General features: G+C 34.8%; 4 protein-coding genes and 2 long non-coding RNA genes across 11 annotated transcripts; 2 read left to right on the forward strand and 4 right to left on the reverse strand.

Annotated features, from left to right (window-relative positions):
* The first annotated feature begins 29258 nt into the window (after window positions 1-29258).
* Window positions 29259-30534, forward strand: LOC108344257 (LRR receptor-like serine/threonine-protein kinase RGI5). Its single transcript, XM_017582721.1, has 2 exons — window positions 29259-29603; window positions 30406-30534. The coding sequence occupies exons 1-2, from the start codon at window positions 29259-29261 to the stop codon at window positions 30532-30534; spliced, it is 474 nt and encodes a 157-aa protein (XP_017438210.1).
* Window positions 30535-46757: 16223 nt separating this feature from the next.
* On the reverse strand, window positions 46758-47353 carry LOC128193756 (uncharacterized). Its single transcript, XM_052867849.1, has 2 exons — window positions 47147-47353; window positions 46758-47066 (listed from the first exon to the last, which is right to left on the reverse strand). Exons 1-2 carry the CDS (start codon window positions 47306-47308, stop codon window positions 46758-46760), a joined length of 471 nt encoding a protein of 156 aa, XP_052723809.1. The 5' UTR covers window positions 47309-47353.
* A 27168-nt stretch (window positions 47354-74521) lies between these two features.
* Window positions 74522-79228, reverse strand: LOC108345014 (receptor-like protein EIX1). The gene is made up of 2 exons (XM_017583567.2): window positions 75759-79228; window positions 74522-74725 (listed from the first exon to the last, which is right to left on the reverse strand). Exon 1 carries the CDS (start codon window positions 79167-79169, stop codon window positions 75804-75806), a length of 3366 nt encoding a protein of 1121 aa, XP_017439056.2. The 5' UTR covers window positions 79170-79228; the 3' UTR covers window positions 74522-74725; window positions 75759-75803.
* Window positions 79229-81027: 1799 nt separating this feature from the next.
* LOC128193648 (uncharacterized) lies at window positions 81028-83387 on the reverse strand. Its single transcript, XR_008245065.1, has 2 exons — window positions 83290-83387; window positions 81028-81323 (listed from the first exon to the last, which is right to left on the reverse strand). It is a non-coding gene; the product is annotated as an uncharacterized LOC128193648 (long non-coding RNA).
* Window positions 83388-103483: 20096 nt separating this feature from the next.
* LOC128193670 (uncharacterized) lies at window positions 103484-119215 on the reverse strand. Of its 6 annotated transcripts, none has more exons than XR_008245095.1 (7): window positions 118920-119215; window positions 118460-118691; window positions 118042-118151; window positions 117549-117584; window positions 117359-117430; window positions 114290-116270; window positions 103484-106320 (listed from the first exon to the last, which is right to left on the reverse strand). It is a non-coding gene; the product is annotated as an uncharacterized LOC128193670 (long non-coding RNA). The 6 variants fall into 6 exon arrangements; XR_008245094.1 differs by having other exon boundaries at window positions 118460-118706; XR_008245096.1 differs by having other exon boundaries at window positions 103484-104008; window positions 105180-106320; window positions 118042-118136; window positions 118460-119215.
* Window positions 119216-127282: 8067 nt separating this feature from the next.
* On the forward strand, window positions 127283-128192 carry LOC108344254 (uncharacterized). The gene is made up of 2 exons (XM_017582718.2): window positions 127283-127966; window positions 128077-128192. The coding sequence occupies exons 1-2, from the start codon at window positions 127283-127285 to the stop codon at window positions 128167-128169; spliced, it is 777 nt and encodes a 258-aa protein (XP_017438207.1). The 3' UTR covers window positions 128170-128192.
* Window positions 128193-144179: the final 15987 nt, after the last annotated feature.

Below are 144179 nucleotides of genomic sequence, written 5' to 3' on the forward strand. Positions count from 1 at the left end.
ATAAAATGTCGAATTTCCTAGAGTTAAACGTCAAAATGTTAGTGAATTCAATAAAAATTTGAGCAAGAGGTTAAAAATTCATTCACTTTATCTTAGCACGAGACTCTATTTTCTACTCAAACTTTTCTTGAATGAAGTTTGATGACCACCAAATGTAATATTTTTTTCATTTGATACAAATGCATATTGATTAACTACTTTAGGTATGACTTTCGTTTGTTTTGACTTTTCTTGTTCTTGTTTTTTATAGGTGCATTTTGCTTTTTCTCTCATTGATGACAATATTTTATTCCGACGAACCCACCTTTTGAAGATTAGTTTTCGTTTTCGTTTTAAAGAACTTGTTTGTTGTTATTTGTTTTTGATACTACATTACACATTATACATTTAAGGTTTAGAGTAGAACTGAGAGTATATGCCTCCCCTTCTTGTGAAGGTTTATGCCTCCCCTTCTTGTGAAGTTGGGACAAAGAAAGAAGCTAGAGTTTGAACCCTCACAGAAATGCCACCGCTGCAGGACACCCTCACCGCGACCTCGTCTTGCCTCGCCGTGCTCGCCGCCAATATTGAGTCTACCGTGGTGAAGAAAAAGTGCAGAAGCTTCTAGATTTCACATGATCAAGAGAAAAATAAATGAAGGATACCCAAGGCTAGTGAGGAATGATACCTAAGGCCAAGGGTTTTAAAAATAAAACTGATTAGGGTAAATTACCCCTTTCGAACATAACCTTTCGGACAAATAGATAATATTAGAAACAAAATAAAAGTTTTGGATGTTAATATTCAATGGTAAAATAGATTATCGACCGTTTTCCAACTAGATATTTTCTTTCTTTTTTAAGATATAGAAGTTTCTTAAATAATTACAGCATATCTCTAATATTGTTTAGGGATGTTGAATGTGTACAAACAATCCTTGTGTAATCACAAAGCTTCATATATGAAAATTCTGAATGACTTAGCCTAAGTCTTCTACATGGATACATGTCACCAACCTGGGTGAGATAGACACTTATAGGAAGATTGTGATCTATTACATATCTTTGTAAAGTTAGAATCTATTGTGTGTTGAGTACTCCTAGTGTTTCATATGCATATGTAAATATATATAAATATTTTTCCTATAAAAAAATACATGGATATAATATTGAATTTTTCTTCAATTAACAATAATTCATTCACTGCGTTATTGAAGGAAAATATTCATTATCAACAAAATCACTTGATGAATATTTTGTTCATTTTTTAAAGGAATTTCTCTTCTAAATCAAATGAATGAAAAATTTGTAAATGAATTTATATAAATAATGTCAAATCAAAAGATTAATATATTCAATAGTAGATGTATATTTGAGGATTAAATGTTCACAGTTTTCTAACTTATAAAATGGATTCGACAAGGAAAACCAATACCTTAAGGTAATTGGACCGGTTTCATTTTCTTTGTTTCCTAACATGCTTAATTTTCTAACGCATAAGATGAATTCAAATATATAGGACAAATCAATAGTTTAAAGTTTTTGGACCATTTTCATTTGTTTTATATGAAGTCTCTAACCTGCTTAAATTTTCAAAGGAATTAGAATAAAACGATTTTGGATCAATTTCTATTTCTTCACTTCAAGTGTCTTTATACTTTTTTTAACGTTAAATGAATTGCAATACAATAGTCAATAGCTTATAAGGTCTTTATGTACCACTTTCATTCTTCTTTTCCAATGTCTAACATCTGCAATTTTCTAACCCATAAAATAAAGTCAAACAGGACAACGAAGAGGCTTTTGGACCATTTTCATTCTTTTAAAGTGTCGTATAACTTTTCTAACCCCGTTAGTACAAAACAGTGCATAACGTCATACATTCAACTATCAACCACTAAATAACCAACGTTAAAAATTATCGGTGACATTTTTGTAAATAAATGTAATTATTAGACGTTGCTTTTTAGCACCTTGATTCGAAGTCAACTTGCTATAAAAGGTCGAATATTGAGAAGTCCAACATCCTATTAGCTAAATTTTGTAAAAATGTTTGGCACGAAGATGAAAATGTACTTACTTATTACGCCGAATGTCGTAAAATTAGACGTCAAAAGGTTATAAAATGTCGAATTTCCTAGAGTTAAACGTCAAAATGTTAGTGAATTCAATAAAAATTTGAGCAAGAGGTTAAAAATTCATTCACTTTATCTTAGCACGAGACTCTATTTTCTACTCAAACTTTTCTTGAATGAAGTTTGATGACCACCAAATGTAATATTTTTTTCATTTGATACAAATGCATATTGATTAACTACTTTAGGTTTGATTTTCATTTGTTTTGACTGATTGTTTTTGTTTTGTGTTCTTTTTCTTTATATGTGCATTCTGTTTTCTCTCTCATTGGTGGCAACATTTTATTCCGACGAACCCACCTTTTGAAGATTAGCTTTCGTTTTCGTTTTGAAGAACTTGTTTGTTGTTGTTGTTATTTGTTGTTGATACTGTTAAGATATGCCAAATATTCTATTAAAGGATATTAGGCAATCAAATATTGTGTTAGTTATAATTTAGATATTATTATAATTTGTGCAGATTTGTGCACCTGTCATTCCTTTAATAGATGAAGGATTATAGGATCCTTAAATGTATATATATGGTACTCTACTCTTTGAAATAAGATATCAGAATTATTCTTTAAACCTTTTATTATGGTATCAGAGCCAACACTGATATCCTCTAAGATATAGGAATCAGTGCCTTTTTTCATTGAATATTTCTGATGGCTTCTTCAGATGACAATCAATCGGAGAAACATGATTCTGGAACTTCCGCTGCTTCCAAGAGTTATATTTCTACTGCTGCCGGATTTGTGACCAAGTCAGGTGTATCTAACTCTGCCCTTAATCTTTCTGTTGTTACTAAGGATAGTAATTGGATAATTGATTCGGGTGCTACTGATCATATGACTTGTGATCCTCATATATTTACTAATTTTTCCTCTAATTGTTCTAAAACTGTTATTATTAATGCCAATGGGGTCTCATCTCCTATTGAAGGTATAGGTACTATATCCCTCTCACCCTCCTTATCGATTCCTGATGTTTTATTTGTTCCTACATTAAACTGTAATCTTATCTCCGTCAGCAAGTTAACCAAATCACATTCTTGTGTTGCCTTATTTTACCCAACCCATTGTCTTTTTCAGAACATCCATTCCAAGGAGAAGATTGCTAGTGGTAGAGAGAGTGAAGGACTGTATTATCTTGAAAATGTCTCACAATCAAACCATAAAAAAGGATTGACTTGTCTTGCGAACGATCACATACAAGATAAAAACAAAAAAGAAATTTGGTTGTGGCATAGACGGTTGGGACATCCCTCTTTTGGTTATTTAAAAAAACTATTTCCATCACTATTTCATAAATGCAATATTTCTGATTTTTTTTGTGAAACTTGTGTTTTGGCAAAAAATCATCGTGTTGTGTTTCCTTTAAGCAATAACAAAACTAATTTTCCTTTTTCACTAATTCACACAGATGTTTGGGGCCCTGCCCCGCAATCTACACATAATGGAAAAAAATGGTTTATCAGTTTTGTTGATGATTGTACTCGGGTAACCTGGGTATATTTGCTTAAATATAAAAGTGATGTGTGTGATGTGGTTCTTTCCTTCTATCATTTGATTGTTACACAATTTAACACATCTATTAAGGTCATTCGATCAGACAATGGAGGAAAATATTTTAAGACTGAATTAATAGAGTTCATGAACTCTAAAGGCATCTTGCATCAAACTACATGTCCTTATTCACCACAACAAAATGGAGTGGCTGAGAGGAAAAATAGACATATATTAGAGGTGACAAGATCACTTTTGATAGATGGTAATGTCCCATCTCATTTATGGGGTGAGGCTGTGAGCTCTGCCGTTTATTTAATTAATCGAACTCCTTCTAGTGTGCTTAACTTTCGAAGGCCTTTTGATGTGTTATCTGATCATTGTATCCTTCCTCCCATAGTTTATTTACCACCTCATATTTTTGGATGTGTTATATATGTTCACTTACACCCACATCAACGTACAAAGCTTGAAGAACGAGCGATCAAATGTGTTTTTGTTGGGTATGGATCAACTCAAAAAGGTTATCGTGCTTACCATCCACCATCAAGGAAATTTTATATTTCTATGGATGTGACATTTAATGAGCATGAATTTTTTTATGTTGATTCTCCACTTCAGGGAGGCAATGAAAGTGAAGTGCATAATCATGATGTTGGTATGTTTGATTGTGAAGATAAATTATTGTGTGAGGATCATTCTGCAAGAAGTGAGCCAATCCTAAATATGGACCCTTCTTTTCTGGATAATACAGTGTCTTCTGATCATAACCAATTGGCTCAATCTTCTCCACAGGTTCAACTTGACTCTTCAGAGGTACCTTCTGATACTATCTCTGATAATACTAATGAAATTGATCATGGAATTGATTCTTGTCTGCATGAGACCACCAGCACACCAAACACTGAGTCTACTACTGTTCAATATATTCTTCCACCTCGTTCTAACCGTGGTCAACCTCCAGTTAAATATGAACCAGACCTCCAAGCCAAAGCTAAATATCCCATTAGTAAATATGTGTCATCTCACAGGTTATCTCAGTCATATGCATCATTTGTATCTCAATTATCTTCAATTTCTATTCCTAGTAATGTACAGGAAGCTTTGGCAGATCCTAGATGGACCGAAGCAATGGTTGAGGAGATGACAGCTTTAGAAAAAAATAACACTTGGGATCTTGTGTCCTTACCAAAAGGGAAGAAAACTGTGGGCTGCAAATGGGTCTTTACAATTAAGCATAAAGCTGATGGAACTATTGAGAGGTATAAAGCACGACTTGTGGCTAAAGGTTACACTCAGTCTTATGGTGTAGATTACCAAGAGACGTTCGCACCAGTAGCCAAACTCAATACTGTGAGAATACTTTTGTCGCTAGCTGCAAACCAAGATTGGCCTCTTCTACAATTTGATGTGAAAAACGCTTTCCTACACGGAGAAATTTCAGAAGAAATTTATATGGATTCTCCACCAGGCATGACTGATTCAATTGGAGTGAAGGTTTGCAAATTAAAGAAGGCTCTATATGGATTAAAACAATCCCCAAGAGCATGGTTTGGAAGGTTTACCAAGTCTATGAAGGCTTTTGGCTATAAAGCAAGTAACTCTGATCACACCTTATTTTTTAAGAGAGGAAAAGGAAAAATTACAGCTTTGATTATATATGTAGATGACATGATTGTTACAGGAAATGACCAAGATGAGATTTCTAGTTTACAACAATACCTTGCATCTGAATTTGAGATGAAACAACTTGGAAATCTTAAATATTTCTTAGGTATTGAAGTAGCTAGATCAAAACATGGTATTTTTCTATGCCAAAGAAAATATACTATTGATTTATTATCGGAAACTGGGCTGCTTGGGAGTAAACCAGCTGATACACCAATTGAACAAAATCATAAACTTTTTCAATGCTCAAATTCGGCAAGCATAAACAGAGGAAGATACCAAAGGCTGGTAGGAAAATTAATTTATTTGTGCCATACATGTCCAGATATCACCTATGCAGTGAATGTTGTTAGTCAATTTATGCATGACCCACGGAAGCTTCATATGGATGTTGTTGAAAGGATTTTGAGATATTTGAAGTCCGCTCCTGGAAAAGGAATTTTGTTCTCAAATCATGAAAACTTAAAGGTAGAAGGGTACACTGATGCAGATTGGGCAGGTTCAAAAGATGATAGAAGATCTACCTCTGGATACTTTACTTTTGTAGGAGGGAATCTTGTAACTTGGAGGAGTAAAAAACAACCTGTAGTAGCAAGATCTAGTGCTGAAGCAGAATTCAGAGGCATGGCACTAGGTGTATGTGAACTTTTATGGATTAAAAATGTCCTATCAGATTTGGGCTTTACACAAAATGAAGCTATGAGTTTGTACTGTGACAATACTTCGGCTATAGCAATTGCTCACAATCCTGTGCAACATGATAGAACAAAGCATGTGGAGATTGATAGACATTTCATCAAAGAGAAGCTTGAAGCTGGAATAATTTCATTTCCTTTTGTAAGATCAGAATTGCAGTTGGCTGATGTTCTCACCAAAGGAGTATCAAGAAGATTGTTTAATGAGTCTCTATTCAAGTTGGGAATGTGTGATATCCATGCACCAACTTGAGTGGGGGTGTTAAGATATGCCAAATATTCTATTAAAGCATATTAGGCAATCAAATATTGTGTTAGTTATAATTTAGATATTATTATAATTTGTGCAGATTTGTGCACCTGTCATTCCTTTAATAGATGAAGGATTATAGGATCCTTAAATGTATATATATATGGTACTCTACTCTTTGAAATAAGATATCAGAATTATTCTTTAAACCTTTTATTGTGTCCCACATCGACTAGAGATAAGGCCAAATTAAAATATATAAGTGAGGTGCAAACCTCACCCTACAAGCCGGTTTTGTGGGGTTGAGTTAGGCTCAAGTCCACTTCTAATATGGTATCAGAGCCATGGTTAGAGCCTATCCTAGCGAGTTCTAAGTGGGCATTCTATTCTTCTATTCCACCTGCTATCGGGCCGTTATCGGACCACCCAATTTCTACTATCACGCACGAGATGTCTATACCTCGGCGTGAAGGGGGTGTGTTGGAAGTCCCACATCGACTAGAGATAAGGCCAAATTAAAATATATAAGTGAGGTGCAAACCTCACCCTACAAGCCGGTTTTGTGGGGTTGAGTTAGGCTTAAACCCACCTTCTAATAGATACTACATTACACATTATACATCTAAGGTTTAGAGTAGAACTGAGAGTATATCGAAAACAACTCCAAATGACCTAAAAATTTGTCATAGTTTTTGTCCTTTTACATTTGTTTGTTTTCTCCTTTTCAAAAATGACCTAAAAATTTGTCATAGTTTTTGTCTTTTTACATTTGTTGTTTTTCTGCTTTTCAGGTAGAGTTGTAAAAAAGGATCACAAAGGATCAAAATTAATTAAAAAAGGAAAAAAAAATTATTAACGTCACACATTAGCAAATTTGACGTTAGTTGTTGTTCGACATAAAGCAATATGGACGTTGAATTGTTCAATGTCCAACATCAATTAACGTAAATTAACGTCGAATATTTTAAATTCGACTTCAATTTAACTTCTTTCGATATGATGTCGGTTTCAGATTTGACGTGAAAGGTCAAAAGACACCGACGTTATACTATTCTTTTGTACTAGTGTCCATAAAATACCATGAGAGAACCATAGCTTTAGAGTTTTAGACTAGCTACATTTTTCCTCTTTTAAATATGTGATAAATTTTCTAACTTATAAAATGGATTCAATTGGGGAAATTAATGAATTGATATTTTCGGACTAATTTCCTTTTTCTCTTTTTCAACCATCATGTACGATAAATAGGTTGTTGCTTTCTTAGGAATACTTTTATTTTTCCTTCTGTGTTATTTGTGAACTGATTTTCTATTTCAGAGCGGACTAAGACTGTCATTATATTTAGATATTTTGAACTAGTTTTATTATGGGCGTGGTTAATTTCTTCAAACCTAGGTTTTAAAGTTTTAACTCATTATAACCCATTCATCCAGTCACACATCTTAAAGTTCTAATTCCACCCAACTCATGCTTTGAAATAATATACACATGATGTGAACTAAGTGTAGTTTTCATTCATCTTCATAGTTTTCTACCTTGCAAAGTAAGCTAGAAAAATGAGAAAACAATAACATCCATGTCCACATTGATCAATACATTTGATGGATTTCCTTTATATGTTTGTCATATTAGTTTATTCAATTCTTGATTTTCGTGTATATAGAAACTTAATAAGTTATAGTTTGAAATGTCATGAAGAATGTTTTGTGTATGAAGGAAACACATCATAATTAATAGGAGTTAAATACAAAATTATAGTTTTACATTCATTATTTGACACTCTTTATTTTCTTTCTACTCTTTTTTTGTCATAAAAATACAAAATTTCAATGTTTTATCATCATTTTACTCTTTTGATTTTACTCTTTTTATACGTGTTAAATGAATATAAAGGTTTGTCATCCTATCATTACATTACATCTTCCATTCACCTTATTGTGCATTTCATACCATATCTCCACAACATGGAAAAAATATAAAACATCTTAAACTGTTTTTCTTTTATCTTTCACTTTATTTTGGTATTCTCAATCATTGGTTACTTTCAATTTACAAATAATCTTTAGTTCTCAATTATAAATTTTGATATTATAAAAACATTAAATTGTTTGAAATAATTTTATATTATAACTTAAATTATTTATTTTAAATCTATACAAGTAAATTATTTATTTATAATAACTACTATTTTATAGATTCAATATTTCATTAATAATTGATAAAATATTATAAAGTATCGGACATGGACAGCATCAAACATGGACAACATAGACGCATGATCCAAATTAATCAAGTATATAGTACATAAGGCATACATTACAATTTAAGTTTAATTAATAAAAACAGCTATCATGTATCTAATGTTTGCCAAATAACGATGGAACTCTTGTATGCTAAAATAACAACAAATAATTTTCATATCTATGAATTCTGTTTTTTTTTTAATATTTATATTTAGTATTATTAAATGAGGGAAAAACCAACCAGCCGACCAATTGTCAACATAAATGTTGCCAAATAGTTTTTTGAACTTTGCAAGTTAGTAATTGTGTTTCTGAATTATTTATTCCTTTTGTTTTAATTTACTTTTTGTGCAATTTGAATGTTTCATTCTTTTTCCTTTTCTCGTAAAGTGTTTAATTTGCTAATAGTAAAATAGATTTGAATAGTAGAATCTTCAAGTTCTTTGGACCAATTTCGTCGTCTTCGTTTCAAGTGTCTAAGATACATGCTTAATTTTTTTTCAAAGCCATAGAATGGATTCAAATATGACAGTAATGGTTTAAGGACTTCCTGGGCTAGTCTCATTTTCATCTTTTGAAAATGTCTAGCATGCTTATCTTTTCTAACACTTCAAATGGATTTATATACAACAATTAGTCGTTTAAGGTCTTTTTTTTGGACTAGTTCAATGTTTTCTCTTTTCGGTGTGTTTCAAATTTATAAGCTATTGATAAGGAAATCAATAACTTGAGATTTTTGGACCAATCTTATTTTTTATCATATAATTAATTTTTAACCAACAAAAAAAAAAGAGTAAGAACAATCAACATCTTGTTTTTTCTCAAGACAAGTTTTATTTTTCCTTTGCGTTATTGGTGCACTAATTTTCTAACTCGGTGGGCCTAATGGTAAGATTTTTCTGAATAGTTTCAATTTTCCTCATTATGTGATTATTCGTGTGGTTAATTTTCCCATCCTTAGATTGGAAATGAGAAGATAATAATGATCTAACACCATACAAATTCAATCATCTTCCTCGTTCCGGAGAAAACCAAATTAAAAAAAAAAATTAGGCATATCATAGAGTTTGGGAAACACGCAACTGGTCCTTACAATTATGAATATAAATGAATCATAGTTTGTTTCTCGCAATATACTACTCTTGTTTACTCTTCCCTCAGTTCAGATTATTTGATATCAGAAAAACTACAATGACTGCTTATTTTCTCAAAACATTTTATGTTCTTCTCCTGCTTTCTTTGCTTGCCTCAGGAATTATTCGGACATTGAAGAACTCAAGCGAAAGTGGTGAAGCAAAGTGCATAAATAGAGAGAGGCAAGCACTCCTCAGCTTCAAAGAAGGTCTCATAGATAACTTTGGCATGCTCTCCACTTAGACCAATAATACAGATTGCTGCAAATGGAAAGGCATTCAATGCAATAGTCATTACTGGTCATGTGCAACTACTTGATCTCACTAGTAAAAATTTGGGTTTTTACAGCGCACATTATGCCACGGTTCACTAGAAACCGCAGCATAATGGTGCGCGGTGGCAGTTTTGTAAATAAATCGAAGGAATATACCGCGGTTCAGAGGGGAACCGCGGCATATACGCCAGTCAACCATCCCCTTTGACGCCACGTCTGAAAAAAAAAAATTAAATAACAGCCTATATGCCGCGGTTCTCAGAGTAACCGCAACCTATTCTCCTACATGAAATAAATTTAAAATGAATTTGAAATATTTAGAGGAATATACCGCGGTTGCCCTCCGAACCGCGGTATATAGTTTAAAAATAATTTTAAAAATGCCATCTTCTACCGCGGTTGCCGCCGAACCGCGGCATATAGTTTAAAAATAATTTTAAAAATGCCATCTTCTACCGCGGTTGCCGCCGAACCGCGGCATATAGTTTAAAAATAATTTCAAAAATGTCATCTTCTACCGCGGTTGCCTCCGAACCGCGGCATATAGTTTAAAAATAATTTTAAAAATGCCATCTTCTACCGCGGTTGCCGGCGAACCGCGGCATATAGTTTAAAAATAATTTCAAAAATGCCATCTTATACCGCAGTTAAGTAGTGAACCGCGGTAGATTCCCCAGTCAGAGTTAAAAAATAAAACTTTGGAACAATATCGTCTTGTTCGCGCAAACGCTCTGGACTTCGAGTTTTCTTCTCCCGTCGACCACCCATCTCAGTTCCTTGTTTCTTCACCGTTTAAACTCAAAATTGTTCGGTCATTTCCCATTTTTGACGATAAAAAACAGTTTTAGCCGATCAAAATCGTTTGAAACGCCTGTCATTCCTCTCCGCTGCCATTCCCCTTTGTTGCACCAAGCTTTTTCGCCGCCCCTGTTCCAGGTATTTATGCCCTTTTACATTCTTAACATGATTTCTTCATTAGTGGTAACTTTAACAAATTTTGATAACTTTAACAAATTTTGATTTTTTCCCAAATGTTGAATTCATATACACTAATTAATATGAATTGTCTTTTGCAGAGATTCAAGACATTACTATATGCAGGTCTGTTTTTGTGGTAGTGGATATCACAAAAACAGACCTGCAATTTTAAAAAACTGCAGGGGAATATGCCGCGGTTGTAACCCCAACCGCGGCATATAGTGGACAAAAATTTTTTTTTTTTAAAAAGGATTTAGGCAGCGGTTCTTTGGACAACCGCGGCATATTCTGCAACCTATATACCGCGGTCATAACCGCGGCATAAAGTCTCTGACTTACTATCGCGGCTGAATATGCCGCGGTTCGTAAACCGCGACGTATAGTGAAAAATAACCGCGGTAAAAGCCCCTCGCTGCACTAGTGTCTCCATGGAAACTACTCATATACACCATATTTGAGAGGTGCAATCAAGTTACCTTTACAAGTGATGAAGCTCTCTATTTATAGAAGAAGGAGAGCTTCTAAAACATATTGTGCAAGTTATTTAAATGTGCACATGCTGTAAAACAGATAGAGGAAGCTTGGGCAGCAAGCTATAAGTGCCAACTCAGCAAAGCTATTTGAAGAAGATGGAGTTGTTGTCTTTGGTGTTGAACGTAATGCAAAAGCCATGACACCAACCATCCATTTGTGCTTCTTTGCTTACGTGGCAGCCCTTTTAAGTTGCATAGACATGGTTCCTCCCTTTTATTAATATTCTACAAAAACAATGTAAAAGTATTTAGCAAAGAGAAAGAGAACTTAGTAAGTAATACTCCATAAGAGTAAAGTAGTGAGTGCTCCCTCTTCCTCTTGGATTCTCTTGGACATGGCTCTTGTTAAAGGTCCTATGTGGAGCTTAGATGGTCCTCCATCAGTCCCTCCCTCTTGAAAAAGATCTGTCCTCAGATCTTGAAAATCCTGTTGGGCATCTCCTGTGAAAGGAATTAAATCACAAATGTTAAAAGTAGGACTGACGCCATAACTTTCAGGAAGGTCTAATTGATATGCATTATCATTTATTTTCTTGACCACTTTGAAAGGACCATCACCTCTTGGGCTTAATTTGGATTTACGTTGAGAAGGAAATCTTTCCTTTCTCAAGTGAAGCCAAACTAAGTCTCCCTCTTTAAAGATTAGTTGTTTTCTCCCTTTGTTGTTGTAGTCAGAATATTTTTGAGTTTGTTTTTCAATATGGGTTTTAACCTTTTCATGTAACTTTTTGATAAATTCCGCTTTAGAAATACCTTCTTTATGAAGAAAAGAAGATGAATCTGGAAGAGGAAGTAAATCAAGCGGTGTGATAGGGTTAAAACCATAAACAACCTCAAAAGGAGAAAGTTTAGTAGTCTTGTGAACTACTCTATTATAAGCAAACTCTATATGAGGTAGATGATCATCCCAATTTTTAATATTGCCCTTTAACATTACCCTTAATAGAATTGATAGAGATCTATTTACTACTTCTGTTTGCCCATCAGTTTGTGGGTGACATGTAGTAGAAAATAGTAGTTTAGTTCCTAGCTTGGCCCAAAGTGTTTTCCAAAACTAACTAAGGAACTTAACATCTCTATCAGAAACTATAGTTTTGGGTAAGCCATGTAATTTGACTACTTCTTTGAAGAAAAGTCTTTCTATATAGCTAGCATCATCTACTTTGTGGCAGGGTATGAAATGAGCCATTTTACTAAATCTATCAACTACCACAAAGATTGAATCAAACCCCTTTGGAGTTCTTGGTAGACCTAGGACAAAATCCATACTAATGTCCTCCCAAGGGGTGCTAGCTATTGGAAGAGGAAGATAGAGTCCATGAGGCATGACTTTAGATTTAGCTTGTAAACAAGCTATGCAACTAGAACAATGCTTTTGGACATCTATTCTCATGTGTGGCCAATAAAATTTGCTTTTTAAAGTATGAAGAGTTTTATCAACTCCATGATGGCCCATGAGTCCTCCTCCATGACTTTCCTTGATAAGAAGCTTTCGAATGGATCCTTGGGGTATGCATAATTTTCCTTTATTAAAAAGATACCCCTCAGAAATATAGAATCCGTCGAATGGCTTCTTAAGACAAGATGCATATGTGGATGCAAATGTAGGATCAGTTTCATAAAGTTGCTTAATGTCATCAAAACCTAGTATTTGTGATCCTAAAGTAACTAACAATGCATGACGTCTAGATAGAGCATCCGCAACAACATTAGTACTTCCCTTTTTATGTTTGATGACATATTGAAACTGCTCGAGATATTCTATCCACTTGGCATGTCTTTTGTTCAGCTTTCCTTGCCCTTTAATATACTTGAGAGATTCATGGTCAGTATTGATAATAAATTCTCTAGACACCAAGTAATGCTCCCAAGTTTGCAATGCTCGAATAAGGGCATATAGTTCTTTGTCATAGGTAGGATAATTCAATGTAGGTCCCCTGAGTTTTTCACTAAAATAAGCTATGGGGTGACCTTCTTGTATAAGGACAGCTCCTATTCCTACCCCAGATGCATCACATTCGACTTGAAAAGCTTTAGAAAAATCAGGTAAATGTAGAATGGGTGCATGTGTTAACTTATGCTTCAAGGTCTCAAAGGCTAGACTTTGCTTTTCATCCCACTTAAATGACACATCTTTCTTTAAAAGTTCATTGAGGGGAGCAGCAATAGTAGAGAAATTTTCTACAAATCGTCTATAGAAACCTGCTAGACCTAGAAAACTTCTTACTTCTCCCACTGTTTTCAAGACAGGCCACTCTTGGATAGCATTGATTTTGCTAGGATCAACATGTACACCTTCTTTCCCAACTTTGAATCCCAGAAAAATGACACTTTCTTGACAAAAGGTACATTTGTCAAAGTTGGCAAATAAGTGATGTTGTCTAAGTAAAATCAAAACTTTCCTCACATGGTGAAGATGTTCTTTAAGACCTTTGCTATAGATTAGAATGTCATCAAAGTAGACTACAACAAAGCTGCCGATGTATTCCTGAAGGACATGATTCATTAGTCGCATGAATGTACTAGGAGCATTGGTTAAGCCAAAAGGCATGACTAACCATTCATAGAGGCCAAATTTGGTCTTAAAAGCGGTTTTCCATTCATCTCCGTCTTTGATTCTTATTTGATGATATCCACTTTTAAGATCAATCTTGGTGAACATGTTTGCTCCATGTAACTCATCTAACATATCGTCCAACCGAGGAATAGGGTGCCTATACTTGACTGTAATGTTGTTGATAGCCCTACAATCTGTACACATTCGCCAAGAACCATCTTTCTTTGGGACTAACAACACTGGCACGACACAAGGGCTAAGACTTTTTTGTATCCATCCTTTTTCCAATAAATCATGGACTTGCCTCTCTATCTCTTTGGTTTCTGTAGGGTTAGTCCGATAAGCTGGCCTATTGGGAAGACTAGCTCCAGGGATCAAATCAATCTGATGTTCAATTCCTCTAAGAGGTGGTAAACCACTTGGAACCTCTTTAGGAAATAAATCATCAAATTCTTTCAAAAGCTTTTGTAACCCTTTGGGAAGAGAATTAAGTGGATGATTTATGGAAACAAGTGCCTCTTTGCAATAGAGAAGAAAGTGAGGTTGTCCAAGAAAAAGATTTTTAGATTGTTTTGTTGGGACAACTACATTGGTTGAGGCACTTTCTAACAAACTCAAATTCTTCTCTTTTGAAACTGTTTTATTTTTGAGCTTTTTCTCACCATCCAATTTTTTTTTAAGTATTATTTGATCCTCTCTTACTTGTGATGGTGTAAGAGGGCTCAAGATAATCTTTTTGCCTTTGTGTTGGATGGTGATCTTGTTGGTGACCCCATCATGCAAAGCTTGTTTGTCATATTGCCAAGGTCGCCCAAGTAAGATGTGACCTGCTTCCATTGGAACAATATCACAAATGATTTGATCTTCATACTTGCCTATGGAAATTGGTACACTTACTTGTTCCTTAACAACTATTCCTTCATCCTCTTTTATCCATTAAAGTTTGTAAGGGTTAGGATGAGGAGTAGGAGTTAAGCCTAGCTTTTCCACCATTCTAAAGCTACAACAATTACAACAAGAACCACTATCCATAATCATAGAACAAGTTTTATCAAAAACTTTGCAGCGTGTGTGGAATAGGTTTTCTCGTTGAGATTGTTGTAACTCCACATGCTTTGCTTCAAGGAGTCTCCTAACCATAAGAAGATCTCCATCACAAGGTGGAGCTTCATGTTCCTCTTCAGATGAGGACAACTCAGACGCACTGGAGGTTGATACCTCACTATGATTTTCATGCTCAAGGATATAGGTTGACTTTTTGAAGTGACACTCAGTTGAATAGTGTCCTCTAGCCCCACATTTAAAACATCTAATCTCCCTACCCTTGGAATCTCTAGTTTGCTCTCTTGGAGACCGTTGTTCCTTTCCTTTAGAGTTCTCTTTTTCTTTTCTTAGCTCTCTATCCTTGCTTTTGATCTTATCTTTCTCTCTTTCACGCTCTCTCTCTTTTGATTCTTCATATCTTGGAAAACTACCCTCCCTCTTAAAATCTTTCCTATATGAAGAGGAGGTAGCATAAGGTCTCTTTGTGGAAGCTTTTCTTCTATTTTGTTCTTCCACTCTCACACATAGCTGGACAAAGTCATTGAGATCTAAGTAAGGTAAGAGTTCTACCTTATCTCTAATCTCATAGTTCAATCCACTCTGGAATCTAGCTATGGTGAATCTCTCTTCCTCTTTAATCCCAGCTCTTAACATGAGTAATTCTAATTTCTGCCGGTATTCCTCAACACTCATGTTTCTTTGTTGAAGTCTATGGAGCTTGTCCATGACTTCTCTAGCATAATATGCTGGTACATGCCTTCTGTGTAAGGCTGCTTTTAACTCATTCCAGTATTGGATGGTATAGTCGCCACTCATCTTTTGATCTCTTATGATTGATGTCCACCAATAAAGGGCTGCACCTTGAAAAGTCAAGGTAGCTAAGGTCACTCGCCTCCTATCATCTATGTGGTAGCACTCAAAAATCTGTTCAACCTTCATCTCCCACTCAAAGTATTCTTCTACATTGTCTCGTCCAAAGAAGCGTGGAAGGTCGAGTTTAGGTTCCACATGATGGTCTCTATGGTTATGATTACGCCTAGGAGGGCGTTGATAGTGATCATAAGGGTGATAACTATGGTGATCACTATGTTGGGAATGATCATCATGATCATGGTTTTGCCTATGAGAGTGATCCCCTTGTGAATGCCCTCTTTGAATGAGAGTAAGATTGGCGACCATTTGCCTTAGTTCATGTAACTCAGCCTTCGTTCTATTGAGCTCTTCTTGTCAGAGCGGCTGCAGCGGAATGGTTAGCGTGGAATAACAAACCAAGAGGGGGGGTGAATTGGTTCTTACTAAAAACGTGTGCCTTAAAAATTTCTACTCAATTAAACTTACTTTGCAGATAATAAGGACAATAAAATAGAGTAAGGTTGAGAGAAATTTGCACAGATGATTTTATCCTGGTTCGGATCTTACCAATCCTACGTCCAGTTGCTTATCTCAAAACAAGATAAACACTTCACTAATCACAAAACTATTACAAACTACAATCACACAGATACAATTTGTAAGAGTTTAGAAAACACCTCTCTTGATGCCACAAGAGATGAAACAACACCTCCTTTGAGTCTTCACAAAGGATGAAACACTTCCTCCGAATACTTCACGAAGGATGAATTCCTCTTCCAAACACTTCCTTAGATGCACCAAGGATGAACCAGCTATTCCTCTATCACCGTAGCAGTATTTCACCAACTCTACAGACAGAGTTTCCTTAGCTGAGCAAGAGCACACAATTCTCAAAAGTTTCAGAGTATTTTAGCACAAGGGAAGAGTAGTTGATGATCCCCTTGAGAGGAAATGAGAGTCTATTTATAGACTCATCCAAAGGCTCCTCCATTTTTCGTTTTTAGACTTTCTGACTGTGTTAATCGATTAGCTACAGTGGTTAATCGATTAACAACCCAACGGATAGTTCAACGTCTCTAAAAACGGCTAGTTTTTCAAACGGTCACTATGTTAATCGATTAACACCTCTTGTTAATCGATTAACGTTAATCGATTAACATCCCTTGTTAATCGATTAACACCGAAATGCTGTGCTTCTCCATTCGTCTCTGGAACAATCGATTAACACCCTCTGTTAATCGATTAACGTTAATCGATTAACACGCTCTGTTAATCGATTAACACTGCACAGAATTTTACTTTTGATTTATTTTTACATCACTTTTGAATACATACATAAAACTACTAATTCTCCTATGTTTATACAATTATTACAAAAGGTTACAAGTCTTCAAAGATCAATCTTCATGAGTCTTCATGAGTCTTGGTTGTTCTTGACTTGATTTGTACATCATCAAAACTTCATCTTTACATTTTGCTAACAATCTCCCCCTTTTTGATGATGATCAAAACCTTCTTGATTTAAAACTTTTGGTAATAATCTGTATTTAGAAAACAACTTAAGGAGAAAAAATTTGTTAGTGAACTTAGAAAAAATATTTTAAAAAGGCTTTATTTCTCCCCCTTTTTGATCATTATTAAAAAGTGATGTATAAGGGCTCCCCCTTAATATATTAGAAGCTATACTCCCCCTTAATAAAAGCAATGATGCATAGAAATATTAATATAAGATAACACACATTTTTATTGAATTTAAAGAAGCATACAAGCATACAAGCAAATATAAAGGGCACACATTAATAAAAACATAGAATCATAAAAATGCCTAATCATCATCACTATCTGGGACATATAGTTTTGCGAGTTTGTCATCAATCTCCTTAAGATGAGTATTAATCTCATCATAGCGAAGATTGTGATATGCCATCATATCATCCATCCTTGTTTGTTGCATAGTAGCCATGGCCTCAATTTGTCTAGAAATACTTTCTAGACTATATTCTTGTGGAGGATTTGATGGTCCAGCAACATTGGTTGGATGAGGCATAGGGATATCTTCACCTTCTTCAGCTGATGCATCATCTTCTTGGGCAATATCATCTTCAGCACGGACAAACAGATTTCCTTGTCGTATGAAGCCCATTTGATGTAATGCCGATTCCTCAATTTGATGAGTTGGTAGGACAGTGAGAAATTTTTCTCCCGTGACATCAACTCCTTTATAGATACATATTAATGAAATAAGGAGAGGATATGGAAGATGACCTCTGTCATACCTCTTGGCACGGATCATGGTATCGGAGATGAGGCTTGCCCAGTTGATGTTGATATTTTGAGTTATGGCAGACATGATCATCAAATCAGTTTCAAAACATTGGGCTAAGTTGGTACCTCTTGGACAAAGCATCCATACAATAATGTAATGAAGTACCCTTTCCTCCATTCTAAGATTGCCTACTAGAAGATATCTCCTATTAGGTAGAGGTTGTTGAGGATTTCTCATGAAGGAGCGGTAGGCCAAAATTTTATTAAAATCACCAAAGTCATTTGGCACATTCATGGTATTTTCTAAGAGGAGAAGATGAGCAACATTTGTCCAAATCTCATTATCTAGAATAATATCTACCCCTTTTACACGAGTGTAAACTATACCATTATGGGATTTCAGATTATAGTAGAATACTCTTACCATATCTGGATAATAACGTCCTTGAAGATGCAAGAAATGTTGGACTCCTTGCTCAACTAATTGCCCAGAAAACTGAAATTGATTTGCAGTAAACCAATTTAGATCAACAAACTTTTGGCGAAGAACCTTCCTTTCTTTCCACCATTGCAAATATTCGTCATGCCTTCCAACATCGGAAATCCAACCATGAATATTTGGACCACGTGCGGGAGGCGTGCTTTCCGATCCATAGCTTCTTCTTCTTCTTCTTCTTGATGGTTCAGCCATGAGAGTGTGAAAAGAATTTGGGACAGCAAAAAAGTGGACAGCAAAGAATTTTGGACAGCACCAAAATTAGGACAGCAAAGAAATTTAGGAGATTTTGAGTGGGAGAGTGAATGGTAATGCTTGTGGGTAAAATGAGGGATGAAAGGGGTTTAAATAGGCTGAGAAATGAACCCCCAACGTTCAAAAATGGGAAAATGGCCGTTTATAGCCGTTACAACGACTAGTTTTTGCAGAATTTACTGCCTGTAACGTATGTTAATCGATTAACAGGGCCTGTTAATCGATTAACGTTAATCGATTAACACTGTATGTTAATCGATTAACTGACGCTGATTTCCGAAAACGTCAAATTTTTACCTATATCTAATTTTAAGATATTTTCAATATTCCTAAGTCTCTTCTAAGCTCATAGAACCTATCCTTAGGCAATGCTTTGGTGAAAATATCAGCTAATTGATGTTGAGTATCAATATATTCTATCTCACAATCTCCCTTTTGCACATGATCTCTAAGAAAGTGATGCCTAATCTCAATGTGCTTTGTTCTAGAGTGCATTATGGGATTCTTTGTAAGGTTTATTGCACTTGTATTATCACACTTAAGTGGTATATGATCTAAGTGAATGTCATAATCTTCTAATTGCTGTTTCATCCATAAAATTTGCGCACAACAATTTCCTGCAGCAATATATTCAGCCTCAGTAGTAGATAAGGCTACACATGCTTGTTTCTTAGAATGCCAAGAAACTAAGGAACTACCTAGAAGATGACATGTTCTACTAGTGCTTTTTCTATCTATCTTACAACCTCCATAATCTGCGTCTGAAAAACCTACAAGACTAGGTTCCGTTCCAGATGGATACCATAAACCAAATGATGCAGTTCCCTTAATATATTTCAATATTCTTTTAACTGCGGTAAGGTGAGATTCTCTAGGACTAGATTGATACCTAGCACACACACAAACACTTTGCATAATATCTGGTCTACTGGCAGTGAGATATAACAAAGATCCTATCATACATCTATAATTAGTTTGATTTACCTCTTTACCTGACTCATCTTTGTCAAGATAGCATGAGGTTCCCATAGGTGTAGATGCTTCCTTTGCTTTGTCCATTTCAAACTTCTTAAGAATTTCTTTACAATACTTAGTTTGTGAAATGAACGTACCTTCTTTCATTTGCTTAATTTGAAGACCAAGGAAAAATGTTAATTCTCCCATCATAGACATTTCAAATTCACCCTGCATAGTCTTAGCAAATTCCTCACAAAGAGATTTATTAGTTGATCCAAAAATAATATCATCAACATATACTTGAATAATCAAAATATGTTTTCCGACTCTTTTAATAAACAAGGTGGAATCAACTTTTCCTCTATTAAAACCATTTTCTAAAAGAAAATTGCTAAGCCTTTCATACCAAGATCTAGGTGCTTGTTTTAAACCATAAAGTGCTTTCTTTAACTTATAGATATGATTTGGAAATTTAAAATCTTCAAAACCGGGTGGTTGTTCAACATACACATCTTCTTTTATAAAACCATTTAGAAATGCACTTTTAACATCCATTTGAAACAATTTAAATTTCATTATAGATGCATAAGCAAGAAGTAGGCGTATTGCCTCTAACCTGGCAACTGGAGCATATGTCTCATCATAATCTATACCTTCTTCTTGACTATATCCTTGAGCCACAAGCCTAGCTTTATTCTTGGTGATGTTTCCATCTTCATCCAGTTTGTTTCTGAATACCCATTTTGTTCCAATTACTTGATGAGTATCTTCTCTAGGAATCAATTCCCAAACTTGATTTCTTTCAAACTGGTTGAGTTCTTCTTGCATTGCTATACACCATTGTTCATCTTGAAGAGCTTCCTTAATGTTCTTAGGTTCAATCTGTGACATAAAAGCTACATTCATACAAAAATTAACTAAATTTCTTCTAGTGTTTACCCCTTTTGATATGTCGCCAATGATTTTGTCCAATGATAATCCTCTAGGTTGTTGCCATATTTTGTTTAGATCTTCATCATCTTGAGGATTATTCATTTTCTCTTCATTGGTTGTCTTTTGCAAGTCTTCATTTTCACCTGCATCTGATTCATCTGACTCAAGAGGTTTTACCTCAAGGTCCACAATTTCATCAAAGACAACATGCACAGATTCTTCTATTTCAAGTGTTTTCCGATTAAAAACTCTATAAGCTTTGCTAGTTAGAGAATATCCTAGAAAAATAGCTTCATCGGATTTGGAATCAAATTTTCCTAAATTTTGTTTTCCATTATTTAAGACAAAACATTTGCATCCAAAAATTCTTAAATGTGAAACATTTGGTTTTCTACCTTTAAAAAGTTCATAAGGAGTACATTTCAAAATAGGCCTAATAAGCATTCTATTCAATACATAACATGCAGTACTCACAGCATCAGCCCAAAATTGTTTAGGAACACTATATTCATTTAACATAGTTCTAGCAAGTTCCTCTAAGGATCTATTCTTTCTTTCTACAACTCCATTTTGTTGAGGAGTTCTAGGAGCAGAAAAATTATGAGAAATGCCATATTCTTCACAAAAAGTTTCAAAAGATTCATTTTGAAATTCACCTCCATGGTCACTTCTAATAGCCTTTATTTTCAAATCTTTTTCATTTTGAACTAAATTTGCAAACTTTTTAAATTCTTTGAAAGCTTCACTTTTAAGAGTAAGAAAGAAAGTCCAAGTATATCTTGAATAATCATCTACAATAACTAAAGCATAATAATTTCCTCCAAAACTTTTTATCCTGGATGGACCAAATAAATCCATGTGCAAAAGTTCTAAGGGTTTTAAACTAGAAACAACATTTTTCGAATGAAAAGATGATTTCACTTGTTTTCCCTTTTGACATGCATCACACAATTTATTTTTAACATATTTTAGTTTTGGTAAACCAATTACTAAGTCTTTAGAAATGAGTTTATTCAATTGTTGCATATGAATATGTGCAGCTCTTTTATGCCATAACCATGGATTTTCTTCTTTTACTACTAAACATGAAATATTCCTATTTGATGCATTTTCTAAATCAATTAAATAAATATTGTTATGCCTAATTCCTTTCAAAGCAATTTCAGAAGAATCATTTTTATAAATAGTGCAAGAATTTTGTTCGAAGGTTACCTTGAATCCTTTATCGCATAATTGACTAATGCTGATTAAGTTATGCTTTAATCCTTCCACATATAGCACGTCTTTGATCATCAAGGTATCTTCACTTCCAATATCTCCAATTCCAAGGATTTTTCCTTTGTTGTTATCACCATAGGTGACAAAGCCTCGTTCCTTTTTTCGGAAGCTTGTAAATTTCTTTTTATCTCCGGTCATGTGTTTTGAACATCCACTGTCAAGACACCACATATACTTCCTTGGTTTTGATAATTCCTACAACATAAAAAGAACAAGCTATTTAGGTACCCACAACTACTTTGTATGAGTCCTTTGGGTTAGATTTAAAAAGATTAAAATCATTTTACAACCCAAACATATCTACCACTTGGAACACCATAATGCTTAATTTTACATTTGTTAGATGTATGACCCTTTTTCATACAATAAAAGCATGATGCAACATTTGTGTTCCTATAAGTTGTTCCTTTTTGTACCCAAGTTCTACGGGTTCTATGATTATGTTTAATTTTAGGAACATACTTATTTTTAACAACCTTATTTTCATTATTTTTACTACATTCTCCAGTGGTTGTATTTTCAGAAAAATATTTGAATTTTATGCAAGATTCACATTCATTATTAGCAACATATTTTTCTTTTTCATAATATAAAACTTTACTTTTTAAATTTCTGATTTCTTCTGCTTGATATAAAAATTTATTTTTCAAACTTCTGTTTTCTTCAGATAAATTTGTAAATTCAGTTTTCAAATTATCATTAATTTTAGAGAAATTTTCAGAAGTAATTTTCAAATTTTTATTTTCTTCAAGAACATTTTCAAAATTTAATTTTAACTCTTTGAAATCCTTTTTCAATTTCTTATGAGCTATATCTAATTTTTCGGATTCTACTAATAAAGTAGCATAAGTATCATGCAATTCAGTTTCACTATCATATTGACTAGAATTATCTGAATCGTTAGATGTACTTACTTGGCTTCCAGAGTCATCGTCATCCGCCATTAGACATATGTTTGCTTCTTCATCAGAACTGCTCGAGTCAGAAATTGATTCGTTGTCATCGTCCCATGCGATGTATGCTTTCTTTTTCTTGAAGAACTTCTTTTCTTTCTTTTCTTCACCCTTCTTTTGATTTGGGCAGTCTGCTTTTAAGTGTCCTTTTTCTCCGCAACCATAGCATCTATAGTTTGAGGAAGATCCTTGATTTTCTCTCTTTTCGTTTCTGAATCTCCCTTTGCCTTTTGATTTCATGAACCTATTGAACCTCTTGATGAGTAAACTCAAATTTTCATCTTCTTCTGAGTCTTCATCTTCCATTTTGCTTTTGTTCTTTTCTACCTCAGATTTGAAGGCTAGAGTCTTTTTCTTAGTTTTTGCTTCTTCTTCATCTAGTCTTCCGAGGTCAAGTTCATGCTCTCTCAACTTTCCAAATAATGCAGCCATTGTCATTGTGTTGAGATTTTGTGACTCAGAAATTGCAGTCACTTTTGGTTGCCAAGACCTGTCTAAAGATTTCAAAATTTTAATATTAAGCTCATCAGTATCGAAAGACTTACCTAATCCAATAAGATGATTTACGATGTTGGTGAAGCGTTTCTGAACATCTACTATTGTTTCCCCTTGCTTCATCCTGAACATTTCGTATTCCTGGATTAATGTATTCTTTCTTGCTCTCTTAACATCATCTGTACCTTCGTGGGTTACTCTAAGTACTTCCCACATTTCTTGTGCAGTTTTACAAATAGAAATCCTGTAAAACTCATCAACAGTTAAAGCAGACGAAATGATATTACGAGCTTTTACATCATTACCAAATTTTTTCTTATCTTCAGCAGTCCATTGGTCACGGGGCTTTGGTTCCTGCATATTGTTAATTGGAACAAAAGGACCAGATACAACAGCATCCCAAATATCTATATCAATAGATTCCATAAAAATTTGCATTCTTACCTTCCAGAATGCGTAATTTTCATCTGTGAATAGTGGTGGTCTATTGATAGAAGCACCCTCTGCAAATGTTTGATGTGATCCCGCCATTTGAATGACTATCAAAGCAAGCTCTGATACCAATTGTCAGAGCGGCTGCAGCGGAATGGTTAGCGTGGAATAACAAACCAAGAGGGGGGGTGAATTGGTTCTTACTAAAAACGTGTGCCTTAAAAATTTCTACTCAATTAAACTTACTTAGCAGATAATAAGGACAATAAAATAGAGTAAGGTTGAGAGAAATTTGCACAGATGATTTTATCCTGGTTCGGATCTTACCAATCCTACGTCCAGTTGCTTATCTCAAAACAAGATAAACACTTCACTAATCACAAAACTATTACAAACTACAATCACACAGATACAATTTGTAAGAGTTTAGAAAACACCTCTCTTGATGCCACAAGAGATGAAACAACACCTCCTTTGAGTCTTCACAAAGGATGAAACACTTCCTCCGAATACTTCACGAAGGATGAATTCCTCTTCCAAACACTTCCTTAGATGCACCAAGGATGAACCAGCTATTCCTCTATCACCGTAGCAGTATTTCACCAACTCTACAGACAGAGTTTCCTTAGCTGAGCAAGAGCACACAATTCTCAAAAGTTTCAGAGTATTTTAGCACAAGGGAAGAGTAGTTGATGATCCCCTTGAGAGGAAATGAGAGTCTATTTATAGACTCATCCAAAGGCTCCTCCATTTTTCGTTTTTAGACTTTCTGACTGTGTTAATCGATTAGCTACAGTGGTTAATCGATTAACAACCCAACGGATAGTTCAACGTCTCTAAAAACGGCTAGTTTTTCAAACGGTCACTATGTTAATCGATTAACACCTCTTGTTAATCGATTAACGTTAATCGATTAACATCCCTTGTTAATCGATTAACACCGAAATGCTGTGCTTCTCCATTCGTCTCTGGAACAATCGATTAACACCCTCTGTTAATCGATTAACGTTAATCGATTAACACGCTCTGTTAATCGATTAACACTGCACAGAATTTTACTTTTGATTTATTTTTACATCACTTTTGAATACATACATAAAACTACTAATTCTCCTATGTTTATACAATTATTACAAAAGGTTACAAGTCTTCAAAGATCATTCTTCATGAGTCTTCATGAGTCTTGGTTGTTCTTGACTTGATTTGTACATCATCAAAACTTCATCTTTACATTTTGCTAACACTTCTCTCAACTCTATGTTGTCCTGATCATGATTGGTGTTACCTTGAACACTAGAGTGACTCATGCTTGTGAAGTAGAGAAAGTGTTTTCACAAAATTTGAAAGCCTTGCACAAGTATGAATCAAAACTTTTGGAAAAGAGGATTTACTTGTTTTTGGTGAATGACTTCTATAGAGATTCTAAAGGTGAAGAAACCGAATAGCTCCCAGAAAGGAGAGGTGAGTCACAATGGACAAGCTTAGAAACCTTGTCCTTCCTTAGCCAGAGTGTCTCCTGACGTTTCTGACCCAAGTTTCTATATAGAAGTCTTTCAAAACCTTTTGGAATGTAACGATGTTATGCCCCTAATAAACCAAACGAAGGTTTGTCTATATGGTAGCACACCTAGCTATCACGGAGACGTAGAACACAAATATTCAACAAGCACAAGAAAGGAAGTATGAAATGAATGGAAAAAGAAAAAACGGCCCTAAGTGAAAGTGCAAATGACACTTGGAGCCACTTGACACACTTCCACACTAAGATGCGCAACTAGACTATTACAATGTTTAATGGAGTACTTGGAATTGCTTGAGAAGCATTTTCCCCAAGTAACTCAAGTTTCAAAAGCAAAGAAGAATACACTACAAAGGTTCCGTGATAGAAAGCCAAATATACAATGAAATGTAGAACTATTTAAACAAAGCCAAGTGTGGCTGCAAAGGCAAAGTAAATGAGCTGAAATGGAACTTTAAAATGGTGTTTTTCTGCTGCAAGGAGGTGCTGGACAGCCAATGGAGATTACTCTTGAAGTCCACTTGAAGCAATGTTAGCAAGACCTCCACTCCTTAAGATGCTACCCCTTTGAGAAGGCCTAGCTGGATGTTAAAACTCCACCACCAAATGATATTCCAGCACACCAAAATTCACAAAACCCGTGAGTGATGAAAAACAAGGTGCATCCAATTTAAATGCAGAATTAATATGACAGCAGCTATAGAAGTCAATAAAAGGTGATTTCTAAACACTTTGGGGCTGGAATAAAGGCTAGCACACAAAAGGAACCTAAGATAAGGTCTAGAACAGATTAGAAAAGCAAAAAAAACTCAAAACAAAGAGGAAATTCAAGTGCAGTGAAAGTGTTTGATGAAAATGTCAAACTGTTTGACAAAATGCCACAAAGAACAACAGATTTTGTGTTTTCTGGTTTTTGACCTTTCAAATCTGGATTGCAGGGTTTAAAGTGCTTTTTGATGCTTTGAATTCACTTGTATAATGATTCAAAAATTGTTGGAACAGAATCCCCTAGCTTTTGCCAATCCAAATTTCAAATTGAAACTGTTAAAGTATAGAAAACACAAAAAAAAAATGCATACTGCACCAAAAATGTGGCTGGAAAATTGGAACAACAGTGTGCAAAACAAATGGCAGTGTATCAAAGGCTCCAATGATATGTCAAACAAGTTTATCTCAGCAATTTTGATGTGTACAAACACTTAGACAGCAAAGAATGGTACTGCAACAGCAAATCAGTAGTGCACTTCCCAATTTAGACAAATTTTATGTTTTAGGGAGTGATTTGGCACAAAGGTGTAAAAAATGACCAAATGAACAGTAAAGATGAACTTTGATGCACCAAATATATGTATAGAAACAGCCAAACTGTGCCAAATCTACTGAATCACAATATGACTTGGTGAGTTCCAAATTTCAAGCAAAAATGGGAAGTCAAACTATGATTTTGCAGATTTAATGAAAATGGACCAAGGCAACAGTTAAAACAAGTTTCAAATGGTGAAATACACTTGCTCAAATGGTCACACTACACTGAAAAACACTGGTTCACCAAATCACTGTGATAGTTGCTCAAAATGCAGAAAAATAGTGAAAACTGCAGTAGTTTGGAAAACAAATACTGGAAGCAAAGCTGGCTTGCTCAAACAAGTGATTAAGAATTGCCTAAATCTAGATCTAGCTTCAAAAATTGAGCTAGGGAAAGTTAAATGTCCTATGAGACAGCTAAAGAAATTCAGCACGGTGCATAGCTGGAATAATATAAAACAGTGGCAGAAACCAATTTTCTCACAACTCAAACATTCATTTCTGACTTATGCACGTATCATGAGTTAGAATCATGTGAGAACTGATTATACACATCAAACAAACTTGTGCACAACGTCAGAATCAGAAAATTGAGCAAATACAGAATGCACCATATGAATCCAGAATTCAACTCTTGATGCAGATTTTGAAAATTGATTATGAAGAACTCAACCACTGTTTTTGAATTTTAATGGTGAATACAGATTGCCAGTACTTGAAACATGTATAAAATCATCAAATAAACTTGTTTCAAGTCATTAGAATCAATAAATCTGGACAAAACAGATTATACCAAATCCAAGCAGAAATCACGTTTTATGCAGAATTGCAAAACAGAATGAACTTGTGTCAATGCTTTAGCTCATAGGATCAAAGCTAGACAATGTCTGGATGCTTTATATGATCAAGAAAGAGCTATCACTGCACTGGACACACTTAAAAACAAAAAAATAAAAGTTGGAGTAGATTAAAACCAAAGGAACAGTGAAAACACGACAATCACTAGCACATGACCGAACAAAACTGGAAAATGATGATTAAGCTGAATTGAAACGAAAATAAAGAAATGCACCGATTAAAATGAAGAGAAAACACTAAAGAACAGTGAATGAACGATTACAGCAATCACAAACACGAATTAAACCAAAACAGAAAAAAAAAATTTGATGAAACAGTGACAGAGTGTGAACAGCACATGACAGAAACGGAGAAAGTGAATGAAAGAGCAACTTAGCTCTTGTAGTGGCAGCCTGAACGACTGGCTCTTGATGCCAAATGATGGAAGCTACTACAGGATATGCAGAAGAAGCTCCAAAACTCAGAGAAGTGGCAGCGGATTGAGAGAATGCAGTGGAATTTCTGGATGCACGGAAGGTGTTTGATAAGATGCTGGAAGTGTTTGAGTGGTTGTGTTTGGTAGAATTCTAGCTCAGCAAGCTTTCCAAAGGGGAAAGAAGCTAGAGGAGGTGCAAGATAACAAAGCACAAGGTTGAACTTGAGAGTAAAAGCTGAAAATTGACAGCATTTCCTTACTTCAAATCAAGTTACCTTTACAAGTGATGAAGCTCTCTATTTATAGAAGAAGGAGAGCTTCTAAAACATATTGTGCAAGTTATTTAAATGTGCACATGCTGTAAAACAGATAGAGGAAGCTTGGGCAGCAAGCTATAAGTGCCAACTCAGCAAAGCTATTTGAAGAAGATGGAGTTGTTGTCTTTGGTGTTGAACGTAATGCAAAAGCCATGACACCAACCATCCATTTGTGCTTCTTTGCTTACGTGGCAGCCCTTTTAAGTTGCATAGACATGGTTTCTCCCTTTTATTAATATTCTACAAAAACAATGTAAAAGTATTTAGCAAAGAGAAAGAGAACTTAGTAAGTAATACTCCATAAGAGTAACGTAGTGAGTGCTCCCTCTTCCTCTTGGATTCTCTTGGACATGGCTCTTGTTAAAGGTCCTATGTGGAGCTTAGATGGTCCTCCATCAGGAATCTTCCATTACTCCATACTCTCCGACTAGTTGGCAATTTTGATATACAAGCTAAAGCTGCAAAATGGTTGTCTACTCTCCATTCCTTAACCATTCTTGAGCTCAGTTCATTGCATAGTGTTAGTTTCTCTCACCAGTGGCTACTGCAAAGTATTAATAAGCTCATTCCAAACTTGGGCGAGTTGAGGCTGAATAATTATGATCTTTTGGATAATGATATTCAATCTTTGTTTCATTCCCATTCTTCCAACAATTCCATTTCCCTTACCATCCTAGATCTCTCTTCTAATTCGTTGACATCATCAACATTTCAATTCTTGTTTAACTTTAGCCTTCATCTTAAAGAACTTTATCTTTCTCACAATAATATAGCTTTGCCACCTTCTTTATGCCCAAATTTTCCATCTCTCAAGATCCTCGACCTCTCTAATAATAATCTAACATCATCAATGTTTCTAGGGAATTTTAATATAAGCTCTAAACTGCAAGAGCTTTATCTACGAAACTGCAGTCTTATAGACAGAAGTTTCCTTGTTTCATCTACTTCCACAATGAATGTTTTGTCCTCGCTTCAAATCCTTGATCTCAGTCAGAACTTGTTAAAATCATCTCCTATGTTGTACTGGCTTTCTAACTTCACCACCAATCTACTTATCATTGATATTAGTAGTAACTTATTAGAAAGTCCCATTCCGGGTGAATTTGGGAAAGCGATGAACTCTCTTGAATATCTTTCTCTCTCTAATAACAAACTACAAGGCAAGGTTCCGTCTTTCTTTGGAAGCATGTCCATGGGAACCCTTGTTAAATTGGAAGCTTTGGTTTTACGAAACAATAGTCTAATGGGTCAATTGCCTTCCTCTTTGAAGAATTGCAATAATTTAATTATGCTGGATGTGAGTGAGAATATGTTGTCGGGTCCAATACCATCCTGGGTTGGAGAAAGCATGCAGCAATTGATAATCTTGATCATGAGAGGAAATCGCTTCTCTGGAAATAGATTTCCACTACATTTATGTTATTTGAAGCGTATTTAATTGTTGGATCTTTCCAAGAATAATTTATCAGAAGGAATTCCAACTTGCTTAAGCAATTTTACTGCATTGTCTCAAAACACCATAAACAAAATTGAAACTGAAAATCGTATTTATTGGTACAATAGTACTTACTCTGAAATTTATAATTTTTTCAGTGAGAGTTATTATTCGTTTCATATAACATGGATGTGGAAAGGTATGGAATACGGCTTCACACATCCGGAATTAACTCTTCAGAGCATTGATCTCTCGTGTGTAACAATTTAATTGGTGAAATATCGGAAGAGATTACATACATGCTCGGGTTAGTTTCTTTGAATTTATCAAGAAACAATTTGAGTGGAGAAATTCCTTCCGATATTGGAAATTTAAGTTCACTTGAATCCCTTGACTTGTCAAGAAATCAATTGTATGGGAGAATTCCTTCTTCTCTTTCCCAAATGGATTTTCTCCAAAAATTAGACTTGTCACACAATTCTCTTTCTGGAAGAATCCCAGTGGGAAGACACATGGATACATTTGATGTCTCTTGTTTTGAAGGAAATGTTGACCTTTGTGGTGAACAACTTAACAAGAGTTGTGCAGGGGATCAGACATTAGTAAAGCCTAAAAAAGCAGCAGTCAATGGAGAATATTATATTTTCTATGAAGCATTCTACAGGAGCTTGGGGATAGGATTCTTCACAGGCTTTTGGGGCTTATTAGGTCCATTACTACTTTGGCAACCATGGAGAATGGCTTATCTGACGTTATTGAACAGACTGATAGACTATCTACTTGTAATGATTGAAGTTAACTTAGCAAAGTGCCAAAGGTATATCAAAGACTAACAGAAGGCGTGGTTCAGAAACTGGCAGGTACATAATTCTAATAACTTCTTTCTTAATAGGTTTTCTAATGAAATGGAGAATGCCTTTCTAAAAAGAAATGTACAAGGCTTGTCATGAATGTAAGTGTTAAAATTTGATTCTTCCTTACAATATAGCACTAAACGTACTTTAATTAATTGTATGTCTCTCTTAGCTACATACTGATTTTCAACAATTTTATTAAACATTGATTATCCTACGCTCGTATTCATGGCTTTACTATTGCTAGTTCTTTTTTCCAAAATAATTGTTTTTATTGGTGCAAAGGAATTATTGATAGTGTGCTTTGTTATGAGAAGTTTTCATTTTTTTCAAATGAATTATGCTTAGGCCCTTTTAAAAATGCTTACATGTTATACACCTTTTTGAGTACTCTATTGAGTTTAAATAATTTAGTTTTCATTTAGTTTACAACTAAAATTTGATCTCCGAATTGTTTTTCCATCATTACTGATATTGTTTGTCATCATATGAATCTTAGCACAAGTTTACAGCAATTCGCTTCATTTATTTATCATTAATATTTGGTTTCCAATTTTTTTCCTTCATTACTAATTTTTGTCATATAAATTTTAGCACCAAATTTGCAGTTTATAATTATTTGCTTGAAGACTCGATTATGAGATGAAAGCATTACAGATTGTTGGCAGTGTGAGATTTGGAGGCTGAAGTTTCATGAAGCAATGATTTGACAGTGTGTGGTTGTATAATCTATAATATAAACTTAATTTTAAGCCAAGAATTCGAGATATCCTAATTTGTATATGTAAGAATATGGGATATCTCAAAAATTTGTAATTCAGAATCCATTGAATCTCATCTTTAATTACTCTTTCATACATTCATATCCCAAGGCAGGGACATTACATCTAACTTCTTATCTATCACATTATATAAATATTGTTGATGTTATTTTAATACAATTATATAGTAATAGAATAACACTTATGATAATATGTTAAAAAAAATTATATAAAAAAATGTCAAAAAAATGTTTTACATAATTAAATAAACAACAAATAAAAATATTAAAAAGAATAAAAAATAATCAAATGTGTGTCTTAGAAACAATTTGATACAACATTGAATAAAATTGCACAAACAAAAAACAAATGTGTAATTAAGGGTATATGTCAGAACCATTAAAAACGCACCCAAACCCCTCTAAACAGACGTCAGGTGTCAAGCGGAGGTGATCCGAAAATTAGATAGTGGAATGCAGGTGTTAACAGATGAGCGGACGTTCGTTTTAAGCAAAACTGAGTTTTTGAAAAGTTGCGTTACACTCTCTGCATGCATCTTCTTCTCTAAAACTCTGATATTTCTCATTTCTCCTCCTTCTCACTAAAAGCTCTCCCTTTTCTCTACGAAATCTTACCTTTTCTCTTCTCCGATTCCCGTTCAGGCACCGTAGAAGCACTTCCGGCATCCCAAGCTTCAGTTTGAACCGATCAGTTTCGAGTTCTGAACGGGTAAGTTCTTCTTGTCCTTAGCCATTTGTTGTCGGATACATGCAAACCAAGTTCTGGTTGCATGAGTTCATAGTCTCATTCTAAACCATTTTGGTCTGTTGTTTGATTCTGGTTTGAAGAGTCGTTGAGCGTTGAGGGTAGAAGGAATCGTAGTCAGATGAACCGTATTTCTGTCTCTAGGACGTTCGTTTACACTCAGAGGTAAGAGAAGCTTATTTAATTTAAATTATATGTTTACTGTTCTGCATGAACGTTCGTTGAGTTGCTAAATTAAAGTGAAGTATGATTGTTGTGATATTTGACTATATGATATATGATGGTTGCTATGTTCTGAGGTATGAAATATATAAATTTATATGATATAGATTAAATGAAGTATGAAAATTGATTATGATATGATGTATAAAGTTATGAAACTATGTGTTAAGAATTGAGTTGAATATGAATGAAATTCTGGATATGAAATTTCCCTATGATAGTGTACCTTCGTCACTGAGCGGTCATTGACCGTTCAGTAATACTAGAAATCTTAGTTAAAATTTGATTATTTCATTTGGAAAGAATCTTAGTTTAGGACGAGTGTCTTCGTGTGATAGTACTATGCTTGAACGTTCGTCCAAGCATAGTTGTATCTGGGTATTCTGTGATAAACTTAAATTTGTAAATATATGTAATTGTATATTTTAATTATTCTTAAACACTATTCCAATAGTATCTTATTATATTTATCAAGCTTCTATTACAAGTTCAGTAGTGCTCGGTCTCACACCAAGTGCTCGTAATGAGGAGTGCTCGGTCTTTTATCAAGCACTCGTACTCGTTTCTTTTATATCTCGATGAAAATAATGTTCTTCCAAATTCAATAGAGTTTTCTTTCTACAGAGCTCGGTCATTGACTGACATTCGGTTTTCGGGATGTTAAACTCAAATAAGCTAATTTTTCATAAGCGTTTGGTTTCTTTAGGTGAATTCTTCTAAGTATGGTTCTTTAAATGTCTTGAAGAGCCTACATTCATTGGTTCCGGCCTAAAGCCTTAGTACTTGGCATGTTCTTTGAGGTGTTCGGTTTAAGCTCCCAAGAGTCAGTTCATTTAATTGGCTCACTTTTTAAAGTAACGTTCATTCTAGTCGTTCTTGTGACATATAGTTGTACTCGGTTTCTTTCTCCACTTGACAATAACCCTCTCGATCTTATTCTATTATGGAATAGGAGATTTCTCTGTCTCGTTCCAAGTGTTCGTCCTCGTTCTGAGTGAGGATTGAACGTTCGGTATTGGATGTCCTTAATAGTCCTTGAACAAAGATGAATTTGAGTAGATTTGATAATGAAAGATGAAGAAAATATGAGATGGATGAAATGTTGTGGATTATGAACGAGCGTTCCAGGGGGGAACGACTCATGGATGATTATTGAATTTGTAAAGTATGACTGTGGGCATGCTAAGTTGGCGGTTCATCCTGATGTTCCGTGAGTACTCGTCCTCATGTAGAGGGGGTAGGTCATGTGTGGGAACGGCAGGAGGTCCTAGTCCTTAAGGTTACTTTAGACTAATAGTACTAACCTCGGGTGGCAACTGTGGAGGGTATCCTAGTTACTACATCACTCGGGTGCACGAACGCCTGTAGCTACGCAGATTTCATACAGTCCGGACAGTCAGTTTAGTATTATGATTTATATGAAACGTATGATGAAATATATCTTGTGTGTTTGATTGTGTGAAATGTATGTCTATACATGAATTAAATTACATAAGCATACCTTGTGTTTTTCTTGTGTTGTCTTATTTTGTACATCCGTCTTTGTCATTGCAATGATCATCCGTTGTGGATGTAAGCAAAAGGAGACGAGTTCCTGGAAGAAGCTTTAGCGGAAGAAAATCGTGTGGAAGTGGAAGTGAAGACCGAACAATAAGACGTTCGGTCATTAGTCTAGTTACAGTAAGGTGGTTGTTTAATCACCTCCTCTTTTGATTATATTTGACCGTTCGGTGTAAACTTTTGTAAACCGTTCGGTCAGGTTTGCTTATTCTATATAGTTAGTCGTAAGGTCGTTCGACTATAATCGTACGTTATTCTTAGTATAAGACTGATCTGACTTATTGATAAATGTAATTATTCTATTATATAGTTATATTGTATTTTTGGGATGTTACAGTATAATAAGATAAAAGATATTTTAGACATCTAAGAAAATTTTTAAGATATCAAATTAATAGAACTGTTAGAAAGATATTGAAAAATTATTTTAACAAAATAAAAAGAGTTCTTTAAATGAAACAACTTAAAAATAAAAGAATAAAGAAGATAAATATTTTATATTACCTAGTAAATAAAAGGTTTATGCTATTAGATACATAAATTGAGAGTTAAACATTAAAAAAATAAACAATAAAAAAAGTAGTAAAAGTATTTAAATATAGGACGTAACCAATATTTAATTTACATATATCATTTAAATATAACTAGATAAAGTTGTTCTGATAAGAGAGAAAGTATCTCCAAGATGTAATTGATTTCACACCAAACCAAAACAATAAAAAAGAACAAAAAAGTGTGTAACTAAAATTAAAAGAAAAATTATAAAATTAAAGAGTAAGAATAATAAATTGGATACTCCTTAATTAATTGAGGAAGATGGAATATAAAGCTTCCACTCTAAGAGAAAAGATGAAAAAAAGATAACTAATTGTAAATAAGAAACTTATATGAAATTATGATAGACTATCTATCTCTTGTCCTCTCAAACGTGTGACCTGATTGTTGAAAAAAAGTATACCCTAAAAACTAGAAATACATTTTATTCTCTGTTTAATATAAATGTTTTTTTCTATAAAATAAGTCATCTTCTATTCATGTTATAGCAACATGCCTAGTTTCTAAGTTTCCCAAATAGCAAGACAATTTTACTTGAATTAAAAAAAGTCCAGAACAGCTTCCATCAATATTTTAGTTATGGGAAATGTTTCATGGACCAGAAATTACTGTCACCATGCTCTTAAGAAAGCTTACTCTCTTTTATCTTGGCAGGCTTTTTAAACCAGTGGTGGTGAGCGCAACTTTGGATTGTGCGAGAAGATAAACCCTAAATCAGAACAACTTTGGCATCGCCTCCATTTTCTTCTATGGCGCTTTTCGTGTCTTGGAGGATCTGTTCCTCGAAAAAGTAGAACGCCTCTCAGACCATCGGATTCCTCTCCTTCCTTCGCATCCCTCGCCACTGCCATTCCAACTGTCTGCACATGAGTCCAAGCAAGGAATCATTGGATTTGATGGTCTCCCAATCTCTAAGAGAAGCGCGCGAGGGAGAGTGGGGTTCCAAGGGAAAGCCAAGGCGAGAATGGAGAGGAGCTCGAGAACGTCCAATGGCGATGGCGGAACCGTAATACACAAGTGGGGTTCAATGGTGCTTTCAAACTCTGAACGAGAGAAGGAGACAGAGATTACATGGGGAGAGGGGAGTGAACTCAAATGGAGGGCAGGTTGCTTTCGCGAATACGGATTTTGGGAAAATGGAAGAGGGAAATCCCAATTCCTGATTTCAACATGTCCATGCCTGTACCGATGGCCAAACACCTTCGGTAAATTAGTTGTCCATTATCGACGGGCATAGGCCGTCCATAATAACCATTTTCATTGACCTTCGGTAAAGCCTTTGGTAATTCATCTTTACCGGCGGCTCAAATGACCTTCGGTATTAGTCCTTCGGTAAATAAGACATTTCTTGTAGTGCAAGCGATTGTCGAAGATGAAAATGGACGGATTTGCGGGATGGCACGGTTTCAACGATCTTCGTATAATTGAGATGATTTGCACGGATTCTTACCCGTTTACACATTTGCCCCGCCTCATTTCCGTAATACCGTATACATAATAACATAAAATATTACCCACGTTTGGCATATGCTGCAGTGACATGCTCACTTTTTACTGTTGAAGGATGCGGTTGAAGAGGAAGAAGACAACCATGGTTATGTAAAATACGATGCAGAGATGTGGCTACGGGTGAAGGAAGTTAAAAGCGAGGGTGGTGTAATCGGTTATTGGAGGGTGTAACCGGTTACGCTGAAGAGGATGAAAACGAAGCCATACGTAATCGGTTACGCACTGAGTAACCGGTTACCAGCATTCGAAAATTGGTGGTCCTGTAATTGAAAATGCCGAATGAAAGAGACGAAGGTGGAGCATGGCGGAGCCTGGACGATGCACAGCGGATGGCCTGCAGCATGTTGTTCTTCTTCACAGTCCCGCATGAAGGTGAGGAAGGTGGAGGCTGGACATAGCAGAGGATGTGATGCAGGTTGTTGTTGTTGTTGTTGATAGACAAGAGCTGAAGGTGACGAAGGTGGATGATGGTGGATGATGGTGGAGGGTGGAGGATGGAGTCTAGATGGGATCAGAGTGAACCATGCATTATGCGTGAGGAAGGTGAGGATTTACCACAAATTACAACCATAACCTAGTGTATTTTTTTGTGTGTTGCAGGTGAAGGAGTTGTGAAGAATGTTGAGGTAGGCGAAGGTGTTGTGAAGAATGTTGAGGTAAGCAAAAACTAGTAGTAGCTAACACAAGAAGGTGCCCTGCAGCTGCAAACTACAATGTACGTTTGCAAAAAGGCAGAAAGTGAAGATGGGAAGGGAAAAGAGGAGGTGGGCACGTAGTGATTTTGGTTGTGCTGCTGTATTGAAGAAAGTAGCTAACGTGGAGAGATTAGGAATGGGGTAGGAGGTGGTAGTGGATGTGTCATAATATACAAGGTAGAAAAGAAGAAGGAATATTTATTATCACCGAAGATTTGATACCATGCAAGGTTCAGATTCAACTTATTAAGCTAGTAATAACAGTAACCTTAACATAATTATAATATAATAATATAATATGAATGTTTATTCAATCTTCAGTGCTTGATTGTGTTGTTACAGTTATTGAGCTCTTTCTTTGGTGATTGCGTGAGTGGTTCATATATATAAGTTATTAAGTTGATTATATTTTCGATAATGTATTACATGACTTTAATATATATAAGTTTCTTTGTATGTGACTTATATTTGTATGTCGAATTTTTAAATTTTTTTTAATCATGTAATATTATAACTTGCTACGTAATTGTAGTTGTTTGATTAATATTAATCATTCTCACTTCAATGACTTATAAATTCTCATCACTTCATATTAAATTATATTACAATTTAAATTTATATTTTAAAATACATTCATTTTACTACATTATAACTTTTATAATTTTTAAACATTAATTTTAACAATTATTTGTAATTTTTTCCTATTCATAAACATTTTTACAATTAAATATAACATTACAAAATTACATTTTATAATACTTTTATAACTAGGGGCAATTTGGTCATCTTCATTTTCTACCAATTAAACTAATTTTTAAAATCTATCACATCAATCAAATCCTACACTAATTCTCATAAATTTTACTTCCAAATCCACTCTCAATTACCCACAAATCCACTCAAAAAAAACAACTAAAAAATTACCCTCAAATGCATTCAAATCATCTCCCCCAAATCATCTCCCATAAATCACCCCAAAAGAACACACCCCTAGAGTTATCATTAAATTAGTATAATTGATGTAGTGGATTGATTGAATCGATCAATTGTTCAAATTAGGATTTAGTATATACAGGACTATCAATTTTAAATTATTTTATTCTTTGAAATTCTGATTAATCTGTTTTATTTTTCTTTTAATATATCAATTTGTTTTTCAACTTTCTTTCAATATTTTCAATGATTCTTAATTTTAATTTAATCCTAAAGATTCAATAGAATTGAATATGTGTCTTTTGGGAATTGATCAAGGTTACGCCTTATATTGTAAAATATATAGAACCTTAGTTTTTTTTTTTATTCTGGGAATTTGCTTATAATCTTTATATATGAAATTGATAAAGAATGGGAGATCAAATATTAATATATTGATAATAGATCTGTGTTTGAGGATTAGGCATTAGTTTCTAACTTATAAAATGGATTTGATTAGGACTATGAATACCTTAAAGTAATTGGACTATTTTCATTTTCTGTTTTGTTTTCTAACACGCTTAATTTTCTAACGCATAAAATGTATTAGATTAAGACAATCAATAGTGTAAAGATTTTGGACCATTTTCACTTTTTTTAAACGAAGGAATACAACAATGTTGGACCAATTTCATTTTGTTCCCTTCAAGTGTCTTCATCTACTTATTTTTTGTAATTGGTTAAATGCATTGAGTACAATAATGAATAGCTTAAGGGGTCTATGTACCAGTTTCCATTTCTTTCTTTTCCAATGTCTAACATCTGTCATTTTCCAACCCATAAAATCAATTCTAATAGGACAATCAACAGCTCTTTGGACCATTTTCATTTTGTTAAGTGTCTGCCATGCTTGACTTTTCTAACCCACAAAATATTCTAAAAGAACAATTGCTATTGTTTTCTGCACCATAATTTTGAAATACCAATTACACCATAAAATAAATAAAAGTAGTGTTTTCTTTTCATTTTAAGTTTTAACTGTACAATCCATAAATCTTTCAAATTATACAATTCATTACTAAAAATATTATATTTTTATGTTTTAAACAGTTCAATCCAACAATCGTGTTTGTCAAAATAGCAGTGCATTCAACAAAAGAGATTCTCATTTGTAACTGCAACCGGTTAATCCAACAAGTCTTTTGGCAATCGGTGAATGGGTGTTACTGCCTCCACCACCACATCTTTCTCCCTTTACCTTTTTTTTACTATTTTTCTCCTCAATAAAATTTTATTTTTAGGGTTATTATTTTTTAATTTTACCCATTCATAACCTATTTCACTAATAACCTATTATAGTCCCGTATATGAGTATACTTTTCTTTCATTTTAACATTATATTTCTTCTTCTCTTTATTTCGTCATTGTGAGATACTATAAGTTGCAAAGGTTGGTGGTGATGGAAAGAATTATCAAGCAGTCTCCCTCTCGTGGTGCAGTGTCGCTCTCGTGGTGCAGTGCGTGTCATGCTTCCTCCAGGTGCGTATTCGAATAAACCTTGAAATAAAACCCTAAAATAAAAAAAGTAACCTTTAAACGGAGGTGACATCCTTCAATAGATGACAACATCCGTTTAAGGAAAAACGGATGTCGACATATGTCACCTCCATTGATGTATACTTCCTCACGCTGATTGATGCTCTGGACGCTCCTCGATGTTCCTCCACACCACGATGCTCTGGACGCTCCTCGATGTTCCTCCACACCACGGCGAGACGCTCCTCGATGTTCCTCCACACCACGACGGGACGCTCCTTGATGAATGTTCCCAACTTATACTTGTTTGCCATTGCTAGGACTCGGGTTCAATCCCCAAATCCTTGGCAACGGCGCTAAAAACTTGTTGTCTCAAAAAATACTTGTTGGGCTCGATTTCGGCAAGTGCACCGAATCGTTTCAAGTAATAAACCGGTAAGACCGGGTATCGTTTTCCCAAGAGACTCGTAATACTAGAGAATTGTGCGATTAACAACTCATATAGACTTAATAACATAACATCAATATACAGAACAAGTGCAGAAATGTAAATTCATACATAATTACAAAGTTGGACTTTGGTATTGAAGGCACTTGGAAATGGAAAAGACAAGAAATGGTATGAAATGACATTGCTAAGGCTAGTTTTCACCAATGCACTCTTGTGTAATACCAATTTTATCTCCTCACTATCAATTTACTAAAGTCAATCCACTAAAACACTCTAGCCCTAATTCCTTAGGTGAAAGAGCCTAGGTTTTCCTTATCAAACCCCAATTCCTTGGCAATCTAACAAGCAAAGCCCGCATTAAAGAGTTGGGATCTAAGACAACATGCGAATCATCTTCCATTCCTAGAATCAATGACCCACAAGGATTCCTATTTCAGTTCAAGATTTCATCTTACGTTCCCATAATCCATAAAACCCCAAAATCAAGCCATGAAGGTTCCCATTACATGCAAGCTTTAAGATCGGAAACAAGAATACTAGCAATTGATAGAAAAGGCATATATATATTCAAATCATTCAACAATTACACAAGAATTCAAAGGCTACAACTAATCCCAACAAGATGGGTTTGGCTCTCCATTTCCATGGAGAGCCTTTAAGCTTACAAAATGGCCATGGAAGAAGATGAAGAACCCAAGAGGAAGAAGGGAGTGTTCCCACGAACCCTAGCAGCCCTCCAAGCTCTCCTCTGAGTGAAATCGCGCCTCCAAATAACCAAAGACCCTTAACCCTTCGCGTTTCTGGGTTAAATAAGCTGTCTGCCACATCAGTAAAAGTCGCGCCCGGGCACCCTCTGTCAGTCGCGCCCGGGCGCGAGACTCTCTGGAAAAATTCAAGTCTGGCGAAAAGTCGTGCCCGGGCGCCCCATTTCTCACGCCCGGGCGTGAAACTCTCTGGACGCTGAAAGTGGACGAACGTCCACTTCTGCTGGACGAACGTCCTCCTGCATGGACGAGCGTCCTCTTGCATGGACGAGCGTCCTCTCGTTTCTTCTGCATGGACGAGCGTCCCTCGTGTCTGGCTGGACGAGCGTCCTATCCTCTGGACGAGCGTTCTGGACGAACGTCCTCTGCCTGGCTGGACGAGCGTCCACTTCTGCCTGGCTGGACGAGCGTCTGCTTCTTGGACGAGCGCCCGCCTGGCTGGACGAGCGTCCTCTCTCGTCTGGACGAGCGTCCGCTCGTGCTTCCACTCTGGACGAGCGTCCGCTCTTCTGCCTTCTGGACGAGCGTCCGCTCTCCTGGGACGAGCGTTCTTGCACTGCTGATGGCATTTCTTCGTGCTAATTTCTTGGTCCAGTTCTATAGTTTGTTGGAGAGTCTTCCAAGCTCATTTTTAGCTACAAAATAAGGGATTATTGATGAAAGTACATCAAAGTAGCCAAAATCACAAATATATAGAAAACAAGACAAAACAAGAGGATTAAGCAAGTTATAAGTAAGAAAGGAGTTGATTTTGCCACTAAAATGATGCTTAAAATATGGTATAATTTAGCATTATCACTCCTTCACACCATGGCGGTAATGGAAGCTTTCAAACCAAAAAAAACTGGGAAGAAAAAAGAATGGAAGTGCGGGAGGTGGGGAGGTGAAACGAAAATAGGGGAAAGGGAAAGAGAGTTCTGTGGGTGGGTGCTAGAAAAGTAAAATAAGGGTTTCAAATTATTTAAAATAGGGTAAAAATAAATATCTTTTTAACTTAAAGATATAATTGTATTTAAAATAGTGTGAGGAGGTGGAAGAAGTATAGGATGATGGTGGAGGGAGCAATACCCTCAGCAAATGTGCTAGGACTTGCCGATGCCCGTGGCATTAGATCTAGCTATATATAGTTTTTTTTTTTTTTTTACTTTTTATGGGCAGTAAAGATGGAATAAATAAAAAAGTATTTAGGATACTTCAATCTTTTTACAAAGAATATATATAAATGGGACGATAACCTAAATTACTAAAACCTAATTCAATACTTCATAAAATCCCTCTTACAGAAAGTTATCTTGTTTGATACACCTTTTATCGTTTTATCACTGTCATCATTGATTTTATTGTTGATCTTTCTTAGTCTTGTTCATTTAATCCTTTTGTGCTTGTCGTTATAATTTCTGGTACCAATTTCTTCATCTCTCATTCCTACATGCCTGCACACATCTAACAAAATGTAACAAGGTAATAGACCTCTCTACCCTCACAATGTATATTATGGGTAACATTGGTTAGGAATGTTTTAACTATTTGCGAATGAGGCATGATATTCTCGCTAGACGATTTGACATAACTCTACTTGATGACTTAGTCTTATTGGCTAGACAAATTGGGCCAACTAATTGGATCTTCAGAATATATTTGAATGAATCAACTGACAATCCTTTATAAGTTTTTCAATTTTATGAGATTTTCACTTGTTTACATAATATTCCACAAATAAAATCCAATTATTTATATTTTCAAAATTATTTCATAAACTCTTAGTTATTTTAAAAAATAATAATACAAATATCAATAAAAGATAAAAATAAACATCATAAAAATCATGATAATGATAATTATGATAGCTAACTTTAGTAACTAATGTAAGAAATTAATTTAGACTCTATTTCACAAATCAATTATAATTTTTTTGTTAATAATTGTACTATATGAAATATACCGATTAGAGTTAATGGTCATTATGGGCAGTTAGCAGGTATATTAGTAGGTATTAAAGGATCAAATTTCCTTACGCTTTACAAATATACGGTATTAATAATTGATTATTGGCTTTGATTGCCTAAAAATATATTGTGTTAATGATTAATCAATGTGTTTGGCTGCCACAAACCTTATAAATATATAATTGATGTTTAGGTAAATTAACATTGATGACTTGAGCGTCAGAGTGTCTTCTGCAGGTCAACAACCCATCAGAGTGGATTGTGTTCTCGGAGAGGATTGGACGATCGAAAGAGAGTAAAGCAAGGAAGGATGACCGACCCATGGACCAATTCAACCGAAACATTTGGCGCCCACCATGGGGCCGAGCGACATCCCCATGAAACCACGATGAACTAGATGTGCGCTCGGTCTCGACATTGCTACTTCATATCGATACTAGCTTTAGCATCAAGAGCAAAAAATTCCATAACAATTTCTAAAGGAAGGTTCAGTCCCTTGCAACTTGGTCAGTTGTGTTAGCAAAATGATGAAGATGAAGTTTTAGTGATGCTCAAATCAAGTCAAGAGAAATCAAGATTCTAGAAGATCTTTTGAAGACTTGTATTGAGATGAAAACTTTTATAATAATTGTAATTTTGTGTCTAGGACTTAGGTTCTTAGTGGTTTTGATTCCTTGTATCTTAGAATCATAGTTCAGAGTCAAAAACACATTGAATTAATCGATTAGATCTAGAATTAATCAATTAATCATAGTAAAAATGGAACTACTCAAATTGTCTCTAGAATAATAGATTAAACTACCATTTAATCGATTAGCTAATCGATTAACAAGTAGATTTATCGATTAGTTAATCGATTAACAAGTAGATTTATCGATTAACTAATCGATTAACAAGTAGATTTATCGATTAGCTAATCGATTAAATTTGACCGTTAGAGTTTTGTAGTCGTTGAACTAAACGTTACACTCAATTTAATCGATTAGTTAATCAATTAAAAGCGTTACAGAGGCAGAAAACGAAAAATTGAAGAGTCTTTGCTTGAGTTTATAAATAAACTCCCATTTTCCTTCCACAACAATTCTTCCCTTGTACTCTAGGACTTAGAAACCTTTGAGACTTGTGTGTTCTTGTTCGACTTGAGAAACTCTCATTTGTGGAGCTGGTGAAGTGCTCCTACAGTAACAGAGGAATAGCCAATTCATACTTGGTGCATCCAAGGAGGTGTTTGGAAGAGGAAATCATCGTTCGTGAAGTATTCCGAGGAAGTGGTCATCCTTTGTGAAGATTCAAAGGAGGTGATCATCCTTCATGAAGTATTCAGAGGAGGTGTTTGTCCCTTAGTGTATTTAAGGGAAGTGAGTCTCATCTCTTGTCGCTTCAAGAGAGGAGTTTTCTAAACTATTACAAATTGTATTTGTGTGATTGAAGTTTGTAATTGTGTTGTGATTAGTGAACTGTTTATCTTGTTTTGATATAGGCGACTGGACATATGATTCGTAAGATTCGAACCAAGATAAAATCATTTGTGCAAATTTCTCTCAACCTTACTCTCTTTATTTTTTTAATATTATTTGCTTAGTAAGTTTAATTGAGTAGAAATTCAAAAGGCACACATTTTTATTAAAGACAAATTCAACCCTCTCTTGGTTTGTTATCCCATGCTAACCATTATGTTGCAGCCGCTTTGACAAGTTGGACCACCAACGTTTGACCTTGTCATGTTCTAATGACTTTTCATTATAAAAATAAAATATTAAATATTTTATTTGACAAATATTTTTGTGAGTAAAAATATCCTGCACATGAAGGTTCAATCCCTTATCCCCTAGTCATTTGGACCATCAAAGTTCAACCTTGTCAAGTTCTAATGGCTTATCATTATTAAAATAAAATATTAAATATTGTATTTAACACATATTTTTGTGAGTAAAAATATCCCGCAAAGGAAGGTTCAATCCCTTACGACTTGTCAGTTGGACCACCAAAGTTCAACCTTATCAACTTCTAATGGCTTCTTAATATAAAAATAAAATATTGAATATTTTATTTAACGGATATGTGAGTAAAAATATCATGCACAAGAAGGTTCAATCCCTTACTGCTTGGTCACTTGGACTACCTAGGTTTAACCTTGTCAGGTTTCACTAGTAAAAAATTGGGTTTTTACAGCGCACATTATGCCACGGTTCAACGGAAACCGCAGCATAATGGTGCGCGGTGGCAGTTTTGTAAATAAATCGAACACATATGCCGCGGTTCTGCTCTGAACCGCGGCATATACCCCTGCCAATTTATTGCAGGGGTTGACTGGGTCAGAGAATTTCAAAAGTTATAAGGGTATATGTCGCGGTTGTCCAGAGAACCGCTGCATATACCGCAGTAACTTCTCAACTTCTCTGCCAGTCAGAGAATTTCAGAAGTTAAAGGGGTATATGCCGCGGTTTCGCAGAGCAACCGCGGCATATACCCCTGTCATCTACTGAAATTCCCCAAAAGGCAGTTGGGGAGACAGTTGTGTTCAGCACGTTACAGAGGTATATGCCGCGGTTCTACGAGCAACCGCGACATATTCTCCTATCTGAAATTAATTTAATATGTATTTGAAATATTTCGAGGTATATACCGCGGTTGCCCGCTGAACCGCGGCATATAGTTTGAAAATAATTTCAAAAATGCCATTTAGGATTATTTTTTTAATCAGTATATGCCGCGGTTGGGCGTGAAACCGCGACATATACCCATATTATACCGCGGTTAAGTAGTGAACCGCGGTAGATTCCCCCGTTCAGAGTTAAAAATTAAAACTTGGAACAGTGTCGTCTTCTTCGCGTGCCCGTCTCTGTTTCGCGTTTTTCTTCTCCCTCCGACTCCGTTCATCTCCGATTCCTCATTTTTCACCGTTTAAACTTGATATTATTCGGTCATTATTCATTTTTGACGAGAAAAAACAGTTTTAGCCGATCAAAATCGTTTGAAACGCGTCATTCCCTCTCCGCTGCGATTTCGTTTTTTTCGCACCAAGCGTTTTCGCCGTTCCTCTTCCAGGTATTTATGCCCTTTTGCATTCTTAACATGATTTCTTCATTAGTTTTTGCATAATGCTATAGTTTTGGTAATGTATGAAGTTTCTATAGTTTTGGTAATGTATGGTATAGTTTTTGCTTTAATTTTGGTAATGCATGAAATTGCTATAGTTTTGGTAATGTATGGTATGGTTTTTGCTATAGTTTTGGTAATGTGTGTTGTAGTTCTTGTATTATTTATACACCTTAAAATATTATTCACTAAGTTTCAATGATATGTATGAAATTGCAAGTTTGATTTTTAGTAGCTTATCTTTTTATGTAATATTTAGGAATATGGATCGAAATTGGATTAATTTACCACGTATTAGTGCTGAGTACGAGAGAGGTGTAGAGGAATTTATACAATTTGCGCAACGTAATGAGGGGAGAAGTGATGATGAAGTGAAGTTTAGATGTCCTTGTGTGAATTGTTTGAATGGGAGAAAGTTGAACGCAGCTCAAATTAGAGAACATCTTATATGTGATGTTAATTTATATGATATTACATAAGTCTTGAAATAAATTTTAATGTTGTTATTTATTTTGACAGATATATGGCTGATCATCCACATTCTTCAGGGGATGAGGCTCCCCCAACCAGATCCACTAGAGGACCCACTAGGATGAAACAACTATTGATAAGGAAAAATAGTGGTGAAAGAACTCCGGTGAATGTGAATGTAACCACGGGTGTGGCAACTGGCCCTCATGCAGATGACTTCTGATCATACCTTGGAGTAGTGGCACGTGATAAGATTAGCATTCTCATTCCATCTTTTGATCATGTGTCCGAGGGTGATCGGAACATTATTTGGCAAGATATATTGGTAAGTTAGTTAATAGCATTTGATCATACCAGATGCCTCGGTTCCTCTGTCCACGGAAGAGATTTTCACTGTGGAACAAGCATATAAGTCGTTTATCACTTGGCCTAAATTTTTGGTTAAACCAGTTTCTGACCCCTCGGTATGAAATTCTTCTTTACACTTCTCAATTTTAAAGGTTTTTGATGTCAAAACTTATCTTATCCTTTCATGTAACAACAGACGCAGGCACAACAGAAGATTCCTCTATCATAGGATGACCCTCTTTCTTCATTGCATCTACTTGCTGACATCCTTGATGATAATCCTTTGGAGGTTGAGTATGATGCTAATGTATTTGGGGCAGGCTCTGAGGTCCCAATATACCTTAATAGCCAAGATGTCCGTGAGCTTGCGTCGGGAACACAAGAGTTGAATATTTCAATTATTCAACTATGGACGATGTAAGTTTATGACCAATTATTTATATATAAAAATGATTTATATATCAAGTATCCTTATATCAAAGTTAATTTTTGATTTCAGGTATATGTCTAGGGTCAGTAATAAGTTGGGGCGTTCTGATGATTATGGATTCATTGATCCCCAATCAATTCATGAATCAAATGATTTTGAGCATATCAACATGAGTCTGATAAGGAGTTTTGGAAGGGGCAAGAAAATATACTTTTTTGCCTTATACATCGTCCATAGTTGAATAATTGAAATATTCAACTCTTGTGTTCCCGACGCAAGCTCACGGACATCTTGGCTATTAAGGTATATTGGGACCTCAGAGCCATGCCCAAATACATTAGCATCATACTCAACCTCCAAAGGCTTATCATCAAGGATGTCAGCAAGTAGATGCAATGAAGAAAGAGGGTCATCCTCAGATAGAGGAATCTTCTGTTGTGCCTGCGTCTGTTGTTACATGAAAAGATAAGATAAGTTTTGACATCAAAAACCTTTAAAATTGAGAAGTGTAAAGAAGAATTTCATACCGAGGGGTCAGAAACTGGTTTAACCAAAAATTTAGGCCAAGTGATAAACGACTTATATGCTTGTTCCACAGTGAAAATCTCTTCCGTGGACAGTGGAACCGAGGCATCTGGCATGATCATTTCATCCACTGAGACCTTCACCTCATCCTCTAATAGTTGCATACCATGACATACAGTCGCTGACCTAAACTCTGTTCCACGAGCTACCAGCACTATCTCATCTTCTTCTAAAATGTATAGCAGACATGGACTACCATCGTCCATGTCATCCTCTGGGATGGCTGATGCGGAACAACTTCCTTTGTCGCTTCTCCCTGTCAGAGTAAATGTTAGATTATACAAGAGATAGAAATAATTGCACATAAATGTTTATTAAGTTTACCTGTGGGAGGGGGAGGGACCACATGTTCCTCTATAGGAGACTGCATCGGGCGCATGCTCTGAAACTGCTCCTGGTAGAGCATCTGGAATTCAGCCCTCACCTCGGCCCTGATCTCCCGCATAAGGTCTTGTCGGACCTTTTTTGTGATCTCTTCTGTCATCCTTTGTGTATCGCTGTATGAATATGAAGGCTGACGAGAAGAGCTCCCAAAATAATCCGTAATTCCTACTCCAGGACCTGGAGCACGTACACGTCCAGGGTGCTCAGGTCGTCCAATTGCAGCAGCAAGAATATCCTGGCGACCCTCTGGAGTGAATTGGCCTTGGGAGCTCTGCTCAACCAAGGCGTCCTCTAACATTACAAAACATCATTATTCTTTAAATAGTTTAATGTAGTATGTATAATGACAATATTTATTATTTTAGGAACAGTGATAACTTACAATTCTTTCAGAAATCTCTCGTGCAGTGTCGGAAGAGTAGGTGCCCGATGGTCGCATACGGGCCAACTTCCATTTCTCATGTCTAGACGGTGGAGAAGGAGGCTGAGGAGGGCTACCACTCTGAGATGGTGGTATAGCATCTGCCTTTTGCTTGAGGATTTTCTCCTCAAGCTTCCTATACCCACCACGAGATAATAGGTGGGGGTTTTTGTTCTTAGCACTTGTTCCTTGTGCTTTGCTTCTAATTGCCTGTCACATACACATTAATTAATCAGTTCATATGATATATATTTGTTAATGAGGAATTGAATAATATGAACTACACTAACCTGCCATTCCTCTAACATCCGACTCTCTTTGAAAAGCCGCCAAGTCTCCTCATCAATGGACTTATATGAACTACATGGACTTTTATGTTTAAGGTGTCCAAAGATGTACCTTGATGTCAACTTGCTTTCAAAGTTTCTGAAATTTTCTGCAACAGTTGACAAACACTTATTTCTAAGTGTTGGGACATTTGGAATGTCAAATGTCATCTGAAAAAAACATAATAAAGTTGTATTAGTACAAAATTATCAATATAAACAAATTTTAATTCAAATGCTATTAACTAACTTACCAAAATATCTTGCCAAATAATGTTCCGATCACCCTCGGACACATGATCAAAAGATGGAATGAGAATGCTAATCCTATCACGTGCCACTACTCCAAGGTATGATCGGAAGTCATCTGCATGGGGGCCAGTTGCCACACCCGTGGTGACATTCACATTCACCGGAGTTCTTTCACCACTATTTTTCCTCATTAATAGTTGTTTCATCCTAGTGGGTCCTCTAGTGGATCTGGTTGGGGGAGCCTCATCCCCTGAAGAATGTGGATGATCAGCCATATATCTGTCAAAATAAATAACAACATTAAATTTTCTTTCAAGACTTATGTAATATCATATAAATTAACAAAACATGTAATAGTACAGAAATTGAAAATTCATACATAAAGATATGGATTCATCATATGTATATTCCCTCATCATGATCTGACCGAATTGCATGTACATCATCGTCAACTACAGATTGGTCATCCAAATTTGTTGTAGTTTGAAATGAATGGTTGTCAGCAATATCAATATTAATCAGATTGTCTTCGTTAACTTCAATTTGTTTTTTGCCTTGAAGAGCAACATACCAATGGTCAGACGCAGGATCTTTGACATAAAAAACTTGAGATGCTTGATGTACCATGATAAACGGTTCGTCTCGATAACCCACCTTGCGAAAATCAACCAGTGTCATACCCGAGTCATCTATTTTCACACCACTCTTATTGTCAAACCACTTACACTTGAACAATGGAACAGAAAACTTGGTGTAATCAACCTCCCATATCTCTTCTATTATACCATAATATCTCATTGATCCAAGTACAGGAGATTGATCTTTTGATGTGGAAAATTGAAGTGACTCAGCTTCTAAACTGACTCCACTATTTTGTACTGTGCTTTTATCATCCAAAGTCTTCGTATAGAATGTGCAATTATTGACTTCATAACCTGTACAACACACGACATCAAACTTCAAACCATTTGCAAGCCACAATAAAATTTCAGAAGAATGTGGCTCTTTGTCAATTTCAGATTTGAACCAAGACATAAATGTTTTGTTATGCTCCATCAATTGCCATTTCTCTGATTGTCTTGGATTTTTATTCTTAACAATTGCTTTGTGTGCTTCCAAAAAAGGGATCACCTCATCTATGTTGTTCAATATATAAAGATGCGCTTGCAACAATTCTTCGCGATCTTTTGTCACCACATTGACACCTCGGATGCTTTTACTTGTAGAAAATTTATTCAACCATGCTGTGCGAGGAACTCCTATTGGATTCGTTGATGTCATGTAATCTGAACAAAACTCGATACTTTCTTCAGCAATATACCTTTCAATCATCGAACCTTCAGGACGATATGGATTTTTAACGTACCCTTTCAAAATCTTCATATAACGCTCAATAGGATACATCCATCTTAAGTATACCGGTCCGCACAACTTGATTTCTCTAACCAAATGAACAAGTAAATGTACCATGATGTCAAAAAAAGATGGAGGGAAAAACATCTCTAGTTGACACAAGATGATAACAATCTCGCCTTGAAGTTCATCTAACTTTGTAGGATCGATGGCTTTACTACATATTGACGAGAAAAATGAACACAACCTGTTTATGGTGTGCCTAGCATTTTAGGCCAAATTCCACGAATAGCCACCGGTAACAACTGTTGCATTAAGACGTGACAATCGTGAGACTTCATGCCAACAAGCTTTAAGTCCTGCATTGACACTAAACTCTTCATATTTGAAAAGTATCCTTGTGGTACTTTGATACTCTTTAAACATACACAAAAACTTATCTTCTCTTGTCTAGACATTGTGTAACATGCAGGGGGCAAATAAGTACGTTTACCAATCTCCTTGGGTGCCAACTCTTCTCGGATATTCATGTCAACCAAATCCAAACGAGCATTCACTCCATCTTTTGTCTTTCCCTGAATGTTGAGTAATGTACCAATCAAGCTATCACACACATTCTTTTCTACATGCATCACATCTATGCAATGTCGAACATCTAACTTTGACCAATATGGAAGATCAAAGAATATTGATTTCTTCTTCCAAGGGGTCGTTACAGATGACTTCTTCGATGTTTTCCCAAATACATGATGTATTTTATTAACTTTTTCAAGAACTTGAAGGCCAGTAAGTGGATTTGGTGCTTCGTCCCTCTCTTGATCTCCATTGAATGCTTTTTTTAACCTTCGATATGGATGATTACGTTTTAGAAATCTACGATGACGCAGATACACCGTCTTTCTTCCATGTTTCAATTGATGAGCTGCAGTGTTTTCTTCACATATAGGACACGCTTTATGACCCTTGACACTGTATCCTGACAAATTACCATAAGCAGGAAAGTCATTAATGGTGCAAAATAACATTGCACGCATCATAAAAGTCTCTGAAGCGAATGCATCAAATATTTCAACCCCATCAACCCACAAAACCTTCAAGTCTTCAACTAGTGGGCTTAGATAAACATCTATGTCATTTCCAGGCTGCTTTGGACCAGATATCATCATAGACAACATCATGTACTTCCTCTTCATGCACAATGCAGGAGATAAGTTGTAAATTATCAATATAACTGGCCAACAACTGTGATTGGTACTCAGATTACCAAATGGGTTCATTCCATCAGTGGCTAAACCAAGCCTAAGATTTCTACACTCTTTACCAAATTCGGGGAATTGTCGATCAATATTTTTCCATTGCTTTGAATCAGCTGGATGACGAAGCAGCCCGTCAATTTTTCTCTCATCTGCATGCCATCTAAGATTTTTAGCATCTTTGGGATTCGCAAACAAACGCTTAAGTCTGGGCACTATTGGAAGGTACCAAACTACTTTCAAAGCAGATCCATTTTTTTCTATCTGACCATTATCTTCACTATTGTTTTTTGACTTGTATCGTGATAAGCCACATTTTGGACACTTTGTAAAAAATTCAAACTCTTTCCTATACAAAATGCAGTCATTGGGACAAGCATGTATCCTTTTATACTCCATACCCATTGGACAAAGAATTTTCTTCGCATCATAATTACGAGTGGGTAGTGTATTTCCATCTGGCAACATTTCATTCAACAACGTCAACAGTTCTGTAAAACTCTTATCAGTCCATCCATTGCTCGCCTTCAAATTCATGAGCCTTAACACCGCTGACAAACGTGTGAACTTAGTTGAACCGACATACAAAGGTGTTTCTGCATCAGTCGACATCGTCTCATACACATGAGCTTTGGCAAAATTTTCTGCTCCAACATCGCGGATCATGTCCTCCAATTTGTCTTCATCCGGTCGATCTTCTTCCATGGTGGAATCAGTAACATTTACACTTTGAGAGTCAGTGGGAAAATCCATTTCTTCGCCGTGCCAGATCCATGTTGTATAGCATCTTAGAAAACCATCACATATAAGATGTTCTCTAATTTGAGTTGCGTTCAACTTTCTCCCATTCAAACAGTTCACACAAGGACATCTAAACTTCACTTCATCATCAGTTCTCCCCTCATTACGTTGCGCAAATTGTATAAATTCCTCTACACCTCTCTCGTACTCAGCACTAATACGTGGTAAATTAATCCAATTTCGATCCATATTCCTAAATATTACATAAATAATATTTTAAGGTTTATAAATAATACAAGAACTACAACACACATTACTACAACTATAGCAAAAACCATACCATACATTACCAAAACTATAACAATTTCATGCATTATCAAAATTAAAGCAAAAATTATACCATACATTACCAAAACTATAGAAACTTCATACATTACAAAAACTATAGCATTATTGAAAAACTAATGAATAAATGACGTTAAGAATGCAAAAGGACATAAATACCTGGAAGAGTAACGGCGGCAGAGAGGGTGAAAAACGCAACACAACGGCGGCGGAGAGGGTGAAAAACGCAACGAAATCACGTTTTTGATCGGCTAAAACTCGTTTTTATCGTCAAAAATCAATAATGACCGAACAATTTTGAGTTTAAACGGTGAAAAACGCAATATCTGAGATGATTGGTGGTTCGGAGAAGAAGAAAACGCGAAGAACAGTGAGGCTTGCGGGAAGAAGACGATCACTGTTCAAAGTTTTAATTTTTAACTCTGAACTGGGGAATCTACCGCGGTTCACTACTTAACCGCGGTATAAAAGGGTTATATGCCGCGGTTTAACCTCCAACCGCAGCATATACTAATTTAAAAAATTATCAGAAATGGGATTTTTGAAATTATTTTCAAACTATATGCCGCGGTTCAGCGGGCAACCGCGGCATATACCTCGAAATATTTCAAATAAACATTAAATTATTTTCATATAGGAGAATATGCCGCGGTTCCCCAGAGAACCGCGGCATATACCCCTGAAACGTGTTCAACACAACTGTCTCCCCAACTGCCTTTCAGAGAATTTGAAAAGTTACAGGGGGTATATGCCGCGGTTCTCTGGGGAACCGCGGCATATACCCCCTGTAACTTCTGAAATTCTCTGACTGGCAGAGAAGTTGAGACGTTACAGGGGTATATGTCGCGGTTCCCCAGAGAACCGCGGCATATACCCCCTGTAACTTTTCAAATTCTCTGACCCAGTCAGCACCTGCAATAAATTGGCAGGGTATATGCCGCGGTTGTGCAGAGAACCGCGGCATATACTCTGTTATTTAATTTTTTATTCATACGTGGCGTCAAAGGCAATGGTTGACTGGGGTATATGCCGCGGTTCCCAGGTGAACCGCGGCATATATGTTCGTTTTATTTACAAAACTGCCACCGCTCACCATTATGCTGCGGTTTTCGTTGAACCGTGGCATAATGTGCGCTGTAAAAACCCGATTTTTTACTAGTGCTCACATCACAAGTCGCTGGGAAACGGTAATATTTAACTTTAACAAATTTTGATTTTTTAACAAATGTTGAATTCATATACACTAATTAAAATGAATTGTCTTTGGCAGAGATTCAAGACTACTACACCAGTTCCTGAGAAGTCACTATTATTCATTAGGAACGCTGCTGCGAAGTATATAGTTAGATTATACAATAGCTCTTAGATTTAAACAATGCATTTGATTAGATAGAATTTTCTTAGACTTTGTACTTTATTTGATGTTGAAATACATTTGAACATGTGTTTGTTATGTTCAAATTGAATTTGTGTACATGTTTTTATATGCAGGTCTGTTTTTGTGGTAGTGGATATCACAAAAACAGACCTGCAATTTTAAAAAACTGCAGGGGAATATGCCGCGGTTCTAACCACAACCGCGGCATATAGTGTTTCATTTTTTTTTTAAAACGAGACATATGGCCGCGGTTTTAACACTAACCGCGGCATATGCTTCCGTCTTTTGCCGCGGTTGAACCGCGGCATATAGTGGATTTTTTTTTAAAAAAAAAAATGGATTTAGGCAGCGGTTCCATCGACAACTGCGGCATATTCCGCAACCTATATACCGCGGTTATAACCGCGGCCTAAAGTGTCTGACTTACTACCGCGGCTGAATATGCCGCGGTTCTTAAACCGCGACGTATAGTGAAAATGAACCGCGGTAAAATCCCCTCGCTGCACTAGTGTTTTAATGGCTTCTTATTATAAAAATAAAGTATTGAATATTTTATTTAACGCATATTTTTGTGAGTAAAAATATCCCTATACAAGAAGGTTAATTCCCTTACCACTTGGTCAATTGGACCACAAAAGTGCAACCTTGTCAGATTCTAATGGCTTCTCATTATAAAAATAAATTATTGAATAATTTTTAACACATTAATTTTTGTTGGTGAAAATATCTTGCACAGGAAAAAGTTCCAAAGAGAACTCCTAGCGTAGCATCTACCACTCAACCTTGGAAAAAGTTCAAAAGAGAACTCCTAGCATCTACTGCTCAACCTAGGAAAAAGTTTCAAAGAAAACTCATAGCGTCTACTGCTCAACCTAGTAAAAAGTTCCAAAGATAACTACTAGCACGCTGTCCATTGCTCAACCTTGGAAAAAGTTCGAAAGAAAACTCCTAGCGTCTACTGCTCAATCTAGGAAGAAGTTCCAAAAAGAACTCTTAGCGTCTACTGCTCCACCTGGAAAAAAGTTTCAAAGAGAACTCATAGCGTCTACTGTTCAACCTTGGAAAAAGTTCCAAAGAGAACTCCTAGCGTCCACTACCTAACCTTGGAAAAAGTTCCAAAGAGAACTCATAGCGTCTCTAAGCTCATAATTAATAATCCATGCGCACCTCTTTCAATATAGAGCTTGCTTGGGCTTGGGGAACTTATGTACTATATGAAATATACCGATCGGAGTTAATGGTATTTATGGGCAATTAGCAGGTATTGATGGGTCAGATTGTCTTACACTTTACAAATATATTGTATTAATAATTGATTATTGGGTTTGATTGCATAAAAATATATTGCGTTAATGGTCAGTCGATGTGCTTGGCTGCCACAAGCCCTATAAATATACGATTGATGTTTAGGAAAATTAACCCCTATCTATCCTAATAAAATAAAGACCTTTTTGAAAAAAATATTTGACTTGAGTGTCAGAGTGTGTTCTGTAGGTCAACAACTCATCGATCTGGATTCCATTCTCAGACCAATTCAACCGAAACAATAGTGAAAACAATTTTACAAAATAATAATTTTTAATTTGTAAAATTGTTTTTAACTTATTTAATATAATAATTAATTATTTTTTGTTTTTAAATTAAATTGTTATTTAATGATTTTCTTATTGTGTTCACACATTAGAATTATAATTCCACACAACTCATACTTTGAAATAATATACACTATGTGAACCAAGTGTAGTTTTCATTAATCTCCATAGTTTATACCTTCCGAAGTAAGTTAGAAAAATGAGAAAAGAACGACATCCATGTCCACATCAATGGTCCTTTTTGTTTTATATATTTGTTGCTGCGTATCAACATAATATTATGTAGGTTTAATACGTATTTTAGTCCCTCTTTTCGTAGGGTCTGTTCAAATTGGTCCTACTTTTTTTCAAAAGTTCACTAAGATCCCACTTTTCGCAAAAACGATGCACTTTAGTCCTTTTTTAGGTTTAATACGTATTTTGGTCCCTCTTTTCGTAGGGTCTGTTCAAATTGGTCCTACTTTTTTTCAAAAGTTCCCTATTTTGATCCCTATTTTGATCCCTCTTAGTGAACTTTTCGTATTTTGGTGAGCTGTACATTTTTCGTTGAGGTGAACTTTTGAGGGATCAAAATGTACAGCTCACCAAAATACGAAAAGTTCACTAAGAGGGATCAAAATAGGGATCAAAATAGGGAACTTTTGAAAAAAAGTAGGACCAATTTGAACAGACCCTACGAAAAGAGGGACCAAAATACGTATTAAACCTAAAAAAGGACTAACGTGCATCGTTTTTGCGAAAAGTGGGATCTTAGTGAACTTTTGAAAAAAAGTAGGACCAATTTGAACAGACCCTACGAAAAGAAGGACCAAAATACGTATTAAACCTATTATGTATAGATGTATGAATATATATATATATATATATATATATATATATATATATATATTAGACAGAACTATTTTATATAATGAAATGTTCGGAACATACTAAATGTGTATGTATTTGCTCTTATATGATAAATTAAATTCAACATTTAGAAATTCATTGAGATTGGTCTTATATATTATATATTTTTAATATTTTATCTTTAAGTTGTTTTCTAAGTAAAATATATTTATTCATTTCTGATAATAAAATACTAAATTATATATTATTAGTATTTTTATATTATAATGTAGAGAAGAACCTGGATCACATTCTTTTTGTTAAGTATTCTTAATATTTTACGCTTCTTCGTTATACACACTAGGCAAAGAAATTATTTTTCAAAATTTCAAACTAGTCTTTTTATTATCTTTTTCTTTATTTGGTCTGTTTAATTACCATCTATCTCAATCTACATTCTTTAATTTATAATCTTATATTTGAAAAAAAAAATGACAACTATTTGAATTAAATCTATATGACTATTTTAGATTGCTTGCTGTAAATCAATACTGATGAAGAATATTTTTTAATTGCAAATTTTTGGTACGTAAAAATAAACAGTAATTTTATTAATGCGTATATATAGTTTTAATTTAAAATAAACAGACTATGTAAAGTATTATAAAGTAAGTTGGAAGCAGTCTACATTGTATGCTAAAAAAACTATTATTTTTCAAATACGTGACTTATATTTATTTATTATTATTTTTAGTTTTATGAAATCAACTTTTGAGAATATAAATGAAGCCAGGGAGAATTCTAAAATAAACATACAAGGAGAAAGAGAAAAGATATGAATCGTACTTTCTTTCTCGCAATATAATACCTCTGTTTACGTTCCTCTCTCTTATATTATTTAAAATAAACAAAACTATCATGATTTCTTATTTTCCCAAATCATTTTATGTCCTTCTGCTGCTTTCTTTGCTTGCCTCAGGAATTAGTGTGAAAATGAAGAACTCAAGTGAAAGTGGTGAAGCAAAGTGCACAGAGAGGGAGAGGCAAACACTCCTCAACTTCAAAGAAGGTCTCATAGATAACTTTGGCATGCTCTCCACTTGGACCAATAATACAGATTGCTGCAAATGGAAACGCATTCAATGCAACCATGAAACTGGTCGTGTACATCTGCTTGGTCTTCATGGAAACTATTACAATAATGCACTATTAAGAATCAAATAGATTCTTCCTAGGTCTCTGTTCAATGGACCAAAGATCCATTCAGTTTAGGTGTTTGTTACTTGCATTTATGTTATTTTTATGTTACCGTTTTCTGTTCTATCAGAACTCTATAAATAGAGTTCTGACTTGTATGTTACTTTTTACAGAAACAGAGAAACACTCAATAGAAAGCAATAAAACCAGATTCAAGAAAGATTACATTTTACTTACTTGTCTCTCTGCCCTCTTCATTTTTCCCTTCTGCACCGTCGCCGTCTGAGGCTCCCAAAGCCGCCGGACCACCGCTGGATCACCACGCTCTGAGAAGGAACTCTCTGGAGCGCTCTGTTCTCTCTCCTCACTTGTGCAAGAGCTTCTGGACACGTCTGCAGAAGATTCATATGCTGATGGCCTTAATCGTGTTATGGGTTATTCAGTATTGGGCCCTCGTTCCTGTGCAAACCATTTGGGCCTCAGCTTAATATGGTATCAGAGCAGGTCTAGTACCTGCTCTGCTTCCGCTCCGCCTGCTGTTTTTTTTTCTTGATAGGTTCTTGGGCTGGTTTATACAATTCTGGACCTCATGGAACAGGCTGAATTCAACAACCCATCTAGCCCTTACTACCTACATCCAGGAGAGAATCCTGGACTCACCCTCATTACACAAACTCTGAATGAAAACAACTACTCTTCTTGGAGCAGAAGCATGAGAAGAGCCTTGCTTTCCAAGAATAAAGTGAAATTCATTGATGGGTCCATAAAGAAACCCCAGAAAGATGATATCCTGTATGATGCTTGGGAAAGATGCAACATGATGATATTGTCTTGGATAACCAAGACTCTCTCCCCACAAATTGCCGAGAGCGTGATATATGTGGAGGAGGCAAAAGAATTATGGGAAGAGTTGAAAGAAAGATTCTCTAAAGGTGATCATTTCAAGATTTCTGATCTTCTTCAAGATATACACTCAATTAGACAAGGGGAAAGAGGAGTTAGCCAATTCTTTACTGATTTAAATATTCTGTGGGAAGAATTGGAGTTCTTAAGACCCATACCTGCTTGCACATGCAAGATACCATGCAGTTGTGCTCTCTCAAAAGTTTTCTTAAAGTACAGAGAAATGGAGCATGTAATATGTTTTCTAAAAGGTTTGAATGACTCTTACAACACTGTTAGGACGCAAATTCTCCTAATGGACCCCCTCCCAAACATCAATCGAGTTTTCTCTCTTATCATGCAACAAGAAAGACAGGAAAAACATGGGTCAGCTGATGTTAAAGTCATGGTAAATGCCACTGACAGAAACAACCAGTGGAAAGGCCAGGGACGAGGACCTGGATTGCGTGGTCAAGGAAGAGGAAGAGGTAGAAATCCTAATCATGGGAAACAGTGCTCTTATTGCAACAAAATGAACCACACAGTTGATGAATGCTACTCTAAGCATGGATATCCACCTTGGTTCAAGAAAGCAGAGGGCAGTCAGGACCGAAAGAGTGAATGGACTACTACCAATGCTTGCCAAAACACTACTGAACAAGATGGAAATCAGAGAGCACAACCTACTAACAGCAGCAATATTTTTAACTCTCTTACTGCAGAACAAATGCAGAAACTATTTCGAATGATTGACAAAGATGATGAACCAACCCACAAAATTAATCAAATTCAAAGAGCTGATAGTGCAGATAAGCAAGGTATTTCATCTTGGATACTAGATACTGGTGCCACAGACCATGTGACACATGATAAAATAAATTTCAGCACATTTTATCGTATTAAATCTATATCTGTGAGATTGCCTAATAATACTATCTTAACTGCTAAACATGCTGGTACAATACAACTATCTAGGGATCTTGTTATTTTCAATGTTCTATACATTCCTGAATTTTATTTTAATATGATTTCTGTTCAAAGCCTTATCAAGGACTTGAATTGTAGTCTAACTTTCTCTTCCAAGATTTGTCAGATAAAGCAGAACCATACATTGAAGATGATTGGATATGCTAACTGTTGGGGAGGGCTCTATTATTTGCAAGACATTCCTAAACTGGACCAAAGGCACACTGCCAAGATTGCTTTTTCGTTTAAAAAGACTAATGTAAATCTATGGCACTGTAGGTTAGGCCATCCAGGGGACAAAATTATGAAACAGATATGTGGTGATTTTCCTTATGTCAAATTGGGCACCAAAATTGTTTGTGATACCTGTCATTATGCTAAACAACGAAAGTTGCCTTTTCTGCATAGTACTACTATTACTGCTGATTGTTTTGATATTGTTCACTGTGATATATGGGGCCCCTTTGCTACTGCTTCTATTCATGGCCATAAATACTTCCTCACCATAGTTGATGACTATAGTAGGCACACTTGGATTTTTTTTAATGAATAATAAAGGCCAGACTAGAGGCTTGCTACAGGATTTTGTGATTAAGATTAAAAATCAGTTTAACAAAGGAATCAAAGTTATTAGATCTGATAATGGCCCTGAATTTAACTGTGTATATTTTTATAAATTTCATGGTATTAATCATCAAAGGAGTTGTGTTGAAACTCTTGAACAGAATTCTGTTGTTGAAAGGAAACACCAGCACATTTTGAATGTTACTCGTGGCCTCCTTTTTCAAGCTAGTGTGCCTAACACTTACTGGTCTTATGCTGTTAGTCATGCCGTCTACCTCATTAATAGGCTGCCTACCCTCATTCTCAATAACAAAAATCCTTATGATCTGCTTTACAATCTGCCCCCTTCCTATTTAAACCTCAAAATCTTTGGATGCTTGTGCTTTGTCTCTACTCTTGAACATGACAGGAATAAACTTGACCCAAGAGCTAGAAAAGCTGTTTTTCTAGGCTACAAATCTGGTGTCAAGGGGTACCTTGTCCTTGACATAAACACCAAAGAACTTCTCATAAGCAGAAATGTGGTCTTTCATGAAGACATCTTTCCCTATAAGGATCTGCAGGAAAGCAATACAGATTCTGCAATTGGGAAGGAGACAACTGATTCATTCAACAATCTCTTAGGAGATCACTATCACAAGGATGATGCCCTACATGACAAATCTGAAGATGGAAGCCAGGAAGAAACACAACAGCTCACTGTTAGTGAAGACAGCAGTGACACTGCAGGAGATAATCAAGATCTCCAATTGCAAAGAAGGTCAAACAGACCCAAAAGAACTCCTGACTACCTTAAAGATTATGTTCACCAGGTCAATCAATCTCTATCTCTGAAAAACAATCTTAAAACCCCTTATCCTATATCCACCCTGCTGTGGTGTGATAATCTTACAGAGAGGCACCTAAAATATACCATGGTTGTCACGGTTAGCAAGGAGCCAAAATCCTACAATGAAGCAAAAGGTATGAGTGAATGGGTAAAGGCCATGCAAAGAGAAATTAAAGCCCTGCAAGACAATGACACATGGGTTCTAACCCAGCTGCCCCCAGGAAAGGCTGCTATTGGGTGTAAATGGGTGTATAAGACGAAATACAAAGCTGATGGAAGCATTGAAAGATTCAAGGCTCGCTTGGTGGCAAAGGGATACACACAACAGGAAGGAATAGACTACCTTGACACTTTTTCACCCGTTGCCAAATTAACTACAGTCAGATTACTCATTGCCCTAGCGGCCTCAAATAATTGGTTTCTACACCAACTAGATGTGGACAATGCCTTCCTACATGGAGACCTCAATGAAGAGGTATACATGGAGCCACCTCCAGGTTTGATCAACCACAATAAGGGGCAGGTTTGCAGATTGAGAAAGTCTCTATATGGCCTGAAACAGGCCGGTAGGCAGTGGTTTGAGAAATTATCCTCTTTCTTGACATCCGTTAACTATATTCAATCTAAGTCTGACCACTCTCTGTTCATTAGAACGACCCCTACCAGTTTCACTGCCCTACTTGTGTATGTAGATGACATTGTTTTGACAGGGAACTCTATGACAGAGATCAACAGCATGAAGGAACTACTACACAAGAAGTTCCGAATAAAGAACCTGGGTGAGCTCAAGTATTTTCTAGGTCTGGAAGTTGCCAGGTCAAAGAAAGGCATTCACTTATGCCAAAGGAAGTATGCTTTGGACATACTGGAGGAGACAGGGATGTTAGGATGCAAGCCTTCATCTACTCCTTTTCTCAGCGACACGAACCCATTATACAGGGAAGATAGTTACCTGGATGATCCAGGACCATATAGAAGACTAATAGGAAAGTTGTTCTATCTTACAAACACTAGACCTGATTTATGTTTTTCAGTTAATTTACTTAGTCAGTTCATGCAATCACCAACTGACCATCACTATCGTGCCATTCAGCACATTCTCAGGTATATTAAAGCCAAGCCCTCTGAAGGGCTTTTCTTCTCTGCTGACTCTCCTATGCAGCTAAAGGCCTTCAGTGACTCTGACTGGGCCACTTGCCCCAATACTAGAAGATCTACAACGGGTTTCTGTGTCTTCCTCGGTTCATCTCTTATCTCCTGGAAGTCTAAAAAGCAAAAGACCGTTTCCAGATCTTCCACAGAAGCCGAGTACAGAGCACTAGCAGCCACTGTATGTAAAATACAGTGGCTCTGTTACCTATTACACGACTTTCAAGTTAAGGAATCAGGGACCCCTGCCTTGTACTGTGACAATAAATCTGCGAGGCACATAGCTCACAATCAAAGTTTTCACGAACGCACCAAGCATATTGAGCTTGATTGTCATGTGGTTCGTGAAAAACTTCAGGAACGACTCCTCACTCTCCTTCCCGTACGATCCGACGAGCAGCTTGCTGACATTTTCACAAAATTCCCTCATCGCGTCAAATTCAAAACTATTGTACCCAAACTTGGATTGGTAACCATACACCATCCAGTTTGAGGGGAGGCTATTAAGAATCAAATAGATTCTTCCTAGGTCAGATCCATTCAGTTTAGGTGTTTGTTACTTGCATTTATGTTATTTTTATGTTACCGTTTTCTGTTCTATCATAACTCTATAAATAGAGTTCTGACTTGTATGTTACTTTTTACAGAAACAGAGAAACACTCAATAGAAAGCAATAAAACCAGATTCAAGAAAGATTACATTTTACTTACTTGTCTCTCTGCCCTCTTCATTTTTCCCTTCTGCACCGTCGTCGTCTGAGGCTCCCAAAGCCGCCGGACCACCGCTGGATCACCACGCTCTGAGAAGGAACTCTCTGGAGCGCTCTGTTCTCTCTCCTCACTTGTGCAAGAGCTTCTGGACACGTCTGCAGAAGATTCATATGCTGATGGCCTTAATCGTGTTATGGGCTATTCAGTATTGGGCCCTCGTTCCTGTGCAAACCATTTGGGCCTCAGCTTAATATGCACAGTACTTGAGAGGTGCAATCAATGTCACTTCATTGATTCATTTGCCATACATTCAACATCTTGATCTCAGCCATAATTATTTTGTACTGAGTTACATACCAGAGTTCACATACTCATTCACCAACTTAAGATATCTCGATCTCTCCAATTCTTTTTTCTCGGGGAGGATTCCTTCTACACTTGGAAATCTCTTACAACTACGTTATCTAGATCTCGGGGAAAATATTCTTTGGGGAAAAATTCCCATTGAGATAGGGAATCTGAAACACTTACAGTATCTCGATCTTGGACTATTCTATCTTTTCGGAAAAATCCCATCTCAAATTGGGAATCTTAGAAAGCTACAACATCTTAGTATAGGAAGTAATAGTCCTCTATATATAAGGAAAGAGCCAAAGTATATTTCAAAATCTCTTTCTGGCGTAATCCGTTTTCGCATAGGGCATCTTCCATTATTGCATACTCTCCGACTAGTTGGCAATTTTGATATACAAGCTAAAGATGCAAAATGGCTGTCTACTCTTCATTCCTTAACCATTCTTAGGCTGAGTTCATTGCACAGTCTTAGATCCTCTCACCAGTGGCTGCAAACTATCAGTAAAATCATTCCAAACTTAACAGAGTTGATGCTAGTTGATTGTAATCTTCTGGAAAGTGATATTCAATCTTTGTTCCCTTCTCACTCTTCAAATAATTCCACCTCTCTTACCATACTAGATCTGTCTTCTAATATATTGTCATCATCAATACTTCAATTCATGTTTAACTTTAGCCTTCATCTTCAAGAGCTTTATCTTTCTCACAATAATATAACTTTGTCACCTTCTCTGTGTTCAAATTTTCCGTCTCTTAGGGTCCTCGATCTCTCTTACAATAATCTTGCATCATCAATGTTTCGACCTAATTTTAATATCAGCTCCAAACTAGAAGAGCTTTATCTTGAAAATTGCAGTCTTATGGATAGAAATTTCCTTCTTTCATCTACTTCTACAATGAATTATTTGTCCTCACTTATGTTACTTGATCTCTCCAATAACTTGCTAAAATCATCTCCAATGTTTTACTGGCTTTTTAACTTCACCACCGATCTGGTTTCCATTGACCTTGATGGTAACTTGTTAGAAGGTCCAATTCCAGATGAATTTGGGAAAGCGATGAACTCTCTTGACTATCTTTCTCTCTCCAATAACAAACTCCAAGGCAAGGTTCCGTCTTTCTTTGGGAGGATGTGCAGATTACAAGTATTGGACCTCTCAAATAACAAGTTAAATGGTAAATTTCCGACCTTCACAAAAAATTCTTCATGGTGCAGCAGACACATATTTCGGAAATTGAACCTATCTTATAATCAAATAACAGGTAGGATACCCGAGACCATCAGACTGCTATCTCAATTGGAAACTTTATCGTTGCGATGGAATTCTTTAGAGGGTGATGTCACTGAATCTCATCTTTCTAACTTTTCCAAATTATATCTCTTAGACTTGTCGCATAACTCATTGTCGGTAAAATTTGGCTCGAGCTGGGTTCCTCCTTTTCAATTAACGTTCTTGTTTATTGCATCTTGCAAGGTAGGACCCAGTTTTCCTAGTTGGATCCAGACACAAAATTCCTTAATCCAACTAGATATATCTAATAATGGGTTGAATGATTTCCTACCAGAATGGTTTTGGAACAAGTTGCAAATGTTGTACAGTGTGAATATGTCTCACAATAATCTCATTGGTTCAATCCTGATATGCAATTAAAGCTTCCTTTCAGACCATCTATATTTCTAAGTTCAAATAAATTTGAGGGAAAAGTTCCATTATTTTTGCTACAAGCTTCCGAGTTGTCACTCTCTGAAAATAAATTTTCAGATTTCTCATGTGGAAACGTCACAGCTGCAAACTTGGCCACTTTAGATTTATCAGATAATCAAATAAAAGGGCAACTTCCAGATTGTTGGAAATCAACAAATCGATTATTGTTTCTTGATTTAAGTAGCAATGAATTGTCAGGGAAGCTTCCTAACTCTATGGGCACCCTTGTTAACTTGGAAGCTTTGGTTTTACGAAACAATAGGTTGACGGGTGAATTGCCTTCTTCTTTGAAGAATTGCAAGAGATTAATTATGTTGGATGTGAGTGAGAATATGTTTTCAGGTCGAATACCATCATGGGTTGGAGAAAGCATGCAGCAATTGATAATCTTGATCATGCGAGGGAATCAATTCTCTGGAAATCTTCCCCCTCATATATGTTATTTGAACGATATTCAATTGTTGGATATTTCTAGGAATGAGTTATCAGGAGGAATTCCAACTTGCTTAAACAATTTCACTGCATTAGCTCAAAACACCGTCAACAAAATTGAAACTGAAAGTCGTGTGTATTGGTACAATAGTACTTACTCTGAAACTTATAATTTTTTTGTTTGTAGTTATTATTCATTTCATATAACATGGATGTGGAAAGGTGTGGAACAGAAATTCAGACGTCCAGAATTAACTCTTCTGAGCATTGATCTCTCATGTAATAATTTAATTGGTGAAATTCCGAAGGAGATTACATACATGCTGGGGTTAGTTTCTTTGAATTTATCAAGAAACAATTTGAGTGGAGAAATTCCTTCCGATATTGGAAATTTAAGTTTACTTGAATCCCTTGACTTGAAGAAATAAATTCTATGAGAGAATTCCTTTTTCTCTTTCCCAAATGGATTTTCTCCAAATATTAGACTTGTCACACAATTCTCTTTCTGAAAGAATCCCATTGGGGAGACACATGGATACATTTGATGCCTCTAGTTTTGAAGGAAATGTTGATCTTTGTGGGAAACCACTTGAAGAAAGTTGTCCTGTTGATCTTTATTAGGTCCCTTACTACTTTGGAAACCATGGAGAATGACTTATCTGAGGTTCTTGAACAGACTAATAGACTATCTATTTGTAATGGTTGAAGTGAACTTAGCAAAGCGCCAAAGGTAGATCAAAGACTAACAGAGTGCAAAAGGTGGCTCAAAAACTAGCTGGTACCTAACTCTAATAACTTCTTTCTTTGAATTTTATAGTCCTTATTTCTCCTTCAGATAAGTAAATCAGTAAGTAGGTTTTATATTGAAATCGATAATACCTTTCTAAAAGGAAATGTACAAGGCTTGCCATGAATGTAAGTGTTAGAATTTGGTTCTTGCTTACAATATAGCACTAAACGTACTTTAATTAATTGTATGTCTCTCTAAGCTACATACTGATTTTCATCAATTTTATTAATCGTTGATTATACCTACGCTTCTATTCCTGGCTTCACTATTGGTAGTTCCATTTTTTCTAGAAATAATTGTTTTTGTTGGTGTAAAGGAATTATTGACAGTGTGCTCTGTTATGATAAGTTTTCATTTTTTTCAAATGAATTCTGCTTAGGCCCTTTTAAAAATGCTTACATGTTATACACTTATTTTGTGTACTCTATTGAGTTTAAAGAATTTAGTTTTCATTTAGTTTACAACTAAAATTTGATCTCCAAATTGTTTTCCATCAGTACTGATATTGTATGTAATCATTTAGTTTATAGCAATTCGCTTCATTTAGTTTATCATTAATATTTGGTTTCCAATTTTTTTTTCCTTCATTACTAATTTGTCATATAAATTTTAGCACCAAATTTGCAGTTTATAATGATTTGCTTCAAGAGTTCATTATGACATGAAAGCATTACATATTGTTGGCAGTGTGAGATCTGGAGGTTGAAGTTTCATGCAGCAATGATCTGATAGTGTGTGGCTGTATAATCTATAATGTAAATCTAATTTTAAGCCAAGAATTCGAGATATCCCAATTTGTATATGTAAAAACATGGGATATCTCAAAAATTTGTAATTCAGAATCCATTGAATCTCTTCTTTTAATTACTCTTTCATACATTCATATCCCAATGGCTGTGACATTACATCTAACTTCTAATCATGTGAAAGTATATTAATATTGTTGATGTTATTTTACATTCAAAATTGGAATTTTAAAATAAAAATTTCGATAATTGTCGTTCAATTATGGTTATCAGATTCCAAATTTTATTATTGATAACATTTATGGTATCATTAATAAATTCTTTAATCTTGGTCATCCAAGAATCTAACAACAATTAATAAATTCCTTAATTGATACCATTTGATTATTGCATAAAGAATATAAAGCATTCGAAATCTAAAGTCAAGATCATAGATTCCTCTAAACTTTGAAGCAATAAACATAAAGTAAAAAAAGAGTTGGAAAGAACATATACCTAAAGATGTATGAATCAAGAAGTTGTTTATATACTCAAAGCAAGTAACCTTCATTTGATTGCTTCCGCTCATTGCTTCAACGATCCGCTCAGAGCGCCTAGAGCTACTTTTTGGGATGCTCTCTCTCCTCAATTTCCTCAGTTCCTAAGCTTAGCACATCTTTCCTGCAATGGTCAAATTTTATTCAGCGGATTGTTAAGTTTGAAATAATGTTCAAGTTTTTCTAGCACATTTACATTTGTTTGGGTTATTTTTAGTGTTTAATTCATAATTACTTTTTCAGTTTTATTCTCTAAGTGATTTTTTTAAATTTAATTTTTTTTAAAAATTTCTACAAAATAAAAAAAAACTATTTAAAATAAATTTTTTTAAATTATTTATATTTAATTTTATAATCATAATAATAATTTTATTAATTTTTAATTAAACTTGCCATATTTGTGTTAGAAGTGGACTTTAAAAGTAACTCAACTCCACAAAATCAACCATGACTCTGATACATATTAGAAGTGGACTTTAAACCTAACTCAACCCCCACAAAACTCGCTTATAGGATGAGATTTGCACCCACTTATAAACTATGAATTGACCTTACACTAGTAAAAAAAGGGGATTGAAAAGCGCTATATACGCTTCGGTTTAAGCAAACCCGAAGCGTATAAAAGCGCGGTGGCAGAACCGTAAATAAAGCTAACACATATGTCTCGGTTATGTAAGACCCGAGGTAGAATAGCGATATTGCACCGGTTAATCTAAGACCCGAGGCCTATATCACTGCTACACCTGCTACGTGCCTGTAACTTTACCTGCTACGCCATACTTAAAGGCATCAATTCATCAGGAACCGAAATCGTTGATGTTGTCCAGCACTTTATACCTCGGGCTCGCCTTTTAACCGGTGCCAAAGCAAAAGCTTTTACTGCCCCTGCCACTCTACACTTAACCTATTTGCGTCAAAAAGCTTCTCCTTCCTCCTGCTCTCCATTCTTCCTCTGTGTCGCGGGTTCCTCCACCACTTTCACGGCTCACTGCACCACCCTTGTGCTGCCAATGCTCACCTCCGTCACTGTTGCCTCTGTCACTATTGCCTCCGACACTACTGCCTCTGTCGGAAATAGGGTTTCATCTACCACTCCAGATCGAGAAGCCCTAAATCAAAAAATCCCAATTGGTCGTTATTCAACCTCGCGAGTTCGTCTCCTCCGCCTCGGCCACCATCGCGCGTTTCTCCCCCAAAGGCGAGTGGGTCGCCTTCGCCTCGGCCACCATCGTGGGTTTCCCCCCTAACGGCGAGTGGGTCGCCTCCGCCTCAGTCACCATCGCGCGTTTCTCCCCCAACGGCGAGTGGGTTGCCTCCGCCTCGGCCACCATCGTGCGTTTCTCCCCTAACGGCGAGTGGGTTGCCTCCGCCTCGGCCACCATCGTGCGTTTCTCCCCTAACGGCGAGTGGGTTGCCTCCGCCTCGGCCACCATCGCACGTTTCTGCCCCAACGGCGAGTGGGTCGCCTCTGCCTCGGCCACCATCGCGCGTTTCTCCCCCAACAGCGTGGGTTGCCTCCGCCTCGGCCACCATAGCGTGTTTCTCCCCAACGGGGATTGGGTCGCCTCTGCCGATGCCTCCGGTACCGTCAGGATTTGGGGCACGCGAAGCAACTTCGTTTTGAAGGAGTTCAGAGTCCTCTCCGCGAAACGACCTTCAGTCCCGACGGCCTCCGAAGCTTCTCTTTTGTTGATGATGTCTTTTGTTGATGTTGTATACTGTGCAATGAAGGTGCGATGAAGCTTCTGTATGTGTTGTGTATTGCTTTGTGGTGTATGTAGGAATTTCTGATATGTTGTTGTTCTTGTTGTGAACCCCCAAATGGCTGAGGATGGCTGAAAAAATTAAAAAATAAGTACGTTACTGCCTCGGTTACCTAAAAACCGAGACATAATCCTATTCTTTTTTACTCGGTCTGTAACCGAGACATAAAACCTACCATTTTTTACCTCGTCTATATATGCTTCGGTTGTAGAACCGGTGCCTATAAGCAAAAGTAACCGGTGTCATTTCCTCTTACTGCACTAATGTTTTCTCTGGTCGATGTGAGACTTCCAACAATATAAAATATTTTTTTGGAGAAATAAATAACAAAGCAAGACATAAAAAAATTTGTTGATTAGATTATCTTCATTGAAGATAGAAAGGTGGATTTAAACGAGGAAGTGAAGATAATATTGACATACTATAAGACTTTTAGTTAAAAACAGTAAATCAATTTTACCGATTGTGTTTGTTTATCCATTCTTATTATATAACGACTATATTCTTATCAGATAACGACCATATACTTGTATATGTATATTTATACCTGTCTTTCTATTGTTTTATTATTAAAGAATTAATTTACAAAATAATAAAAAGATCCTGTAAAAAAAAATCTAATGTTAGCAAATACTTAACATAAAAAGACATATCCTTGTTTTTTCAATATCAAATATTTAGAAAAAAATTATATTTCAAATTAAAGTATAAAAAAAAATTGTGGGAACAATGTTTATTAAATTTGTAAATATTAATAAAATAAAGTTGATAAAATTTAAAATATTTTAAAAAATTAGAAAAGGAAAACAAATATCCAAATCTAGAAATATTTTAATTGTCTTGTTACTCCAATTCTTTAAATTTAAATGAAATATTTTTTATAAACTAATGAAAACTATAATATACGGTTTCAATTAAGTCACACAAAGTATGAAGATTAAACTAAAAATAATTAAAATTTAGTATAAATCTTTCATATTTGGAACTTCAATATATGTTAAGATAGTAATTAAGATTCATAACATTAATATTAAATTATTATATTAGTAAATAATTTTTTTATACAATTATAGTGATAGAATTATACTTATATAATGTGTTAAAAAATAATTATACAAAAAATGTCAAAAATATATATTATATGATGAAAATAGACAACAATTATTAGTTTGTGTATGTTACATTATCTAATAAATTATTAGTATTTTAATAATTTAAATGAAAACAAAGATAAAAGTGAGAATGGTATCGAGTATTAACTATATCTATATCTAGTCAATAAAGAAATTTTTCTACAAAACAGAGATAGTTTAGATAATATTTATAAAGAAAAATTTATTTGTCATTGCTAACCATTATGTCTCAAACTCCACGTATGCAAATGATCTTTTTTTACTTTGAAGGTAGCATAACAATTAAGAGATCTATAGAATACACAACCTTTTTCCCCCTAAAAGAACACGCATATTTCTTTAAACTGCCAAAATTGTTTTCATAAACTCAACCGATAAATTCGATGCCTACACTTATATATTGAGATCACTACAAATATTCCTTAATTAATTAAGGAAGATGAAATATAAAACTTCCACATTAAGAGAAAAGATGAAAAAAAAGATAACTGACTGTGAGAGAATAAGAAACTTATATAAAATTATGATAGACTATCTATCTCTTGTCCTCTCAAACGTGTGACCTGATTGTTAAGAAATGTATACAACTATAACCTAAAAACTAGAGAGAATATTGAGAGTTTATAATTTTACTAAGATGAAGTGTTGTAAGTAATTAAATGTTTTAAGCCTATTTATAATTCTTTTTAGAAATACATTTTATTCTCTGTTTAATTTAAATGTGTTTTTCTATAAAATAAGTCTTTCATCTTCTATTCATGTTATTTTACATTTAATACATATCTCTACATCATGCAAAAAATTTAAAACATCATAACCAATCAATGAAAAGAAGGCACGAACAATTTGATGCGCAAAAGGGACTCATTGATAGGATGTTTGCCTTTCTTCATGGTGCGAAGCATGAGCTTTGGCCCGAGAAGTGAGATGAGCATGTATCTTCTCCCAAACTTGAAATGAGTTGAAACCAATGATGCGAGCTGAGAAGGACGCCGATAAGGAGGAATTGAAGCCAGGAAAGGAGAAGTTGATCTTGAGTTTTCATGGTGCTATATTCAGGATTTTCAATCCCTAAATCACGATTCCAAATAGAAAGAAATTTGGATGAATATGAGGGTTAACCAGAAAACGTTGTAGGCAATGGGCTTTGATCATATGTTCTACTTATAGTTGCTGGACAAAGAAACTAGTATGAGTGACTTTTTTCGAAATGGAATACGAAACTGTCATCATCTTTGCATGAGATTTTTGTCTCGGTTCTACAAACAAACAACCGAGACCATATATATTGCTTTGATTCCAAAATAATCGAAACCTGTTGTGAAAATTTCAAAAATATCAAACACGTCATTTTATGTTTCGATTTCTTGTGAGTCAAGACTTAAAGATGGGGTAATATATTTTTTTTTACTATACTGTCTACTATACTAAGTAGAGAAACAAAAGTGACTGAAAAATGAAAATATTATTCACCTTAACATTATAACCCTTTAATACATGGTCTTATATAACAATATTTATGAATACTAAAAACCAAAAATGAAAACATAATACTGCTAACAACCAAAACAGAAAACAAAGAAGACAAATAAAATCATCAGATTCTAACATATTAATTTCTATGCGTCCTAACACTCATAAATTTTGTATACCATACAAACCATGACGGTGAAGAACCTCTACACGTATAGTTATGGAAAAAAAATATATATTTCAATCTTCGTGTAAGAAAATTGTGTCTAACTCAATTTTATTATCAATGGTTTGACTTTTGTAGTGTAGAGATAAAATGAGCGATGATTATTCGTTTCTTAACCTTAATTTGTTTTTATAACTTTATCTTTTGTGTAATCCCTCAATTCAAGTGGTAAGTATAAAATGATTCAATTGAAATCTGTTACTCAAATTGTTATAAATATAGTATAACGTGATTGTTAATATATTTTTTTTACTAAGTAAAATTTAAATTTAATTTAATTTTACAAAACTTTGTTTGTAACTTTTGAATTTAAGACCTAATTCCATCTCTATTAACAACTTTTAATTCCATCAAGTATGATTTCAATAAGTTCCAACTTATTAACAACAGAAATATCTGTATTTATGTCCTCCAAAAGCAATGCACAAAAAGTTTGTTCTACAGCAACTAATGACCATCGACAATATGAAATCAAATGCATAAAAAATAAGATACAGATTACAAATATATAATTATTTATACATGTCAACATAGACACAACTTTAGAATCACAGAAATAATAGAGAGATCAAATTACAGAATAAAATTTGGATATCACTTGTGCTCTGGTTAATAAAGGATGAGGAAAACTCTAATGGCAATAAAGGAGGGCAATAAAAATAGAAAACCTTTTGATGGAGAGTAACCCTGCCTAAGCTTCATTTCATTTCCAGTAAAACTAACAAAACCACGACCCAATGAATAAATAAACAGGAAAGGAGTGAAGCTTGCTTACTTGTTAGAGTAAAGGCAAAGAGATTTTTCAGCTGGTGCGCTAATAGGCACTGCTCTTTTCCTTTACTGTCCCGTGGTTCCTATCTCCCTATCATTTTCTTTTACTGCTTGAACTCCTCCCAAGTGTCGTCTTCTGATATGAAAAAAGGGCAGCAAGCCATCAAACTATTAACAAAACTGATATCAAATGATTAAATACCCATCAAGCAAACACAGAACTTACCTCGCACTACAGAACACCCAATTCGCTGGAAGCCCCTCCACATCGCGAGCTCTCAACACAAGCCTCATGCGCACAACCACGAACCACCACTCCTATGGAGCCAAAGCATAATGACGACGAAACACCACCCTTGTGGCTACCCCACCCACAAAACCCACAACGGCACGAAGAACCTCGATGAGACCGAACAGAACGGACAGACGCACAATGCCACCGGACAGACAGAGGTAGACGAGAGAGGTAAACGAGATAATGGAAGCACAAACGAAAAGGAAGCCAAAGGTTGACGAGAGAGGTAGACGAGAGAATGGAAGCACGAAGTAAAAGGATGGCAGACGTAGACGAGAGAGGTAGGGCAGGGAGGGTTTTCACAATTTCAGGAAATTGGGGACGACCTCGACGAATAGACCCAATCACTTACTTTAATGGGTCGAGCCTATTACTGAAGGTCACACATTCCTCGCTATTCTCTTCCCAACCTTCGGTAGTTTAATTTCACTAAGCCCGTCAGTACTTCCCTTTATGACCGTCGGTACCTCACTTTTACAAACGGCCTCAAGACCTTCGATATTATGCCGCCGGTAATTAGCCAATTTCTTGTAGTGATGATTAAATAAACAACAAATAAAAATATTAAAAAGAATAAAAAATAATCAAATGTGTGTCGTAGAAACAATTTGATACAACATTAAATCAAATTGCACTAACAAAAAAAATGTGTAATTAAGGGTATGATAAGATAAAAAATATTTTAGAAATCTAAGAAAATTTTTGAGATATCAAATTAATAGAACTGTTAGAAGATAATGAAAAATTATTTTAGCAAAATAAAAAGAGTTCTTTAAATGAAACAACTTAAAAATAGAAGAATAAAAGAAGATAAATATTTTATATATATTCCTAGTAAATGAAGGATTTATGCTATTAGATACATAAATTGAGAGTTAAACATTAAAAAAATAAACAATAAAAAAAGGAGTAGAAATATTTAAATAAGACATAAAAAATATTTAATTTACATACATCATTTAAACATATAAGAGAGAAAGTATTTTCAAACACTATAAAAATTTATAATTTTATTGGGGATTAATTTTTTCGTTTTCGACGATTTTAACCCCTGAAAAGTGCATTACCCACTATTAAAAAAACTCCAAAGAAAACCTTCGTCGCTAAATATTTAAATATAGGACGTAACAAATATTTAATTTACATATATCATTTAAATATAACTAGATAAAGTTGTTCTGATAAGAGAGAAAATATCTCCAAGATGTCGTAGATTTCACACCAAACCAAAACAATAAAAAAGAACAAAAATGTGTGTAACTAAAATTAAAAGAAAAATTATAAAATTAAAGACTAAGAATAATAAATTGGATACTCCTTAATTAATTGAGGAAGATGGAATATAAAGCTTCCACACTAAGAGAAAAAAATGAAAAAAAGATAACTAATTGTAAGAGAATAAGAAACTTATATAAAATTATGATAGACTATCTATCTCTTGTGTGACCTGATTGTTAAAAAAAAAAGTATACAACTATAACCTAAAAACTAGAAATACATTTTATTCTCTGTTTAATTTAAATGTTTTTTTCTATAAAATAAGTCTTTCATCTTCTATTCATGTTATTGTACATTTAATACATATATCTACATCATGCAAAAAATTTAAAACATCATAACCAATGATGCGAGCTGAGAAGGACGCCTGCCTATAAGGAGGCAGGAAAGGAGAAGTTGATCCTGAGTTTTCCAGGTGCTATATTCAGGATTTTCAGTCCCTCAATCAGTTGAAATCTTTTTCTCAAATTGTGATAAATATACTATAACGTGATTGTTAATATTTTTTTTACTACTTAGTAAAATTTAAGTTTAATTTAATTTTACAAAATTTTGTTTGTAACTTTTGAATTTAAGACCTAATTCCATCTCTACAAATATATTTTACCACAAATAAATTTCCTAAAATAAAATAAATTAATCGTAAAATAAAAGTTAAAAATTACAAGCATATTTGAAGTCAAAAGATACATCATTATCAAATGAAGAAACGTGTTTCATTTGAAGAACAACCTTGCAACACATTATGAAAAAACATTTAAACCACAATTGACAGAAGTTCTAGTAAAGAGTCCCTTGCTTCAAATTTGAAAAAGGAACACAAGAAAAATGTCAACAACTGGCCACCTGCAAAAGTTAAATAAAATTGATTCATATAAATTAATAATAAAATACACGAGAGTAATTTATCATGTTTTCTCAATAAATGATAAATTTGTTATTGTTACATAAATTTAAACTTTATTATTAAGAGTTAAATATATTTTTACTTTCTAAACTTTAATGCAAAATTGAAATATATTTTTATTCGAAATTTTAATACATTTTATTTCTCAAAATTTATAAGTGCATGAATATAATAATTTTTATTCAATTACTTAAGATTTTTTTACATGTTAAAACATGTTTTCTAGCTCATATTGAAATAAGAATGTCAAAAACATCTAAACAATTCAAATACATGAAAAACATTTAGTAGTTAAAAAAAGTTAACCTATTGAATTAAAAGAACTATATCCATTATTTTTAAAGTTTTAAACCGAAATATATTAAAATTTCGAATAAAAACGAATTTCAATTTCAAATCAAATTTTAAGAACTAAAAACCTATTCAACTTTTATTCTTCTTAATTACCATTCTTACAAATCCTATTTTGCATAATGTTCATTGCTATAAATGTTTACTGCTATCATCATGATCAATGATTTAGTGGAGTAGTGTGCATTCAAGTTTGAAATATACATTTATTTATGAATCGAGGATGAATTGGTCAGTATCTATCTAGTAAAAATCAACATTGCAAGAAGATATGAAAATAACGAATTCCAAGAAGGAAGTTTTCTTAAAAGAAAAGAGAAAATAATATATATATTACGAATCTTCATTGGAAAACTTTTTCCAACTCCTTAAATTTCTTACAAAATCCTCCTATTTTTCTTTCATCAATTTATGTTAGTAATTTGGTTTTTTACTTATAAATCAAACAACTGAATTAAACATGTTGCATGATTTCATCTGCATAACTTTCTTAAGTGAATTATAAAACAAGATTAAACTTGTTAACAGCAAAGCATCCACTCTTTCTTTCCTCCCATATTACATTATAAATATTATGGCAATAACAATGAGATAGACTAACGCATGTTCACTAAAACATACCTGCAACCCAAGCTTTGAGCCATTGGCAGAAATTTTGCATATTCATCATAGCTGTATCTCAGTTGTCAATCTGTTCAAGAACCTTAGGTAACCAATTCTCCAAGGTTTCCAAATTAGAATTGGCCCTATTAAGCCCCAAAATCCTACGAAGAATCCTACGCCCATGCTCATGTATAATGCTTCATAGAAAACAGAATCGTCTCCATCCCCTCCTGCTGCTTCTTCTGGCTTTGCTGTTGTGTGATCTCCAGGACAACTTTTGTTGAGTTGTTCACCACAAAGATCAATATTTCCTTCAAAACTAGAGGCTTCAAAGGTCTGGAAATGTCTTTCCAATGGAATTCTTCCAGAAAGATAGTTGTATGACAAGTCTAATTTTCCCAAGAAATCAAGTTGAGAAAGAGAAGAAGGAATTCTCCCATGCAAATGATTTCTTGACAAGTCAAGAGATTCAAGTGAACTTAAATTTCCAATCTCAGAAGGAATTTCTCCACTCAGATTGTTTCTTGATAAATTTAAAGAAACAATCCCAAACAAATACACAACTTCTTTTGGTATTTCACCATTTAAATCATTACATGAGAGATCAATACTCATAAGACTATATTGGGGATCTCTGAACACATGTTCCACACCTTTCCACACCCACGTTATGTCAAGCTGGTAGTAAAAGGATGCGAAGGGACCGTAGATTTCACGATAAGTAATATTGTACCCATATATAAGCCGTTGAGTTTGAGTTCTGTTGATGCTCTTTTCAGCCATGGCTGTAAAATTATTTAAGCATGTTGGAATTGCTTTTGATAATTTATTCCTGGAGAGATTCAACAATTGAATATGCCTTAAATAACAAAGTTGAATAGGAAAATTTAATGAGAAGTGATTCCCTTGCATGTTCAAGATTCTCAATTGCTGCATACTTTCTCCAATCCATGAGGGTATTCGACCAGACAAATTATTTTCACTCACATCCAGCATAATTAAATTAGTGCAATTCTTCAAACTGGAATGCAGTTCACCTGTTAAATTATTCTTTCGTAAAACCAACGCTTCTAATTTAGCAAGTTTCCCCATGGAGATGGGAATATTCCCAGACAACTTATTCTCGCTCAAATCAAGAAATAGTAATTGGTGTAAAGATTGCCAACAATCAGGAATTTGTGCTGTTATGTGATTGTTTGATAAATCTAAAGTTGCCAAATTCGGAGCAATGATTTGGTTACACAAAAAAGAATGCAAATCAGAAATTGTATTTTGAGACAGGAACAGCCCTGAAGCTTGTAGCAAAAATGGTGGAAGTGCTCCCTCAAATTGATTTGAATTCAGAATTATAGATGGTCCATAGGGAAGCTTTAATGGTATATCAGGAATTGCACCATTGAGATTATTGTGAGACATGTTTAACCATCCCAAATTTTGCAATTTCTTCCAAAACCATGCTGGTACAGAATCATTAAGCTCATTATCAGATATATCTAACCACCTTAAGGAATTTTGTGTCTGGAGCCAACCAGGAAAACTCGGACCTAGCTTGCAAGATGCTAATGTCAAACTTGTTGCTTGAAAAGGAGGAACCCAACTAGAGACAAATCTCAAAGACAATGAGTTTTGTGACAAGTCTAAGTCATATAATTTGGAAAAACTAGAAAGATGAGATTCAGTGACTTCACCCTCTAAAGAATTTCCATCCAAATGTAGATCCTCCAACTCAGATAGCAATATGATGCTTTCAGGTATCTTTCCTGTAATTTGGTTATGTGATAAATCCAAATTTTGAAATACGTGTCTATTGCACCATGAAGAATTTTGAAAGAAATGAGAAATTTCCCCATTCAACTTGTTATTTGAAAGGTCTAAGGTCCGCAGTCTGCACATGTTTCCAAAGAAAGATGGAATCTTTCCTTGTAGTCTGTTCATGTAGGCAGAGAATTGTTCAAGAGAGTTCATTACTTCTCCAAATCCATCTGGAATGGGACCTTCTAGCAGGTTGTCATAAAGTAAAAGGGTTTGAAGATTCGTGGTGTAATTCAGAAGCCAGTAAAACACAGTAGATGATTTCAATAGATTTGAGGAAAGATCAAGTATGACAAGAGAAGATGAAGAATTAATTGTGGAAGCAGAGGAAATAGGAAAACTTTGATCTGTAAGACTACAGTTATACAGACGAAGCTCCCGTAGATGGGAGCCAAAATTAAAATTGCCTTGAAATACTGATGATGTTAGATTATTAAAGGAGAGATCAAGTATATTAAGAGATGGAAAATTTGGGAAAAGAAAAGATGACAATCCAATGTCATTTTCTCTAAGATAAAGCTCTTGTAGATGAAGGCTAAAATTGAATAACAGTTGAAATGTTGAGGAAGTTAGCACATTAGAAGACAAATCAAGGACAGTAAGAGAAGTTGAAAAGTTGAAGTGAGAACGAAACAAAGATTTGATATTAGTATCTGAAAGAGAACAATGAACAAGCCTCAACTCTACTAAGTTTGGAATGAGGTCACTGATAGCTTGTAGCCACTGGCGCGAGGAGTTGAGATTATGCAATGAGCTCAAGTGAAGACTTGTTAAAGAATGGAGATTAGACAACCACTGTGAATCCTCGGCTTCTATATAAAAATCACCACCTAGCCGAAGAGTTTGTAAGAGAGAAAGATTCCCATTCCGAAAAGGGATAGCTCCAGAAAGAGTATTACTTGCAAGATTAAGATATTGTAGCCGCTTGAGATTCCTAAGTTGAAATGGGATTTCTCCTGATAAAGAATTCTCTCCAAGATCAAGATATTGCAGCCGGTTGAGATTCCCAAGTTGAAATGGGATTTCTCCTGATAGATAATTCCCTCCAAGATCAAGATATTGTAACTGTCTAAGATTCCCAATCTGAAAAGGAACTGTTCCCTGAAGATTATTTGTTCCAAGGTCTAGATACCTTAGTAGTGAAAGATTTCCAAGTTGGAAAGCAATCCTCCCACTAAATACAGAAAATGAGAGGTTGAGATATTGTAAGTTGGTGAACGAGCCAATGGCTTTTGGGATGTCATTAAACAGAAAATTATTATTGCTGAGGTCTAGATGTTGAATGTATTGCAAGTGAATCAATGAAGTGAGATTTATTGCACCTTTCAAATATTTTGTATCCAGACAACGAAGATCAAGTAGATGTACGTTACCAGTTTGATGGCTGCATTGAATGCCTTCCCAATTGCAGCAATCTGTATTATTTTGATGATCAGTCCATGTAGACAGTCTGCCATAGTGATCAATGAGGCTTTGTTTGAAGTTGAGGAGTGCTTGTCTCTCATTCTCTCTGCAGTTGCTTTCACCACTTTTACGTGATTCCTTGAATCCAACTGAAAATCCAAAGGAATACAATAAAAGCAGATGAAATAATGTTACAACGTAAGGACTTATCATAATTTTGCTGATAATCTAAATTAAGAGAAGAGTGACGAAATAAGAAAATTTTGATTCAAGTTTTCTCTTTCAGTTCTGAAATTTAGAAAGCTGGATCGCATTATATAGTGACAATAGAAAACGAGTAATTATAGTATATATGTCTATTTTTTTTATAGCTTTTTTGACACTACTTCCTCTAAAACTATTAAATAAGAAAAGTAAATATAAGTAATAAGAAAACTACTTAAAAGTTATTAATCTCCCTACGAATCCATTTCAAGAGTTAGAAAATTACGCACAACACTTCCTGAAAAGATATAAAAAAAACATTTTAAAGGTTATTTTATAATTTCTAAAATATAGTTCTATTATTTTCATCCTTAATAACTTTATAGAGACTAAAAGAAAGGTGCAAAAAGTAATTAAAATTACAGAGACCAGAAGTCAATTTTTTTTTAAATTACAATAAAATATGATTATATTTCAAGGGTAAAAAAGAATAATGCTTAAACAAAATCTAAGTTTAAGTTATTGATTTTGCTATTCTTATCCCTTTTTTTACTACAACGAAAGAGCAAAAATGAAATCTTCATAGTTCAATATGTTTTACATGGGTTTGAAAAAGGATAATGATACTTTGTCTAAAGAAAAAGTAAAAAACTAGTCTAAAGAATTTATTATCATTTGATGTGATTGCACGTTTAATTTTCTAATCCGTTAAAAGAATTTAAAAATAATGGTGGATTGTGATCTATCCACACAGTTTACATACACAATTATTCATGTTTTGTCTTCCCTTCACAAAATATGTTTTTTTTATGTATCCGCCACCTTTAATTACTTCCAATAAAAAGACAATCATGTAATGCGTGTCATTTTTTTTTTATCATTAAAGGCAAGAAAACGTGCAGCAGAAGAAAAAAGTAGTGAAAAAGTTATAGAGAAATTTAAAGCTGAGCGTACAACACATGAAAAAGGTTGGTATGAAAACTTTAAGAAGAAAACAAAAATGCTTTATGAATATCTAAACGACTTTTAATGTTAAAGACTTCTTTTGGAAAGTAATTATTACACGACCTTATGATTTTTTCATAAAACAAAATATAGAATTTATTACCCATATTCCTGTAGATGAAAATAATCGCGCCAGTAGAAAATGAGTCATCCATTCATTAGATTTATATTAATTCTAATTATTTAAGTTAATTTCAGAAAATTAAGTGAATTTTCTAATAGATATATAATTTGTACACTAAATTTTGGAGTAGATGATGTGGAAATTCTCAATACTTTCTTTTCACCTATGTTCTGAAGTATGTAATCAGCAACATGAACTATGAACTCTGATAGATTTGATTTCAAAATAAAGGACCGAATATTACTTATTTTAGTTCCAATGGGTGACCAAATTTTTTGTCATTTAGATATTGTTTAAAAGTTTACATCACTTAATTAGAAAATTATTTGAAAAATTAAAAATTTATTTGAAATTATAATAGATCCCGAACTAAATCTTTCAAATTGTTTAAACTATATGTACTAACTTATTTTAAAATATATGTATGCTTAATTTATGTTTTTGTTGTTATCGTAATAAATTCATTTACATTTAATTGGATTCATATGCATCCATTAAAAAGATCTTAATTACCTTTTGAGATGTACAAATGGATAAATTAATTATTTGTATTAAATTATGGATAGTTCATAGTTTAGTAAAATTATACTTTATAGTATATTAATGTATATTGTTAGATATATTATTTTTATCTTATATTTTTAGTTAGTTTGTTATTTTTTTTATTTGTATTTTCAGCTTAGATCATATTTCTTCTATTAAAAAGAGAGGATCCTATATGTACATTAAACACAAAAGGAAGATTAATCCTATACATTGTAACACCCCGATTTAGGCGTTACAATTTATTTTCCATAAAATACATATATAATTTTTTTTTACACCAACAAAATATTACGTTCTTTATTACAACACAAGTCTTCTGAAAATAAAATTCCACACAGTTCATAAACTTCTGAAATTTAAAATTTCACACAGTTCGGAAATTAAAACATCGATTTATTTTAGAAATTCCCAATGTCTCCTTTTTCCCCACAGATCTCTCATCTTCTAAGCAAGTCCAGAACCATCTGCTAATTCATCTGAAATAGTTTCTGCTCCCGTATAATATCACACATTATATGATCATTGCATTCACATGCACAAACACAAACAGTAGGGTGAGCTAACCGATTCAAGAAATATACATCATCCACAATCTTACTAACATCACAAGTGTGGCAATCAGTCCAATACATGCATCTCAAACATACTAAAAAAAAACAACTATTACACTGATACTTTATAATATTTCTCCAGTCCAAATCATCAGTCGATTTACTCGAGTTAATACAACATATTATTAATCTGCCTACTTACCAAAGCACAACAGTCAACAATCCGTCTGTCTACTTACCAAAGTAGTATAACCATGATATACTGATTACTTACCAAAGTAATCTAACAAGGTGATTTTTATTATCTACTTACCAAAGTAGTACAACAAAGTGATATTGTCTACTTACCAAAGTAGCACAATAAGGTGATATCGTCTACTTACCAAAGTAGCACAACATGGTAATATTGTCTACTTACCAAAGTAGTACAATGAGGTGATATTGTCTACTTAACAAAGTAGCACAATAAGGTGATATTGTCTACTTACCAAAGTAGCACAACAAGGTAATATTCAGTCTACTTACCAAAGTAGTACGGTTTATATTAAATTCACCTCTCATTTTCCCACCTACTTACCAAAGTAGTGTCCGGCTTCAAACCTTTCCCCTCTCGACTTACCAAAGTCGTAGGAAAATAAATAAAAATTCAGATTTACAATTATGGCAATAATACCTATACTACCCATCCAAATTTACCATCAACTTATTTACAATTCATGATTTAACTCAAATAATTATTACAACTCAGAATGTTCAATATAATTAAATTTTATAATATAGAATATATTATATTACTCATCCTCCAATCTCCAAAATACAACTACACATACAATTTAAGAATATAATTATCCAAGTTTTTACCCAATACAAATAAATTTACTATTTCATGAAAAGATTATTCTTCACTAATATCCTTAATTACATATCTGAACCAATCAAACTAATAACCAGCATGTTTAACTCATACGGTAAAATTTTCAGTCCAATCCAACGGTTAATGAGGCGGAAATCATAATTTTTGTATAAATGATCCAAAAACATAAATTAAGCAGTATTGAGATCCCTGAGAAGATACGAAACTGATATCTATAAATCTGTATCTCTGATTTAAAATCTGAACGGTCAAAGTATGACACTATCGTTTAGAAACAACATATTAAAATTTCAGGGTAATCCAACGGTTAAATAGGTAGATATGGAGGTTTTACCGAGGTAACTCAAAGACAGAAGTTTAATTGATTCTCGGTTAAACTCAAAATGCGGAATTAATTCCTCTAAGCACAGACATCTAATTCCAAATCTGAACGGTCAAGATCACTTAATATGTCTTATGAACTACATACTAAAGTCTGCGCTCAATCTAACGGTAAATGAAATATATATGAAATTTTTACCATAATAACTTAAGAACAAAATTACAGTATTCATCCGATTGTTTCAAACTTTCGAAATTTCTTTCTCTAAACATAGACCTTCAATTACAAATCCGATCGGTCAAGTTGTAGTAATATGTCTTAGGGATCATATATCAAATTTTGAGGTTGATCTAACGGTCAAATAGGTCAAAATCTATATTTTTACCGAGACAACTTAGTAACAGAACTACAGGGGTAACTAATTTACTCAAACTTGCAGGATTTATTTCTCCAATTACAGACTTCTATTTTCAAATCCGAACGGTCAAAGTTTAGTAATAGGTCTTAGGATTCACATACTAAAATTTTAGCTAAATCCAACGGTGAAAAAAATGAACAGAAAATTTTCACCACAGTAACTCGAAAATAAGAGATTATAATCATGAAACCCAAATTTTTCACAAGTCAATAGATAACTACCACTACAAAATTTTAACACATTCATACTCATATTCATGATCATAACAAGAAAGGATTAGCTCCCCTACCTCTTCTCCTTGCAAGAAATTCTTCACTCTTGATACTCCTAGACCACCACCCTTGCTTGCTCTCTTTCTCAAATGTAAAAGTATTTTGTAACTTAAATCTTATTTCTCTTGCCCTCTCTTCTGGCCATATAGATGCTATATAAGGAGAAATAAATTCTCTTTGGCAGCTAGCTTAGCAATCATTCCATAAGAAAATAATGGAAAATGAAGGGTCCCATGTAAGAAATTTTTACACCCATGATTGAAAGCCTTGCACTCATGTTTCACGGAAAGCCAATTTCCATAATTCAAGTTTTGTCTTCTTCTTCTTTTCACATTATTATTTTATTTTATTCATGACCCTCCTTTGACCAAACATGGACCACACAATTTGCATTAAATTTAAATAACTAATACAAGACAATCAAGCTAAACAAAATGGTGGACAAAATACAAATAATAGTATTTATCTTACATATGAATGCACACCATAATTAATTATTCAAAACCACAACATTCATAAAATTATTTTGATTTTTCTATGGGTCTTACATACATAGTTTTCACTATATTCAACATAGTATTCAAAGCCTAAGATTTCTGAGTAAAAAGTTCTTATTGTCTTTGTTACTTCACCCGTCGTTGCCAGCGGCAGTGTCGTCTACTGTTGTCAGTGGCACCATCGTCTACTGTTGCCAGTGGCACCATCGTCTACTGTCATCATCTACCGTAGCCATTACCGCCAAGTGAACACCATGTTGTCAACGACGCCTCACCAGTGCAGCGAGGGGAAACGACAATCACTAGTACAGTTTGGGGAAATGGCAGCGGTTATTTTTGGCTATACGCAGCGGTTTATGAACCGAGGCATATTCAGGCGAGACAAAAAGTCTAACACTTATGGCCTCGGTTGAGAACCGAGGCATAAAAGGAGATGATTTGGCCTCGGTTCAACCTTAACCGAGGCAGTATAGTTTTTGATTTTTTTTAATTTGTTTTATCGTAGGACTTTATGCCTCGGTTGTAGCTGGACCCGAGGCAGTATGTCCCACTTTACTGCCTCGGTTGGTGCTTGAACCGAGGCAGTAGGGTTTATTTTGACTTTTTTTTTCTCATCCGCAAGACTTTCTGCTTCAATTGTGACCATAACTGAGGCCGTAAGGGGTCTTTCTACTTCGGTTTTGACGAGAACCGAGGCATATATCCTTGTTTTTTTTAAAAAATGAGGTCTGTTTCTACAACATTCCCAACCACAGAAACAGACTTGCATATATTTTTATAGCCAGAACAGTTCAGAATAATGCAAAAGCGTATATTTTAAATGAAAATTATATTAAAACATAAATATATTGAATGAAATCATAAATCAACTTCTTAGAAGCATAAATCAATCCAATGTAATCATAAATCAAGTTTCAAGCATAAATCAATACAATGTACAAAGTTAAACTTATAATAATGTAGAAAAGCATAAAACAACTTAGAAACATAAACTTAGAACTTACTATATCCTAATATCTACTACATACTATTATATAAATGAATTACATATTTAGCAAGTGTTTTTCTCACAAGTTGAATTGACTTCTCTGGAATTGGAGCAGTCCTATTAAATCTCTGCATAAAACACAATGATTTCAATTAGTGTATATGAAATCCAAACTATAGAGAAAATAAAATTCAAACCTAAATATTACCATTTCCCATCCACAGGTGTAATGTGCACGAATGATGGTCATCATCCAAAACATAACGTAGTAACCACATTCATATGACCCCATTTGTCTATTACACTACAATATATCATCATAATTATAAAATGTTAAGTAACATCATTTGAATGGAACCAAATATAACAAAGTATGGACTAAAATACCAAACCTTAAGGGCAACCCATGCAAGTTTTTTAGCTATAGCAGTAGATCTCCCAGATAACATCATATGTATTGCAAGGGAACTATTAAAAACAATTCCTTTAGCATACATTTATATAACAAAAAAGTCGAAACATTGAGATTCTTACCAATCTACTACATGTCTAAGAGGGCTGGGAGGAGACTTCTGCAATGAACAAAACCAGACAGCAGTGTTCTCGGTATGGAGATCACAAGTAGCTGCCAATGGCACCTGAAATTGGTAATAACTTAGTTGTCATATACCAAAATTAATAAATGAAACTTTAAAGTTAAGAAACTTCATTTACCCAAGTATATAAGGGATAAAATATATCTCCTTCCCCATTCCAAAGCAGGTGGTGATGTATGTTTGAATATCATCAAATTTATTTCTTTCATGAGTCATGGAGGGGTCAATGAACCCATATACATCGTTCAACCCCTTCTTGTTACTAACATCAAACAAATACCTAAAATGAAGAAATAATCTTATATAAGTAAGTTGATAAAATAGAATTGATGGACGAACGTCCGAGGAGAGGCCGACGACGTGACGCGGACTCCTTCGAAGCTTCCTCCAGAGATGAACACAGCGGAAAACGATAGAAAACTCGAAGGAAAACAAGAAATAGAAGGTTAAATTCGATAGAAACCCTAGAAATGGAAGGAAACCCAATATTAACCGATTAATCGATTCAAAATGAAGATTGAACGGTGGAAAATGGATTGAATCGGGAAACAAGGTTTTTAATCGGTGGAAATCGAAAGAACGGTGAAGATGATGTGCAAATATGGAAGAAGATGTATATTCATGAAGAGAAATGAAAACTTACGAAGGACGAGACGTAGATCTGTGATGGTGATGCACTCAAGAAGAAAACCCTAGCTGATGAGGTTTATTCGAAGTGGAAAATGAGAGAAATGTGGTGATGTTCTTACGGGAGAGGAATGAAAGTGAAGCGTGGCTGAATGAAGAGAAGGAGGAAAGGAACGATGACGCGGTACTAGATGATGTGCAGCAGAGAAAAGGAGAATGCGTGGCCAAGAAGTGTTGACGCGAATATGCTAAAGCGGATGGTGTAGGATGAGAGAGAAACACGGTGAAAATGGAAATTGAAAGGGAGAGAGTGTGCTTGGAAGGTGGCTAGAGGGAGTCTTTGGACTCTCTAGCCTGACTTTCAAGAGAGAATAATTTCTGATTTCAGAAAGTTCAATTCTCATTAATCTCAAAAGTACTATTACAAGAGAGGAGTTGGGTATTTATAATAACCCATGCTCCTTAAGAGCTAAGCTAGGAAAGGTACAAATACAAAAGAAAGACTAAGTCAAGTAGGATTCCATCAAGAATTTTATAAATAAGGGCTCATAAACTTACATCATCCACAGCTGAATGAGTGTAATGTTAATTTCTTCTCTACCCGTCGCAAGCTCCCTAACATCTTGATGATGCAAGTACAATGGGATATGAGCTTCTCTTCCAAATGTAGTAGAATCCCAGTGTACAATCATCGGCGCATCTGCAATGATTTTAGCAAGCTCGTCTAACGCACCAAGAGGGTCATCCTCAGATAAATGATTCTTCTTCGGTGTAGGACTTCCCTCTTGACCTATCTGTTGTTAAATGCAAAAATGGTTATGTTATAACGTCAATTAGAAGTAAATATTAAAATTGAGAAGTGTAGGATACGAGTGTTTACCGGGGGATCAGATACATCACCAACCAAATGTTTAGGCCAGGCGACAAAGGACTTAAATGCTTCTTCCACAGTGAAGAACTCATCTGTAGGCACAGGAAGAACGACATCTCCTATGACAACTTCATCCACCGTGACCTTGAACTCATCTTCTGAAAGTTGTACACCATGCACTACAGTGGCTGTCTCGTAAACTGTACCACGAGGCACTAGCATGGTCCCAGTATCAGAAAGAATATATAATTGACATGGACGAGTTTCATCCATGTCGTCCCGTGGGGCACCGGTAGCTGAACAACTTCCTTTACCGCTTCTACCTGTCAAATTAAATGTTAGGTTATGCAAAAAGTAAATTAGTAACCAAAAATAAATAAGTTTACCTGTAGGGGGACAACAGGTTCCGCTATAGGAGATGGCGGAGGACGATTGCCATAATCCTCATAATGCTGCTGGAATTGGCACGCAACCATTTCAGCAACTTCATCATACAACTTTGCTCGAACCTTCTTTGTGATCTCCTGCGTCATCTCTTTTCTTATCTCCTCCTTCATCTTTTCGTATGAATATGGACGCGAGGAAGACCCAAAAAACTGTCGTATGCCTATGCCAGTCCCAGCACCACGCACTCGTCCTGGGTGCTCAGGTCGTCCAATAGCTGTGGCAAGAATATCCTGACGACCTTCTTGTGTGAATTGACCTTGGGAGCTATGCTGAACCAAGGAGTCCTGTCACATAACAAAACTTCATTTATATTAGAAGGATCTATGTAATATATAACAAAATTAATGTAAAAATATAAAAAATGACATCTTACAATTCTTTCAGATATTTCTCTGACAGACTCAGAAGTGTAGGAGCCCGATGGTCTTATACGGGCTAACTTCCACTTCTCGTGCCGAGATGGTGGTGAAGGAGGAGGAGAAGGGTCACCACCCTCAGAAAGTGGAAGTCTACTATCTGACTTCTGCTTCATTATTTTTTCTTCAAGCTTCCTATATCCACCACGAGACAGTAGGTGTGGATTTTTATTTTGAGCGCTTATTCCCTGTGCTTTTGACCTTTTTTCCTGTGACAAAATGAAACAATTGTCATAGTAGAGAATTATGAATGATGAATTGAATGATTTTACTACACTTACCTGCCACGCCTCGGATGAACGAAGCTATACAAACTGACGCCATGTTTCTTCGTCAATTGCTGAATATTTGGAACATGGATTTTCATTACTTTTTGGTCCAAATATATATCTAGACGTCAATTTTGTCTTAAACCCTCGAAATCTTTCTGCAATTGCAGATAAACACCTATTTCTTAAGCTCTCGACGTTTGGCATATCAAATGTTATTTGCAACAAAGAAAGTAATAACCTTATATCAATACAGATTTATCAATATAATGAATATAGAATTTGGAGCAATATTGCTTAACTTACCAATAGATCTTGCCAGATAAGATTCTGATCAGCCTCAAAAACATGGTCAAAGGATGGAGTAAGTATAGAGATACGATCACGTGCTAGTACTCCAAGGTAAGACCTAAATACATCTGCATTTGGGCCAGATGCAACTCCAGTGACCACGTCAATAATGACAGGTGTCCTCTCACCTGCATTTCTTCTAAGTATAAGTTGTCGTAACCTCGCTGCTCCTCTCGTCCGTCTAGAAGTGGTGGGGACTTCATCGCCTGACGAATGAGGTGACCCAGCCATATATCTGTCAAAATAAATAAGATGAAAGATAAATAAAACACTTATAAAATAACATATATTATTTAATAAAAGCCATAAATATTTACACAAACATGAAATTCATACATAATCATATGGATTGGTCATATATATATTCCCTCATTGTGATCTTCTCGTATTGCTTATATATCATCAATTAGAGGGTCGTCATCCAAATTTATTGTCGTTTTAAATGGATGGTTGTCAGCGATATGAAGATTACTTAGATTCTCTTCTTTATCTTCAATTTGCCTTTTTCCTTGGAGAGCAACATACCAATGGTCAGACGCAGGATCTTTGACATAAAAAACCTAACTTGCTTGATATGCCATGATGAACGGTTCGTCTCCATAACCAACCTTTCGAAAATCAACAAGTGTCATACCAGATTCATCTATTTTGACACCACTCTTATTGTCTACCCACTTACATTTGAAGAGTGCAACGGAAAACTTAGTGTAATCAACTTCCCATATCTCTTCAATTCTACCATAATATCTCATGGATCCAACTACAGGATTTTGATCTTTGGATGTGGAAAACTGTAGCAACTCAGCTTCTAGACTGACGCCACTATTTTGTACTGTGCTTTTATCATCCAAAGTCTTTGTATAGAATGTGCAATTATTAATTTCGTAGCCTGTACAACATACAACATCAAACTTCAAGCCATTTGCTAACCACAACAAAGTCTCAGAGGACCGTGATTCTTTCGAAACTTCAGATTTGAACCAGAACAAGAATGTTCTGTTATGCTCCATCAACTGCCATTTCTCTGATTGTCGTGGATAGTTGTCCTTTACAACGACTTTGTGTGCTTCCAAAAATGGGATCACTTCATCTGTGTTGTTTAATATGTACATATGTGCTTGCATCAATTCTTCACGACTTTTCGTCACCACATTCACACCTCGGATGCTTTTACTTGTAGAATATCTATTCAACCATGATGTCCGAGGGACTCCTATCGGATTTGCTTTAGTCATATACTCAGAGCAAAACTCAATACTTTCTTCACCAATATATCTTTCAATCATTGAACCTTCTGGACGATATTGATTTTTGACGTACCCTTTCAAAATCTTCATATAACGCTCAATAGGGTACATCCATCTTAAGTGTACTGGTCCACACAACTTTATTTCTCTGACCAAATGAACAAGTAAATGGACCATGATGTCAAAAAAGGATGGAGGGAAAAACATTTCTAGCTGACACAAGATGATGATAATTTCGCTTTGAAGTTCATCTAACTATGTAGGATCGATGACTTTACTACAAATTGACGAGAAAAATGAGCACAATCGAGTTATGGTCTGCCTAACTTTTTTGGGCAAAATCCACGAATTGCCACTGGTAACAACTGTTGCATTAAGACGTGACAATCGTGAGACTTCAGTCCAACAAGCTTTAAGTCCTGCATTGACACTAAGGTCTTGATATTTGAAGAGTATCCTTGTGGTACCTTGATACTCTTTAAACAAAGACAAAAACTTATCTTCTCTTGTTTGGACATTGTGTAACATGCAGGGGGCAAATAAGTACGTTTACCAATCTCTCTTGGTGCCAACTCTTCTCGGATCTTCATGTCAACCAAATCCAAACGCGCATTCACTCCATCTTTTGTTTTTCCCTGGATGTTTAGTAGTGTACCAATCAAGCTATCACAAACATTTTTCTCAACATGCATGACATCTATGCAATGTCTAACATCTAACTTTGACCAATACGGAAGATCAAAGAATATTGATTTCTTCTTCCAAGGGGTCGGCACAGAAGACTTCTTCGACGTTTTCCCAAATATATGATGTACTCTATTAACTTTCTCAACAACTTCAAGTCCAGTAAGTGGAATGGGTGCATTGTCTTTCTCTTGTTCTCCATTGAATGTTTTCTTTAACCTTCGATATGGATGATTAGATTGTAAAAATCGTCGATGACGCATATACACTGTCTTCCTTCCGTGTTTTAATTGTTGAGCTGCAGTGTTTTCTTCACATATAGGACATGCTTTATGACCCTTCACACTGTACCCCGACAAATTACCGTAAGCTGGGAAGTCATTAATGGTGCAAAATAAAATGGCATGCATCAAGAAATTTTCTGAAGCAAAGACATCAAATATTTCAACCCCATCAACCCACAACAACTTCAAGTCTTCAACTAGTGGCCTTAGATAAACATCGATGTCATTTCTAGGCTGCTTTGGACCAGATATCAACATTGACAACATCATGTACTTTCTTTTCATGCACAATCCAGGAGATAAGTTGTAAATTATCAGTATAACGGGCCAACAACTGTGATTGGTACTTAAATTACCAAATGGATTCATTCCATCAGTAGCTAAGCCAAACCTAAGATTTCTACATTCTTCACCAAAATGGGGGAATTCTTGATCAATAATTTTCCATTGCTTTGAATCAGCTGGATGACGAAGCAGTCCATCAGTTGTTCTCTCGTCTGCATGCCATCTTAGGTTTTTAGCGTCTTTGGGATTTGTGAACAAACACTTAAGTCTGGCAACTAGTGGAAGGTACCAAACTACTTTCAAAGCAGAACCATTCTTTTCTGTGTGACCACCATCTTCACCGTTGGTTTTTGACTTGTATCGTGATAACCCACATTTTGGACACTTTATCAAAACTTCATTCTCATTCCTATATAATATGCAATCATTTGGACATGCATGTATCCGTTTATATTCCATACCCATCGGACAAAGAATTTTTTTTGCATCATAATTACGATTGGGTAACGTATTTCCATCTGGCAGCATTTCATTCAACAACGACAACAATTCTGTAAAACTCTTATCACTCCATCCATTGCTCGCCTTTAAATTCATGAGCCTTAACACTGCTGACAACCATGTGAACTTAGTTGAACCCGCATACAAAGGAGTCTCCGCATCAATGGACATCGTTTCATACACATGCGCTTGGGCAAAAGCTTCTGCGCCAACATCGCGGATCATGTCCTCTAAGTTGTCTTTTTCTACTTGATCTTCTATATCCATTGTGAAATCATAAACATTTTCAGTTGGAAAGTTTGTTAATTCGCCGTGCCATATCCATGTTGTATAACTTCGTATGGAACCATCACATATAAGATGTTCCCTAATATCAGTTGCGTTCAACTTCCTCCCATTCAAACAGTTCACACAGGGACATCTGAACTTGACTTCATCATCACCACTTGTATTCGCATTACGTTGCGCAAACTCTATAAATTCTTCTACCCCTCTCTCGTACTCAGTGCTTATGCGTGGTAAATTAATTCACCCTCTATCCGTACGCATGTTTACTGACATTGTTTACACAATTTCAATAATCTTGAATGATCACTTTGATCGTGTTTGTATTCAAGGTGTGACCCTATCCCATTCAAGAAGATTCACTTTTTTTAGTTTATTAAACATATAAATTTTAAACAACATACCTTAAATTTCACGAAATTTTGCCAGCATTTCGCATTGGTCTTCAAGTTACACGAAATGAAAGTGATTATAAATCACAATCAAATATGCACCCGAAGATCAATACAAAACACAACGGCAAAATTTCATGAAATTTAAGACATGTATATTAAAATTGATATGTTATAATAAACTATGAAAAAGTTATTACTCTTCTTAAACTGTCCAACCGGACAATTCAAGATTCAATACTTGTAAATTATTATTACCATCTTCTCTATTTTCATTTGTAAAAAATACATTTGTTCAAAAAATCTGGAGATAGTCAATAATTTTTGTATTGAATCTCAAACGGGAAACTAAGGCTACATCACAACAACAATATATATTCAAGCAAACAAATAATTACATATGCAACATGCAATATATTCAAGCAAACAATATATTCAACCAAGAGTAAATAATGTCATTTTAATTAACTTTAGGGTTTAGATACTTGAGTTTATTTCACTTGTTTATTTAATTTTCTCAAACCTTATGTGAATATTGTTTAAATTAACGTATCTTCCTTCCTTCCATCTAAAATCCAACAAGTCTTTTTTTTTTTTAATTTCTTTCCTGTTATTTCTTCTAAACTAAACTATCCAAAATTAACTCTCTTTTTTTGTCTACTTTTCCTTACTTTTATCTACACTAATTTTTAATATAGAAATGTGTGTTCGGCTTTGGGTCAAAACTTAAATGATGCGTTCAATTGCTCTCAAAATCTATCTATGTTGTTATTTTTTTATGTCTTATATTTTGTTAACTACCTTGAGTTACACTCTTTCAATCAATTCCATAAAAAAATACTCAGCCTTCAAAATCTGTTGTTGAAAGCGGGACAAAAGGACCCAGTGCACTTCCATTCTCCCTTTACTTCTTTAACTAATTTCGCTTCCACTCTTTGAATCATTTTGTTCTAAAAGACTTATTCTTCTTTTCAAATTCAAAAATAAATAAAAAATAAAATACATTTTCAATCACTCTAAGTATTAGGCTTAGCACCAATTAATCATCCCAAATTTCCAGCCTTCAAAATTTGTTAAAAAAAAAACTCAGCTTTTATTTTATTACATAACAATGCTACAAGTTAACGTGTCAATCACTACTGTACATTTCTAAATTAACTCCTAATAGGCTAAGTGCGTAACACACCATTTATCCCAACAATCCAACTGCGAAACAGCCAATACACTACCAATTATTATCAGCAAAAACAGCAATACACTGCCAACCTCAAATGCACCAATTATTATCAGCAAAAACAACCAATACAATACCAACCTCAATGCAGGCAGCACGACTGAAACAACTTAGGAGGCAGCACCGGCGGAAGCAGCACCAGCGGAGGAAGCACCAGCGGAGGCAACACCGGCGGAGGCAGCACCAGCGGAAGCAGCAGTGACGCGACGGCGAATGGAGGAGGCGCGGCCAAGAAGGACTCCGATTAGTGGAATGCACGCCAACTGGAAAGACGGAGTAAGGCGAGAGGCAGCGGCAGTGCAGAGGTAGCGGCGAGGAAGAAGTCACGCAGAGAGGAAGAGTTGAACGACGCAAACGGAGGTTTTGCGGGTTTTGAAAATGAAGAAGACCTACTACCTCGGTTACTCAAACACGCGAGGTAGTAGGCCCATACAGCACCGGTTAAAAGTATCAGCGATGTGAAAGTTGTACGCAACGACCTCGGTTCCTGCTGAACCGATGCCCTAGCAGGGTATTAGCAGGCGTAGCAGGCAGCGTAGCAGGTGTGGCAGTAGTTTACGCCTCAGTGGCCAACCAGACCGAAGTAGTAGGTACTGGTATAGGCACCGGTTTCACAGCAGACCGAGGCAATAGGAGGTTGTCAGCTCACTTGCAGATTGCATACGTGGCATACATGCACTGAGCCGTGGAATAGGCCTCGGGCCTGATGTTAACCGAGGCAATAAGTGTGAGTATAGGCACCGGTTGCGAAATGGCCTGGGGCAGTATCGTAGTTCCACCACGGCTTCCATTGTGGCCGAGGTGTATATGGTTATACGCTTCGGTTTTGGTATAACCGAAGCGTATTTGGCGCGTCAGAATCCATTTTTTTACTAGTGAATGGTTGTTTTTGACAATCCATTTCGGTTTTCGAACCGAGGCATATACTGGCGAGATAAAAAGGTAGGGGACTTTTGGCCTTGGTTCCAACCGAGGTAATATGTCTAGGGTTTCTGCTTTGGTTCTTCTACGCCCGAAGTAGTAAGGAAGGGGGATGGAGGAGTTATTACCTCGGTTCAATCGAGGTAATAACATGGGCCTATGACAGCAATAATGTAAAAAGTCTAATAACTATAAATCAACTCATATGTGCTAATGTATTTTAAATCCTAATAACTACGCACTATTGTATAATCTAATTAAATGTTTTGCATGTGCCTTCCTTAGGAATGTAAGTGACTTCTCAAGAAGTGGGGGAGTCTTGAATCTCTGCAGAAGACACATGATATTATTTAGTGTATATGAATTCCAAATGATGGAGAAAAAGAAAATCATTAAATTTAGATATTATCGTTTCCCAGCCACTTGTAATATGGGCACGAATACGTAGTATCCGCACTCATATGACCCACTTTGTCTGTGACACTACAATATAACATCATAGTTGTAAATAGTTAGTGAAAATCATTAAAAGAAAACAACTATAAGAAAGTGTGGCTTTAGCATATGTCAAACCTTGAGAGTCAACCATGCAAGCTTTTTACTATTAGCAGTTGATCTCCTAGACAACATCATACGTGTTGCAATGGAACTATTAAAAAAAGGCTTTAGCATTCATTTTTATAACAAAGAAATTCCAACATTGATGTTCTTACCAATCAACTACATGTCTGAGATGTTTGGGAGGAGACTTGTGCAATAAGCAGAACCACACAACAACTTTCTCCAGTATGGAAACAATAAGTAGTTGCCAATGATGCCTGAAATTGATGATAACTTAATTGTTATATATTAAAATCACAGATGGAACTTTGAAGTTAACAAACTTCACTTACCCAGATATATAAGGGATAAAATGTATCTCCTTCCCCCTTGCAAAGTTGCTGGTGAGGTATGTTTGAATGTCATCAAATTTATTTGCTTCGTAAGTGACTTGGGAATCAATGAACCCATAGACATCATTGTACCTCAAGTTGTTACTTACAGCAAACATATACCTAAAATCAAAAATTACATTTGATATAAGTATACTTGATATATAAATCAATTTTATATAAATAATTGCTCATAGACTTACATCATCCATAGCTGAATTAATGTAATATTCAACTTTTCTCTTCCCGACACAAGCTTCGTGACATCTTGCCTATGCAAGTATATTGGGAGATCAAAGCCTCTCTCAAATACATTAGGATCATATTCAACCATCATAGGTTCATTTGTAATGATGTCACAAAGTTAGTGCAAGGCACCAAGAGGATCGTCCTTAGATAAACGAATCTTCTCTTGTCCAAGCGATAAAAGACTGGAACTGAGGCATCTAGTATGATAATGTTTTCTATTAACACCTTGACCTCATCCTCTGATAGCTCCATACCAAGAACAATTGTCGTTGCCGAAAACACTATTCCACGAGCCACCAGCATCATCCTAGTACCATCTAAAACATATAATAGACGTGGACTATTGTCGTCCATGTCGTCCCTTGGGACGGCTGGTGCTGAACAACTTTGTTTCCCTCTTATCTTTGTCAAAGTAAATTTTAGATTATACAAATAATAAATTATTCAACAAAAATGTTTATTAATTTTACTTGTGGGAGACACACCATATATTCCTGTAATGAAGATGGTTACGGGCACATCCCATAAGTCTCAAACTACTGCTGAAACTAGTTCATAACTCTTTCAGTCACTTTTGTAGTGACTTCATCATACAATTGCACCCTAAGCTTGTTTGAGATCTCCTCCGTTAGCCTTTTTTCATGCTCTTGGTTGTATGCGTATGTAGTTTGACGCGAGGAACTTCCAAAATAATCTCTAATGCCTACTCCAATACCAACAACACACACTTGTCCAAGGTGCTCAGGTCGTCCAATTGCAATGGTAAGAATATATTGGCGACCCTCTGGAGTGAATTGACCTTGGGAGCTCTACTTATCCATAGAGTCCTGTAACATAGCAAAACACCATTATTCTTTAAAAAGTTCAATGTAATACGTATAATGAAACTATTAATATTCTAGTAATAATGATATCTTACAATTCTTTTTTATATTTCTTGTGTAGTCTCAGAAGTGTAGGAGCCCGATGATCTTAGACAGATTAACTCCTACTTCTCATGCCGAGAAGGTGGTGAAGGAGGCTAGGGACTACCACCATCAGGAAGTGGGGTTCTACCTTTTTTCTTTTACTTCAGGAGTTTCTCTTCAAGCTTCCTATACCCACCACAAGATAATAAGTGGGGGTTTTTATTTTTATCAGTTATTCCTTGTGCTTTTGTTCTTGTTTCCTGTCATTTAATGAATTAGTTCATATGATATAAATTTGATAATGAGGAATTGAATAATATCAACTATACTAACCTATCATGCCTCTGATGCCCGACTCTCTACAAAGAGACGTCAAGTCTCTTCATCAATGATCTTATATTTTGCACATGAAGACTCATTTATTTTGCTCCAAATATATATCTCGAGGTCAATTTAGTCTTAAAACCCTGAAATTTTTCAGCAATAGCTGATAAACACTTATTTCTAAGTGTTGCAACATTTCGAATGTCAAATGTCATCTATAATAAAGAGAATAAAGTTGTATCAATACAAAATTATCAATATAAAGAAAGTGTAAATAAAATGATATTAATTAATTTACCAATTGATCATTCCATATAATGTTCCGATCAACCTCGGACACATGGTCAAAAGATGGAGTAAGAATAGATATTCTATCATGCGCTAGTATTCCAATGTATGATCTGAAGACATCTGCATTTGGGCCAGATGTCACACCGGTGATTACATTAACATCCACAAGTGTCCTTTCACCACTATTTCTTCTGACCATCAGTTGTCTCAACCTAGTGGCTCCTCTAGTAGGTCTAGCTGAGACAGCCTCATCCCTTGATGAATGTGGGTGGTCAGCCATATATTTGTCAAAATAAATAAAACATGAAATATAAATACAAGACTTATGTAATATCATATTATTTAAAAAAACATGTGATAAGTGTCATATGAAATATTAATAAAAAACTTATACACAAATATGAAATTCATACATAAAGATATAGATTGGTCATATGTATATTCCCTCATTATGATCTTTCTGAATTCCATGTACATCATCAACTAGAGGGTGGTAATCCAAATTTGTCGTTGTTTTAAATGAATGGTTGTCAACAATATGAATATTAATCAGATTTTTTTCGTTAACTTCAATTTATTTTTTGTCTTGAAGAGCGACATACCATTAATTAGACGCGTGATCTTTGACATAAAAAACCTGAGATGCTTGATGTACCATGATAAACGGTTCGTATCGATAACCTACCTTTCGAAAATTAACTAGTGTCATACCCGATTCATCTATTTTCACACCACTCTTATTGTCAAACTTCTTACATTTGAATAATGGAACATAAAACATAGTGTAATCAACCTCCCATATCTCTTCTATTGTACCATAATATCTCATTCATCCAAGTATAGGATTTTGATCTTTTGATGTGGAAAATTGGTGTGACTCAGCTTCTAGACTGACTCCATTATTTTGTAATTATATCATCCAAAGTTTTTGTATAGAATGTGCAATTACTGATTTCATAACATGTACAACATACGACATGAAACTTTAAACCATTAGCAAGCCACAACAAAGTCTGAGAAGAATGTGGCTCTTTGTCAACTTAAGATTTGAACCAAGAATAAATGTTCTGTTATGCTCCCTCAATTGCCATTTCTTTGATTGTCTTAGATTTTTATCCTTCACAATGGCTTTGTGTGCTTGCAAAAAAAGGATCACCTTATCTTTTATCGCCACATTCACACCTCAGATGTTTTAACTTGTAGAACATTTATTCAACCATAATGTGCGAGGAACTCCTATTGGATTTCTTGAAGTCATGTAATCTGAACAAAACTCGATACTTTCTTCACCAATATATCTTTCAATCATTGAACCTTCGGGACAATATGAATTTTTAACATATCTTCCAAAAATCTTCATATGACGCTCAATAAGATGCATCCATCTTAAGTATACTGGTTTGCACAACTTGATTTCTCTAACCAAATGAACAAGTAAATGTACCATGATATCAAAAAAAGATGGAGGGAAAAACATCTATAGCTGACACAAGATCATAACAATCTTGCCTTGAAGTTCATCTAACTTTGTAGGATCGATGACTTTACTACAAATTGACGAGAAAAATGAACACAATCGAGTTATAGTTTGCCTAACATTTTTGTGCAAAATTCTATGAATAGCCACCGGTAACAATTGTTGCATTAAGATGTGGCAATCGTGAGACTTCATGCCAATAGGCTTTAAGTATCCTTGTGGAAAAGTATCCTTGTGGTACCTTGATACTCTTTAAACAGAGACAAAAACTTATCTTCTCTTGTCTGAACATTGTGTAACATGCAGGGGCAAATAAGTACGTTTATCAATCTCCCTTGGTGCCAACTCTTCTCGGATATTCATGTCAACCAAATCCAAACGAGCATTCACTCCATCTTTTGTCTTTCGCTAAATGTTGAGTAGTGTATCACCCAAGCTATCACACACATTCTTCTCTACATGCATCACATTTATGCAATGTCTAACATCTAAGTTTGACCAATATGGAAGATCAAAGAATATTAATTTCTTCTTCCAATGGGTCATTCCAGATGACTTCTTAGATGTATTCCCAAATACATGATGGATTTTATTAACTTTTTCAAGAATTTGAAGGCTAGTAAGTGGATTTGGTGCATCATCTTTCACTTGATATCCAATGAATCCTTTTTTTAACCTTATGATTACATTTTAAAAATATTTGATGATGCAGATACACAATCTTCCTTCCGTTCTCAATTAATGAGCTGCAATGTTTTCTTCACATGTAGGACATGCTTTTTGACCCTTGACATTGTATCATGCCAAATTATTGTAAGCTGGGAAGTCATTAATGGTGCAAAATAACATTGCATGCTTCACAAAAAGTTTCAGAAGCGAAGCCATCAATATTTTTACTCCATCAACCCACAACAACTTTAAGTCTTCAACTAGTGGGTTTAGATAAACATCTATGTCATTTTCAGGATGCTTTAGACCAGATATCATCAAAGACAACATCATGTACTTCCTCTTCATGCACAATGTAGGAGATAAGTTGTAAATTATCAATATAACTGGCCAACAACTATGATTGGTACTTAAATTACCAAATGGGTTCATTTCATCAATGGCTAAACCAAGCCTAAGATTTCTATATTCCTGACCAAATTGGAGGAATTCTTGATCAATATTTTTCCATTGCTTTGAATCAGCTGGATGACAAAGCAGGCCATCAATTTCTCTCTCATTTACTTGCCATCTAAGGTTTTTAACATCTTTTGGATTCACAAACAAACGCTTAAGTTTGTCCATATTTAAAAGGTACCGAACTACTTTCAAAACAAAACCATTTTATTCTATCTAACCATTATCTTCACTGTTGTTATTTTTTGACTTGTATCATGATAACTCGCATTTTTTACACTTTTGCAAAACTACAAACTCTTTCCTATATAAAATGCAGTCATTGGGACAAACATGTATCCTTTTATACTCCATACCCATAGAATAAAGAATTTTCTTCGCATCATAATTATGAGTAGGAAGTGTATTTCCATCTAGCAGAATTTCATTCAACAACATCAACAATTCTGTGAAACTTTTATCAGTCCATCCATTGGTCGCCTTCAAATTCATGAGCCTTAACACCGCTGATAATTGTGTGAACATAGTTGAACCGACACAAAGGAGTTTCCGCATCATTGGACATCGTCTCATAAACATGAGCTTGGGAAAAATTTTCTGCCCTAACATCACAAATCATTCCTCTAATTTGTCTTCTTCTTGTCGATCTTCCATGGTGGAATCAATAACATTTTCAGTTTGGGAGATAGTCAGAAAGTGTATTTCTTTGTCGTGCCATATCCATGTTGTATAACATCGTAGGAAACCATCATAGATAAGATGTTCCCTGATTTAGGTTGTGTTCAACTTTCTCCCATTCAAACTATTGACACAAGGACATCTAAACTTCACTTCATCATCACTTCTATTCTCATTACGTTGCACAAATTGTATATGTTAGAAATAGTAAGGCTTGTTTCTCAACACCAAGAGGGGCGGTGAATTGGCGTTTTATGAAAACTTGCACTGTTATATGTTTTTTGCAAAATATAATGTGCTTGAAATCTTTCTTGTGCAGTAAGAAAATATGTGTGCAATGAAACAGTAAATGCAAATGAAAAGAGATAAAGGAGAGAAAAACAAACACAGTTTTTATCTTGGTTCGGCCTCAATGCCTAAATCCAGTCACCCTTTCAATCAACCACTGATTGAAAGATATTTCACTATAATGATTGGAGAATTACACCAAAGGTTTTACTCTGAATACACCTTCACAAGGTAAACACCTTTACCACTCAAACAATCAAATATAAAAACAACAACACCTGCAAACACAGCACCCCACAGTCTTGTTGTAGAAACCCTTTGAGAATCCCCTCTAAAAGTCAAGAGCACAACACTGTTCTTCCTTACGCGCACGTCCAGGAAAACGATAACTCAAAGATTACAAATCTTCTCTCCTGATCAATACAAATGCACCTTCAATCGTCCTAATGTGATCAGCCAATGTAATCCGTAAAGATGCCTCACAAGAATTCTTCAAGATTCTTCAAACTCTTTGCGTTCTTGATTCTTAGAGCGTGTTGAGTAATCTGTAAACTTTCTAATATCTAAACAATCAAGTATGAAAATGTTACAATGATCAAAAGTTACAAAAATTCAAACAATGCGTCAATATAAAGTTTTCATCAGTTGTGACGCAAAATAATCGATTAAAACTATTGTAACAATATTACAACTAACTCAACTCTTAATTGAATGTACAATTAATGTAATCGATTTGGATTAAATGTTTAGTCAAACATATTTAAAAATATGATCGTTATAGCAATTATGACAAGCATGAAATCAATTTGCAGAGCTTAACAAACCTAATTGAATACACAACACATTTAATCGATTCAGCTTAACACTTAAACACTTAAACTCATCACAACACATTTGAAGAAGATAATTGCAAACACACGAGTTTTAATAGATTCAACACCTAATGTAATTGATTCAAACTAGTGCTTTTGCCACAGTTCAAAACATAAGTTGTCTAATGACCTTAATTTATTACTACAACATTGTAATCATTTATGTCATGCAAATATGATTTTGTGCTTGTGGTTTTCAATGCACATAAACATACAATGTGCATACACAGATATAATCACATCATAATCATAATTGTTGAAATAGAATGGCTTAATTTTCAACACCGAGAGGAGGGGGGTGAATTGGTGAAATACAAAAGCAATGTTTTCTTTAAATCTTCTTCGCAAAGTAGATTCCTTTAAAAGCTTCCTCTTAAACTGGTTTAGTTCCTCTTGCATGGCCATCATCCAATTTTCATCTACAACAGCATCTTCAACCCTTTTGGCTCAATCTTAGACACATATTCAACATTCATACAAAACTGATTCAGTAGCCTTCTTGTAGACACACCTCTCGTAATATCACCAATTATGTTGCCTTTAGAGACATTTTTAGGAACTTTCCATTCCTTAACTGATTCTGTTATGGAAGAATCGATTACATCTTCAGAGTCTCTTCTTCTGGAATTTTCTCATTTTCTTCCTCTTCTCCAGCAGAGTTGTCAACTTCAATAGATTTTCTAGTCTGTTCAGGATTAACAGTGGTTTCAACATACTCGTCAAACACAACGTGAACCGATTCTTCAACACGCGTTGTTCTCTTGTTGTATACCCGATAAGCTTTGCTTGTAAGTGAATATCCTATAAAAATTGCTTCATCAGCCTTGGAGTCAAACTTACCAAGGTTCTCCTTTCCATTGTTTAGTACAAAACATTTGCATCAGAAGATCCTTAGATGTGAGATATTTGGCTTTCTTCCTTTGAATAGCTCATATGGAGTTACTTTTAACATTGATCTTATTACAGTTTTGTTTAATACATAGCATGTTGTACTTACTGCATCTGCCCAGAAATACTTTGGCATGTTCCTTTCATTCAGCATTGTTTTAGCTAACTCTTCCAATGCCCTATTCTTTCTTTCAGCCACACCATTTTGTTGAGGTGTTCTAGGTGCTGAGAAATTGTGAGATATTCCCATTTCCTCACAGTATTCATCAAATGCATCATTCTGAAATTCTTTGTCGTGGTCACTTCTAATCGATTTGATTCTGAGTACCTTCTAATTTTGAATAATAGCAGCAAACTTCTTAAACACTTTGAATGTGTCACTCTTGGCAAGGATGAAGAAGGTCCAAGTGAAGCGAGAATAGTCATCCATGATTACTAATCCATAAGAATTTCCACCTAGACTTTTCACCCTTGAGGGACCGAATAAGTCCATGTGTAGAAGTTGCAAAGGTCTGGAAGTTGACATCTCCCTTTTGTTCTTGAAGGACTTCCTAATTTTTTTTCCCTTTTGACATGCATCACATAATCTCTCAGAAGCATAGCGAATGTTGGGAAGACCAACGACAAGATCCTTTGATAATAGCTTGTTTAGTTGACCCATATTGATGTGAGCTAGTCTCTTGTGCCACAGTGTTGATGGATCGACAAGTGTACCGAATCGCACAAGTAATATAAAATGGTAAGACAAGGTATCGTGTCCCAAGAGACTCTCGGCACTAGACAATCGTGTGATAACTCGATTAATTAAGACTTAGAGAAAACGAGATCATTGGTTTCAGATGCAAAGACAGAAAATTAAATATGAATGCAGTTTGATCAATAGTAGAGTAGCATAGTGATGAACAGATGTTGTTTAATATGAGATGAGTATGTTTTTGGGGTTAGATTTCACCAAGTTCCCTCTCATGTATGTAAGAATTCTTCTTTATGCATTAATGTTAACGTCACTCACTAAATCACTTAAACTCGATCCATCGGCGAAATAAGTTTGTCCTTAATCACAAGTTCATGCAATTCCTAACATTCCTAGTAATTAAATATGAAGATCAAGAGCTTTAAGACGACCAAGACTCATACCCTCATCCTTGAGAAATATTACTCTTGGGAGTAATTTAACAAGAACATGAATTGTAAGGAACCTCCCAACACTCATGCAATTCATAAATCATGCTATTGAATGAGTTAAACAAAGCAAGTGTTGTAACAGATGAATTACTCTAACAATTAATGAAAAAACATATATTATTAAGAATCAATTCAAATACATGAGAGTTCACAAGGTTACATCATCCCCCAACAATAAATAGTGTTTAGTTCACCATAGACATGGTGAAACTAGATGAATAATGGAGAAGAATGAGATAGAAAAACTCTAAAAGTAGAAGATGGAAGCTCCGGCATCCAAATCTGCCTCCAGAGACTGAAAGAGTGTGCTGTTGCGCTCCCTTTACCAAAGATGATTCAACCTAGGACATCTGGGTCCTTTAAATAGAGTGAAAACATAACAGAAACAAGGCTCAGGCCCGTGTCGCTAGCGCTCAAGCGTCCTACTTAGGGTGCCCGGGCGGTGAACGGTGGTTCCTAACACTTAAGCCTCAAAAAAAGGGCGCCTAAGCTTCGTGCTTCTGACACTCAAGCGCCCAAAAGCGGTGCCCGAGCGGTGAGCGACACTCTTGTGTTGCTTTTCCAGGCCTTTCTGAGCTTCATCTCCTTGGCACTTCATCTTTGGTTTCCATATTATCTCCTTTCCTGCCAAAACAAGGGAATTTAGTCAAGAATTCATCAAATTCAATCTTCACTCTCTTATTCACACAACTTAACAGAAAAACATGATTCCAAGCATGTTTCTAAGCAGAAAAGGGTGCATTTAGTATCAAAATTACATCACATATAACGGTATTTTCAACTGTTATCACAATCCCAAACTTAGAACTTTGCTTGTCCTCAAGCAAAACAAATTGTAACTCAGAATTTCAGAAAAATTACTACAATGATTCAACATTTTTCAAAACTTTTCCTTCCAAGACAAGAATCACTTTTATCAACTCAGCATAAAGATGTCAGTCAAGATATGCATATGCCTTAATTCAATCAAAGTCAATGTGATGCTCATATACTTCAAGATATGCTATCCTTAATAATGATCAATCAACCAATCAAAGATGTAATTAGAAATTCAAATAACTACTAAAAGGTGTATAGTGAGGTGTTGGTGTCTTTTTCACTCTACTATCACAATGTCACACAAATTAACTTTGCCTTTCATTTAGCCATAATCAAACAAACTCACAAGCAAGTTCTCATCACAAGGGCTTTTTATGGCTTGTAACATGGCTGGGCTAGGAAGGAAATTGGTTTTTCTGGTCAACAAAATCCTTGAGTTAAGAGACATTTATGATTTCATCATTCAAGCACAAACTCACTTTCTTTTTCCCAGCTTTCCCTTGCATTGAGGCTTTTCTTTTCTTTTCTTTTCATTTTTCTTTTTCTTTTGCTTTTGTTTTTCATGTACTCACTGCTTTTTCTTTTTCCTTTCTCAATCTTTCCAGCAACCCCAAACTTGAACCTTTATCAATACCTCATCAAATGTTCTCAACTTAACTCAAGGTAAATATTTTCACAAAGGTTTTTTAAAACATGCATGAGGCTCATGGTTCAAAGGTTAAAACAAATTGTTTTCTTTTTAGTGGAGAAAAATCATGTGAAGGCTAAAAGAATAAGGGATAACAAAAGATGGCCTTGATCATATGAAACCTACAAGCAAGTAGTTCAATCACAGAAAACTTGGGCAAAATCATTCATGCTTCCAAAGTAATGGCAATCATTCACAAAAACTCTGAAGCCCAAAACTCACAAAGGTAAACTTTCAGGTCCTAGAATTCAGAAAAACAACCTGCTCAGTATCTCAATCAAATTTTACCTCAAGCACCTGTTTCATACACTGTGAGCCATCACCTGTATTTTAGCACATCATGCATCATCTCAACATCAATCAATATACTAGAGCATCACAAAGCAATACTTATCACAAAACACATCATAGTTGAACCAAAGTAGTGTAGTTCATTCAAGCAAAGAGCAATAACAAAAAAAAAAAGATCAAAAGGAAAGGTTTAGAAAGCTGGGTGGCCTCCCAGTAAGCGCTTCTTTAACGTCACTAGCTTGACACCATCTTCATCATCATAGCATTCATCATTAGATGTTGTCAGTAACATCCATCAGTAGATGTCTAATCACATAGCATCCATCAGAGATGCTAATATTTCTTATCTTCATTGGTATGCCTCAGTAGACACCAATCTCTCTCATCTTACCTCAGTAGTTCAATCACATAAAACTTGGGCAAAATCATTCATGCTTCCAAAGTAATGGCAATCATTCACAAAAACTCTGAAGCCCAAAACTCACACAAGTAAACTTTCAGGTCCTAGAATTCAGAAAAACAACCTGCTTAGTATCTCAATCAAATTTTACCTCAAGCACCTGTTTCATACACTGTGAGCCATCACCTGTATATTAGCACATCATGCATCATCTCAACATCAATCAATATACTAGAGCATCACAAAGCAATACTTATCACAAAACACATCATAGTTGAACCAAAGTAGTGTAGTTCATTCAAGCAAAGAGCAATAACAAAAAAAAAAGATCAAAAGGAAAGGTTTAGAAAGCTGGGTGGCCTCCCAGTAAGCGCTTCTTTAACGTCACTAGCTTGACACCATCTTCATCATCATAGCATTCATCATTAGATGTTGTCAGTAACATCCATCAGTAGATGTCTAATCACATAGCATCCATCAGAGATGCTAATATTTCCTATCTTCATTGGTATGCCTCAATAGACACCAATCTCTCTCATCTTCATCGGCATCCATCAGTAGATTCCTAATCACCTAACATCCATCAGTAGATGTCTAGTCACTGTCTTCTTCCATAGTAGTATTCATCAGTAGATGTTGTCATTCATCATCCTCATCATAGCAATATCCATCAGTAAATGTTGTAGAAGCATCCATCAGTAGATGCTATCATTACTGCCATCAGAAGTAGCATTTAACCTAAAAAAACTCAAACACAAAAAGAAAAAGAATCAAATCAAAACCAAACAATTAAATCAACTAAAAAGAAAAGTTCAGAAAATTGGGCTATCATTCATCGTAGCAGCATCAATCAATATATGTTGTTATCTAAATCCTCTTAGCATCCCTCAGTAGATGTTGTCCAGCATCCATCAGCAGATGCTGTCATTACTGTAAAACAAAATCAAATCCACACACACAACTAAATAAATAAAAAAAATCAGAAACTGGGTTGCCTCCCAGCAAGCGCTTCTTTAACGTCACTATTTATACTCACTACAATTGCCTTGTGCCTCAATTGTTCCCTTTTTTGGATATTTTTTTCTTTTTGTTGAATTTTTTCAGGAATTTAATATAACTAGAAACCTGTTGCAGTGTCCCAATCATAGGAATTTTAATCTCCAATTTCTTGAAGATTTCCATGAAACACTCAAATTGTTTTTCCTTCTCCTTCCTATAATACTTCTTTGGGTGAGGAAGAGGTTTTTCATATGATTCTTTCTTTTTTCTCTTTGGAACACTCCTTAGGGTACAGAAGATTTTTCTCATTTTTTTTCTTTTCTCTCTCAACCTCTTCTATTTCTTTTCTCTCTTCTTCCATATTCTTCCCCTTTTCTTTTCTCTCAACCTCACTTTTTCTCTCTTCTTTTTCTTCCTCTTCCTTTAGATCTTTCTCTTTTTCTCTTAACCTTTCTTCTTTTCTCTCTATTTTTCTCTCATCTAAACCTTTGTCACTTCTAGTGATAATAGCTTGACATTCCTCCCTAGGGTTAACTTCCATATTTACCCAAAATCATCCCGCTTCTGAAGTATGTGACCAAGCTGCATCTCCATTCTTTTGAGTGCCGCTTCAGTGCTTTTGTGATGAGAATTAGAAATCTGCGTTAACTGTTGAAGTGTGTCATCCACCTTAGCCATTCTTTCTGAGAGAGAAGGTTGTTGTTGCCATTGTTGTTGTGGCAGCCTATCAAATTTTTCGACAGCTTGCCCAAATTGACTTTGACCCATGTTTAAGTGAGGTTTCCACCAGTGGTTGAAATTACCTTGGTGGAATTGAGTGTCCATATAGTTAACTTATTGTCCGAATTACATCCTACAAGCACTAGACACAAAACCCTAAAAAACATTGTTAGCACAAAAACAATAAAAATAAAAATAAACAAAACAAAACACCAAAAATAAAGATAAAAATAAAAATATGAAAAAGAAAAATAAAAATAAAGTCAAAGTTAATCAAGAATCACACAAATAGAATAGTTTAAATCGTGAGTCCCTGATAACGATGCCAAAAACTTGTTGATGGATCAACAAGTGTACTAAATCGAACAAGTAATATAAATTGTAAGACCAAGTATCGTGTCCCAAGAGACTCTCGGCACTAGACAGTCGTGTGATAACTCGATTAATTAAGACTTAGAGAAAACAATTCTGTTCTCGCGAAGAAGACGAAACTGTAGAAGTGGGAATGTGAGTGTTGGTAGGGGCATATGACATTGGTTCTGAGGGAAACTGAGGCCAAATCCTCTACATAGAATTAATATCTCTACAAAATATCTGACCATTTCAATTGCCAAATTTTTTTCACGAGGTTATGGCCTCCGTTCTACAGGCAACCGAGGCCAAAAATCTTGTACAAAGATTTCCATCAGAGAGTTGATTGGATTATTAGCATTTTGCAGGGGTTTTTGGTCTCGGTTATGCATACAACCGAGGCTATAGACTTTATATTGTTTCGGTTCTGAAAAAAAGAGGCCTATATTATCGCGAAAATAGCAAATATGCCACTACGCCATATTACGCTTCGATTTCTAGTGCATTGAAGCATGGGCGGGACAATATCTCCTTTTTTTACTAGTGCCTTCATCAGAACTTCTACGTGATCTCAACGTCTTTTGAAATATTGGATCTACTTCCTTTTTCCATTGTGCATGATGGCATGTCTCGTCCCCTCTTAGGCAACGAGTCAAAGCGTCAAGGTCACTCTTTTTCCTCTTTCAGGTTCATCGTGCGTGGTCGCACATCCCATCTCCTCTTAAGCAGTTATTCAAAGCATCGAGGTTGCTCTTTTTCCTTTTTTTTAGGTGCATTGATTGGAGAATCTTAGATTTTTAAGGTTTCTCTCTCGTTATCCATGGATTTTTTCGTTGTTGTCTCTTCTGATTTCTTTTCTATCACCATTGTGTTTGACCTGTCTATATATACTTTTTTCTCCCATGAAAAAGATGTCTTTTGTTAGTTTATTTATAGTCATGGTGGCTTTTCAACAATGACTTCTTTATCTACTGGATGCCAACTAAGGAAAGTCTCTTAGGTTGATATTTTGTCTCCTATGTCGTTTTCGCAAATCATTAGAATTTTGGTATCATTCGAGTGCAGAAGCAAATATTTTCACTAAGTCTTTGATTACATTAGTAATAATCTTGGTACATATGATTTGCATGAACCAGCTTAAGGGAGAAAGTTAGATATTTTATTTTTATCTTATCTTTATATTTTATCATTAGTTCGTTTGTTATTTATTTCTTATTTGTATTTTAGGCTTAGTCCATATTTTTTCTATTATAAATAGAGGACCTTACGTGTATATTTAACACAAAAGGAGATTAATCCTATATATACTTTTTATTATATTCAACATATATGAATTAAGTTTAATTGTAAATTGATGGGTTTTTGGTCCAAATTATTTAATATTGTTCTTACCGATTCTAATACATTATTTTGTCCTTTTTCATTTTACATATTTTAAAGATCAATGCGAAATGTCATTAAATTTTGATCAAATTTATGATAACATAATGTATTTATTAATAAATTATCAAACGTATTTTTGTGAATGTGCTTTATTTACATTCAATTTGTAGAAAGAGATTTCATTTATGACAATAAAATTTGGAACATATATAGTTATAAGGTTGGATGAATCCATGTCGTATACGTAATAACCAAGAGTATGAAGAAAAAGTTGATGACTTCATGTTATTTCTTTAGAAAAATGGAAAATAGGAATGGTAAAATGAGCTAATGTGATCCGTTTTAGCCCGATCCACCATGTGTCCGTAAAAAACAGTCAGGGTTGATTGATAAGTGTGTAATATGACTTAATTTTTTTTATTAAGTTGACATTTATCCTACTTTAATTTTGATAAATATATGTAGAAATCACTCCTATTTTACTTATTTTGCATATTCTGATGAACACAGAGAGTCAAAGGAGAAAATAAAGAAAATAGAGTAATTCTAAGAAATTTCTGGAAAACTTACTTTGGTGCGATTGAAGCGTGAAACTTGAGGGCTAAGCCATATGAAGAAACCCACCTTGGATGGAAACCTTAAACATTGGACCTGAGCTAAAGCTATAAAGAATTTTTCTCATAGAAGTTATCTCAAGGGCTGAAAGCCATAGAGGAAACATACCTTAGAAAGAAACCTCCACAGTTCGAGCTATGATAGTGTTGTTGAATCCAAACCCTTGAATGTTTTTAAAATCATAGTTGTTCCTCTATTTTAAGGAGAGACTTCTAAATAGATTTTGTAGACGGACTTTAGAGAGTTTCTCATACACTTGTGTTTTACTTTAAAGAACATCATTAGAAGGTTAAGAGATAATGTCTCTTCTTTGTATTGAATTTTTCTCATCCATTATGAGGAGCTAAATCTCCTTTATGTTGAAGTGAGATGTTACCCTTTGAAACTCTCTTGTATTTGGTACTACTTTATTTATGAAAGTTTGATTTTAATTACATGTTTGTGAATTTGTTGATACTTGTTGTTGGATGAACTAATCACTCATCTTATTTCACTCGTTTAGGATTGAGTGGAACTGGTTCCAAGTTGTAGTCTAATTAGTTCTTGTCCTACTTTTAGATGCTAGCAATAAATCTAGGGCATAAAGTCTTAATCTTAATGCACGTGATCCATTCAAATAGTCAATAAGGAATCATACTGAAGTTTAGTGGTCTTAGGCATTAAGTGTTAGGAATGGATCTATAGTTACATTCAATAGAATTCCTAGGACATTATTAACATTCTTAAAAAAAGAAGATTCATTCACAACACAATTTTTATCATGATTAAAAACTAGAGGATCTATTATAGGCTCCACCATAAGTTCCACCACAAGCTCCATCACAGGGTCCATCACTAGCTCTAGAGTCCTTTATCTTATCTTGTGCACCAACCACCTTAGGACGATAATGTTGGTGTAGTTTTGTGCCAATTGTTTTCTCCCACTAAAAATAATATTGGTATCCTATTGTAATTGTTTACAATAAGATAGATCGTATGACCAATCATTTTACAATTTGAAAAAATAAAGATAATTACTTATACTCCACGTCAACAACAAACTTAAATCCTAATCTTTCCACCAGAATTTGATTAGGAAAATTAGATAACAAATCAACTTCAACAAGGACATGCGCAAAGCAATCTCAAAACTTATTCTTGGTATAATCATCTAGAGATAAAGGTGTACTAATTTCACGTGCTATTCAGCAAAATTGCTTTCAACTTATAAAAGAAGGCCATGAATATAAACCTAACATTGAGTTTTCGTGAGTTTCACAAAAGCTGAGAGGGTTCCAAAAAAAACCCAAAGAATGTAAGCAGATAAATTCTAAGTTCCAACAGTGAAAACCCTTCGCATGTCTTCTAAAAAAGAAAAATCATATTCATAGAATTGTTGCGAAATGAAATTTCCTTCCAAATTTCCTTCCATTAGTCCAAATACTTCCAAGCCACAACAAGTCTTCTACAAAAATCTTATTATGTAAACAGTTTACCCTTCTTGTTAACAAAATATGTTCAGACAAATGATTTTTTCAGTACTCTAGCCTAACAAAATATACTTATTCATAAATATGCACAAAGATCACATCTCTCTTTATATAATCAGAAGGTAATTGAGATAAAGGATAAACATATGGATGAATATGATATTAACATTTATTATTTTATGCAAAGAAAGAAAATTATAAAAGAAGAGTATAACATAAAGGGTTTACCATTCAAGCTAAATTTGTCCAATTTACTACTTTTAAATACAACAATTCCATTACGATATCAAGAAAGTATCATGGAATCATACACAAGATATGAAAAATTGATTATACGATAATTATAATACTAATATTTAAATGTAAATAGGTTGATAACAATATTAATGTGTAAATCGATAATTTATACGTGAAGTTCTAACACTTGACATTCATACACTACAAAAATAATTAATTTTAAGAGGGGTTATTTTCCGGTGGTTTTAGAAACCCCGAATAATTCTCGACGGTTTATGTGTAAAACCGCAAATATCTTTTTTTTTATACGGCGGTTATTAATAAAAATCGCCCCTAAAATATAATTTTGTTTTAATTTTATAATACTTACTACCTATATCACCTACCCCGCCTTTGTTCATTCCATCTATTCTAATTTCACATACTTTCAAACCCTAAAACCTTTTCCCCGTCTTCATCAAAATTTTCCCCAACCCTAACCCGATCTTCTCCTGCTTGGCTTCTTCTTTGGCTTGGCTTCGTGTTCGTCTTCTCCTGCTAGGTGGAGTGTCGAGGTGGAGGCGTAGAGGTGGAGGCGTCGAGGCATTTGTGGGTTGAGCGAATTCGAGATGCTCTGGCGTGCTTGTGCACTTACCGTCAAGGTAAGACTATGTTTGATCTTGGTTCTCTGATTTTGGTTCTCTCGTTCTTTGTTCGATCTATTGACGTTCGATGTTTTCGTTGTAACTCAAAACATTTTGTCTCTGGTTTGGTCTAACACTTTAATAACAATTTTTGAAACATTGAACTCCACAATCTAACAAGGCTCGCGTCTGTAGAAGTGATTTGCAATGTGGTCTTTAACCATATAACGGATGGACTTGCTTTGATACCAACTTAATGTTAAAAAAGGGAAAAATATGTTTTTCAGGGGAAAATTCACACCCTTCCTCTATGCATGTATATGTAGAATTTTAGGGAGCTATCATCCATAAATGACAACTGGCTATGAACGGGAAAGCCACTAAAGCATACAACTCACACAACTAGGAATAATTAACATACGGTTAGCATTTTCTTATTCTAACAGGAGTGTTTTTATGTACTGAACTTCTCCACTCTGTGATGTATATTCTCTGTTCTTCTAAATTTTAAGAATCTAATATTCATTTATCCTAAAATGAAAATGATTGATTTCATTAAAACACCAGCAGAGACAACTGAATACAAAAGTAGTGATGATATACAACTACCAACACCGTTACAGGCAACGAAAATGACAATGACGAAGTTGATGAAGAAATAAAAATCGTGTGAGAATGAGATCAAACTAGAGGAGTTTGATCTAAAAGGGAGTTGCAATGTGGCTTCTACATGGGGTGAGAAGAGTAAATGACGAAGCTCTTCAAGTAATGGCCGAAGTTCCTCAAGTAATGGTCGAAGCTCCTCAAGTAATGGTCGAAGAAGACCGTGGAAGAGTTGAAATTAATGATAATATGTGTGAAATGATTAATGATAATATGGGTGCAGAGTCAAGCCATACAAGAAGTCATGATGGGACAAATGTTTTTGAATTAATGCAAGATGGACAACAAAGCTTATATGAAGGATGTGATAAATATTCAAAACTTTCTTTCTTGGTGAAGTTGTATCACATCAAATGTCTATGCAGAATAAGTGACAAAGCTATGTCCATGATACTGGAATTGCTAGCAGATGCATTTGAACATGCTAAAATTCCAAATTCAATCTATGAAGCCAAAAAAGTGATTAGCAAGCTTGGTCTTCATTACACCAAAATTGATGCTTGCCCGAATGATTGTATGTTGTATGTTGGAGAAGACAAAGATAAAGATTCCTATAAGAAATGTAAGACATCAAGATGGAAGCCAAAAAAGAGAAATACAATTGGTGATGATGTTGTTGTTGATAAGCGAAAGAAGATTCCTACAAAGGTGTTAAGGTAGTTTCCTTTGAACCCTCAATTAAAGAGGATTTTTTGTCATCTAAAATAGCTGAGCATATGAGATGGCATGCATAAGAAAGTACGGATGAAGGCATGTTAAGACATCCAAGAGATTCTGAAGCATGGAAGAAATTTGACTTGATGCATCCTCAATTTGCGTTAGACCCTCGAAACATGAGACTCAGTTTAGCTACTAATGGGTTCAATCAATATGGGAACTTGAGCACCAGTCACAGTATTTGGCCAGTTGTTCTCATACCATACAACCTTCCTCCTTGGATGTGTATGAAACAAAGTTCATTCATTTTGTCCATGGTCATTCCTGGAAAGCGAGCATCGGGCAATGATATTGATGTTTACTTACAACCATTAATAGAAGAGTTGAAGGAGTTGTGTAACACTAGAATTAAAACTTTTGATTCATATGAAAATGAAGTATTTGACATGCGTGCAGCCATATTGTGGACTATTAGTGACTTTCCAGGACTTGGAACCTTATCTGGATGGAACACACATACAGGATTGACATGTCCGAGATGTAATTTTGACACTACTCCTAAGAAGCTTGTCAAAGGTGGGAAATTTTGTTTTATAAGTCATCGTTGGTGGTTAGATGGAAGACATAAGTTCAGATTGGCTCATAGCAGGTTTGACGGAACTATTGAAAATAGAAGTCAACCAATGGCAATCTCAGGACATGATATCCTACAATAACTTGGGAATGTTCACGTTGAATTTGGGAAAGAACCTATAGTTGAAGAAAGGTCAAAAAGACAACGCAAAGTTGATCATCCTAAGGTAGATACTCTACAATGGCGAAAGAAGAGTATATTTTTTTACCTTCCTTATTGGGTAGATAACTTATTGCACCACAATCTGGATGTTATGCACATTGAGAAACATGTTTGTGACAATATATTGTTTACATTGTTGAATGATAGTACAAATAATAAATGCAAAGACAATCTAAAGGCAAGAAAGGACTTACAACTTTAGGGTATTAGACCAGATCTGTGCCGTGATGAGAATGGTAGATATCTTCCTGCTATATATACATTATCAAATGTAAATAAGGATATATTTCTAAAAACTTTGAAGAATATAATTGTACCTGATGGTTACTCAAGTAACATCAGTAGATGTATTGATGTCAAACAACGTAAGATTGGAGGACGAAAAAGTCATAACTCACATGTGTTGATGGAGCAACTTCTTCCTTTGGCAATAAGAAAGACACTCCCTAAAGAAGTGTCCTCTATTTTGATTGATCTATGCTCTTTTTTTAAACAATTATGTAATAAAGTTTTGAAGATAGATCAACTTGTCCAATTCTTGCTAGTGTTTTTGCAGACATCTTAAGTTTAAATATAAGTATATTGCTCCCAACTCAATAGTTTGTCTCTTTATACAAATGCAATTTTTTTAATGTTGGCATCATTGATTATGTAGGAAAAAAAATTCAAACATATGAATCTCATAATCATCTTCCTAAGGAAAGAAAAGCAAAGATTTCAAGCCAATCAATGAAGTGAAGGTCAAGTCTACAAACTAAATAAAGTCTAGAAAGCAAGAGAAACATGCAAATTGTACACAAGACACGACAAAAATAACCTAGAAAATAAAAAATTTAACCAAGAAAAAAAAACTAACAAAGAAAAATAAAAATCTCCCCCAATAGACCACACTTAAACTACACAGTGTCCTCAATGTGTCATAAGTATAAGATCAGAAATCAGAACAGTGAACAGATCATGGACAAGTGCAATAAAAGTAGGGAAAGGGGGAGAAGGGAAAAAGAAAACTCCCCTGGACATGGTGGCAGTTGCCAATTTTGGACCTGTAGGGAGATGTCTTCCACCATTGGATCCAGCAAGGAAGTTTTGAGGAAGAATTGCTTCATCCTCCAAATTTGATCTAGTAGGGAGATATCATCCACAGCTAGATCTAAGAAGGAAGGATTGTTGATGAGCAGGTTCAACCAGTGCCTATTGATCTTCAAGTTGTTTTGTAGGCTCGCACCTTTGTCTTTAATTGGGGATGTTTGTTGATCAAATTCATGTGTACCTCCTGCAACATGGTTAGTGCAATGTGGCTCCAAAGAAATGACATGCAGAGGTATAACACCCAATCCCAATTTATCAGACTGAACCTCAATTATACTCTCAGAACATGAATCACTTTCAAATTTAGAAACAATATCAACCATAGACTCATACTCATGTTCAGTGCATGGATAAGAAGTATTCAGATAGGATGACAAAAGTTGTTTCACTACAAGAAAAATCACAGTTATATACAACTAAAATCCGTATATAACCTTCAAAATCCGTATATAAAATGATGTTACATACGGATTATATACGGACAAAAATCCATATATAAAAAGAGCGTAGGTAAATTACATACGGATATATCCGTATATAATTACATACAGATTCTTCCGTATATAATTACATACGAAAAAATCCGTATATAAAATCTGTATATAATTATATACGGAAAAATCCGTATATAATTATATACGGAAAAATCCGTATATAATTATGATTTTATAAAAAAATAAAATAGATGATTCTATTGCAGTCAATAGTTAGAAGTTTTATATAGCTGACAATGATAAAAGTCAAACAGAATTGCCAAATGTTCAAATAACAAGAACTGATTATTTTTTATAAATAGAATTCAAAAAAATAAATACAACTCTTATTCTTTAACAATCTCTTAAACAATTACATTAATAAATCTCTTACAATGTGTTACCTATTCAACACCCACAATTTTAATATATATTCATAATAAACAAATTTAATAATCTAAGCTGGCACTATGTCAAAGCCATTTACAATGATAAAAGGTTTTTCAAACCACTAAGATTAATCGACATTAATAAAGCTTCCAACACACTATCTTCAAACTGAACTTTAGAGATTGTACCACAGATGCTAAAGTAGCATTTGGTCTCTCCAAACCTGTCCATTTAAGACAGAAAACTATTGAATATATAATAATAGCTTTAGCCACCATAAAGATCCATGAACAACAAAACCATTGAATATACAATAATAGCTTTAGCCACCAAAAACTGAGGGAGTATTTTGGCAGTATGTTTATTCTAGGTTAATTAATTTTCTATTTGTGCCAGTTTAATTACTATAATTAAATACTTATTCCAAAAGTAACTAGAATAGAGACAGTAACGATTCTTATCCCACAAAATAAAATTGGCTTTACTTCGAACATGAATAAACTACTTCCTCCACCCCATAAAAGTTGTATTTTCCAAATCACTTGTAAATAAAAATATAATAAATATTCTAACATCTTATTTTTAATATTTTAAGATCGAAAAATAGTTTTAGATTCGAAAAACATATTCTAAATACCTATCCAAAACAAAAGAAATAAATTTTCAGAAGATAATTTTAGATTTAAAATTACTTTCCAAAATACTTCTTTCAAAATTTTGTCTTTTATATTTTCAGAACACAAAAACTGAAATATAAAAAAAATTATTAAACAAGTATTTTGAAAGATATTTCAGATCAAAAAATATTTTTCAGAACATCCTGTTTTGAATTTTTTTTTTCTAATTCTAAAATGAATTTTCAAATCCTAAATTTATTTTCAAATAAAAAAAATCCAATAGGAAAAATACCGCAAAGTAAGATGCGATTCCTGTTTGTCTTAGCTCAAAAGACTACAATCCGATTGTGGAAGGGTTGGTTGAACCGAGAAATAGAGATTAAGAAAATCAATGGAGGTTGGTTCTAATGTATCCAAAGCTATATAAAAAAGAAAGTTTTGCATAAAATTTATTTTTAGGAAGAGACAAAAAAATTGAATGTGGGTGTGGAATCTCGTTCCACTTATAGTGTTCTAGATTCAACAAGCAAATATGCAATAAAATAGGCTTTTGTTATACATGTGCAACACAAGTGATTATACCAGAAAATGGACTTCACGAAATAAGTGACTCATAATAGACAAGTTAACAGAGTAACTGAAAGGTGAAAACTAAAAACTTCAATATAAATTCAACAAGATAGAAGGGACTTACTTGTGAAGAAAGAGAAATATACCACAAAGTATAAATGTGCCAGCAACAAGAATCCAACCAATGAGGATCAAGCTGCAGTCATTAAAAGAACATGATTTAATGGCTGGTGATTAGATGGGACAAACTATTGAGAATTACAAAGTCAAAAAATAAAAAATAAATAGAAAAATGCTCAACTAGTTTAACTTACAAGTATACAAGACCTTGCAGACCAATATTGATAATACTGCAGAAAGTTGTGACCACAAAAACAATCACATGAGACGACAAAAAATATTTATCATAGAGACAGAAACAAGTATTAAAACAGGATAAAAGAAACGTATAGAATCCAACAAATGCAAGAAAGAGCATAACAACAGCAAGAATAACCAAAGCCATTCTCCTACAGCACATACTATATAATTGTCAAAAAATAAGACTTTTTAAAACCTTAAATCAAATCAAGATATCCAAGTGTTTATGGTTACACTTTCTTTACCAAAACTATGCTCTGATCTGGCAGACAGGAGTTTTTCAAGAGGCTAAAAGTCAACCCAGGATGCCAGTGTACGAGGTCTAATGCAAGCTTCAGTTCTAAATAACAAATCAGATATATGATTCTATAGACAATGATAACTCTTATGCAAATAAGCTCACTGACAAAAGAAGCAATTATGCATACAATAAATTAAAGGAATCACCTTATTATGGTCATGGAGTAGAAGAGGGGTGTTTGCCATAGGTGAGAATCCAATAGCTGGTAATCCAAGGTCACAGAAATAGCGTGAATCTGTAGCTGCAGGAAAGACCTCTGGCCAATGGTCAATCATGTGGTATGCAGATGAGAATTTGAACAAAAATGATCACCCATAACATCACAAAGACAACAACATGGCACTATATAACCATCCTTTTAAAAGTCAGTTTATTCCAAAAACAATATCTATCCATGTCATAACCATCATCAAAATAGAAATCACACCAAACTCCCAAGCAAGTTAAACTAATATATAATCAAACATTGAAAAGCCCAATCCCCTTCCCCGAGTTCCTTGCAAAAATCACCACGGGGTTAGATTAATTTCTATAAACAAGCATTAATGGTAGACAAGAAAAAACCTCGGCCAAAGATATATCCTCGGATGAGTTCCTGCATCTGCAAACGCACTGACACCAACAACCTTGGTTGTCAAATACAGTGTCCTTGGAAGAAGTTGAGCCATGGACACCTTCAGTGTCTTCTTCCTTAACCTTGCCTTCATGAATGCCTCTAAACTTATTATCACCACCTTTTTCTTCCTCCTTCTTGATTTTATCCCAAAATTTCCTTCATTCCCTCTTCTCTTCCTTCCTGTCCTCAAAAAACCTAATTTTTTTATTCTCAGAAACCCAAATTTTCTTATCCTCACAGAGACGCAAATGATATTCTGGAACCCTAATCGAGTTCCACCGATCGTGCAGGAAGAGTTGACGATGGTGATTTAAGAAAATCGATCGTTCAACTCTTTAAGATAAATATCATCATTTTTATACAAATATTTGAACATAGAAAATTAGAAGAAAAAGGAAAAGGGTTTACCGAGATGCTTTTAGAGGTTTTGAGAGCGGTTGAAAATGAAAACGAGAGAAGCTTATGTTGTGTGTCCCTGCGAAAAAGGAAAGTAAGAGGGTGAAGATGGTGAAACTTGCTCTCGTTGTTTCAGTGTTTATAACTTTATGTGAGAGTTATATGCAAGAAGAACGAAGAATGAAAGGAAGAGGAGAGGTCGAGAGAGAAGAGAGGTGGAATGAAAGTTGCAGGGAATAAAGGTGGAATTAGGGTTCGAGAGACGAGAGGTCGAGGGTTCCGTGCTTAGTAAATTCAATTTCTTTTTAAAAAATGATTTTTCAGGTCCGTATGTAACATCTGTGTGTAATTCTTTTTTTTAAATTCGTATATAAATTCTGTATATAATACTTACATTACATACAGATTATAATCCGTATATAATTGTAATATTTCTTGTAGTGTTTCTCATCATGCAAAGAGTGGAAATGAAAAGCATGCTCATCAACAATATAATCATCAACATACACCTCAACAGCATAATCATCAACATAATTAAATTGAGGTATGTTGACCTCCACTTCCCTGAAGATTGGTAAAGTGGTGGAAGATGAAAGTGGTCTACCTAGCTCAAAGGTGTTTCTCATACCTGCCTGGTCCTCAAAATCTTTATCAGGATCTATCTCCTCAAGCGCAAGAGTAGGGACATCTGAAGGTGGGAAAGTAGGTGGTGTAATCTCATGACTATGCTCACCATCTCCTATGTGGATGACACTAACATCATCAGGAATTTGAATAGTCTGAAATGGTGTTTCCTCTAAATCTTGAGACTGTTCCTGATTGAGTTGAGTAGCCATCTCCCCTATCTAATCAGTCAAACTCTGAATGACAGCTTGCGTTTCCTGCTGAAACTCCATGTTCTCTTGCTTGAACTTGAGATTCTGCATGGTCATCTGCTTCAATAACTCCTTCAATGTAGGCTCAGAAGTAGTGGAAGGATGAGGAATTGCTTGAGTAGGCTCATAAGACTGCAGCTGTTGTGGCTCCTGGACTAGTGGAGGCATACAAGAATTTTGGAGTGGTGGTTCTTGATATTGATGTTGTGGAGTACCATACCATCCCAGGTTAGGATCATTCCACCCAGGATCGTTGTTGTAACCATACTGCAGAGGGAAGAATTTGTTTACAAATTGATGCTCAATCCTTCGCTGCTCCTTGTAATGAGTGTGAAAATGCTCTTATGAAAATGTGATCATCTGGGACATCTAGAGGTTTCATTACAGAGCAAATGAGATAGAACTTCTCCAAATGTTTATGTGGGCATTCTCCTGCAAAACCATGAAACTCAGGCAACAAATGTATCAGTCCAGTGTTGAAAACACAACGAACATCCTCCTCATCAAGTGGAACCGGCTCCCAAGGAGCACTCTCAGGAGTTAGAGGATGAGTCATAATGTTCTCAACATAGACACCATCAGAATATACATGAGAACTAAACTCAGAGTTAGATGCAGAAGGAGAATCATAATCATAGGCACAGGCAGAATAAGCAGTATTCACATAATCAAAATAGGTAGACATGAAAAAAAATACTAAAAATCACGAAACAAAAAAAAACATGTCACAATTTAACATGCAACACGCACACACAAAACATAACATCACGTCACAAGACAAGACAAAATACAACACACAACAAAAGACCTAAGACCGAACCGTTGGTCCCCGACAACGGCACCAAAATTTGATGCGGCTGTCGTGGCCCATCAAATTTGATGTGCATTAAAGAATGCAGTATAGTGTTAGGAAGTGACTCCTAGGTCGTCTCTCAAGAACCAAATGTGGTTCGTGGCTTAGATCAAACACATAGTGGGGGGGTTTTGGTGAAAAGTTTATGAATGCAAATAAACTAAAATAAAACATGAACATAAACACATATGTAACACAACCGAATACAATTGAAGACATTAATGTGCATGAAAACATTAAATTGAACATATAGATAAATATCCAAACACAACTCAAGCTATAAAAATGTAACGCTTAAGCGAAAACATTAAATGCACAATGCAACAGTAATAATAATAATAATAAACTTGGCTATAACGAAATGGGCATTGCAGCTTGAAATAAAATTTCAAAGAAAAAGGCGTTAACCACTAGAGATGTAGCAGACAAATAAGAAAATGCATAAATTGGAAATGAAGTTGCTAAATCATAAAATGCATCTTTGGAGTTCTTCTCCATGGATATGGCACCAGCCCTTAATTGAATCAGCTTATTCTCTTGGTCCAGGGAGTCATCACGTGCGCACACCTCCAGCAAAATGAATTCACTACTTACTTGTGTGTGCTTCCCTTCAAGCCTCCTCATTGAATCAACGTGTAGTAATCATTCCAGGCCGTGACACCACACCTCTAACGTGTTGTTGCCCCTCTTTCTTTTAAGCACCGTCCCTATTCTCTTGCACACCAAATGCTCTCCCATCCAACCATCCCTCTTTACTCAATGCAATAAATTGAAAAAAAAAAAAAACCGAGAGTTGCAGGAATATAAAAACCGTGCACAACAAAATGCTCTTTCATTGATAGACTGAAAACTTCAATAAAAACAAAATGCTTGAATAAAAAAAATGAAAAAGGAAATAATCAACAAAATAAAAATAAAATAAAGGTTTTTATTCCACCATAACAACGTTGGTACTCTTTTATTGAAATGAAAATTAAAAACAAAAACGTTGATGGAGAAACCGAGTGAGGTTGGCGGCTCCCAATTTCCACGTCTGCCCCCCCCCCCCCCCCCCCCCCCCCCTCCCCCTTCTCAAAAATGAAAAATGTCCTCTTTAATATGAAGAAGTGCATCCCCTCTTTCGTGCTGCTAGGTCCAGGTGTTAGACGTGTGCCGCTTCCTCCTTGGCTTCTTCGTGCACCTCCAATTTTTGCTGGATACAACCCGTGTCTCAAGTGTGGGTCGCTGCTGGACCGTGGTGAAGCTGGAGTGTGACGTTGCTTATTGCTGCTGCCTAAAGCCCATCATGCAGGACGCTCCTTACTCCAAGCACCCCTTCCTCCCAAGCCAGTTGGATGCTCATGTGCACAAGGGCTGCCCCTCTTCCAATGGGCCGTGATGAATGAAGAATTGAATGGTGCAGGCCGTGCCAGCTGTTGTGTGCACCCAACCAAGACCGTGACAGCACCTGCTAAAACATGGCAGCAACTCTTTTCTTCCGTGTGCACCTCCAAGCTGCTAGACCAGGCCAAGTGATTTAGAACTTCTTTTACGTGTGCCATCTCTATGTGCACCCCCAAAAAATGAAATTCACACCTCCTATCATTTTAGCTTAAAATAAAATTGATGTCACATTTCTCTTGAAGTTCCAAAAGGTTATCCAAAATTTCCCTACAATTAATAATGTAAATAATTAGTCTCAGATAATTCAAATTAATTAAAATAATAATTTCTGGTCAAATTAAGCACAATTAGCAAAAATGAGAAAATACTAGACAATTAAACACACTTCCCGAATTAAATCCGATACAATAAACTAAGTGCAGTCAAGAAAATATTGACTCATCACTCAGCTGCTTGGGTACCGTAATGTCCTCATCACCCTATCATGATTAGCCACTGTCCCTATGGGCTTGACCTTTCATTCTTCCTTATAACACCGACACACAACCCTAAACCCCTAAACATTGTCTTGGCAAGCCTCTGTGGTTGTATTCTCTGATAAATAAACTATGGGACCCCTAGAGGTGGTTGGCGCGATGGCGGTTTCAAGAGTGCCTACGACGGTGACGGTTTTAGGGGTAGAGGTGGATTTGGTCGTGGCGGTAGAGGACGTCGACACGATGATTGGTGGCGACCTTGGCCGTGACCTGTGGCGTTGGTGGTGCCCTGGTTCAAGGCAGTCGAGATTGCTCAAACGACGATTGCTGGAGGAGCGTGAGAGCTTCTTTAACACGGGAAGAAGAGAAGGAAAGGAGGGCCTGACACTATGGTCGGTGATGATCTCGGCGGTAAGCAGCAGTGCTTGCGACGCCTTGGGCCACGACTCGCGGCGGTCGGTTTCGACAGAGGTGGCGGCGCGTGTGCGTGAGCGGGCGGAGGAGACAAATCCCTCCTTTGGCTGCCTCGTTCGGAAGAGACACTCTAGGTCTCTAGGTTTTCTGAATGGTGGAATGAGGGGAAGAATGTGAGAACCCTAAAGTTTCTGCTGGGAGGGGGCTTACGTTTCTGGGCTAGCCTTTTTTTTGTAAAAAAAATAATAAATAAAGAGAGAAAAATTCTCTTCTGATCCACACACCCCATTTCTCATCTTGGTACTCTCATTCCGTTTGGGCTTAAGCCAATTCTGTTTCTGCAAACAAAATATGGTTTGGGCCTGAGCTGTTTTTTTATTTATTTTATTTTATATCTATCCATATGAAAAATACATAAAAATTACAAAATAAAAATAACAAAAATATGTTTTAAAAGGCTAAACACTCGTGTGATCGCTTGCGTCATCCTAGTGTTTATACCTTTTCTCTTTCTTTTTAAAATAATAATAATATGAGTACTTGTGCGATTGTTTGCATTAGCCTAATACTTAATATCCTTAATCTTAAAAGATTTTAAGTAATGGTATGAGTGCTCGTGCAATCGTCCGCATCAGCCTAGCACTCAATACTTTCAAGTCTTCCTAAATAATTAAATAACGGTATGAGTACTCGTGCGATCATCCGCATCAGCCTATTACGTAATACCTGTAATCTAAAACATTAAATAACGGTATGAGTAGTCGTGTGATCGTTCGCATCGTCCTAGTGCTCAATACCTTTTCTTTCTTTTAAAAATAAAATAATTAAAAAATATATATTAAATACTTTTTCAAAGGTACAAGCACTCGTGTGATCGTTCGCATCATCCTGATGCTTAATACCTTTCTTTCTCTTTTTAAAAATAATCAAAAATATATTTAAATATTGGTTTAAAGGTTGAGCGCTCGTGTGATCGTTCGCATCGTTCTAGTGCTCAACACCATTCTTTCTTCTTAAAAATAATTAAAAAATAAATATTTAAATACCATCATAAAGGTATGAGTATTCGTGTTACTGTCTGCATCGACTCAGTACTCATTACCTTCTTTTTCTCAAAAATACCAAAAAAAATCTAAAATCTTTAAAAACTAAAAACATGCACATTTTCAAACAAACAATCTTCTAGCCAGAACTACGTGATCCTTGATTCTCCGTCAAGAGTGGAGATACGTAGGAGCAAGGCTAGTTCTTGTCACGTTCACTTCCCAAATATCCAAAATTATTTCAAAATAAATTTTCAAACTATTTCCAAACAAACTTGTCAAACAGTATCAAAAGAACTACGTAACCCTAATTTATCATTTTGAATGAGAATAAGTAGGAGTAAAGTCAATCCTTGTCGGGCTCAAAAAACTAAAAAATATATTTTGTTTATTTAGATTGTTGTTTTTCGGGGATAGTTAAACATTTTGAAAATCATATCACATTCGTGTATTTCGTTAACGGTAATGCCTTCGGGCAGGCGTTGTAGGGTGTTAATACCTTCTCAACACATAACCGACTCTCAAACCTAAAATCTGGTTCTTGTAGGTCATGCCTTATCATTTTATGGTGGCGACTCCAAAATCTCTTTTTCAAACCGGTGTTTTTTCTAGATCGTCATCCCGTCGCGATATCGATTGCTTGTAGTGAGATAACTCATAAGTGGTATGTCTAAAAGGAGTTGTTCATGTATGTTTCCTTTAAAATTATGTTTTGTGTAAAACTTTATTATATAATTTATGAGAAATACTATAATGCACAGGTTATATACTTAGTTGTGTTATTCGTAATATCAATTTTAAATTAGTATAATAATTCTTCTAATTCGGGATGTTACAATTAATACTAATGCTAATAATTCCAAAAAAAAAATAACAACATTTCATTCTTCAACAAAAATAAAAACATAGAAAGAATAAGTTTTGAGTTGGAAGAGACGCATGTAAATGAAGGAGATGATGTGAACGAAGAAAACGGTTGTAGATGAATAAAATAAAAGAGATAAACGTGGATAAAGAGGATGACTGTTATAAGATTTATATAAAAACAGAATGAGAAAAATTATGGGTGAAAAAATTTATCATCTTTAAAAATAAGTCAAGATTAAAAATGACAACATATAATATTTATTCATTGCCATAAAAACATACATATTCGTAACCTATAAATAAAATTAACATTAGTTTTAATCAACATGAAATAAATATGAAAAACTATCGACACTAACTTACATAAATAATAAACCAGTAAAATTAATACGAGTATCTAATACTAAAATAAATATAAATACTAAAAATAAGAATATTAGTGCCAATAGTCAATATTAGTCATATTAGTTTTGAATATTTATTTTAATTGTAAACTAAATCTAATATAAATATGATATTAACATCAATATTTTTTAATACAAATATTTGTATTTATTAAAAAAAGTTAAAAATAGTTAACTTCAACTTATAATTGACTAAATCATCTTATTAGTGTTTAAGATTAAACAAAGGTGACATTAGTATAATACTAATACAAATGTTATCAAGTCCTAAATCCTAAACTCAAAAATACAATTTAGACTTAAATTTGTTCTCAAACGTTACAACTTAATGACAACATAGTGTCACAATTCAATGTAATTTCTTGTTGATTTGATTTTAATTTCTTTATGGATCAAGTGTGGTGATGCCTCCTCCATTTTATTTGATGTACTACAACCTGTTTAATAAAATTTCAAATTAGTTGTTTACTTTTACTTTATGAATATAGTAACTGTATTTTTATTAAAATAAGCAGTCATACTAATCTGAATTCTTTTAATACTGTGTCACTCAAAATCTCATCCACCATTATTTATGAATGTTTATCACATTAACCTATGCATTCCACCACCTGACTCTTCGGTTCCCCTTCCCAGGAAGTTGAAATCGAAAAGCCAACGGGCACAGCATGCAAAATTGAAAATAATGTCACCGTCTAATTCCACCAATCTCTGTTAATTCTCTTTGTCACACTTCCTTTCATTGAATCTCTCTTGACAAAGCCTATCCCAATACGACAACCTTTTTAATAAATTTTCAAATTAGTTGTTTACTTTTACTTTATCAATGTAGTAGCTGTAATGTTATTAAATAAGCATTAATAATGTGTCTCTCAAAATCTCATCAATCATTATTTATGAATGTTACCCTTCCAAGGAAGTTATTGAAACGATCTGTATGCACCATCTTCACCAAATGCTTCATTACGAAGGACTCATAAAAATGACACCTCGCAATCGAAAAGCCAACGGACACACGTGCAAATTGAAAAGTGTGTCACCGTCTTATTTCACCAATATCTGCTTATTCTCTTTCTTACTTTTCTTTCCCTTGAATCTCTCTTCACAAAGCCAATCCCAACACAAAACAATTCATCAATGGGAGTCACATTTCTATATAAATACTTGACATTTTAGTAGAAATATTTCCAACACAAGAAAGATATTTTCAAAAGAAAGAAAATAAACTATTCTCCTAGAAACTTCATTCTTGGCTGATCACAATGGCCACAACCGAACCTGAACAGCAGATTTCCTTGAAGCTTGTGGTAATCAAAGAAAGGAACAAAGTAGTATTTGCAGAGGCCGAGAAGGACTTTGTGGATGTTCTCATTAGTTTGCTCACATTGCCTTTGGGAACTATTGTAAGACTTGTGCGTGAGGAGTCAAATATGCAACCAATTGAAGTTGGATCACTTACCTCACTCTATCGGAGTGTGGAAAATCCAGACAAAGAATTTCTTAGTACAGATTCGTGCAAACAAATGATCCTGCGACCCAAGAATTCAATGGAACGTTATTGTAAGAGACTGAAACTGAAAATGGACGACACAGAGCCCACAGAGTATTTCGTTTGTAACAACCTAGTCAATTGTCGAAGTAAAAGCCCGATCTTAATAAGCATGTTCAAGAATAGAAGATGCAGATGTGGGAAAATGTTGGACAAACCCATTTCTCATGAAAGTAGCTCTTTCATTGATGGTTTTGTTAAGGATGATGATACTTTTTTTATCACGGACGATTTGAAAGTTGTGCCAAACTCATTGAATGCATTTTTTGATCTGTTCAAAAGTTGTGGAATAGAAAGCCCGTCTTCGGTGAATAAAATGACGGTTACTATAACCAAAAATCAGGTTTCTTTTATTTACAAATGTTATACTGCTTTTGGTTTTCGTCATTTCCTATGTGATTATGGTAAGGCTTATGACCTAGGTGGACTGATTTGGACTTGTGACGATTACCTTTGTTGTTTATAATTTTTACAGGTAATAGATCTGCTAAAAAGTTGTTTGAACTCAACAATGACTCTTACAGGTTTGTTCTTAGAAAAACCGAGTATTGAGAAATATAGAAAGGTTGAATTTCCTCCCTTCGATGTGAATGAAAATGATAGCTTCAAAATCAACGTGAAGATAGTGCAGAGAAAATCAAACGGGAAGATAGTGTTTGCTCATGGAAAAGAAGATTTTGCAGACTTTCTTATTAGTTTGCTGAGAATTCCTTTAGGAGGAGTGGTACATTTGATGGAGGGCTTTTCTTGTATGTACAAGAGCATTCTTAATTTAGATCAAAATTATTGGACAGCAGATAATGTAAAGAATAAGCTTGTTGATCCTGGTCTTGTCCCACAGTTCCTAGTAAGTAACAAGCTGTTTCCAATTTTCGGCTCCAAATATTTTTGTTGCACTGAGATCAAATATTCCACCTTTATATATGGAGCAGGTACCGATCCATATTTAACGGCCTGTTTTCTAACACCGAGACATGGAAAAAGTGTCCGAGGATTTACAGATGTGGAATTTGTTGATCCTATATTAAATAGAAAAAATTGTAAAAATATTGTGAAAGGGCCCACAATGTACATGGCAACAGATGATTTAGTTGTGACGCCAATGACGGCAACTTCTGTTATATCTTTACTTGCAACTATGAGCATTCCTTTCAGTGACTTGGAAGAGAAAGAGTTTAGCATTGGCATCAAGGAGGTATAGGAAAGTGAAAAAAGTTAATTATATACATATAAATTTGTGTTCAATATTATCACATTATCTCTGAATATTATGTTATGTGAAGTAAAGTTCGATTGTTGGTGCAGGCTGTTGGAATACTACAAGCATCATTGACATCAAAATCAGCCCTTACAACTGCTCTCTGTCACCTGTTAACCCAAATTAAGCAGGAGAACTAATTAGTAATATTGTTGGATTTGCATTCCTTTTAATTTTAGTTTTGTTTTCTCTTTTACATATATAATACTCTCAATTTAGCTTTGTTTATTAATATTTTCAAATTCATTTACTTCCCTTAATGATAAATTGTTTCATTTTGCCCTTAATAGATTAGAGTTGGATCCACTATGTTTTCTGAATTTATTTCATCATTTACTCAATTAAACTCTATCTTTGGTTTCATCTTTTAACCATATAAGACGCTCCGTGTATGTTCTTTTGAATGTCAAGTTCGTACATGTGTATGTAAATACCTATTCACTTTATAAAATTCATTCTCATATAAAATATTAATCCGTTGAAAAAATCAAAAGATGTTTCTTTGTGAAGTTGTTTTAGAGTAACTATTTTTTTAAGGTAAGTTTTTCCTACGCATTATACAATTTATATATATATATATATTTCCCTCAACATTATTTTTTATATTTAATTATTTTTAATCGAATTTAAATTATAAATGTTAAATAATGACCTATCCCGCAATATTGATTGTAGATATTATGTCTCAAATAATTTAGGTTCATATTTTATTATCGTTATACTTTGTGAAGTTGTTTTAGAGTAACTATTTTTTTAAGGTAAGTTTTTCCTACGCATTATACAATTTATATATATATATATATTTCCCTCAACATTATTTTTTATATTTAATTATTTTTAATCGAATTTAAATTATAAATGTTAAATAATGACCTATCCCGCAATATTGATTGTAGATATTATGTCTCAAATAATTTAGGTTCATATTTTATTATCGTTATACTTTATTATTTTTTAATATAGACTAATAATCATGTTCATATAACACTTGAAACACATACAAATTTTATATTCAAAATTAGATAATAATAGTGGTCATTAGAATGATCCAACCTCTATCATGAAAGTTGAGGATGTCGTTTTAAGATTTATATTTTAAATTTTGTCATCATGAAGGTCTGTTCTTTTGAGGGGATTTGAAGGAGTGGATTTGAGAAGATTTGAACATAATTTTTTTTATAGTTTTTTTGAGTGAATTTAAAAGTAAATGAGATTGAATTAGAAAATAATTTTTTTTAATTTGTCATTTCAATACAATTTTATACTAATTCTTATAAATTTTATTTTCAAATTCACTCTCATTTATCTTAAAATTTGCTCAAAAAAATAACAAAACAATTATCTTCAAATCCTCTTAAATTTCCTCAAATTCTCTCTCTCAAATCCATCAAAAGAATAAGGCCGAAAGTCTTTTTTTCACTCATATGATTGTTTCAAGCATGATTAAGGATGCAGAAAGAAAAAAGGCGAGGTGTGGAGATTTTTGTCTTTCATTGTAACAATACAACCATTATGTTTTTTGTCTTTCATTGTTAGAGATTTTAAACGATACTATGTTATTTCTATATGTATAGTTTTCTTAGGGATGACAATGGGTTGGGTCGGGCACGGATAGTGTCTACCCGCAACCCGACCCGACAAAAAAAAATCCACCCGCTATCCGACTGGTTACCCGCATGGATACCCGCTTAAAAAATATCCGCGGATATTTTAAAACCCGCGGATATCCATGGATACCTGCAAATATTAAAAAATATATATATTTTAATAAATTATTAAAATAATTTAAATAGAATTACAAAAAATATATAAAATATAATATAAATTCAATTTTAATTAAATTTAATCTTGTAAAATATAAATTAATGTTAATTTTAATTAAATTTAACTTAATAAAATATAAATTAAATTTTTATTTTTATTTTTTGCGGGTAGCGGGTATTCGCGGGTACGGATAGTATAATACCCGCACCCGACCCGTTTATAAGCGGGTATTAAAATATCCGCTACCCGCGAGTTGCGGGTAGTAAATATCCGCGGGTATCAACTATCCGTCGTGGATTTTATCCGCGGATATCCACGGGTACGGATTTTTTTGCCATCCCTAAGTTTTCTGTTATAAAACTTTAGTTAATATGTTTCTTCCCTGGAAATAGTGATAATTACATTGTTGTACCCAAAAACAGTAATTGCATTGTTAGAGTTTTTTTTTTGTTATTTATTTCTTTTATATCGGGGCATAACCATTAGAGTGAAAACAGAAACTTATATAATAACAAAAAAACAATAACGGATAGAAACATTTATCAAGGAAAAAATAGTGATCTTAATTAAATAATATGTTTGTAGTAGAAAATGTCGATAATAGAAGACCAGAATAACTTAGCTCACCCTTGTTATTTGCTGACTGAAGTTTGTTACACATCAGATGTCAATATGGTTCAGGAACCTAAAATATACGTAAATGTTAATGTTTACGTATAAATATAAATACTGGAGGAAGATTCTAAGAAAAATATAAATAAGAAAAAATCACCAAAAAGTACAAAATCAATATTCCTTTACAGCTTTGGAGCAGAAAAACCATTGGTTTCAAGAATACCTAGATCACATTAAAATTAAACAAAATAACAATCAAAGTTACCTCCTCCATCGAAGGAGCATGCCAGAGTCTTTTCATAAACTGCTCATGATCAGATAATCAATCCTAGGAGTTGTTGGAGGTGTTCTTGGAAACTTCATATCAACTATTTTAAAAATAAAATCTTCTTAATCTATTATAAAATAATATTGTACTTAGATAAACCAAAAATCATAATTACGAGTTCCTATTTTATCTCTATCAAGTTAAACTAATTATTACTATACCCAAAAATTAATGAAATAAGATTTAAACAAAATTATTAATAAAACCCTAAAATTTATGAACTCCCCCGTAAACTTAAATTCTTCCTTCCTTCGTTCGACATGTACATCATCCTACTCCGGGTTTGCATCTTCTCTCCAAGATTTTCAGCTCCAATTCATACAACTGGTTCTTCTTTGCTTTTACCTGGATTGTTAAACGACCATGCTTATCCTTTAAATATAGTACCTGATTTTTCATAAAAATTGAATTACCTTTTCCAATTATCTGACCCATGCTTAAAATATTGCTCTTCAACTCCAGAACATAATAAACATCCCTAATCTCTCCAACTCGTCCATTAATCTGAATATGTCGAATTGTTCCATGCCCTTTCACAGCCACCTTGGAGTCATCTCCAAAAGACACAAATTTGGCCTCCACCTTGGTGAGTTCATAAAAAAAATTCTCGTTCCCACACATATGATTGCTTGCTCCAGTATCTAGATACCATACCGAGTTGGTAGAAATCTCATCATCCTTCATCTCTTCTTCATCTTCTTCCCTATTTTTATCTAGTTCAATAACGCTAGATGCTTTCTCTTCCTTTTCAGGAGCCGTCTTCTTCAACTCCTCAAGCTCAACCCTCTGTTTATTCATAATTTCATTAGCTTCATCCAGAAGCATCCCTATCCGCTGAATCTCTTCATTTTTTTGTTTGAGTACCTTTTCCATATTTGTCGCACTTTTTATCGAGATCACTTCATCCAATATTGAGACGGAATTTTCCATGTCCACTGTATCCGAGCTCTTTGCCAGCAATAGTTCTTTTACATCTTCTTCTGCATCTTCAGTAACGAGATTCGTCTCCCCCTTTGTCTCGGTCTTGCAATACTTTGCAAACGAGTGTAGGTCAAGTATTACAACTGTGGCAAGTTTGGTCAAGATAGACACTGATTACAAAAGGCATTCGCCATCGAACCAGCCAAAGCATTAGCATTAACAGTTGTTGCGGCAGGGGGAAAGGGCTATATAAACAAATTGGAAACAAAATATTGATTCATTGATAAATATGATAAGTTATATTGTAATTAATTAAAAATATGAGAAACCACAATTATGAAATGAAAGGTATCATACACCACGAGCTTAGTTCTTCACAAAAACTCCATCCTTCTATTGTATCACGAGTGTTAATCAAGATTCCAGACTATCGACATTTAACTGAAATCACTTTAAAAGGTTCCAAAAAACATGTTGTATATATATTAGTCTGTGTTCAAGATAAGATAATACTTGAAATTACTAGGAGTTAAAAGCTGGGTCATCTCTTCGTATAGTTTCTCATTGAAAGTGGAGAAAACTTTTAAATCACCCACTAATATCTACACAGCTTTTTCCTTGTCTTGCCTAATTTAACCGCACCAAAGGGAAAACATGTGAAGTACCACCATCATCAGAAAATCCCTAAGTAATTCCAATTAATAGCTACCTATCAAGGGCTTCCAGATAATTTTCCTTCTTGATTTCAAAGATATATTTTCATGGAGTATCTATTCTCGTCAACGTTAGTAAACCCATTTAAGTAATTCTCAACTTCTTCTCACTCACCAGCCTGTACTTTTTCCTCAAAGTACTTCATATTGAAGAAAAACCAAGATTATTTCTCAAGCCTGGACCAAAAACAAACATAAAAATAATCAGAAAAAAAAATATGAAGATACATTTAGCAAAGGAAGAGAAAGAGTTTTCGATTAATTTTATTATCATCTAAATTCCAATTTAAGTGATTGTGCATCTCAACCTTTCTACACAAAAAAGAAACCTCGTAATACTTACAAGTTCAGCTTTCATATTCAAGTAATTCATTGTTTTTCAACTTCAGAAAATCATCTATACCAACTACCAGAAAAAGAAGTGCAATATATTTTGTTCTTCCCAAAGTACTTCACAAACAAAAATTGCAGCTCCAATGTTAACATTTTAGGGACTTCATCGGTGACATTGGCTGCATTTGTCCACAATTTTTCACAAAATCAAGGATTGCGATAAACAGGGACAACAATTTAAATCCTCGGCTCAAAGGTAGATTTCAGTGCTAGCATCGATTGAAACTCAAGGAGGGAAATAGAAAACAAATCCTAGATTATAAACAAAAAAAGGAAGCGTAACGAAATAAAACAATATAACCGAATTTTCAAACAAATTAACCAAAAAAAAAGCAAAACCCTAATTACATAATTTAATATACTAACCTTTGATCAAAATGCAAGAACAAGACCTTTGTTGAGACGAAAACAATAACGCGCTGTTTCAAAAAGCAATCCATTCTTGAGATTCAAATATGTAGAGTGAGAGTAGGTGCGAGAGAAGGAGGCCAAACAGTATTGAGAGGAGATGCAACAAGACCGAACAGTGCAAACGATGTCGACATAGAGGTCAAGTCTTAACAAGTTTTACGGGATATGAATTTTTTTTCTTTTTCCCGCAAATGGGTGAGGAGGGGTTGCGAAACCTTAATATTTTTAGTTTAGTTTTGGTCACGTTTTTTAAGTGAATAAGCCACATTGTAAAGACAACACTTTCATACCTGAGACCTAGTTTAACGTTGTCTAAAGTAAAAAATGTTGACGATGTTGATTTTTGTAAGATAAATCTTTCTATCATTAATGCTATGTTGCATAAAGTTTAGTTGAACATATTTTCATCTGTTACCCACAATCATGCTCCAAATACACTCCAAAAAGCTTATATATATATATATATATATATATATATATATATATATATATATATATATATATATATATATATATATATATATATATATATATATATATCCTACCGCGATATGCTACCTTTGTTAACAGCCATAAGCTCTGTTATCCGACAGCCTTCCAAACCACCTCTACCAAAATCTAGCGACATATAGACTTTATGCACGTAATTGGGTTAAAACACCAAGAAAAAGGAAAATTTTGCTATTGAAACTTTTAATTTTATATTATTCATACGAGTTCATATGACTGGAATCCACGTATTTTTTTCACATAATTTTACCTTTATTACTTAAATTAAGTAATCTAAATTGGTAAAAGTGATTCCCTGAAAGCTTGCGATGGGCTGTGTAAACTCTAGCTCAGTCATCACACATCTTCCAAATATTTTCGGTAATCGTCCAAGTGAAAAGTAAGTTATATAACATGGATACTAACAAATAAGTTAACCCTTTAAATTTTTACTTCATTGGGTTGATGTAGTGATTTTAAATTTGTGCCATAAGAATCTGATTTGGTTTACCGTGTGTTGGAATAAGAAATTTTAAAAATTCCAAAAAATTGAAATACATTATATTTAAATTATTTATAGTTGAATTCTCTTTATTTATTAAATAGTTATATTTAAATTATTTATAGTTGAATTCTCTTTATTTATTAAATAGTTGGTTTGGATGGAGTAATTCAAATATTTAGAAGTTTAACTTTCTTATTTGGATAAAGTACATTAATTTTTCTTTTAAGGTAAAATTCTATTTTAAAAATATTTCATTTCATCATTGGATTAGACTTATTTGGTCCAATATTCGATCTACACCAACTCATCTTGACCTCTTATTCAAATCCACTTGTATAGACCTATAGCTATAGTTGACACCACTCATCTTTCGTCTTAGATTAAATTGGTTCAACCTTTAACTTTGAAAGTTTAGCTAAATTAGTAAGTCAAAAAGTTTAATCAAGTCAACCAGGACAAAGTTTAGGACTAATTAGTGTTGACCCAAGGTGAAAATTAATCAACCTTAATAGAAGATTCACTTGTGCAGTCAACGGAAACGACAACGGTTATTTTTGCCCAAAGACAGTGGTTTCTAAACTGAGACATATACAGGCGAGGTAAAAAGGGATAAGCTTTTGGCTTCGGTTCACAACCGAGGCAAAAAGGGGTAGGATTTTTCCACTGTTCACAAGTAACCGAAGTAGTAGGGTTTTTTTTGTCTTTTTTTTAAGGAATTTTCGCCTCAGTTCCTTCTGAACCAAGGCAGTAGAGTGGTTATTTTTTTTTCAGTGGTTACCTTAAACGGATGTTGACATCCGTTGAAGGATGTCATCTGTTAAAGGTTTCGTTTTTATTTTAGGGTTTTAGGTCAAGGTTTATTGGACTACGCACCTGGAGGAAGCATCACAAACGCAATGCACCACTTCACACACTGCACCACTTCACGCACGAGAGCTATTACTATACCACCACAAGAGGAAGATTGCTTGATAATTCTTTCCACCACCACTAACCTTTGGAAGAACTTGTAGTATCTCACACAAGCCAGAGAGAGGAATAAGTATAATGTTAAAGTAAAAGAAAAATATTTTACTCATGCAAGGGACTACATAGGTTGTTAGTGAAATAGGTTATAGTAAAATTAAAAAATAATAACCCTAAAAAAAATTTTTACTGAGGGGCAAAATAGTATAGGGGAGGTGGAGGGAGAAAGGTGTGGTGGTGGAGGGAGCAACACCCTGAATATTTCTCTCATGTTAACAATCCACTGTAGTTAATTTTCAGATTTATTTTGCAAATTTTTTTTACCAACATTAATGATATATGTTTCCATTGATCTCATTTAGAAATTTTTATCAATGTCAATTATTTTTATATGATGTTAGTCATAAAATATTCACTATTGTTAATCATAAAATATTCATTATCATTTGGAACCACTGCACCATCGAATGACCATTACAAACACCCCGCATCGCCACACCATGTAACACCGCTTATAGGATATATTAATAATAATAACAATAATCTTGAAGCATGAATCTTATGAAAAGTTTTTTTTTTTTTTTGTAAAAACAATACCTCATATAAACAAACCATACACACATCATAAGTTCATACATTACAACAAACCAAATCTTAATTGTTTCCTTAAAATAACAAAATCAAATGAACATAAATAAGAAACATTATAAAAATCCCAACAAGTTTTATTTCCCGTCTCTCTCGAAGAGCTATTCCAATCCAGCTTTGTCTGCAATACCATCTACTCCCGTACAAGTACGCTCATCGCAGGTGGAAACCACAACCACAACATTTCAGGGTGAGTAACCAGAAATATCATATCATAAACTCATTACATATAAACTATAACAATTCCCATGACTTAATATAAATCGACAAACATGACCTGGCAGACTAGTCTTTCATAAACTAATGTCGTTTCCTTGTAATTCGTCTTCATAACCTGTTCTCAATAACAGGCAACTCGAGTCGTCTTCCATCGCGACTTCAGACCTATCTCCCCGACTCCTCAAGGACTAACGAGTAAAAACATCGATACTACGCGTAACGATGCACTATACTCAACACGAGCCGAAGTCATTGGGCGAGACATTCACCTTCTCGCGCAGAAGAAGGTGACACTCGAATCTCAGTCTCACGCGAGACTCGCATTTATTTTAGTATTAAAATGCTCATAAGACAGACGAAGTTACAAGAAAATAACATAGTGTATGTACCAACATCAATAAAATAAACGTGCTCAATCACGGATTCATACATATTCTCAATAACATGTATAAATAAACCAACAATAGACCAAGAAAATAACCAACAATTCTCAATAATTGTTTTAAAATACTACCAAAGAAAATTTATGGATTCATACATATGTTAGCAAAATGATGAAGATGAAGTTTTGATGATGTCCAAATCAAGTCAAGAAGAAATCAAGATGTTATGAAGACTTGTATTTCTATGGAAAAGCTTTTGTAATAATTATAATTTAGTGTCTAGGACTTAGACATTTGAGTGTTTTTGATTCCATGTAATTCCATACCATATAATCAAAAACCAGAGTCCAAAGTGCACTGTATTAATCGATTAAAATGGGTCTTAATCGATTAAAACGAGGTTGACACTGAAAACCAAAATTGCCTCTGGATTAATCGATTAAAGCTTGGTTTAATCGATTACATAATCGATTAATCTTGAGATTAATCGATTAAAACAGTCCGTTGGAGGTTCCAGAGTTGAAGACTAGCCGTTGCACTGGAATAATCGATTAAAGCCTAAATTAATCGATTAGTTAATCGATTAAACCTGAGAATAATCGATTAACACTAGCCGTTAGGGGTTTCAGATTTGAAAAACTAGCCGTTGTACTTAGTTTAATCGATTAATACTTGATTTAATTGATTAAAACAGTCAGATGGCACATTTTCGAAGAATGGAAGAGCCTTTGGATGAGTCTATAAATAGACTCTCATTTTCCTCTCAAGGAATCACCTACTACTCTTCCCTTGTGCTCATATACTCAGAAACTCTTGAGAATTGTGTGTTCTTGCTCAGCTAAGGAAACTCTGTCTGTAGAGTTGGTGAAATACTGCTACGGTGATAGAGGAATAGCTGGTTCATCCTTGGTGCATCTAAGGAAGTGTTTGGAAGAGGAATTCATCCTTCGTGAAGTATTCGGAGGAAGTGTTTCATCCTTTATGAAGATTCAAAGGAGGTGTTGTTTCATCTCTTGTGGCATCAAGAGAGGTGTTTTCTAAACTCTTACAAATTGTATCTGTGTGATTGTAGTTTGTAATAGTTTTGTGATTAGTGAAGTGTTTATCTTGTTTTGAGATAAGCGACTGGACGTAGGATTGGTAAGATCCGAACCAGGATAAAATCATCTGTGCAAATTTCTCTCAACCTTACTCTATTTTATTGTCTTTAATATTTGCTAAGTAAGTTTAATTGAGTAGAAATTTTTAAGGCACACGTTTTTAGTAAGAACCAATTCACCCCCCCTCTTGGTTTATTATTCCACGCTAACCATTCCGCTGCAGCCGCTCTGACAATTGGTATCAGAGCTTGCTTTGATAGTCATTCAAATGGCAGGATCACATCAAACCTTTGTAGAGGGTGCTTCTATCAATAGACCCCCACTATTCACTGGTGAGAACTATGCATTCTGGAAGGTAAGAATGCAAATATTTATGGAATCTATTGATATAGATATTTGGGATGTTGTTGTATCTGGTCCTTTTGTTCCAATTAACAATATGCAGGAACCAAAGCCCCGTGACCAATGGACTGCTGAAGATAAGAAAAAATTTGGTAACGATGTAAAAGCTCGTAATATTATTTCATCTGCTTTAACTGTTGACGAGTTTTACAGGATTTCTATTTGTAAAACTGCACAAGAAATGTGGGAAGTACTTAGAGTAACCCATGAAGGAACAAATGATGTTAAGAGAGCTAGAAAGAATACTTTAATCCAGGAATATGAAATGTTCAGGATGAAGCAAGGAGAAACAATAGTAGATGTTCAGAAACGCTTCACCAACATAGTAAATCATCTTATTGGATTAGGTCTGTCTTTCGATACTGATGAGCTTAATATAAAAATTTTGAAATCTTTAGACAGGTCTTGGCAACCAAAAGTGACTGCAATTTCTGAGTCACAAAATCTCAACACAATGACAATGGCTGCATTATTTGGAAAGTTGAGAGAGCATGAACTTGACCTCGGAAGACTAGATGAAGAAGAAGCAAAAACTAAGAAAAAGACTCTAGCCTTCAAATCTGAGGTAGAAAAGAGCAAAAGCAAAATGGAAGATGAAGACTCAGAAGAAGATGAAAATTTGAGTTTACTCATCAAGAGGTTCAATAGGTTCATGAAATCAAAAGGCAAAGGGAGATTCAGAAACGAAAAGAGAGAAAATCAAGGATCTTCCTCAAACTATAGATGCTATGGTTACGGAGAAAAAGGACATTTAAAAGCAGACTGCCCAAATCAAAAGAAGGGTGAAGAAAAGAAAGAAAAGAAATTCTTCAAGAAAAAGAAAGCATACATCGCATGGGACGATGACAACGAATCAATTTCTGACTTGAACAGTTCTGATGAAGAAGCAAACATATGTCTAATGGCGGATGACGATGACTCTGGAAGCCAAGTAAGTACATCTAACGATTCAGATAATTCTAGTCAATATGATAGTGAAACTGAATTGCATGATACTTATGCTGCTTTATTAGTAGAATCCGAAAAATTAGATATAGTTCATAAGAAATTGAAAAAGGATTTCAAAGAGTTAAAATTAAATTTTGAAAATATTCTTGAAGAAAATAAAAATTTGAAAATTACTTCTGAAAATTTCTCTAAAATTAATGATAATTTGAAAACTGAATTTACAAATTTATCTGAAGAAAACAGAAGTTTGAAAAATAAATTTTTATATCAAGCGGAAGAAATTAGAAATCTAAAAAGTAAAGTTTTATATTATGAAAAAGAAAAATATATTGCTAATAATGAATGTGAATCTTGTATAAAATTCAAATATTTCTCTGAAAATACAACCACTGGAGAATGTAGTAAAAATAATGAAAATAAGGTTGTCAAAAATAAGTATGTTCCTAAAAATAAACATAATCATAGAACCCGTAGAACTTGGGTAGAAAAAGGAACAACTTATAGGAACACAAATGTTGCATCATGCTTTTATTGTATGAAAAAGGGTCATACATCTAATAAATGTAAAATTAAGCATTATGGTGTTCCAAGTGGTAGATATGCTTGGGTTGTAAAATGATTTTAATCTTTTTAAATCTAACCCAAAGGACCCATACAAAGTAGTTGGGTACCTAAATAGCTTGTTCTTTTTATGTTGTAGGAATTATCAAAACCAAGGAAGTATATGTGGTGTCTTGACAGTGGATGTTCAAAACACATGACCGGAGATAAAAAGAAATTTACAAGCTTCCGGAAAAAGGAACGAGGCTTTGTCACCTATGGTGATAACAACAAAGGAAAAATCCTTGGAATTGGAGATATTGGAAGTGAAGATACCTTGATGATCAAAGACGTGCTATATGTGGAAGGATTAAAGCATAACTTAATTAGCATTAGTCAATTATGCGATAAAGGATTCAAGGTAACCTTCGAACAAAATTCTTGCACTATTTATAAAAATGATTCTTCTGAAATTGCTTTGAAAGGAATTAGGCATAACAATATTTATTTGATTGATTTAGAAAATGCATCAAATAGGAATATTTCATGTTTAGTAGTAAAAGAAGAAAATCCATGGTTATGGCATAAAAGAGCTGCACATATTCATATGCAACAATTGAATAAACTCATTTCTAAAGACTTAGTAATTGGTTTACCAAAACTAAAATATGTGAAAAATAAATTGTGTGATGCATGTCAAATGGGAAAACAAGTGAAATCATCTTTTCATTCGAAAAATGTTGTTTCTAGTTTAAAACCCTTAGAACTTTTGCACATGGATTTATTTGGTCCCTCTAGGATAAAAAGTTTTGGAGGAAATTATTATGCTTTAGTTATTGTAGATGATTATTCAAGATATACTTGGACTTTCTTTCTTACTCTTAAAAGTGAAGCTTTCAAAGAATTTAAAAAGTTTGCAAATTTAGTTCAAAATGAAAAAGATTTGAAAATAAAGGCTATTAGAAGTGACCATGGAGGTGAATTTCAAAATGAATCTTTTGAAACTTTTTGTGAAGAATATGGCATTTCTCATAATTTTTCTGCACCTAGAACTCCTCAACAAAATGGAGTTGTAGAAAGAAAGAATAGATCCTTAGAGGAACTTGCTAGAACTATGTTAAATGAATATAGTGTTCCTAAACAATTTTGGGCTGATGCTGTGAGTACTGCATGTTATGTATTGAACAGAATGCTTATTAGGCCAATTTTGAAATGTACTCCTTATGAACTTTTTAAAGGTAGAAAACCAAATGTTTCACATTTAAGAATTTTTGGATGCAAATGTTTTGTCTTAAATAATGGAAAACAAAATTTAGGAAAATTTGATTCCAAATCCGATGAAGCTATTTTTCAAGGATATTCTCTAACTAGCAAAGCTTATAGAGTTTTTAATCGGAAAACACTTGAAATAGAAGAATCTGTGCATGTTGTCTTTGATGAAATTGTGGACCTTGAGGTAAAACCTCTTGAGTCAGATGAATCAGATGCAGGTGAAAAATGAAGACTTGCAAAAGACGAATGAAGAGAAAATGAATAATCCTCAAGATGATGAAGATCTAAACAAAATATGGCAACAACCTAGAGGATTATCATTGGACAACATCATTGGCGACATATCAAAAGGGGTAAACACTAGAAGAAATTTAGTTAATTTTTGTATGAATGTAGCTTTCATGTCGCAGATAGAACCTAAGAACATTAAGGAAGCTCTTCAAGACGAACAATGGTGTATTGCAATGCAAGAAGAACTCAACCAGTTTGAAAGAAATCAAGTTTGGGAATTGATTCCTAGAGAAGATACTCATCAAGTAATTGGAACAAAATGGGTATTCAGAAACAAACTGGATGAAGATGGAAACATCACCAAGAATAAAGCTAGGCTTGTGGCTCAAGGATATAGTCAAGAAGAAGGTATAGATTATGATGAGACATATGCTCCAGTTGCCAGGTTAGAGGCAATACGTCTACTTCTTGCTTATGCATCTATAATGAAATTTAAATTATTTCAAATGGATGTTAAAAGTGCATTTCTAAATGGTTTTATAAAAGAAGATGTGTATGTTGAACAACCACCCGGTTTTGAAGATTTTAAATTTCCAAATCACATCTATAAATTAAAGAAAGCACTTTATGGTTTAAAACAAGCACCTAGATCTTGGTATGAAAGACTTAGCAATTTTCTTTTAGAAAATGATTTTAATAGAGGAAAAGTTGATTCCACTTTGTTTATTAAAAAAGTAGGAAAACATATTTTGATTATTCAAGTATATGTTGATGATATTATTTTTGGATCAACTAATAAATCTCTTTGTGAGGAATTTGCTAAGACTATGCAGGGTGAATTTGAAATGTCTATGATGGGAGAATTAACATTCTTCCTCGGTCTTCAAATTAAGCAAATGAAAGAAGGTACGTTCATCTCTCAAACTAAGTATTGTAGAGAAATTCTTAAGAAGTTTGAAATGGACAAAGCAAAGGAAGCATCTACACCTATGGGAACCTCTTGCTATCTTGACAAAGATGAGTCAGGTAAAGAGGTAAATCAAACTAAATATAGATGTATGATAGGTTCTTTATTATATCTCACTGCTAGTAGACCGGATATTATGCAGAGTGTTTGTGTGTGTGCTAGGTATCAATCTAGTCCTAGAGAATCTCACCTTACAACAATTAAAAGAATATTGAAATATCTTAAGGGAACTGCATCCTTTGGTTTATGGTATCCATCAGGAATAGAACCTAGTCTTGTAGGTTATTCTGATGCAGATTATGGAGGTTGTAAGATAGATAGAAAAAGCACTAGTGGAACATGTCATCTTCTAGGTAGTTCCTTAGTTTCTTGGAACTCTAAGAAACAAGCCTGTGTAGCCCTATCAACCACTGAGGCTGAATATATTGCTGCTGGAAATTGTTGTGCGTAAATTTTATGGATGAAACAACAATTAGAAGATTATGACATTTATTTAGATCATATTCCACTCAAGTGTGATAATACAAGTGCAATAAATCTTACAAAGAATCCCATAATGCATTCTAGAACCAAGCACATTGAGATTAGGCATCACTTCCTTAGAGATCATGTGCAAAAGGGAGACTGTAAAATAGAATATATTGATACACAACATCAATTAGCTGATATTTTCACCAAAGCATTGCCTAAGGAAAGATTTTTTGAGCTTAGAAGGGAGTTAGGGATATTGGAAATAGAAAAATAGGTATTATTGGACTTAATATTGCATTTTTCGTTGCTTAAACAGGTTTAATCTATGTGTAAATCGATTAAAAGCGTTACTTTTCCATTTACGACTGGATTAATCGATTAATCTACGTATTAATCGATTACGTAATCGATTAAAATCCCATTTAATCGAATAAAACCGCTCCAGACTGTTTTTAAAAATTGTTACCGTTTCTAACCGTTGCCAACGGCTATAAACGGTCAAAATCTCAAATTCTGAACGTTGGGGAGCCTTATTAAGCCTATTTATACCTCCCTTGGTCTCCACTCTCCATACTTGAACCACTTTTTGAGCCTTCACCTCTTGCTTTCTCTTTTTCTTTCATCAAAATCTTTGCTTTCACCCATTGAAATGGCTGAACCTTCCAGAAGAAGAAGACGAAGAACAAGTGAAGTTTCGGAAAATAATATTCGCAGAAGAGATGCTACCATAGACGGGTGGCTCTCCGATGAGCAAGATCATCATTCATTCTCCACATTTTGGAAGGAAAGGAAGCTCATTAAACAAAAGTTCATTGATCTCTCATGGTACACATACTACAACTTCTCTTTTCCCAATCTCATCATTGAACAAGGAGTCCAACACATCATGGAACTCCGAGGGAAGTACTATCCCGATCTTGTTCGCATATTTTATTTCAACTTAAAGGTTAGTGATGGGGTTTTTCGAACAAGGGTCAAAGGTGTAGACATTGTCTTGGACAATGAGATTTGGACAAATGTGGCCAAAGTCCCTGTTCTTGAAAATTCTCAAAACATTCCAAATGACTTTCCTCACTTCAACAAATTCATGGTGTATCAATCATTTCTCCGAAATCCTAGACAACCCAACAATCGCCTCTTTCTTGCTGGTGGCCTCAAAATGGAAGAACGCCTTTTGCATTACATTCTTGTGTGGCTTTTGTGCCCTAAAGGGTCAAATCATGCACAGTGTTCTGAAACTGATCTCATCGTTATGCATGCAATTACTCAGAGCATTCCACTCAACTGGCCTCACCTGATTCAAACAATCATGCTCAAAGCCAAAAGGTCAGATCTTGCACCTCTTCCATATCCTCTCCTTGTCTCCAAAATTTGTGAATACAAAGGAGTAGATATCTCAAATGAACATTTTGAGCATGTCCTGCCGGGTCATAAGATTGGAGAAAATTCCCTGAGGCAAATGGGCTTTATCCAACAAGGACTCTCCTACATTCACCCTGAGGATGCCATTGGTGAGCAAGCAAGTGAAGACGATTATGCAAATATTCCCATGCCTGACCCTACAAATGTTGCTGGCCCATCTCAAATCCATGAGGACTATAGTCTAGAGAGTCTCTCTAGACAAATTACTGAGATGGCTCGCCTTCAAAACACTCGTCATGAAGAAATATGTACTCATCTAAAAAATCTAGACAATAGGATTTCAGGATTAGAGCGCCACTTTAATAGTGACGAAAGTGATGAGTTCTAGATCTTATTTCTTAAGTTATCTTTATAATTGTATGCTTGTCTATTTAAATTCAATAAAATGTATGTTTTTTTTTAATATTTATATGCATATCTGCTTTTATTAAGGGGGAGTATA

This window comes from Vigna angularis, chromosome 8, assembly GCF_016808095.1.
Source record: "Vigna angularis cultivar LongXiaoDou No.4 chromosome 8, ASM1680809v1, whole genome shotgun sequence".
In the NCBI taxonomy this organism is placed as follows: domain Eukaryota; kingdom Viridiplantae; phylum Streptophyta; class Magnoliopsida; order Fabales; family Fabaceae; genus Vigna; species Vigna angularis.

Bases quoted from the DNA above. Each gene is read 5' to 3' on its own strand.
- LOC108344257 (XM_017582721.1), top strand. From the start codon at position 29,259: ATGAATGTTTTGTCCTCGCTTCAAATCCTTGATCTCAGTCAGAACTTG. The intron at 29,604-30,405 runs GTGAGTGAGAAT...AGCATTCTACAG, and splicing joins ATAATTTAATTATGCTGGAT to GAGCTTGGGGATAGGATTCT.
- LOC128193756 (XM_052867849.1), bottom strand. From the start codon at position 47,308: ATGCAACTATTAGAGGATGAGGTGAAGGTCTCAGTGGATGAAATGATC. The intron at 47,067-47,146 runs GTATGAAATTCT...ATGTAACAACAG, and splicing joins AACCAGTTTCTGACCCCTCG to ACGCAGGCACAACAGAAGAT.
- LOC108345014 (XM_017583567.2), bottom strand. From the start codon at position 79,169: ATGATAAGTCCTTACGTTGTAACATTATTTCATCTGCTTTTATTGTAT.
- LOC108344254 (XM_017582718.2), top strand. From the start codon at position 127,283: ATGACTCTTACAGGTTTGTTCTTAGAAAAACCGAGTATTGAGAAATAT. The intron at 127,967-128,076 runs GTATAGGAAAGT...TTGTTGGTGCAG, and splicing joins TTAGCATTGGCATCAAGGAG to GCTGTTGGAATACTACAAGC.